The 121,896-nt window shown below is 42.2% G+C and overlaps 2 protein-coding genes and 1 long non-coding RNA gene across 15 annotated transcripts; 1 reads left to right on the forward strand and 2 right to left on the reverse strand.

Moving 5' to 3' along the window:
* Positions 1–37,819: 37,819 nt before the first annotated feature.
* LOC115203633 (uncharacterized) lies at positions 37,820–38,331 on the reverse strand. Its single transcript, XR_003880214.1, has 3 exons — positions 38,292–38,331; positions 38,038–38,142; positions 37,820–37,901 (listed from the first exon to the last, which is right to left on the reverse strand). It is a non-coding gene; the product is annotated as an uncharacterized LOC115203633 (long non-coding RNA).
* Positions 38,332–51,956: 13,625 nt separating this feature from the next.
* On the forward strand, positions 51,957–84,982 carry LOC115203634 (potassium voltage-gated channel subfamily KQT member 1). 12 transcript variants are annotated; one of them, XM_029768513.1, is made up of 18 exons: positions 52,104–52,775; positions 60,174–60,264; positions 65,029–65,155; positions 65,673–65,751; positions 67,433–67,529; positions 67,840–67,980; positions 68,324–68,434; positions 68,733–68,828; positions 69,302–69,418; positions 69,740–69,878; positions 70,143–70,160; positions 71,019–71,075; positions 71,252–71,375; positions 80,024–80,099; positions 82,564–82,658; positions 83,289–83,335; positions 83,997–84,058; positions 84,710–84,982. In XM_029768513.1, the coding sequence occupies exons 1-18, from the start codon at positions 52,411–52,413 to the stop codon at positions 84,941–84,943; spliced, it is 2,076 nt and encodes a 691-aa protein (XP_029624373.1). In that variant the 5' UTR covers positions 52,104–52,410; the 3' UTR covers positions 84,944–84,982. The 12 variants fall into 12 exon arrangements, 10 of the variants coding, with proteins under 10 accessions (XP_029624369.1, XP_029624372.1, XP_029624373.1 ...); XR_003880216.1 differs by lacking the exon at positions 82,564–82,658 and having other exon boundaries at positions 70,143–70,170; positions 84,710–84,790; XR_003880215.1 differs by lacking the exon at positions 82,564–82,658 and having other exon boundaries at positions 84,710–84,790.
* Positions 84,983–89,780: 4,798 nt separating this feature from the next.
* On the reverse strand, positions 89,781–115,152 carry LOC115203635 (cyclin-dependent kinase inhibitor 1C-like). 2 transcript variants are annotated; one of them, XM_029768520.1, is made up of 2 exons: positions 114,671–115,152; positions 89,781–90,198 (listed from the first exon to the last, which is right to left on the reverse strand). In XM_029768520.1, the coding sequence occupies exons 1-2, from the start codon at positions 114,955–114,957 to the stop codon at positions 90,120–90,122; spliced, it is 366 nt and encodes a 121-aa protein (XP_029624380.1). In that variant the 5' UTR covers positions 114,958–115,152; the 3' UTR covers positions 89,781–90,119. The 2 variants fall into 2 exon arrangements, with proteins under 2 accessions (XP_029624380.1, XP_029624379.1); XM_029768519.1 differs by lacking the exon at positions 114,671–115,152 and adding an exon at positions 90,346–91,026.
* Between the last annotated feature and the right edge of the window lie 6,744 nt (positions 115,153–121,896).

Below are 121,896 nucleotides of genomic sequence, written 5' to 3' on the forward strand. Positions count from 1 at the left end.
GTCATAAACCACAGTGTCTTATGTAACCAACCTGTCATAAACCACAGTGTCTTATGTACCCAACCTGTCATAAACCACAGTATCTTATGTACCCAACCTGTCATAAACCACAGTGTCTTATGTAACCAACCTGTCATAAACCACAGTGTCTTATGTAACCAACCTGTCATAAACCACAGTGTCTTATGTAACCAACCTGTCATAAACCACAGTGTCTTATGTACCCAACCTGTCATAAACCACAGTATCTTATGTACCCAACCTGTCATAAACCACAGTGTCTTATGTAACCAACTTGTCATAAACCACAGTGTCTTATGTAACCAACCTGTCATAAACCACAGTGTCTGTCTATGTAACTAATCTGTCATAAACCACAGTGTCTGTCTATGTAACTAATCTGTCATAAACCACAGTGTCTGTCTATGTAACTAATCTGTCATAAACCACAGTGTCTGTCTATGTAACCAACCTGTCATAAACCACAGTGTCTGTCTATGTAACCAACCTGTCATAAACCACAGTGTCTGTCTATGTAACCAACCTGTCATAAACCACAGTGTCTGTCTATGTAACCAACCTGTCATAAACCACAGTGTCTTATGTAACCAACCTGTCATAAACCACAGTGTCTGTCTATGTAACCAACCTGGGATCTCATATTGAATCATGCCATCAGATAAGCCACTTAAAAAGCAGTATACTATAATAGCTAGCTGATTAGGGATGGGTACTGAAAGCCGGTATTAAACGGGCCCCGGGGTTAAATTATGAAAGACCGTAGTATGGATAAACTCCGACGTTATGGGTTCTGCTTCGGTACTGGAGAAATTAAGAAAACACGTTTCCTATTTATTATTGCACACACACACACGCACGCGCACGCACACACATGCACGCGCACGCACGCGCACGCACACACGCACGCACGCACACACACGCACGCACACGCACGCACACACACACACACACACACACAAGAAAGACCCTGCTCTTAATTAGTGACGATGGCGGAGAGAACTAAACGTTCAAAAGCGTGGTTACACATCACCAGAGTCGATGCTGATGATGCTCGTTGCCACAAGTGCAACAAGACATTTTGCTTGTAAGGGCGGAAAACACGAGCAATCTGTCCAAACATCTATGGAAAGTGCATCATGTACAGGCAAAGAAACAGGTACAGAAAGAGACTGCCTAGCTCGTAGTTCATCTCTCGTTGTCTGATCTCCGTTAGGTATGTATGCTAGCAGTCTAGAGCCCACACACACACACAGAGTTAACTAGATTATGAGAACATGTGTTCATGATCAAAAGGAACCATTAGCCAGCTGATTGTTTAGCTATGGATGCGTTCAGAAATTCAATCACCCATTTAAAGGATTTTGCTACTTTTTTGTTAAAGTTTCATCTACAATGAACCAACCCACTCCTCCCTCTAATACAGCTGGTCCAAGCCAAAGACCAGCCCAAAGCCCCTTCACACTGGCAGCTAGTGGGAGGATGACTGAGGAGAGGGTGAATGAGTGTAAAACAGAAGGGGTTTCACACCAGGGCAGTGTAAAACAGAAGGTCCTCCACACCATGGCAGTGTAAAACAGAAGGTCCTTCACACCAGGAGAGTGTAAAACAGAAGGTCCTCCACACCAGGGCAGTGTAAAACAGAAGGTCCTCCACACCAGGACAGTGTAAAACAGAAGGTCCTCCACACCAGGGCAGTGTAAAACAGAAGGTCCTCCACACCAGGACAGTGTAAACCAGAAGGTCCTCCACACCAGGACAGTGTAAACCAGAAGGTCCTCCACACCAGGGCAGTATAAACCAGAAGGTCCTCCACACCAGGGCAGTGTAAAACAGAAGGTCCTCCACACCAGGACAGTGTAAAACAGAAGGTCCTCCACACCAGGGCAGTGTAAAACAGAAGGTCCTCCACACCAGGGCAGTGCAAAACAGAAGGTCCTCCACAACAGGACAGTGTAAAACAGAAGGTCCTCCACACCAGGGCAGTGTAAAACAGAAGGTCCTCCACACCAGGGCAGTGTAAAACAGAAGGTCAGTGTACAAATCGCAAACTGGCGAAGTAGTGGCAGAGGAGATCTCAGACATTCTGGAAGAGTTTGAGAAAGAGCCGAGCAAGATTGTAGCTGTGACTGTTGATAATGCTGGCAATATGGATGTTGCCATCAAGAGGCTGCACACCCTAAAAATAGGATGCTTTGCGCACACTGAATCTGGCAGTGCAGAAAATCTACTAAATTACTTCCATTGATAAATGGGCAGCCTGAATCAGAGCAGTGGTCGTGTGGTTCAAGAGATCTTCAATGTCCAAAACAGTCTTGAAGGAATGGCAGCAGCTCCTTGGTAAGAAGCCAGTTCAATCTATTGAAGTATTATTTTGAAATTCCCACATTTAACAATTTAATTAAATATTCAAGTATGTGATAATTAAATGTATGTTGTTTTTTGTTGTTGTTTCAGTCCTTCCGCAACACTCACTCATCCTTGATGTCAAGACCAGATGGAACTCGCTCTATCTAATGATAGAGAGATTCATGGAGCAGTATCCAGCGATCCAAGCAGCAGCCTTGGACTCATGACTGCAAAAAGCAAAGACCAAGGACAACCTGGACCGTCTGAAGGACGAGGACTTCGATAAGGCTGAGGAGTTTGTCCAGCTCATGAGAATCCTCTATACATCCACACTGTGTGTGTCATGTGAAAAGAATGCCCCCTGTGGACAGATCATATCCATCCTCCAAAAACTGGAAGAGCACTTCACTGTGAAGCATGAAGATACAACGTTTGTGGCAACCATCAAAGAGAAGGTGTGGGAGAACCTCTCCGAGCGCTATCAGGATGAGGACATTCAAGCCTTCCTGCATGAGGCCACAGCAATGGACCCCAGAGCAGAGCAATGGACCCCAGTGAGTGACACCACCTGGGACAGGCTGAGGAAGGCAACTGTTGAGGCCAATGTGACAGGAGCAACACCAGGGCTGTCAGAGGAGCCGGAGCAGACAGACAGAGCGCTAGCAACAGGAGTAGGAGTCTGAAGAAGGAGAGGAAATGGAGAAGACTGTCCCTCCATTGTACAAAACAAGGAGTTCCTTGGAGGAGCTGTTCTCAGAGGAGGACAGGGAGTTGAGGTTGACTATCCAACAGGACACCTCGTCCCTCAACCTCAGCGAGCGTGTTGACCTAGAGGTCGAGCTCTACAAAGGCCTCACTCCCATCCCCATGGCTGAAGATCCTGTGATGTGGTGGTGGGAGAAGAGAGCTACTCTGCCCCTCTTCACAAACATTGCAACAAGCTACCTCTGTGCTCAAGCCTCCTCCACCCCTAGTGAGAGGGTATTTCGACTGCAGGGAACACAATAACCCAGGAGAGGTCCCGACTTCTGCCAGAGAAGATAAATATGTTGATCTTTCTCCAGAATAACTGCTAAGAACTGTTAGTCCTTTTGCAGCCAACCTGCATGGCCCACCCGTGTTGCTCTATACCACTGAATTATCTTTTGCAAAAAAATATTATTTATTTAATTTGTTTTACATTTCCATCATCACAACATTAGAGTCTATAATCGTGATTTGTTCAAAACATTGCTGTTTCTTTTGCTGTAAATAAATGCTTATTTTACATTTCAGAAAATAAAGCAATGTTAATTCTGTTCTTAATTTGTTTCGTTGTCTTTCGTAAAAAATAACAAAAATAACCAATTAGAACACCGTTAAAGTACCGGATCGATAAGCAGTATCGGTAAGTGTAGTAATACCATTAAAATCTTAACGATACCATCCCTATAGCTGATAAAGCAGTATACTATAATGGCTAGCTGATAAAGCAGTAGACTATAATGGCTAGCTGATAAAGCAGTATTCTATATTAGCTAGCTGATAAAGCAGTATACTATATTAGCTAGCTGATAAAGCAGTATACTATATTAGCTAGCTGATAAAGCAGTATTCTATATTAGCTAGCTGATAAAGCAGTATACTATATTAGCTAGCGGATAAAGCAGTATACTATAATGGCTAGCTGATAAAGCAGTATACTATAATGGCTAGCTGATAAAGCAATATACTATAATGGCTAGCTGATAAAGCAGTATACTATAATGGCTAGCTGATAAAGCAGTATACTATATTAGCTAGCTGATAAAGCAGTATACTATATTAGCTAGCTGATAAAGCAGTATACTATATTAGCTAGCTGATAAAGCAGTATACTATATTAGCTGGTTGATAAAGCAGTATACTATAATGGCTAGCTGATAAAGCAGTATACTATAATGGCTAGCTGATAAAGCAGTATACTATAATGGCTAGCTGATAAAGCAGTATACTATAATGGCTAGCTGATAAAGCAGTATACTATATTAGCTAGCTGATAAAGCAGCATAATATAATGGCTAGCTGATAAAGCAGTATACTATAATGGCTAGCTGATAAAGCAGTATACTATATTAGCTAGTTGATAAAGCAGCATAATATAATGGCTAGCTGATAAAGCAGTATACTATATTAGCTAGCTGATAAAGCAGTATACTATAATGGCTAGCTGATAAAGCAGTATACTATATTAGCTAGCTGATAAAGCAGCATAATATAATGGCTAGCTGATAAAGCAGTATACTATAATGGCTAGCTGATAAAGCAGTATACTATATTAGCTAGCTGATAAAGCAGTATACTATAACGGCTAGCTGATAAAGCAGTATACTAGAATGGCTAGCTGATAAAGCAGTATACTATTATAGGTTGCTGATAAAGCAGTATACTATATTAGCTAGCTGATGAAGCAGTATACTATAATGGCTAGCTGATAAAGCAGTATACTATAATGGCTAGCTGATAAAGCAGTATACTATAATAGCTTGCTGATAAAGCAGTATACTATATTAGCTAGCTGATAAAGCAGTATACTATATTAGCTAGCTGATAAAGCAGTATACTATAATGGCTAGCTGATAAAGCAGTATACTATATTAGCTTGCTGATAAAGCAGTATACTATAATGGCTAGCTGATAAAGCAGTATACTATTATAGCTTGCTGATAAAGCAGTATACTATATTAGCTAGCTGATAAAGCAGTATACTTTAACGGCTAGCTGATAAAGCAGTATACTATAATGGCTAGCTGATAAAGCAGTATACTATTATAGCTAGCTGATAAAGCAGTATACTATAATAGCTAGCTGATAAAGCAGTATACTATAATAGCTTGCTGATAAAGCAGTATACTATTATAGCTAGCTGATAAAGCAGTATTCTATAATAGCTTGCTGATAAAGCAGTATACTATAATAGCTAGCTGATAAAGCAGTATACTATATTAGCTAGCTGATAAAGCAGTATACTATAATGGCTAGCTGATAAAGCAGTATACTATATTAGCTTGCTGATAAAGCAGTATACTATAATGGCTAGCTGATAAAGCAGTATACTATTATAGCTTGCTGATAAAGCAGTATACTATATTAGCTAGCTGATAAAGCAGTATACTTTAACGGCTAGCTGATAAAGCAGTATACTATAATGGCTAGCTGATAAAGCAGTATACTATTATAGCTAGCTGATGAAGCAGTATACTATAATAGCTAGCTGATAAAGCAGTATACTATAATAGCTTGCTGATAAAGCAGTATACTATTATAGCTAGCTGATAAAACAGTATTCTATAATAGCTTGCTGATAAAGCAGTATACTATAATAGCTTGCTGATAAAGCAGTATACTATTATAGCTAGCTGATAAAGCAGTATTCTATAATAGCTTGCTGATAAAGCAGTATACTATAATGGCTAGCTGATAAAGCAGTATACTATAATGGCTAGCTGATAAAGCAGTATACTATTATAGCTAGCTGATAAAGCAGTATACTATATTAACTAGCTGATAAAGCAGTATACTATAATGGCTAGCTGATAAAGCAGTATACTATAATGGCTAGCTGATAAAGCAGTATACTATAATGGCTAGCTGATAAAGCAGTATACTATATTAGCTAGCTGATAAAGCAGTATACTATATTAGCTAGCTGATAAAGCAGTATACTATATTAGCTAGCTGATAAAGCAGTATACTATAATGGCTAGCTGATAAAGCAGTATACTATATTAGCTAGCTGATAAAGCAGTATACTATAATGGCTAGCTGATAAAGCAGTATACTATTATAGCTAGCTGATAAAGCAGTATACTATATTAGCTAGCTGATAAAGCAGTATACTATAATGGCTACTTGATAAAGCAGTATAGTATATTAGCTAGCTGATAAAGCAGTATACTATAATGGCTAGCTGATAAAGCAGTATACTATATTAGCTAGCTGATAAAGCAGTATACTATAATGGCTAGCTGCTAAAGCAGTATACTATAATGGCTAGCTGATAAAGCAGTATACTATTATAGCTAGCTGATAAAGCAGTATACTATATTAGCTAGCTGATAAAGCAGTATACTATATTAACTAGCTGATAAAGCAGTATACTATTATAGCTAGCTGATAAAGCAGTATACTATATTAACTAGCTGATAAAGCAGTATACAATATTAACTAGCTGATAAAGCAGTATACTATAATGGCTAGCTGATAAAGCAGTATACTATAATGGCTAGCTGATAAAGCAGTATACTATATTAGCTAGCTGATAAAGCAGTATACTATAATGGCTAGCTGATAAAGCAGTATACTATAATGGCTAGCTGATAAAGCAGTATACTATATTAGCTAGCTGATAAAGCAGTATACTATAATGGCTAGCTGATAAAGCAGTATACTATATTAGCTAGCTGATAAAGCAGTATACTATAATGGCTAGCTGATAAAGCAGTATACTATATTAGCTAGCTGATAAAGCAGTATACTATAATGGCTAGCTGATAAAGCAGTATACTATTATAGCTAGCTGATAAAGCAGTATACTATATTAGCTAGCTGATAAAGCAGTATACTATAATGGCTACTTGATAAAGCAGTATAGTATATTAGCTAGCTGATAAAGCAGTATACTATAATGGCTAGCTGATAAAGCAGTATACTATAATGGCTAGCTGATAAAGCAGTATACTATATTAGCTAGCTGATAAAGCAGTATACTATAATGGCTAGCTGATAAAGCAGTATACTATATTAGCTAGCTGATAAAGCAGTATACTATAATGGCTAGCTGATAAAGCAGTATACTATATTAGCTAGCTGATAAAGCAGTATACTATAATGGCTAGCTGATAAAGCAGTATACTATTATAGCTAGCTGATAAAGCAGTATACTATATTAGCTAGCTGATAAAGCAGTATACTATAATGGCTACTTGATAAAGCAGTATAGTATATTAGCTAGCTGATAAAGCAGTATACTATAATGGCTAGCTGATAAAGCAGTATACTATATTAGCTAGCTGATAAAGCAGTATACTATAATGGCTAGCTGCTAAAGCAGTATACTATAATGGCTAGCTGATAAAGCAGTATACTATTATAGCTAGCTGATAAAGCAGTATACTATATTAGCTAGCTGATAAAGCAGTATACTATATTAACTAGCTGATAAAGCAGTATACTATTATAGCTAGCTGATAAAGCAGTATACTATATTAACTAGCTGATAAAGCAGTATACAATATTAACTAGCTGATAAAGCAGTATACTATAATGGCTAGCTGATAAAGCAGTATACTATAATGGCTAGCTGATAAAGCAGTATACTATATTAGCTAGCTGATAAAGCAGTATACTATAATGGCTAGCTGATAAAGCAGTATACTATAATGGCTAGCTGATAAAGCAGTATACTATATTAGCTAGCTGATAAAGCAGTATACTATAATGGCTAGCTGATAAAGCAGTATACTATATTAGCTAGCTGATAAAGCAGTATACTATAATGGCTAGCTGATAAAGCAGTATACTATATTAGCTAGCTGATAAAGCAGTATACTATAATGGCTAGCTGATAAAGCAGTATACTATATTAGCTAGCTGAGAAAGCAGTATACTATATTAGCTAGCTGATAAAGCAGTATACTATAATGGCTAGCTGATAAAGCAGTATACTATAATGGCTAGCTGATAAAGCAGTATACTATATTAGCTAGCTGATAAAGCAGTATACTATATTAGCTAGCTGATAAAGCAGTATACTGTAATGAACAGGCAGGGAGCAGGTCTCGAACTCTCGACCTTCAAGCCCGAAGTCCGGCGCGCTATCGACTGTGCCGCAAAAGCATGCTCAAGCGGCAGAGTCGATTTCCGCGCTTATAAACCCAGGGTCGTTACACTACTCCCGCCTTTCAAAGAGCGCGTCCTCGCGCTAGCTTGCGACTCAACGCCTTACAGGAACGCGCTCACCGGCCAAGCACACGCACTGTCGTGGATGCAAGGTCCGATCACTTCTGACACCAATGTAATGAACAGGCAGGGAGCAGGTCTTGAACCCTCGACCTTCAAGCCCGAAGTCCGGCGCGCTATCGACTGTGCCGCAAAAGCATGCTCAAGCGGCAGAGTCGATTTCCGCGCTTATAAACCCAGGGTCGTTACAATACTATAATGGCTAGCTGATAAAGCAGTATACTATAATGGCTAGCTGATAAAGCAGTATACTATATTAGCTAGCTGATAAAGCAGTATACTATAATGGCTAGCTGATAAAGCAGTATACTATATTAGCTAGCTGATAAAGCAGTATACTATAATGGCTAGCTGATAAAGCAGTATACTATATTAGCTAGCTGATAAAGCAGTATACTATAATGGCTAGCTGATAAAGCAGTATACTATATTAGCTAGCTGATAAAGCAGTGTACTATAATGGCTAGCTGATAAAGCAGTATACTATATTAGCTTGCTGATAAAGCAGTATACTATAATGGCTAGCTGATAAAGCAGTATACTATATTAGCTTGCTGATAAAGCAGTATACTATAATGGCTAGCTGATAAAGCAGTATACTATAATGGCTAGCTGATAAAGCAGTATACTATATTAGCTTGCTGATAAAGCAGTATACTATAATGGCTAGCTGATAAAGCAGTATACTATATTAGCTAGCTGATAAAGCAGTATACTATTATAGCTAGCTGATAAAGCAGTATACTATAATGGCTAGCTGATAAAGCAGTATACTATAATGGCTAGCTGATAAAGCAGTATACTATATTAGCTTGCTGATAAAGCAGTATACTATAATGGCTAGCTGATAAAGCAGTATACTATATTAGCTAGCTGATAAAGCAGCATAATATAATGGCTAGCTGATAAAGCAGTATACTATAATGGCTAGCTGATAAAGCAGTATACTATAATGGCTAGCTGATAAAGCAGTATACTATAATGGCTAGCTGATAAAGCAGTATACTATATTAGCTTGCTGATAAAGCAGTATACTATAATGGCTAGCTGATAAAGCAGTATACTATATTAGCTAGCTGATAAAGCAGCATAATATAATGGCTAGCTGATAAAGCAGTATACTATATTAGCTAGCTGATAAAGCAGTATACTATAATGGCTAGCTGCTTAAAAGGACCACAATGGAAATTAGTCCCAGAGTTTATTGTGTGTTATCCTCGATGATTTTACTCATGTGAATGTAAGGCTTTTTCAAGTTATGTGTGCTTGTTTTGTAAAATGGTCAAATTAATAAAATAAACTATTCCCATTGTCACATGGGATGGCGCTGGAGAGACGAAGCAGGTACGGGGAGTTAAACATTTAATATAGAACGGACATGGAACGAGACAGGAACAGCGTCAGCAAACGAGTAACACAAACAAAAAACAATTAATGCAGCAGCAGGGAACAGAGCTGGGGAACTGACAAATATAGGGGAGGAAATAAACAGGTGATGACTGAGTCCAGGTGAGTCCAATATTGCTGATGCGCATGACGAGGGAAGGCAGGTGTGCATAATAGATGGCAGGAGTGCGTGACGCAGGGCAACCTGGTGCCCTCAAGCGCCGGGGGGGGGGGGGGGGAGAGCAGGGGAGCAGACGTGACACCCATATCTTCTTCATCTTAGTGTGCTGGTGCAACATGGCAGCAGTAGTTGACTGACATCCCCTCACCCCCCAAAGCAAACACAAACCCAATAATATATGTCATTTAGCAGACACTTCTATCCAAAGCCACCTTCAGTCAGGCTTGCTTAGATTGTACACACTGGTGGTACAGGGAATCAAACCGACTGTCCTGGCGTTGCAAGCACCATGCTCTATTCACTGAGCTACAGAGGACCACAATGTAACATAAATGTCTTGCCTTCCATCCTGAAAACTCTACAAGTCCCACTCTGTGTTGTACGTAAATGTACAGTTTACATTACATTATACATGATGGGGTTTGCGTTTGAGCTGAAGCCTTTCTGCAAACAGCCGTTCAAGATGGGCAAACGTAGACTCCAGGGATAAGGACCAGGATCAAGAGCATGCATCAAAAGTAAAGATCAGCCACATGTCCACGCATCAGGAAAGAAGATCAGGCTCAAGAACGCATAGTGGACACATGAGCTTGGGTCAATGACATGCATTACAAATAAGCACAGAATGAATGGAATGAGAAGAACAGAGCGTTCAGTCCATCCAGGCTTACCACTGATCTACAGTAGGGATATGGGACTTTGTTTGAAGGAAAGGACATATTATTGACAGCCCTGTGAAGAATAGTGTTTTGGAAAAAAAGGAATAATAGATCATTTATCCTCAATCTTTGACAGATTACAACAATGGTCTGAACAAAGTCCTACAAAGCATGAGACTGTGACAATAAACTGGTATATCCAATATTGGGACAGGGAAATGTGACATGGTTATATGATATTGTGGCTAGGCTATGATACATTGGCAATTTATGGGGCAATGTTGCTGCAAAAGATGTTCATCGAAAATCATATTTTTTTTATAATCTGCGTAATTTTGATGGGCAGGGCTACCTAGTGGGCAATTTTTAGGAATCGTCCAATCAGAGTGCATATATTGGTCATGTGATCCGTCTGCCATTCTAAAATATTTTGGAAAACATGACAACCGTTTTTGAGCTCAAGTGAGAGAAAATCAACTCCTGTTTTGGAGTGAAATGTTGGCCATTCACGTCTCAAATGTTTCCGCACTACAATATTTGATCATGATACGTTAATAAATACATACTGTGTTCAGTTAGTCATGTTTAATTATCTAAAATATCTGGGGTGCATGCCAATCGATTAGCATGCTAACCAAAACCAATGCTAAGTCAATGGGACAAACAGGCTAATTCGCTAGCTAGCGAATAATTTCAACAATTTCACAGTATTATTCTAACCTCATAGTGTGGAAATATATATAAAACACAGGAAAATCATGTTTTTGACTGCACTGGGCCTTTAACAAACCATTGGCTGACACTTTTAACAAGGATATGAAACATAGCTGCTGTATTGTCTCGTTATGATAAATTATTTAATGTTTAAATCAAATATAGATGGTCCCAATGACTAATTTCTAATTCATCATAGTTTATTCATGCATTTAGTTTACTTTTAATCCTGTCAACATTTAGATCATGGAACAACGTAACATTAGCACACAATTACACTGTTCGGCTTCTACGAATTCTGCAGACTTCCTGGGAGATGTAAGACCAAGGGAAAAGCACTGCTGCTATCTCGCTCTCCGACCACGGGGCCTGAATTGAGGAGAAAATTGAGGAACACAGGAGATTCAACTAGTGTTTGAAGTCAATGGAGGTAAATTAAAAAATCATCCTTATAATTAAAAGAGATGTAAGGCCACCATGGATTTTCTTCACAACGTGATGAAGGCTGATCTGTACGAATAGATATGCTGATGTTATCCGTTTATCCAGTGGATATATATGTAGCAGACATGAGTCGGGTACATGGTTGCTCATGGTCTCGTGATGAGGTAGCCCTGCCTGTGACTTCAAAATCAGGGTCAGCCCTTGGCCCAAAAGATAATTTCCTCTTGGTCTAACGGTCAAGATGTTGCTATCTCATGTGGAGAACCAGGCTTCAGATCCCGTCCGTGACATATAGGCCTACTACGGGTAACTGCCATAATATAGGGAACACGACATACTGTAGAGGGTCATAATAGGGAGTTGGGCCACCACGAGTCAGAAAAGCTTCAATGCACCTTGGCATAGATTCTACAAGTGTCTGGAACTCTATTGGAGGGATGCGACACCATTCTTCCACAAGACATTCCGTAATTTGGTGTTTTGTTTATTGTGGTGGAAAACGCTGTCTCAGGTGCAGCTACAGAATCTCCAATAAGTGTTCCATTGGATTGAGCTCTGGTGACTGAGACGGCCATGGAATATGGTTTACATAATTTTCATGCTCATCAAACCATTTAGTGATCACTCATGCCCTGTGCATGGGGGCATTGTCATCCTATGGGGGCATTGTCATCCTATGGGGGCAAAGCCATGGTAACCAAAATAATGGCCTGCCCAGCATTTTTATACATGATGGGATGTTAGTTGCTTGATTAACTCAGGAACCACACCTGCGTGGAAGCACCTGCTATCAATATACTTTGTTTCCCTCATTTACTCAAGTCTTTCCATTATTTAGGCAGTTATATAGTTGGCAATTGCTATGCTGCAATAGGCGACATATAATGGGAGTTAGTTACAGTGTATTCTAAAAAGAGAGAGGACAGTGTATTCTAGGAAGACAGAGGACAGTGTATTCTAGGAAGAGAGAGGACAGTGTATTCTAGGAAGAGAGAGGACAGTGTATTCTAGGAAGAGAGAGGACAGTGTATTCTAGGAAGACAGAGGACAGTGTCTTCTAGGAAGAGAGAGGACAGTGTATTCTAGGAAGACAGAGGACAGTGTATTCTAGGAAGAGAGAGGACAGTGTATTCTAGGAAGAGAGAGGACAGTGTATTCTAGGAAGAGAGAGGACAGTGTATTCTAGGAAGACAGAGGACAGTGTATTCTAGGCAAACAGAGGACAGTGTATTCTAGGAAGAGAGAGGACAGTGTATTCTAGGAAGACAGAGGCAAGGTATTCTAGGAAGACATAGAATAGTATGGGGAACTGTTACCACATTGGTACAATATTGAGTATGAGCGTTAGTAAATTTGTCTTCTATAATACATTCTGGGTAATTAAGATGTACTGTTGTTATCAATTTGCTGTAATGAGATATATCATACACCCAATAGATTTGCTTTTGGCAGAGAATAATACTGTACCATTTGGACTGTCCTAGTTGTCACTATCCCCCATGCAGAGCACAGCCAGCTGTTGGCTACCAGACAGCAGCAGCCTGTAGGGAGGAGCAACCATTGATATCTTTCATCTACCCTCTCATGGTTAAGAGAGCTCACATGAAAACCATACAGGTTTAGAATATGGTTAGTATTCATGCCAACATCTCTCCACATTGCTATACTGAATTAAAAATGTTCTCGATTGTTCCTCTGATCGGATTAAGGACATATTTTAGTCTAACAAATGCAAAGTCCACATAAACAGGAAATCTAGAATCTATTATTTTTTGTGTATGCGTAGGAGGAGTAGTTTAATCTGGGTCTGAGAAACCAGCCCATGGAGTGGAAGGTTTAATCTGGGTCTGAGAAACCAGCCCATGGAGTGGAACGTTTAATCTGGGTCTGAGAAACCAGCCCATGGAGTGGAAGGTTTAATCTGGGTCTGAGAAACCAGCCCATGGAGTGGAAGGTTTAATCTGGGTCTGAGAAACCAGCCCATGGAGTGGAAGGTTTAATCTGGGTCTGAGAAACCAGCCCATGGAGTGGAACGTTTAATCTGGGTCTGAGAAACCAGCCCATGGAGTGGAAGGTTTAATCTGGGTCTGAGAAACCAGCCCATGGAGTGGAAGGTTTAATCTGGGTCTGAGAAACCAGCCCATGGAGTGGAAGGTTTAATCTGGGTCTGAGAAACCAGCCCATGGAGTGGAAGGTTTAATCTGGGTCTGAGAAACCAGCCCATGGAGTGGAAGGTTTAATCTGGGTCTGAGAAACCAGCCCATGGAGTGGAACGTTTAATCTGGGTCTGAGAAACCAGCCCATGGAGTGGAAGGTTTAATCTGGGTCTGAGAAACCAGCCCATGGGGTGTTAGCCTGCCCTACTGTACCCTCCTGTAACCTCCACTGGAACCAATCTGAAATCAACCCGGCCACAGACACACAGACCTGGAACCAATCTGAAATCAACCCGGCCACAGACACACAGACCTGGAACTGATGTACTGAAAATGAATCAATAAGGCTTGTAAAAGGCCAGCATGGGTGAGCCAATGTTGATTTTCTCTCCTTCCCTTCTCACTTTAGTGCTGTCCTGACAGGAGAGGTCTCTGATTGTCATGTGAAGAGACATGTCTGGGTTCTAAGTGAATCTTCCATCTGTCCCCCAGGCTGTCCTTCGTCCTTCTGCATGCATACACATACACACACCACTCCATCATGTCTCACCGGGGAGATGTCCATCGGACATCCATGTTTGTGGCCTCCGTCCATTTCTCATTATCCCTATGAGAGTTTGTTGTGCACCTTCTAGTTGGAGCCCATGCTGTCCCAGTTTTGTTAGAGCTGTCACAATAGTTTCCCACATCAGTGATGCGTGTCGGTGACAGTTCCCAGATGCAGGAGATTGGAGGTAAAGCAGTGTAAGGACAGCCTGTCAACCTGCTAGCTAGCATCTTGTCTTCTGCAGCGTCGGGTTCAGCACACATTTTCCCTTATCAACAAACTATCTACCTCTACGGATCATTATTATTTTCATCAGACCATCTCTCTTAGAAAAACACTCCACGAGGCATGGACATTTTTGACTAGACCCCTGTCAAGCCATAGACTACCAATTTCTTTGAATACAGAAAACACTTTGGCCCACTATATTTGATCACTACATCAGAGAGCCTCTCAATATCAAAGGGACTGTCTGTGGCTCAGGCAATCATCATGCAGGACCTGTAATAAGATTTTCCTGCTATAGATCGACACAATTTATAGCTCCCAGCTCTTGGACAATTCAGACAGAGTACAGTTGACTCTTGATAAATGCAACGGCTTGGGACTGTTGTGTGACAGGAATGAGTGTGTGCACTCATCTGAAGTGCCCTACTCATGAGTTCCCTCCGTAGAATATAAGATTATGCAGTATGAAATTACATTGTGAGGCTATCTGTATCGACAGCAAATTGCCTAGTCATTTTCTCAAAATTCATTATTCATTTATTTCCCCACACACTTTGGTTTGATTAAATCCGCTGCTGCATGGAAAATGCAATCAATTCTGTCTGTGGACCTCAGTTTTCTGCAATTAGGTCTTAGCCATTGATTTGAAGTTTCTTTTCAGCAGACTTTATTCATTAGCTCAGTCTATTATAGAGGTGCTGCTGTTCAGTTGTTGACAACACAATGATACAATGAACCTCTTCTCTGTACCATTTGATAGAATGAGGTGCAGTAGCTCTAGGTAGTCAGTAAAGATATCAGTGAGTAAGTGAGTGGTCCATATAAAGGAGAACTCTTCCCTCATAATTGTGTCTTTACAGCTATTTAAATGATTAAAGACTGCAGACTGTCACAAGCAGTCAGTAGTGTATGTCGTGACTACAGTTGACAAAGTCATACATCTGAAATAAGACCAGTGTTGTGGCTCCCGAGTGGCGCCAGGCAGTCTAAGGCACTGCATATAGTCACTGCATATAGTGGTGTATCTAACTACTGGAACTACATACTACTTTTTAACCATATAGTGATGTATCTAACTACTGGAACTACACACGACTTTTTAGTCATATAGTGGTGTGTCTAACTACTGGAACTACACACTACTTTTTAACCATATAGTGGTGTATCTAACTACTGGAACTACACACTACTTTTTAGTCATATAGTGGTGTAGCTAACTACTGGAACTACACACTAATTTTTAGCCATATAGTGGTGTAGCTAACTACTGGAACTACACACTACTATTTAGCCATATAGTGGAGTAGCTAACTACTGGAACTACACACTACTTTTTAACCATATAGTGGTGTATCTAACTACTGGAACTACACACTACTTTTTAGCCATATAGTGGTGTAGCTAACTACTGGAACTACACTCTAGTTTTTAGCCATATAGTGTTGTAGCTAACTACTGGAACTACACACTACTTTTTAGCCATATAGTGGTGTAGCTAACTACTGGAACTACACTCTAGTTTTTAGTCATATAGTGGTGCAGCTAACTACTGGAACTACACACTACTTTTTAACCATATAGTGGTGTAGCTAACTACTGGAACTACACAGCACTTTTTAGCCATACAGTGGTGTAGGTAACTACTGGAACTACACACTACTTTTTAGCCATATAGTGGTGTAGCTAACTACTGGAACTACACACTACTTTTTAACCATATAGTGGTGTAGCTAACTACTGGAACTACACACCACTTTTTAACCATATAGTGGTGTAGCTAACTACTGGAACTACACACCACTTTTTAACCATATAGTGGTGTATCTAACTACTGGAACTACACACTACTTTTTAGCCATACAGTGGTGTATCTAACTACTGGAACTACACACTACTTTTTAGTCATATAGTGGTGTATCTAACTACTGGAACTACACACTACTTTTTAGCCATATAGTGGTGTAGCTAACTACTGGAACTACACACTACTTTTTAGCCATATAGTGGTGTAGCTAACTACTGGAACTACACTCTAGTTTTTAGCCATATAATGTTGTAGCTAACTACTGGAACTACACACTACTTTTTAGCCATATAGTGGTGTATCTAACTACTGGGACTACACACTACTTTTTAACCATATAGTGGTGTAGCTAACTACTGGAACTACACAGTACTTTTTAACCATATAGTGGTGTAGCTAACTACTGGAACTACACAGTACTTTTTAGCCATACAGTGGTGTATCTAACTACTGGAACTACACACTACTTTTTAGCCATATAGTTGTGTAGGTAACTACTGGAACTACACACTACTTTTTAGCCATATAAGTGGTGTAGCTAACTATTGGAACTACACACTACTTTTTAACCATATAGTGGTGTAGCTAACTACTGGAACTACACACTACTTTTTAGCCATACAGTGGTGTATCTAACTACTGGAACTACACACTACTTTTTAGTCATATAGTGGTGTATCTAATTACTGGAACTACACACTACTTTTTAGCCATATAGTGGTGTAGCTAACTACTGGGACTACACACTACTTTTTAGCAAAAAGAAAAGCATGTGTGAAGTAGGCAATAATGTCCTTTCTTTTTCAGCATCAGACCTGTCTAATCCATCAGACCTGTCTAACTCATCAGACCTGTCTAACTCATCAGACCTGTCTTATTCATCAGACCTGTCTAATTCATCATACCTGTCTAATCCATCAGACCTGTCTAATTCATCAGACCTGTGTAATTCATCAGACCTGTCTAATTCATCATACCTGTCTAATCCATCAGACCTGTCTAATCCATCAGACCTGTCTAATTCATCAGACCTGTCTAATCCATCAGACCTGTCTAATCCATCAGACCTGTCTAATTCATCAGACCTGTCTAATTCATCAGACCTGTCTAATTCATCAGACCTGTCTAATTCGTCATACCTGTCTAATTCCTCAGACCTGTCTAATTCATCAGACCTGTATAATTCTCACTTGAAACGTACTTTGTATGTTTAATAGGCTAAATGACACATCAGCTCTGCTGAATCATGTGGAGTTTTATAGGATGCCATCCAGAACCTAAAGCACAGCTCTTGTCATAAATTATAACACATGCTTAATTTATCAGACATTACTGTTAGAATTTTGAGGATTAATCTTGAAGAAGCCATGAGAAAAACAATGCACTGGTAGTTGACAGTCATCTCTGCACCAGAGAGAGAAAGAGACAGATGGGGGGGGGGCTGTTTATTACCGGCCAGTTTTTTAGGCACCATATGATCATCATCTGCTAAACAACATAAACTCACAATTTTTCTGTTGAGTCTCGTCATTATGTCTCTTCTCAGTGTGAAAAAGGACTGGTCAAAGAAACAAATGTATACTTCACGGACAGTTTATAAGAGAAAATGTCCTGTTTCAATGAAAAGATTGAGAGAAGAATTAAAATAGGTATAAATGAAAAGTATTGACAGAACTCACCTCTTCCACATTCAGGCTGGATCTGGCGCTCGTTTCTAAGAACTTGATGTCATAATCAATCGCCAACTGTGCAAATAAAACAGGCAAATTATGAAAAAAATGATGTTAATGATTAATGTTACAGATGTACTTTTAATCAAGAGCAGCCCCCATGCAACACATTCCAAGAGGCATAGCCAGAACGTATAGTGTGTTACCTTCTGTTACAAAGGAATTGTACTACATCATGAAGGGAGAACTGGGCTGCCTATGACAGACATAGATCATACTGTATATTATGAGTATGTCAAACATACAACTGGGAGTACATTTACACAAAGATACTATGAAGAGCAGTGTGGGGGTTTCATCAAAGATACTATGAAGAGCAGTGTGGGGGTTTCATCAAAGATACTATGAAGAGCAGCATGGGGGTTTCACCAAAGATACTATGAAGAGCAGTGTGGGGGTTTCACCAAAGATACTATGAAGAGCAGTGTGGGGGTTTCATCAAAGATACTATGAAGAGCAGTGTGGGGGTTTCATCAGATACTATGAAGAGCAGCATGGGGGTTTCACCAAAGATACTATGAAGAGCAGTGTGGGGGTTTCATCAAAGATACTATGAAGAGCAATGTGGGGGTTTCATCAAAGATACTATGAAGAGCAGCATGGGGGGTTTCACCAAAGATACTATGAAGAGCAGTGTGGGGGTTTCTCTTTTCTCTGACGTCATCACATTGTTTCCAACGCACCTGCAACAAGGCATCTCAGATGCGCCAGTGCTTATTTCAGACACACAGAGACCTTGAAAGCCTGAACTCTGACCTCCATACCTTTTCTCCTCGCTCTTTAGACACCTGTCTTTTGTCGTTCATGTCACACTTGTTTCCTAGAATCATCCTGTCCACATCAGAGCAGGCATGCTACAGACAGACAGAGGAGAAGACTGATTAATACTACAGAGAATGAGAAGACTGAGTATTGCTACAGACAGAATGAGAGAAGGCTGAGTATTGCTACAGACAGAATGAGAAGACTGAGTATTGCTACAGACAGAATGAGAAGACTGAGTATTGCTACAGACAGAATGAGAGAAGACTGAGTATTGCTACAGACAGAATGAGAGAAGGCTGAATATTGCTACAGACAGAATGAGAAGACAGAGTATTGCTACAGACAGAATGAAAAGACTGAGTATTGCTACAGACAGAATGAGAAGACTGAGTATTGCTACAGACAGAATGAGAAGACTGAGTATTGCTACAGAGAGAATGAGAAGACTGAGTATTGCTACAGACAGAATGAGAAGACTGAGTATTGCTACAGACAGAATGAGAAGACTGAGTATTGCTACAGAGAGAATGAGAAGACTGAGTATTGCTACAGACAGAATGAGAAGACTGAGTATTGCTACAGACAGAATGAGAAGACTGAGTATTGCTACAGAGAGAATGAGAAGACTGAGTATTGCTACAGACATGAAAATGGTTCCCTCCTACAGACAGTGAGTCAAGTGGGCGTGGCTTGCTACATAAAGCAGGCAGACAGGCATCGAGCGTTCGGTTACAGTTCGATTAAACGTTAGAAACGAGTGACCTAAGCGACTTTAAGCGTTGTATAATCGTCGGTGCCAGGCGTGTCGGTTCCACTATCTCAGAAACGCCAGGCCTCCTGGGCTTTACACGCACGTCTAGGGTTTACAGAGAATGGTGCAACAAAAAACATCCAGTCAGCGGCCGTCCTGTGGGTGGGAACAGCTCATTGATGAGAGAGGTTGAAGGAGAATGGCAAGAATCGTGCAAGCTAACAGGCGGGCCACAAACAGGCAAATAACGGAGCAGTACAACAGTGGTGTGCAGAACGGCATCTCGGAACGCACAATTCGTCAGTCCTTGTCACGGATGGGCTACTGCAGCAGACAACCACACACTGGGTTCCACTCCTATCAGCTAAAAACAAGAAGAAGCAGCACAAATGGGCACACAATCTCCAACACTGGACCGTGTCCAGGTCCGACTCAGTACTAGATGGGTGTACCTAATAAACAGGCCGTTGAGAGAGAGAGAGAGAGAGAGAGAGAGAGAGAGAGAGAGAGAGAGAGAGAGAGAGAGAGAGAGGGAGAGAGGGAGGGAGAGGTAGGTAGAGATAGGGAGAGAGAGAGATGTTAAAATTGACGTTTGGGTATAGAAGAACATATAATGTAAGAAGTAATGTCATAAGATGCAGTATATGTGTTTAATATACATCACATGTGGTCTATTCTGTGTTATGGAATGTGAGTTATCATATGTCATGCTGTCCAACATTTTGAGAGGACCAACGATGAAAGCTGACAAGATGCTTAAGTTATGGGACTGTGAGTCTAGTTTGGGATATCAAATATTAATTGGCATATCCATAAATTTAGATTTATTGTCTGACTTCTTCATATTCACTCGAAAAAACAAGTCTCGTCATCAAGCTTTTCATTTGACTCCCAAGTACACTGCTAGCATGCTGTACACCCACTGGGGAAATTGTAGATCAGTAAAGAGATGTAGAGACAGTCGTCTCCAGACATTACTCACCAGTCAGACCAAAATCTATCTGTCAGAGGTGAGCCTCAGGGAGCCACACTCACTGTCTGAGCTCTGTGCCAGAGTCAATACGCTTGACGACACATTATTACTGCTTTACATATTCACTCATTTTGGTTTTGTTGGTAGCCTCTGAAAAGTTGGGTCAGTCAGGGCCACCACACAGAGATGTCTTAGGGCCAGAAGTCAACATGGCGTCACGTCCCACACAATCTCACACGGTCCCCACAAGGAGATGTAGCTCTAACAACTGTATTAGGAAGGTTGTTATGAATGATACCGAAACGCACATAAAGGTGTTATGGCTGGTTTGGTAATGGTGTTATGACTGGTTTCATAATGGTGCTATGACTGGTTTCATAAAGGTGTTATTACTAGTTTCATAAAGGTGTTATGAATGGTTTCATAAAGAACCCCGCGGGACGGTTGAGCTAACGTAGGCTAATGTGATTAGCATGAGGTTGTAAGTAACAAGAAAATTTCCCAGGACATAGACATATCTGATATTGGCAGAAAGCTTAAATTGTTGTTAATCTAACTGCACTGTCCAATTTACAGTAGCTATTACAGTGAAATAATACCATGCTATTGTTTGAGGAGAGTGCACAGATACGAACTTGAAAATGTATTAATAAACCAATTAGGCACATTGTGGCAGTCTTGACCCAACATTTTGAACAGAAATGCAACAGTTCATTGGATCAGTCTAAAACTTTGCACATGCACTGCTGCCATCTAGTGGCCAAAATTGAGATTGCGTCTGGTCTGGAATAATACATTATGGCCTTTCTCTTGCATTGCAAAGATGATGGTAAAAAAAATACAAAGAATACACGTTTTTTTCTTTGTATTATCTTTTACCAGATGTACTGTGTTATATTCTCCTACATTAATTTAACATTTCCACAAACTTCCTTATTAAGGTGTTATGACTGGTTTCATAAAGGTGTTATGACTGGTTTCGTAAAGGTGCTATGACTGGTTTCGTAAAGGTGCTATGACTGGTTTTGTAAAGGTGTTATAACTGGTTTCGTAAAGGTGTTATGAATGCTTATCTATACTCCCTTTAAGTAAAATGTTAAAGATAGGATGTAGCTGCTCCTAATTCAACACCCAAACCCCCCCATATCCCCATAAACCCAATCTGGCACCACTGGCACCTCTGAGATTGGACGTATTCAGTTGAGGGTGGAACTACTTCCTGTGTTTCTATCCAAGGATACATAGAGGTGAAATAAATCAGCCGGGAGGAAAACGTTGTCCTAAATTCTTCCATCTCATTTAGAGTGAGAGGGACCTGGCGATTAGGAGAGTTCAAATGACGCCCCCAGGCAATAATGACTGTTTCCTGTGTGGTTGCACTGGGTACTGTAATAGATCCCAATAGGTCCTAATTTGGGATATTTCACCTAATGGCTTTCAAGTATGTCTCTTAGAACTGCTCCGAAAAACACACCATTAAGCCCTTCTCACGTACAGTACCATTCACAGTCTCCCACATCACATTGTTAATGTACACTACCATTCACAGCCTCCCACATCACATTGTTAATGTACACTACCATTCACAGCCTCCCACATCACATTGTTAATGTACACTACCATTCACAGTCTCCCACATCACATTGTTAATGTACACTACCATTCACAGTCTCCCACATCACATTGTTAATGTACACTACCATTCACAGTCTCCCACATCACATTGTTAAGGTACACTACCATTCACAGTCTCCCACATCACATTGTTAATGTACAGTACCATTCACAGCCTCCCACATCACATTGTTAATGTACACGACCATTCACAGTCTCCCACATCACATTGTTAATGTACACTACCATTCACAGTCTCCCACATCACATTGTTAATGTACACTACCATTCACAGCCTCCCACATCACATTGTTAATGTACACTACCATTCACAGTCTCCCACATCACATTGTTAATGTACACTACCATTCACAGTCTCCCACATCACATTGTTAAGGTACACTACCATTCACAGTCTCCCACATCACATTGTTAATGTACAGTACCATTCACAGCCTCCCACATCACATTGTTAATGTACACTACCATTCACAGCCTCCCACATCACATTGTTATTAATGTACACTACCATTCACAGTCTCCCACATCACATTGTTAATGTACACTACCATTCACAGTCTCCCACATCACATTGTTAATGTACACTACCATTCACAGTCTCCCACATCACATTGTTAATGTACACTACCATTCACAGTCTCCCACATCACATTGTTAATGTACACTACCATTCACAGTCTCCCACATCACATTGTTAATGTACACTACCATTCACAGTCTCCCACATCACATTGTTAAGGTACACTACCATTCACAGTCTCCCACATCACATTGTTAATGTACACTACCATTCACAGTCTCCCACATCACATTGTTATTAATGTACACTACCATTCACAGCCTCCCACATCACATTGTTAATGTACACTACCATTCACAGCCTCCCACATCACATTGTTAATGTACACTACCATTCACAGTCTCCCACATCACATTGTTAATGTACACTACCATTCACAGCCTCCCACATCACATTGTTAATGTACACTACCATTCACAGTCTCCCACATCACATTGTTAATGTACACTACCATTCACAGCCTCCCACATCACATTGTTAATGTACACTACCATTCACAGTCTCCCACATCACATTGTTAATGTACACTACCATTCACAGCCTCCCACGTTACATTGTTAATGTATACTACCATTCACAGCCTCCCACATCACATTGTTAATGTACAGTACAGTTTTGTTTACCAATTACCAAGTGTTCCAATCCATACCTACTGTATTAAGGTTGGCAATATGTTCATTTTCCAGTTTTTTCTTGGTTTACTTTCTTTGCTAACAGGTAAGAAAATAAACCTCTGCATCCCCATGTTCTATCGAGCCACCGGTGGCTGAATGTCTTGATTTCATGGGTTTCAGGTAAAAAAAGATTGGGTCTTGGCTGTGTAGAGCAGCGCCTCCTGAAAATAGAATTCAAATTTCAAGCCACATTAAGCTATTGATATGGCTGTGAGGCTGGGGAAATGTCTTTGGTTAGTCCCGTCTCCGTGCCGACAGTCTCCGCGCCGACTGTCTCCACGTGTCCCTCCCCAACTCCCTAAGCCTATATCATTTCATGGCCGTCTAAAAGGTGCAGCTAGCTCAGAAGAACAGGAGGCCGATCCCCTGGGTGTGTGGCCCATCTCCTGGCTGTGCACCACGGTGAAGTGACAACGTCACATCAGCTTTAGCGGTGGATTACTATCCTGCTGCTGACACAACTCAGACTCATGTCTGTGCCGTGCATAAAGAAGCCCTCTGCTGGGTTTGTGAGTCATGTTTTAGAGTCAGAGAGATGAGATGTAGAGCTATTTTTTCTGCTGGGTTTGTGACTCAGCTTTTTGAGTCAGAGAGATGAGATGCAGAGTTATATTCTCTGCTGGGTTTGTAAGTCATCTTTTAGAGTCAGAGAGATGAGATGTAGTTATTTTCTCTGCTGGGTTTATGAGTCATCTTTTAGAGTCAGAGAGATGAGATGTAGAGCTATTTTCTCTGCTGGGTTTGTAAGTCATCTTTTAGAGTCAGAGAGATGAGATGTATTTATATTCTCTGCTGGGTTTGTAAGTCATCTTTTAGTCAGAGAGATGAGATGCAGAGTTATATTCTCTGCTGGGTTTGTGAGTCATCTTTTAGAGTCAGAGAGATGAGATGCAGAGTTATATTCTCTGCTGGGTTTGTAAGTCATCTTTTAGAGTCAGAGAGATGAGATGTAGTTATTTTCTCTGCTGGGTTTGTGAGTCATCTTTTAGAGTCAGAGAGATGAGATGCAGAGTTATATTCTCTGCTGGGTTTGTAAGTCATCTTTTAGAGTCAGAGAGATGAGATGCAGAGTTATTTTCGTTTTTATTCATTACTGAAAAAAACACTTGAAACCTTTATTACATATTTTTATTACATATACATTATTACATATACATTATTACAAGTCTTCCCTCTGCTGCTAGAAACAGGAACTATGAACAGACACATCAGGAGAAAACACTTCACAACCCTTAGCAGCAGCACCAAATGTCTGAGCCAACAACGTAACATGTATTTACATATTGAGGCCAGAATTCATTCACTGCGTACAGGCCTATACCTTAGGATGAACCATTCAACTAAAGTCTTATGGAGATGTTTTATATTCAAGGCTTCACTTGTTTACATGCTGAATGGTGTCAGCCAAACCCAACTGTGCATTCATGTGGAATATCTTCAGTTGACCCATGGTAGCAGGATTGAAACAATGATGTTACTTCACCCTCATAATAAATAGAGGATTGCTGTGGTTTTCTTCATAATCTGGAGAAGAGATAGAGAGCCTCAGAGGAGACATTAATAGATTAGCAGAACCTCTTGACGGATGAAGCCTATGAGTCGTCTGACTATACTGAGTGAAGACTGAAGCCTATAAGTCGTCTGACTATACTGAGTGAAGGCTGAAGCCTATAAGTCGTCTGACTATACTGAGTGAAGGATGAAGCCTATGAGTCTTCTGACTATACTGAGTGAAGACTGAAGCCTATAAGTCGTCTGACTATACTGAGTGAAGGATGAAGCCTATGAGTCTTCTGACTATACTGAGTGAAGACTGAAGCCTATAAGTCTTCTGACTATACTGAGTGAAGACTGAAGCCTATGAGTCTTCTGACTATACTGAGTGAAGACTGAAGCCTATAAGTCGTCTGACTATACTGAGTGAAGGATGAAGCCTATGAGTCTTCTGACTATACTGAGTGAAGACTGAAGCCTATGAGTCGTCTGACTATACTGAGTGAAGACTGAAGCCTATAAGTCATCTGACTATACTGAGTGAAGGATGAAGCCTATGAGTCTTCTGACTATACTGAGTGAAGGATGAAGCCTATGAGTCTTCTGACTATACTGAGTGAAGACTGAAGCCTATGAGTCTTCTGACTATACTGAGTGAAGGATGAAGCCTATGAGTCTTCTGACTATACTGAGTGAAGACTGAAGCCTATGAGTCTTCTGTCTATACTGAGTGAAGACTGAAGCCTATGAGTCTTCTGACTATACTGAGTGAAGACTGAAGCCTATGAGTCTTTTGACTATACTGAGTGAAGACTGAAGCCTATGAGTCTTCTGACTATACTGAGTGAAGACTGAAGCCTATGAGTCGTCTGACTATACTGAGTGAAGACTGAAGCCTATAAGTCATCTGACTATACTGAGTGAAGACTGAAGCCTATGAGTCGTCTGACTATACTGAGTGAAGGCTGAAGCCTATGAGTCTTCTGACTATACTGAGTGAAGACTGAAGCCTATGAGTCTTCTGACTATACTGAGTGAAGACTGAAGCCTATGAGTCGTCTGACTATACTGAGTGAAGGCTGAAGCCTATGAGTCGTCTGACTATACTGAGTGAAGGCTGAAGCCTATGAGTCGTCTGACTATACTGAGTGAAGACTGAAGCCTATGAGTCTTTTGACTATACTGAGTGAAGACTGAAGCCTATGAGTCGTCTGACTATACTGAGTGAAGACTGAAGCCTATGAGTCGTCTGACTATACTGAGTGAAGGCGGCAAAAGTTTGTCAAGCAGATAAACATCAAACAAACAGATTTGACAAGAGACATAGTGTTTTTATGAAGTCCCTGGTTAGATATCTGAGAATCAACCTTCCATAATCCACACAGTAGTAGACTATAATCAAAGCACAGGTCACTGCCTTCAGTCCACATGTTTCTGCAACAACAACAAGTCTTTTTCAGAGGGGTTAAATGGAGCCTTCAGGGGATGTCTCACTGAGCAGGAGGTAGATGTTTTATTAAGTCAATGACATGAGGTGCATCACCAGCACAAAAGAGAACAGAAATAGTTTGAATTCATATGAGCTTTAAAAGCTTTTTGTCTATGGGTAGAATGAGCAGTGCCAATCTAAAAGTGTGTTGTCTGTGGGTAAAATGAGCAGTGCCAATCTAAAAGTGTGTTGTCTGTGGGTAGAATGAGCAGTGCCAATCTAAAAGTGTGTTGTCTGTGGGTAGAATGAGCAGTGCCAATCTAAAAGCTAATTCTCATCTATGGCTGGTGACCTTTGGGAACCCTTCATTCCGAAGCTGGCTGGTGTGTAGGTTACATTGAATAGATGAATCCCCCCACCCATAGTTGTTGACTCTGAAGAGAACATGGCCTGCCTATTATCATCACAATGTCCTGCTCTGCACAGCCTTATGGAAATTCTGACTCACAATGACTCCTCATTACTTGTGGACATGCTTTTTAATACAACTGTGAGTGTAAAAATGACAGCCATTTTAATAAGTGACTGCTACGTGTCAAGGCCCTAGGATCTTCTAAAGAGTTGTTTAACGGTGAATGTGGATTATTACCATCTCCATCTTTTTTTCAGTATGACGTTCATATTGTCATCTGCAACGATTTATAAATATATATATAGTACCAGTCAAAAGGTTGGACACACCTTCTCACTCTCTGTTGGGTTTGTGAGTCAGCCAAGAGTGTGCAAAGCTGTCATCAAGTCAAAGGGTGGCTACTTTGAAGAATCTAAAATATAACATGTATTTTTATTTGTTTAACACTTTTCTTGGTTACTGCATGATTCCATATGTGTTATTTTATAGTTTTGATGTCTTCACTATTATTCTACAATTAAGAAAATAGTAAAAATAAATAAAGAAAAACCCTTGAATGAGTAGGTGTGTCCAAACTTTTGACTGGTACTGTATATTTGATATAATCAGGATGATGACCGTGATTTCAGTAAATTATAATAAGATGACAGTATAGTAACCATGGCCCCAGGCCTCTATAAACCATGTAGCGGGAGAGTGCCCCAGGCCTCTATAAACCATGTAGTGGGAGAGTGCCCCAGGGCTCTATAAACCATGTAGCAGGAGAGTGCCCCCGGCCTCTATAAACCATGTACAGGGAGAGTGCCCCAGGTCTCTATAAACCACGTACTGGGAGAGTGCCCCAGGACTCTATAAACCATGTACCGGGAGAGAGCCCCAGGACTCTATAAACCATGTACCGGGAGAGTTCCCCAGGCCTCTATAAACCATGTACCGGGAGAGAGCCCCAGGCCTCTATAAACCATGTACCGGGAGAGTGCCCAAGGCCTCTATAAACCATGCACTGGGAGAGTGCCCAAGGCCTCTATAAACCATGTACCGGGAGAGTGCCCCAGGCCTCTATAAACCATGTACTGGGAGAGTGCCCCAGGCCTCTATAAACCATGTACCTGCAGAGTGCCTGGGAGTAGTTGGGAGTGGGAGTTGCCACATCTGTCTGAGATGGACTAAACTGGCAAGTTACTGGAGTTTATGGGCTTAAGCCATCAGTGTAGCAGTGTGGAATAAAAGCATCTCAGAGGGAAAACAGGTGCCTAACTCTCTCTCTCATTCTCACACTTCTTTCTCTGTCTCGTTCTCAACCCCGCCCCCCATATCCTCTCTCTCTTCTAGTCCCTCAATCTCTCATCTCTCACCACAGACAGGACAGGGCTGATTCCACGCCAGAGTGGGAGGACCACTTCTACTCCACAGCACAAGACAGACACAAACGTGCATATCTCTCCATGCACAGCATGTCTCGTATGGAACCACATTTGATCCGGCCCAGTGCTAAAACACGTTTCTACGGCAACAGCGTCAAGCCGAGCACCAATACTTTAGAGCTGCATGTTGTTGTCTACAGCGATAGTGGATTTCACTGAGCCTTCAATTCTGCATGTTGTTGTCTACAGCGATAGTGGATTTCACAGAGCCTTTAATTCTGCATGTTGTTGTCTACAGCGATAGTGGATTTCACAGAGCCTTCAATTCTACATGTTGTTGTCTACAGAGATAGTGGATTTCACAGAGCCTTTAATTCTGCATGTTGTTGTCTACAGCGATAGTAGATTTCACTGAGCCTTTAATTCTGCATGTTGTTGTCTACAGAGATAGTGGATTTCACAGAGCCTTTAATTCTGCATGTTGTTGTCTACAGAGATAGTGGATTTCACAGAGCCTTTAATTCTGCATGTTGTTGTCTACAGCGATAGTGGATTTCACAGAGCCTTTAATTCTGCATGTTGTTGTCTACAGAGATAGTGGATTTCACAGAGCCTTTAATTCTGCATGTTGTTGTCTACAGTGATAGCGGATTTCACAGAGCCTTCAATTCTGCATGTTGTTGTCTACAGAGATAGCGGATTTCACAGAGCCTTTAATTCTGCATGTTGTTGTCTATAGCGATAGTCGATTTCACAGAGCCTTTAATTCTGCATGTTGTTGTCTACAGCGATAGTGGATTTCACAGAGCCTTTAATTCTGCATGTTGTTGTCTACAGAGATAGTGGATTTCACAGAGCCTTTAATTCTGCATGTTGTTGTCTACAGTGATAGCGGATTTCACAGAGCCTTCAATTCTGCATGTTGTTGTCTACAGAGATAGTAGATTACACCGAGCCTTTAATTCTGCATGTTGTTGTCTACAGAGATAGTGGATTTCACAGAGCCTTTAATTCTGCATGTTGTTGTCAACAGTGATAGCAGATTTCACAGAGCCTTTAATTCTGCATGTTGTTGTCTACAGAGATAGTGGATTCCTGTGGTGGAGGATTTTGACTTGGGTCAATGTTGAGATCAATGCATTTAAAAGTACAGCTAAAAGGGTTAACGATACTGTATCTGCACTGTAAGTAAAGCAAATGGTTAAAGATACCGAATCTGCACTGTTAGCAAAGCAGAGAAGTTAACTTTTTGTTCTACATTATGTCTTCTGTGGGGTTAGCAACCTCATGTCACTGCTTGGGTATGGCAAAGCTAAATTCAGACACCAAATTCTATTACTATGAAAGTGCTGACATAGCAAATTGCCAGAACTTTAGAGGCAGTGAACTATCATTGACACAGTTCTGTGTTGTTAGAACTGCTGTAGCAATCTGTTAGTGAGTCGTATTGTTAGTAGTGCCAACCCTAAACTATTTACTTCTGTTCAGTCAAGGTTTGGGTCGACTTGGTAGGATTGTTTCTTTCTTAAATTCATACCCAAACAGTCTACTGTGTGTCTAATAAACCCAATCTTATTTCTGACAGAGCATAGTTCCTTGGGCAGAACACAAATCAAAGCAGGTGAGGCCCAAATGCCAAACATAGCATGCAGATGTTCTATACTATACACATGGTTCAATATCACACTATCAGCTTCTCCAATATGTACTATGACTAAATGACTAACCTTTTACTACAGGAGTAAAATGAGATATACGTCTTGACATCCACCTGTGCCCAATGTGATATGAAGTTGAAATGGGTTGGTAAGAGAAAGGTATGAGAATATGATGTCTGAATGTGAATCCTTCCCTGGAACGTGCTGAACATATCTCTCATCAAAGTGTTTCTCTACTTGGTTGTCTACCTTGTGTACTGTAGTACTAGGAGTAGGGACATGTAATGCTGTGTGTGTGTGTGTGTGTGTGTGTGTGTGTGTGTGTGTGTGTGTGTGTGTGTGTGTGTGTGTGTGTGTGTGTGTGTGTGTGAAGAGGTTGTTTCAACATCAATGGCTTAATGTACAAGAAGTGCAAAAGATGTCACTTTGCCCCAAAGAGCCACAGAAATAGGTCAGTCCCCCACCTGGAAGATCAAAGAGTCACCTGATCTGATAGAAGAGATCCGTCTTTCATCTTTCCACCAGCTAAAGGTAGTTCTGTCAGAGCAATCATTGATATTCTGATTTGGTTGAACAGATAAGAATAGACCCTGCCAACCACTATATTACCTTCAGGGCTGAGAGTCGTCCTGTGGCCTCATCTATTGTGTACGTTGACTGTAATGGAGGGGGGGAGAAGGAGAAGAATACTTTCTTGTCCATTTTCCTTACAGTTCACAGAAATGTGTATTTCTGCTTGTAATGCAATGCTAGTCTGGAATAATGGTAAGATAGACTGCTTCCTTTGCCTTGGAGCGGTCTATAGTAGGTATACATATTTGAGGTGTGGCTAGGGATGTAGGCCAACAGGTAGTGGTTGTATGGTACTTATGTCTGTTGTCTTCCATTGGTTGAGAAAAAGACCAATGGCATCATTCAGTTTTAAGTGATGTCATTATACTATAGTGCAACACAAGGCAGAAGCCCTGGGTGCACAGCGTCTGTGATGTTGTTTATAATTCATGGATAATACTGTTTTGTTTTAGCACATTAATCTATTTTCACCTGGTACATACTGAGTCATCATTTATGATGGTGGTTAACATGAAACTAAATATGGAAACAGCTATAGAGAAGCAAAGGTGTTATTACGAATCCCCGAGCTGACAAGGTACAAATCTGTCGTTCTGCCCCTGAACAAGGCAGTTAACCCACTGTCCCTAGGCCGTCATTGAAAATAAGAATTTGTTCTTAACTGACTTGCCTAGTTAAAAAAATAAAAAAATAAATAACGCTATGAAATGTCAGCCACTGCCACTACATGCCCTACTCCATGTTACCACACGGGGGCGCTAAACGTAAATACATTTAGACCAGAGATAGGTAAACAAGAGCAGTAGGCTGTGTGGACTGATTAGTGCTCTCTTTCACTATTGATTCACTGATTCAGTCTGAAACCATTTCAAAATAGAGGCTCATCGATTTTAGATTTAATATGATTTAGAATATGTAAAAAGATTTGGTATTCTGATTGGTTGAACGTCATCCAATCGCTGACTAACTGGAGTTGCATAATGCCCCTTATTATATGTGGGGGGGAGACTGTTTAATGAAGGCAAGTGCAGACTGATTCCAAGTGCAGACTGATTCAAGGCTTCAAGGACAGAAGGAAGGGAGTTTCTGGATAGAAATCCACTAACGATCACTCTATAGTTAAATGTCACAAACTTTCATTGACACAGGCAGGATCACGATGGAAGAGTGCTCACAGCATTGATCTGAAATATACTGAGTGCACCACGAATGGATTGTGTCAGAGAGTTTTTACATGAACAGAAAGAGGTATCGATGTGAGCATGACGCAATGAACAATGTGACGTCATCACAAGCCTGTTAACGCAGTGTTTGATTTTGATTTTAGGTGGGCATTAGAGTGAAACACAGAACTAGAAATAGATAATAAAACTAGTCTACCACAGACTGTCTCCTGCTGTGCCAGATACATACTACAGTATACTGTTGGAATATTCATATCAAAATCATTTCTTACAGATAGGAAGGGTTCAAAGGACGATGTTTATTTGGGCAATAATGGGTGCAAATAAAAACTATTATTTAAAAAAGAAAAAACGGGTCATTACGTGTTACAAATAGAACAAAAATGTCCCAAAAAGTTTTTAATCTCAGGGGTCAATCCCATCCCTTTTAGTGAGATATCAAATGTAGCCAATTGTTATTATTAAAGGAGCAATATGCAGAAATCACTCCACCATTTCCTGGGTACAAAAATTTCAATAAATAGTTCACCTAATTTCAGTTTAAGTGATGAAACAAGCAATGTAAAGTGTAGAGAATCATTGTACCATCTAAACCACTGTGAAATATATTTTCAATAACCAAAAATATTGTATTTCCAGCTGTTTGAAGCTGGTGTGGAAAACCGAAAGCAAAAGAGGCAAAAACAAAACTTAAGAACGGGAAGTATAGAAATAGCACACATAGAACAAATCTACAGCGTCTTATACTTGCTTTCAATTAATGAATGACAGCTCTATAACTCATATTTCCCGCGTGGCTCAGTTGGTAGAGCATGGTGTTTGCAATGCCAGGGTGGTGGGTTCGATTCCCACGTGGGACCAGTACAGAGAAAAAAAAGTATGAAATGTATGCATTCACTACTGTAAATTGCTGTGGATAAGAGCGTCTGCTAAATGACTAAAATGTGAATTTGGTCGGGTTGCCCAAAACGTTACATATAGCATCTTCGATAAACCCTTAAAGTTGAACTTTTTCAGCAGCACGTGTGTCAATATATAGCAACACCCAGTGGAATCATTTTTATGATCTTAAGTCCTTATTGATTCAAAGAGAGGTCTATGGTTCATGCTGAGTTTTTGATGCACAAGAGGGTCATTCAAAAGTCATAGAAATAATCTAGTGCAAGAAAAGTGTAAACAGAAAGATCACACGCTACCTCGTCGACTTCCCTGTGGCTCAGTTGGTAGAGCATGGTGTTTGCAACGCCAGGGTTGTGGGTTTGATTCCCACGGGGGGCCAGTATGAAAAAATAAAAAATAAAAAATGTATGCATTCACTACTGTAAGTCACTCTGGATAAGAGCATCTGCTAAATGACTAAAATGTAAATGTCAATTCCCATGGAGAACCATATACTCTACTTGAATGTATTAATATATAGCAATTTTCTATTTTAGTTAACCTCTTTTATCATTGAGATAAAATCCCTTTTGCCTACGTTGAAAAGATGTTGTGTACCTTTAGCATGCATGATGTAAATAGGTCTATGGTCCAAATAAGATGAATCTTTGTGACTGTAGGCTACGTGCGAGTGTGCAACAATAACTGGTCTTTGTGAATAGGCCTATTATCTGAAATTACAGTACCCTTATTGTATATTTTGTATTAATATCCTTTACTGAACCAGAGAAGTCACATTGTGATACGGATCTCTATTTCAAGTGAGCCCTGGCCCAGATAGCAGCACAGTGCCTTCAGAATGTATTCATACCTCTTGGCTCATTCCACATTTTGGTGTGTTACAGCATAAATTTAAAATGGAATGAATAGATCTTTTCTCTCTCACACAACTACACACAATACCCTATAATGACAAAGTGAAAACATGTTTTTAGAAATGTATGCAAATTTATTGAAAATGAAATACATAAATATCTAATTTACATAAGTATTCTCACCCTTAAGTCAATACATGTTAGAATCACCTTTGGCAGCGATTACAGCTGCAAGTCTTTCTGGGTAAGTCTTTAAGAGCTTTGCACACCTGAATTGTACAATATTTGTTGGCTGTTGATCATTGCTAGACAGCCATTCTTAAGTCTTGACATATATTTTGAAGCCGATTTAAGTCAAAACTGTAACTAGGCCACTCAGGAACATTCAATATCGTCTTGGTAAGTAACTCTAGTGTATATTTGGCCGTGTGTTTTGGGTTATTGTCCTGCTGAAAGGTGAATTTGTCTCCCAGTGTCTGTTGGAAATCAGACTGAACCAGGTTTTCCTCTAGGATTTTGCATGTCCTTAGCTCTATTCCATTTATTTTGATCCTAAAAAAAACTCCATAGTCCTTGCCGATGACAAGCATACCCATAACATGATGCAGCCACCACCATGCTTGAAAATATGAAAAATAGTACTCAGTGATGTGGTGTGTTGGATTTAACCCAAACATAACACTTTGTGTTCAGGACAAAAGTTACTTTCTTTGCCACATTTTTTGCAGTTTTACTTTAGTGCCGTATTGCAAACAGGATGCATGTTTTTGAACATTTGTATTTTGTACAGTCGTCCTTCTTTTCACTCTGTCATTTAGGTTAGTATTGTGGAGTCACTACAATGTTTTTGTAGTCCCATGTGGCTCAGTTGGTAGAGCATGGTGTTTGCAATGCCAGGGTTGTGGGTTTGATTCCCACGGGGGACCAGTATGGAGAAAAAAAAATGAAAAAAAAAAAGTATGAAATGTATGCATTCACTACTGTAAGTTGCTCTGGATAAGAGGGTCTGCTAAATGACTTAAATGTAATGTTGTTGATCCATCCTCAGTTTTCTGTAAAACTCTGTAACTGTTTTAAAGTTGCCATAATTCCTGAGCGGTTTCCTTCCTCTCGGGCAACTGAGTAGGAAGGTCGTCTGTATCTTTGTAGTGACTGGGCTTATTGATTTAACCTATTGATACACTATCCAAAGTGTAATTAATAACTTCACCATGCTCAAAGGGATATTCAATGTCTGCTTTTTATTTAAATTTGACCCATTTACCATTAGATGTCCTTCTTTGCAAGGCATTGGAAAACCTCCCTGGTCTTTGTGGTTGAATCTGTGTTTGAAATTCACTGCTTGACTGAGGGACCTTACAGACAATTGTATGTGTTGGGTACAGAGATGAGGTAGTCATTAAAAAATCATGTTAAACACTATTAAATGCACACAGACTGAGTCCAAGCAACGTATTATGTGACTTGTTCCGCACATTTTTACTCCTGAACATAGTTAACCTTGGCATAACAAAGGGGTGGAATACTTATTGACTCAAGACATTTCAGCTTCACATTTTTTTATTAATTTGTTTTAAAAAAATCTGAAAACATAGTTCCACTTTGACATTATGGGGTATTGTGTGTTGACCAGTGATACAACATTTCAAATGAATCCATTTTAAATTCAGGCTGTAAGAACAACAAAATGTGGAAAAAGTCAAGGGGAGTGAATACCTTCTGAAGACACTGTACATGACCCAGAACACATCACAACATATAACATAACAATGAACGGGAGTTAAGACAGTGCAAAGTGCTTAAAAGAGTTTAAAAGAGCAGGTTTTAAAAACATGTGCAATCTGTGGTCAACAAACCTCCAATCTGGTATTAAAAATCAATCAGAATAAAATTCTAGTTTTAACTCCTTTTGCAAAGTGTTCCAAGATTATGCAAAGTGTACATTGATCAAAATATGAATTCTACAGGACCTTTCAAATGTCCTAGAACATTGAAAAAGAATAACAGCAACAGAAACATGAGTTAATTAAAACACACAATACAAAAATAAAATAAAAGGAATGGCTTAGCTTGAGAATGTGTTTGGGCTCATGACATCGGACTACAGATTGTGTTTGGGCTCATGACATCGGACTAGAGATTGTGTTTGGGCTCATGACATCGGACTAGAGATTGTGTTTGGGCTCATGACATCGGACTAGAGATTGTGTTTGGGCTCATGACATCGGACTAGAGATTGTGTTTGGGCTCATGACATTGGGCTTCAGATTGTGTTTGGGCTCATGACATTGGGCTTCAGATTGTGTTTGGGCTCATGACATTGGGCTTCAAATTGTGTTTGGGCTCATGACATTGGGCTTCAGATTGTGTTTGGGCTCATGACATTGGGCTTCATATTGTGTTTGGGCTCATGACATTGGGCTTCAGATTGTGTTTGGGCTCATGACATTGGGTTTCAGAATGTGTTTGGGCTCATGACATTGGGCTTCAGAATGTGTTTGGGCTCATGACATTGGGCTTCAGATTGTGTTTGGGCTCATGACATTGGGCTTCAGATTGTGTTTGGGCTCATGACATTGGGCTTCAGATTGTGTTTGGGCTCATGACATTGGACTAGAGATTGTGTTTGGGCTCATGACATTGGGCTTCAGATTGTGTTTGGGCTCATGACATTGGACTAGAGATTGTGTTTGGGCTCATGACATTGGGCTTCAGATTGTGTTTGGGCTCATGACATTGGACTAGAGATTGTGTTTGGGCTCATGACATTGGGCTTCAGATTGTGTTTGGGCTCATGACATTGGGCTTCAGATTGTGTTTGGGCTCATGACATTGGACTAGAGATTGTGTTTGGGCTCATGACATTGGACTAGAGATTGTGTTTGGGCTCATGACATTGGGCTTCAGATTGTGTTTGGGCTCATGACATTGGACTAGAGATTGTGTTTGGGCTCATGACATTGGGCTTCAGATTGTGTTTGGGCTCATGACATTGGACTAGAGATTGTGTTTGGGCTCATGACATTGGGCTTCAGATTGTGTTTGGGCTCATGACATTGGACTAGAGATTGTGTTTGGGCTCATGACATTGGACTAGAGATTGTGTTTGGGCTCATGACATTGGACTAGAGATTGTGTTTGGGCTCATGACATTGGGCTTCAGATTGTGTTTGGGCTCATGACATTGGACTAGAGATTGTGTTTGGGCTCATGACATTGGGCTTCAGATTGTGTTTGGGCTCATGACATTGGACTAGAGATTGTGTTTGGGCTCATGACATTGGGCTTCAGATTGTGTTTGGGCTCATGACATTGGACTAGAGATTGTGTTTGGGCTCATGACATTGGGCTTCAGATTGTGTTTGGGCTCATGACATTGGACTAGAGATTGTGTTTGGGCTCATGACATTGGGCTTCAGATTGTGTTTGGGCTCATGACATTGGACTAGAGATTGTGTTTGGGCTCATGACATTGGACTAGAGATTGTGTTTGGGCTCATGTTATTAGGTTACATTTCTTGAAATAGGAAAGGGTATTCTCAGTGGTGGAAAAAGTACCCAATTGTCATACTTGAGTAAAAGTATAGATACCTTGACAGAAAGTTACTCAAGTAAAAATAAAATTCTACCACTAAAATATTACTTGAGTAAAAACCTAAAAGTATTTGGTTCTAAATATACTTAAGTATCAAAAGTACATGTAATTGCTAAAATATACTTAAGTATCAAAAGTACATGTAATTGCTAAAATATACTTAAGAATCAAAAGTACATGTAATTGCTAAAATATACTTAAGTATCAAAAATAAAAGTAGAAGAAGTATAAATAATTTCAAATTCCTTATTTTAAGCAAAGCAGACAGCACTATTTTCTTGTTTTTAAAATGTATGTATAGCCAGGGGCAGACTCCAACACTCAGACATCAATAACAAAAGATGCATTTGTGTTTAGTGAGTCTACCAGATAAGGGGCTGTAGAGATGACCAGGCATGTTCTCTTGATAAGTGTGTGAATTGGACACTTTTTCTGTCCTGCTAAGCGTTCAAAATGTAACAAGTACTTTTGGATGTCAGGTCAAATGTATGTTGTAAAAAGTACATTATTTTCTTTATGAACGTAGTGAAGTAAAAGTAAAAGTTGTCAAAAATATAAATAGTAAAGTAAAGTACACATACCCCCAAAAATGACTTAAGTAGTACTTTAAAGTATTTTTACTTAAGTACTTTACACCACTGAGTATTCTAGGCCATATATTCTATGAAAGGGTCTCACATAAAGCAGTTAACCAAATAGCTACCTGGACTATCTGCATTGACCCTTTTTGCAATAACTCTTGTGACTTGTCACATACGCTGCTGCTACTATTTATTACGTATCATGTTGCCTAGTCACTTTACCCTTACCTATATGTTAGCGGAGGCTGGTGACTTGAAAAATTTAGGAGGATGGAAGACGCACACTATAGGCGCGGAACGCACAAAGACGACAAAGAGTGTTTAAAAAATCATCAAAGACAAATGATTTTAAACTAAAGCATTTAATAAAGACATTTATAGTACAATATTGTAAGGAAGGGGAATGAGAGGGCTACTTACAGTGTTGGGAAGGGATCACAACAGTGACTGAATGAGGGTATGAAGCAAGAGTTGAGGTGTTCAGAGGCTTGACTTCAGGACAGGATTTCACTGGGAAGATAAAAACTACAAGACAACAGACTACACAGTTAGACAAAAGAGGTAAGAATGAGTTAGTCCAAGCAAGGAGTAAAATCATTGATGTGTAATAATGTGATAGTGTTTGTGATTGACTCTACATACAGTAATGAGAGAAAATTGATAGGGGGACTCACAGTGCTTGGAGGGGAAACACTCAATGTGCCAGTGGATGACCGGGCACATGAGACGTGGCTTCAGTTCATGTCAGGAGAGAGTTGACAATGGTAGTAGAGTGGAGTAGTCATCACCTCTTAATCAGGGAACAGGAGGGGATTTAGCTGTAAATACAAATTGGCAGATAGATTCCACTACAGTTGCACCATTGTAGGTTTGAATAACAAGTTTCTCCATGAAGTTAAACTCAGATATCTCAAAATTCACAAAGTTAAATAGACTGTGCATCTCGCCCACTTGACACATCAAAGTACCTGACGATAACGGAAAACAAGCAAGCAGACTGGTGGCACCATAGGTCCCAGAGTGGTGGGGCAATTTTTACCCCTGGGGCCCAGAGTTTTTCTATATCTGTTAACATAACCAGGAAAACTCTGGACCCTATAAGGTATGACAGTGATTAATCAGCTGTAAAAAGGTTTTACAAGGGACCAGTTTTTCAGGTCACATGGTTTTAAAAAACTGAAAAAAACTCCTGGCCCTGGGGGAAGCAACTTTATACTTGTTCATATGAATCACATTCAGACTAAATTAGGAGTGGGATTTCCTCTACCCAGACACAGAGACAACAATTAATAGAGAATAGAACTCACAGGTCTGAGCTTTATGCATGTTTGTATCGCGCAGGTCTATGCAACTGTAGGCCTTAGAAAATGTCCTCACATCTGTAACCACTATTGTGTTGATAGATTCATTCCAGTTAAACATTTGGGATTAAAATGTATCGGCAGCCTAGCCAGACCAATGTTGAATATAAACCACATTTGATCACATTCACATTTTCTCCGGACACACCAATGGACTATAAATACATAACGTTACCAGTTAGTTTACCCTGACCAAATGGACAGCGCACATAGGCTGTATGCAACAGCATTTATTAGTAGTATACCGTTGATCAGACTGAAAGATTGTCTCGTTTTCATCCCATACACCATGTCAGATCTGTAATTATAAGGTGTAGCCTAGGCTGCTGCAACATTTATGTAACAAATTTGTGTTTGTGTTTGTCCCGAGTGCTTATGTGATATCATCTGTGCTGAATAAATATCGGAGGAATGCGGAATGCCTCTTGAACGCGCGCGAATCAGTCCGCTGCGTCAACCTCTCTTTAATCAAATTTGTAATGGATGATACGATGGAAGCTATCGACATCCCAGAAAAGACAATCGAAAGTTCCATATGTTCAGGAAGTAAAGCATCGTAACGTGCAATAACCGCTGTAAGCGGAACTTTCCCTCTTGTGGTGTCCTCTAAAAGCCTATTAATTGCATGCCCAAAAACGCAATGGTGTTGATAAACCGCTTGAGAACATCCCAATTTCTTCTTACTTTCTCGTTGTGTTGTGCAGTTTGAATACGCAGACCTTCGTTATGATCTATGCGGCTTTTCCCCCAGAAGCTTAAATCTGATGTGGGCATTTATATGCTCCCTGCTTTTGTTTCGCCGTTTAGCTGAACGATCGATGTTCTTCAGGTCACTGTACCCACCTTTCGACAAGGCTCAGACTTTCCAAAAAGCAGGCTAGCAATACAGGCGGCTTGATGACAGGCTCCCTGTTAACCAGCTATACTTTTGATACCAATTGGTATTGAACGCCCTCACCTTTGCATCTGTCTTCATGAAACGAATTCTCAGTTTTAATTCGCACCTTTTCCGTGTACCCCAGAGAATGAAAGGGTTTTTTCAACAAAGTCAACAAAATTGTAGGTAATGTTGGCGTCGAAAACTAGAGCTGGTAGCTAGCTAGCTACTGCTACTAACAGGGCACATTGAAATAAATTGCACTAACTGGGCACAAAAATACATTCTAAAACCAAGAAAACAATTTTTAATCTACTTCCTCCGTCTCCTGTAATTTGAAGAAACTAATTTGAAAAAAAGTTCAACTATCACTTTTCAATCTCTATCTAATAATGTCACCAAGTTTCTCAACACATAGAAACCCCATTACAACTCACTTGGTTCGTTCTCTGATCCTAATCCTATGATTGGATGAACAACGTGTCAGTTCATTCTGCAAAAGCTTTGATTGGTTGGAGGTCGTCCTCCGGAAGTGGTCATAATTACCATGTATGTCTGTGGAAGGGGGTGAGGCCTACAAGCCTCCTAGGTTTTGTATTGGAGTCAATGTACCCAGAGGAGGACAGAAGCTAGCTGTTCTCTGGCTACACCATGGTGCTACCCCAGAGAGTGCTGTTGAAGTTACTATAGACCTTCATTGCAAAACAGTGTGTTTAAATTATTTGGTGACATATTAATATATTTAGTATAGTTTAATCTAAAAAGGATCACTTTTTTAGTGTTTCACTATTTTTATGAAATTTCACTGAGGAGGATGGTCCTCCCCTTCCTCCTCTGAGGAGCCTCCACTGGTATATGTACATATCTACCTCAATTACCTCGTACCGCTGCACAGTTTTTGTAACTGTTAGGGTCCAGGCTATCCACCTATTTTTGTGACTGTTAGGGCCCAGGCTATCCACCTATTTTTGTGACTGTTAGGGCCCAGGCTATCCACTTGTTTTTGTGACTGTTACAGTAGTTAGCCTGGATTATATCCCAGAACACATATTGCAGGATCTTGGTCAATGGTGAACCCTACAATACTGTGAACCCTACAACAGTAATAATGTTCAGTACATTGGTCAAGAACCTCTTTGTTCAAAGTCACATACCATATGTAGATTTGTATTTTTTTTATTTACCCTTTATTTAACTAGGTTGCTAACACTAATTTTAGCTACGTGGCTAACGTTAGCTAGGCTAGGGGTTAGAGGTATGGATAGGGTTAGGAGTTAGGATAAAGGGTTAAGGTTAATGTTTATTTTAGAGGAAGGGTTAGCTAATACGTTAAATAGTTGCAAAATATCCTAGCTAAAAAGTAGTAAGTAGTTGTAAAGTTGCTAATTAGCTAAAATGCTCAAGTTGTCCATGATAAGGTTCGAGCTTGCAACCTTTGGGTTGCTAGACACTCGTGTTATACGCCCGACCAAGCACCCTACTTTAGTTTTTGCCTTAAGTGGCCTTCTGTCTTACAGTATTTAACCATACCTAACCTATCATACTAATTTGAGTGTCCCGGATTTACATGTACTATGTTACGTCTAGTCTATGAGAAATATACAAGCCTCTCCAATGACCTCACTGGCACAGCTGACACCAATGTAGTGAATTCTACCATTTCTCTTCTTAAAATCTGATTTTAAAATACCACTATTTTGGTATTTGTTCCATTAGTCCACTGTTGATACAGTCCAAAATGGTTTGCATGTCAGCAATCAAGATATAGAATTTTCAAAAAATAGAGTGATGCGTTTTGCTGGCCTACACACATTTCTTCATGAATCTCGTGATTTGACATCCTAACAAACAACTTCTAGGATGGTAGGTTTAAACTGATGTACGAAGCGATCGATAGAGCAGCGGAATTTAATTCAGGATGAGTCGTCAGGCAAACTTTAACCCTAACCTTAACCACACTGTTGCCGAGCATAGCACTGAATGCAAGGGAAGCCAGGGAAGCCAGCGAGCATTTGGCCTCAATTGATAAAAAATGATAAAATAATAACCAATCAGTGTTGAGTGAGCTCAGCTGTAAATGGTCCTGGCGCACCAAAACAAAGTGTCAAGGGAAGCCCGTTTGGATTTGGCTTCAGACCAATCACATCACATCAAGCCAAACGTCATTGACAGAAAACATGACTTGTTGCATCTTGTTGTGTCGTTGTCCTTCGGTGGCTAGCTAGCTAGCTAAAATCGTTCCTTTTCCTAAATTAGCCATGCATGGAGATAGGGATTTGGAATTGTGCTATTACTTACACTACCATTCAAAAGTTTGGGGTCACTTACAAATGTCCTTGTTTTTGAAAGAAAAGCAAAACATTTTGTCCATTAAAATAACATCAAATTGATTAGAAATACAGTGTAGACATTGTTCATGTTGTAAATGACTGTTGTAGCTGGAAATTGTTTTTTGCAAAGAAAAAGCCATATCTCAGACTGGCCAATAAAAAGAAAAGATTAAGATGGGCAAAAGAATACAGACACTGGACAGAGGAACTCTGCCTAGAAGGCCAGCATCCCGGATTCGCCTCTTCACTGTTGACGTTGAGACTGGTGTTTTGCAGGTACTATTTAACGAAGCTGCCAGTTGAGGACTTCTGAGGCGTCTGTTTCTCAAACTAGACACTCTAATGTACTTGTCCTATTACTCAGTTGTGCACTGGGTCCTCCCACTCCTCTTTCTATTGTGGTTAGAGCCAGTTTGCGCTGTTCTGTGAAGGGAGTAGTACACGGCGTTGTACGATATCTTCAGTTTCTTGGCAATTTCTTGCATGGAATAGTCTTCATTTCTCAGAACAAGAATAGACTGACGAGTTTCAGAAGAAAGGTCTTTGTTTTTGGCCATTTTGAGCCTGTAATCAAACCCACAAATGCTGATGCTCCAGATACTCAACTAGTCTAAAGAAGGCCTGTTTTATTGCTTCTTTAATCAGGACAACAGTTTTCAGCTGTTCTAACATAATTGCAAAAGGGTTTTCTAATGATCAATTAGCCTTTTAAAATGATAAACTTTGATAAGCTAACACAACGTGCCATTGGAACACAGGAGTGATGGTTGCTGATAATGGGCCTCTGTACGCTTATGTAGATATTCCATAAAAAATCTGCCGTTTCCAGCTACAATAGTCTTTTACAACATTTACAATGTCTACACTGTATTTCTGATCAATTTAATGTTATTTTAATGGACATAAAATGTGCTTTTCTTTCAAAAACAAGGAGATTTCTAAGTGACTCCAAACTTTTGAATGGTAGTGTAATTCTCCGTACTGGCCAATGATTATAATGGCGATTCTAGTCCAACCATAAATTCATACATTGTGCCCCTGGCCTGAGAGGATGGAAGTTCAACATGTAGATCGATGTAGTAACGTTAGGCTAATGTTAACTAGCTGGCCTGGCGCATCGTTGCCCATGAAAGGAAGTTAGGCTAACGAGCAAGCATTTTAGCCAGGTAGACTAGGACAACAAAAACTAAAAGCGTGATTATGATTTAGAGTTATAGACCGTTTCAGCAACATTAAAGAGGAGGTTGGCATTGGCGGTTCACTACAAAATAGGGTTAGTCAACATGTTTTTTCCACTTGCTCGCGTGCGTGCACGCACGCACGCACGCACACACACACACACACACACACACACACACACACACACACACACACACACACACACACACACACACACACACACACACACACACACACACACACACACACACACACACACACACACCACACACACACACACACACACACACACACACACACACACACACAAATCAGTACCATGGACAGCCACATCATATTTAGCTTACTTTGATTGGACTAAATTGTTTTTGGTATCTTTTAGTTGTCACTATATTAGACTAAGCATAGGTGATTAGATGATGTGGAAATGTTGATGTTGAAATGGTGCTTTCTTGACCATGCAGTAGGTCATGTAAAGGGGTTTGTAACATGTTTTGTGGACTTCACCTGATAGAGGTTGCTCTCCGGTTTTGTGATAAAACAATGTTGTGGTTGAATCTATTCTGCCACTGTGTCTTGTTATTGTCTCGGCCTTTAGGCCTATATATCACAGTGGCAAGGCATATGTAGCCTAGTGATTAGATCGTTGGGCCAGTAACTGAAAGGTTGCTGGATCGAATCCCCGAGCTGTGTTGCTGGTTCGAATCCCCGAGCTGACAACTTAAAAATCTATCGTTCTGCCTCTGAGCAAGGCAGTTAACCAACCCACTGTTCCCCGGGCGTCGAAGATGTGGATGTCGATTATGGCAGCCCCCCCGGACCTCTCTGATTCAGAGGGGTTGGGTTAAATGCGGAAGACATTTCAGTTGAATGCATTCATTTGTACAACTGACTAGGTATCCCCCTTTCCCTATGAACTAACAGGTTATAGAGCAAACAACGCAATTATTGTAACTTGGCTTCCTGGTGATTTTACCCACGCATCGCTACTGGAACCATGTAGGAGGTAGTGCTGAGCGATTAACCAAAACATTTGTTATTTTTCGGTTTATAAACAAGTAATTGACAGACATCAGTTCATTAATTTGAATTTCATTTCATTCTGGGTTTTTTTCTGGGAGCTCAATGTCCAGTTTCTGTAGAGATAAATCAGATCAAGCCTGAACTGTGCGATTTAGTAGGGAGTTGTAGTTTTCAACCGGCCAATATTCTACATAGTTTAGCGCAGAAAACATGGTAATTAACTATAATGACCATAATCCATTGTGTGCACACTTAAACTTGTCTGGTCTGTGCGGAGCATGCGATCGAGAGGGATAGAAAGCAGTTGCTTCACGAGCCTGAAAATACATGATCTAAGTGATTGATAGCAGAGTATGTGTGTGGAGCGGAGCGTGCCCAATTTGACTGGAGCACTGAGCGAGATTCCCAAAGGCTGGAGCGTTGGTCTTCTCGCCCGCTCTAATTTCGCTCCTACAGCGCTCACTTCACGAGCTCAGGGCATGCCTGTCCCAGCATGCATTTTTAGTCTACTTGTGTGCTTCTATAGCCCCTTGCTTTACTGTCATGGAGTTCGCTAAATATTTTCATAAAGAAACTGATAAAACACACAGGTGCAAAATCAAGGTGCCTTACAAAGATGAGAAGGAACCAAGAGAGGGAGTGTGGTGATGTAATGTCCACAACTAAAGTATCATTGTGGAATATGAAAAGACACATCCCTAAAGCATGATTTATTTTTTTCAAATCAAGTCAAATTTTATTTGTCACATGCGCCGTGAAATGCTTACTGACAAGCCCTTAACCAACAATGCAGTTTTAAGAAAATATATTAAAAAAAAACCTAAAGTCAACCAAAAAAAGTTATAAACAAGTAACACAATAAAATAATAATAATAATAATGAGGCTATATACAGGGGGTACCGGTACCGAGTCAATGTGCGGAGGTACAAATGGAGGAAAACTAGCCTCCCTGCGGACCTGGCATCTTTTCACTCCCTCCTCTCCACATTTTCTTCCTCTGTTTCTGCTGCTAAAGCCACTTTCTACCACTCTAAATTCCAAGCATCTGCCTCTAACCCTAGGAAGCTCTTTGCCACCTTCTCCTCCCTCCTGAATCCTCCTCCCCCTCCCCCCTCTCTGCGGATGACTTCGTCAACCATTTTGAAAAGAAGGTTGACGACATCCGATCCTCGTTTGTTAAGTCAAACGACACCGCTGGTCCTGCTCACATTGCCCTACCCTATGCTTTGACCTCTTTCTCCCCTCTCTCTCCAGATGAAATCTTGCGACTTGTGACGGCCGGCCGCCCAACAACCTGCCCGCTTGACCCTATCACCTCCTCTCTTCTCCAGACCATTTCCGGAGACCTTCTCCCTTACCTCACCTCGCTCATCAACTCATCCTTGACTGCTGGCTACGTCCCTTCCGTCTTCAAGAGAGCGAGAGTTGCACCCCTTCTCAAAAAACCTACACTCGATCCCTCCGATGTCAACAACTACAGACCAGTATCCCTTCTTTCTTTTCTCTCCAAAACTCTTGAGCGTGCCGTCCTTGGCCAGCTCTCTTGCTATCGCTCTCAGAATGACCTTGATCCAAATCAGTCAGGTTTCAAGACTGGTCATTCAACTGAGACTGCTCTTCTCTGTGTCACGGAGGCTCTCCGCACTGCTAAAGCTAACTCTCTCTCCTCTGCTCTCATCCTTCTAGACCTATCTGCTGCCTTTGATACTGTGAACCATCAGATCCTCCTCTCCACCCTCTCAGAGTGGGGCATCTCCGGCGCGGCTCACTCTTGGATTGCGTCCTACCTGACAGGTCGCTCCTACCAGGTGGCGTGGCGAGAATCCATCTCCGCACCACGTGCTCTCACCACTGGTGTCCCCCAGGGCTCAGTTCTAGGCCCTCTCCTATTCTCGCTATACACCAAGTCACTTGGCTCTGTCATATCCTCACATGGTCTATCCTATCATTGCTACGCAGACGACACACAATTCATCTTCTCCTTTCCCCATTCTGATAACCAGGTGGCGAATCGCATCTCTGTATGTCTGGCAGACATATCAGTGTGGATGACGGATCACCACCTCAAGCTGAACCTCGGCAAGACGGAGCTGCTCTTCCTCCCGGGGAAGGACTGCCCGTTCCATGATCTCGCCATCACGGTTGACAACTCCATTGTGTCCTCCTCCCAGAGTGCTAAGAGCCTTGGCGTGACCCTGGACAACACCCTGTCGTTCTCCGCTAACATCAAGGTGGTGACCCAATCCTGTAGGTTCATGCTCTACAACATTCGCAGAGTACGACCCTGCCTTACACAGGAAGCAGCACAGGCCCTAATCCAGGCACTTGTCATCTCCCGTCTGGATTACTGCAACTCGCTGTTGGCGGGGCTCCCTGCCTGTGCCATTAAACCCCTACAACTCATCCAGAACGCCACAGTCCGTCTGGTGTTCAACCTTCCCAAGTTCTCTCACATCACCCCGCTCCTCCGCACACTCCACTGGCTTCCAGTTGAAGCTCGCATCTGCTACAAGACCATGGTGCTTGCCTACGGAGCTGTGAGGGGAACGGCACCTCCGTACCTTCAGGCTCTGATCAGTCCCTACACCCAAAGAAGGGCGCTGCGTTCATCCACCTCTGGCCTGCTCGCCTCCCTACCTCTGCGGAAGCACAGTTCCCGCTCAGCCCAGTCAAAATTGTTTGCTGCTCTGGCACCCCAATGGTGGAACAAGCTCCCTCACGACGCCAGGACAGCGGAGTCAATCACCACCTTCCGGAGACACCTGAAACCCCACCTCTTTAAGGAATACCTGGGATAGGATAAAGTAATCCTTCCAACCCCAAAAAAGATATAGATTTACTATTGTAAAGTGGTTGTTCCACTGGATATCACAAGGTGAATGCACCAATTTGTAATGCACCAATTTGTAAGCTAAATGACGTAAATGTAAAATGTAAATGTACAGGTTAGAAGAGGTCATTTGTACATGTACTGTAGTAGGGGTGAAGTGACTATGCATAAATAATAAGCAGCGAGTAGCAGCAGTGTAAAAACAAAGGGGGGTCAATGTAAATAGTCCGGTTGGCCATTTGATTAATTGTTCATCAGTCTTGTGACTGGCTGCTTTTCGAGGATCTGGGGACCCAGGCCAAATCTGTTCAGTCTCCTGAGGGGGAAAAGGCGTTTCTTGGTGTGTTTGGACCATGATAGTTTGTTGGTGATGTGGACACCAAGGAACTTGAAACTCTCGACCCGCTCCACTACAGCCCGTAGATGTGAATGGGGGGCGTGTTCGGAACTCCTTTTCCTGTAGTCCACGATCAGCTCCTTTGTTTTGTTCACATTAAGGGAGAGGTTGTTGTCCTGGCACCACACTGACAGTTCTCTGACCCACTCCCTATAGCCTGTCTCATCGTTGTCGGTGATCAGGCCTACCACTGTTGTGTCGTCAGCAAACTTAATGATGGTGTTGGAGTTGTGTTTGGCCACACAGTCATGGGTGAACAGCGACTACAAGAGCTGACTAAGCACGCACCCTTAAAGGGGCCCCCATGTTGAGGGTCAGCGTGGCAGATGTGTTGTTGCCTACCCTTACCACCTGGGGGCGGCCCGTCAGGAAGTCCAGGATCCAGTTGAAGCGGGAGATGTTTAGTCCCTGGGTCCTTAGCTTAGTGATGAGCTTTGTGGCCACTATGGTGTTTAACGCTGCGCTGTAGTCAATGAATAACATTCTCACATAGGTGTTCCTCACTTGGCAGCTTGCGGCTGGGTTTCCCTTTGTAGTACATAATAGTTTTAAAGCACTGCCACATCCGACGAGCGTCAGAGCCGGTGAAGTAGGATTCAATATTAGTCCTTTATTGACGCTTTGCCTGTTTGATGGTTCATCTGAGGGCATGGCAGTATTTCTTATAAGCGTCCGGATTAGTGACCCGCTCCTTGAAAGCGGCAGCTCTAGTCTTTATCTCAGTGCGGATGTTGCCTGTAATCCATGGCTTCTGGTTTGGATATGTACGTACGGTCACTGTGGGGAAGACGTTGTCGATGCACTTATTGATGAAGCCGGTGACTGAGGTGGTATACTCCTCAATGCCATTGGCTGAATCCCGGAACATATTCCAGTCTGTGGTGTACTTACTATGTGCACATGCTAAAAGAAAGAAATGAACTGGGTAGATAACAAGGTGTGTCATTGTAGCAAAGATCTCTTAAACGTTTCCTTCATTTTTGTTCTATTATCTATACAATAGGCCATAGATTTTGGCCTGGCATATTCCAACTTTCAAGGAGTTTTCTGTTTTGATTGGGTTATTTTGCCTAAAAACCTTTAGGTCTACCTATAGAAAAAAAACTCTGCATTTCTGGCCATACTGGCAAGAGTCAAAGGGTGTTTAGCATCCCCAGTGGCTCTGCAAGCGCAGAGAAGATATTCTCCCCTGCTGGCCTGCTCTCCAGGCACCATCGCATGAGCCTGAATCCACAGACTCTGGCAAACTGCTGTTTCTAGAAATTAATTCAAAAGGCACTGTTGACTGAGCCTAATAAGGCATTTTTCGTTTAATTTGTATTTAATTCTAAGTAAGTCGCAGGCTATATTCGCAATTTATAGACTATAATAATTTAATACAACAAAATGTTGTTTAAATGCTGAGCGCTTAATATCACCGACTCTCTACCTGCCTAGTGTGTCACACTCGCTAATGTTTCACAATGTGTTTCTTTGTATACTATAGCCTTGAAACAATTTAAATAATATAGCCTAAATAATTCATATTCAAATGGTAATGTAGGTCCAGGTAGTCACAACAACAGATGAGTGTTGGTTAAATGGTAGGTCCAGGTAGTCACAACAATAGATGGGTGTTGGTTAAATGGTAGATCCAGGTAGTCACAACAACAGATGAGTGTTGGTTAAATGGTAGGTCCAGGTAGTCACAACAACAGATGAGTGTTGGTTAAATGGTAGGTCCAGGTAGTCACAACAATAGATGAGTGTTGGTTAAATGGTAGGTCCAGGTAGTCACAACAATAGATGAGTGTTGGTTAAATGGTAGGTCCAGGTAGTCACAACAACAGATGAGTGTTGGTTAAATGGTAGGTCCAGGTAGTCACAACAATAGATGAGTGTTGGTTAAATGGTAGGTCCAGGTAGTCACAACAACAGATGAGTGTTGGTTAAATGGTAGGTCCAGGTAGTCACAACAACAGATGAGTGTTGGTTAAATGGTAGGTCCAGGTAGTCACAACAACGGATGAGTGTTGGTTAAATGGTAGGTCCAGGTAGTCACAACAATAGATGGGTGTTGGTTAAATGGTAGGTCCAGGTAGTCACAACAATAGATGGGTGTTGGTTAAATGGTAGGTCCAGGTAGTCACAACAATAGATGGGTGTTGGTTAAATGGTAGGTCCAGGTAGTCACAACAATAGATGGGTGTTGGTTAAACTGTGATTTTAATGAATGGAGCAAATTTGGAGTGGCAGTTTTTTGGGGGGTATTTGAAGCGCCAGAGCGGTGAGCAACCGTTCAACTCCGCTCACATACTCCGATTGATAGTTGGTATTCAGCAGTCATGAAAGTATACCTTATTTACACTGAACAAAAATACAAAACGCAAAATGTAAAGTGTTGGTCCCATGTTTCATGAGCTGAAATAAAAGATCTCAGAAGTTTTCCATACGCACAAAAGCATATCTTTCAAAAAATATATAAAAAATAAATGTATGTCCCTGTTAGTCAGCATTTCTCTTTTGCCAAGATAATCCATCCACCTGACAGGTGTGGCATATCAAGAAGCTGATTAAACAGCATGATCGTTACACAGGTGCACCTTGTGCTGCAGACAATAAAATGCCACTCTATTAGTTTGCCACACAACACAATGCCACAGATGTCTCAAGTTTTGAGGGAGCACGCAATTGGCTTACTGACTGCAGGAATGTGCACCAGAGCTGTTGCCAGATAATTTAATTTTAATTTGTCTACCATAAGCCGCCTCCAACATCGTTTTAGAGAATTTGGCAGTACGTCCAACCGGCCTCACAACCGTAGACCACGTGTACCTATGCCAGCCCAGGACCTCCATATCAGCTTCTTCAACTGCGGGATCATCTGAGACCAGCCACCCAGACAGCTGATGAAACTGTGGGTTTGCACAACTGAAGAATTTCTGCACAAACTGTCAGAAACGGTCTCAGCGAAGCTCATTTGCGTGCTTGTCGTCCTCACAAGGGTCTTGATCTGACTGCAGTTTGGAGTTGTAATCCTACTTCAATGGGCAAATGCTCACCTTCGATGGCCACTGGCACGCTGGAGAATTGTGCTCTTTACGGATGAATCCCAGTATTAACTGTACCGGGCAGATAATGCACGGCCCCATGTCGCAAGGTTCTGTCCACAATTCCTGGAAGCTGAAAATGTCCCAGTTCTTCCATGGCCTGCATACTCACCAGACATGTCACCCATTGAGCATGTTTGGGATGCTCTGGATCAACGTGTACGAAAGCGTGTTCCAATTCCCACCAATATCCAGAAATTTTGCACAGCCATTGAAGAGGTGTGGGACAACATTCCACAGGCCACAATCAACAGCCTGATCAACTCTATGTGAAGGAGATGTGTCCGGCTGCATGAGGCAAATGGTGGTCACACCAGATACTGACTGGTTTTCCGATCCACGCTCCTATCTTTTTTTTAAGGTATCTGTGACCAACAGATTTATATCTGTATTCCCAGTCATGTGAAATCCATAGATTAAGGCCTAATGCATTTATTTAAATTGACTGATTTCCTTATATGAACTGTAACTCAGTAAAATCTTTGAAAATGTTGCATGATGCGTTTATATGTTTGTTCAGTGTACTTTGAAGAACTAATACAATTGTTATTTTGTTAGACAGAATAGGCAGCAGCTCTACAGAGATGAGATGTCTTGGAATGAAATAATAAAGCCATCAAATAAAACAAATATTTCATGAAGGTAAAGTAATGTGAATAAATGATGGTTAATAAGTGATAAACAGTAATGGACAGTCACCACAATCATGGGACTTGGATTCATTGTTTTATTCTGTGTTACAGCATTCAACCAACATAATGATCGAAACCGAACCATAATTATCTTTTAAATAATCGAACCGAAACTGAACCGACATCAAAAAGCACTAATCGCTCAGCACTAGTAGTAGGTTCGTGCTCTCTCACATTCATGTCATCAGGTCAAGTAGGTTAATGTGTACCTGACAACAGAACCTGTCATCGCTAGAACGCCACATTACTTTTCTCAATTAAAACCCTTGTATAAGGCAAGCAAACCAGTGTCCCTCGTTCACTATCAAGGATGGTCAAGGTCATTTAAATGAATTCCGCATTGTAACTATACACAGAGACAGTCAAGCATGGTATTGTTACTTATGTTAACAGCTGCCATATCATTACAGGACACATAAACTGCCAGTAGGTTATGGTATGCTTTCATGGAGTTAATTGGTAGAGATGGGAAGAGCGTGTGGGAGAGAGAGAGAGATAACGAAAGAGAGAGGGGAGAGAGGGGGAGAGCGAGCGACAGAGGGCGAGAGAGAGAGTGTGTGTGTGCTGTTGGTCTATGCTGTTTTGAGGGGTCAACACTCACCAACTCAACACTCACAGCTGCAAATTATTGTTGTTCAATGCTGCCCAGAGGGCACGGCCTCCCCTTTTGTGCGATCAAGCGCGAAACAAGCACGCACAAGTAAGTCAACTGACGATAAGTAGTGGTCTAACCGTCCAGCAACAGGTAGGGGACATTTCTTCCGTAATTTAACATGGGTCGGATACTTGCTCTACCAATGTAAGCTATTATAATAGGATTTCGGGAAAGCGGCGGTCAGCGAGACATATCCGACAAGGCAGCGGCTTTAGTACGTTTTTTGTTGTTGTTTTTTTCGCTCACCGCATGCAGGCTCTGTTTTGTCCCACTTCATTTATCCACCAAATCCGCATTAGACGGAGACTAAAGCGTGTGTCCGTCCCATTGATTAGAAAACAAACCAGGCTACAAACAGCATGTCATCTCCAGACAAGACAACCCAGAGGAATGAAGTCCTGAATAACATACGGAGGTCCTCGATGGTGGCGGGACATGGGAGAAAACAGACGGAGTTTGAGATGTCACAAGCCGCGTCAGCCTCACAACCTGGGGCGCTTATTTCTAACAACAGGTTTCTGTGTGACCCCGAGGGCATCACCATTCACACAACTGTCACTCGACCGTCGGTGTCTCACCTACCCGGGCTCAATCTGAACCCCCGGATGTCCGTATACAGCACAACTCGTCCAGTTATCGTCAGCCGTGCTTACATTCAAGGACGCGCTTATAACTTTCTGGAAAGACCATCTGGGTGGAAATGCTTCGTGTATCACTTCTCGGTGTGAGTGTTTATGATGAATAACGTTGATATAACAAGAACACATTACTTGCATTTGTCAACCATGCCAAGTGCTTTGTGGGCGTTTTGCCAAGTGCCAAATGGTTCAAAGCAGTTCAAGGGCATGACACTAGGCTATCCTTTGGATTATTTCTAGTTGTCCTAATACAATACTATACACGTGATTAACGGTGCAATTATGTTACTGAATTACACTGTAGGCTATAAAATTGAGGCTATATGTAGATTTATACAGCTGAACAAACTCACTTCAGTTTTTAATGAACATCACTGACGTCAGACTGCTATTATGTAGTATTGACCGTTTTGTCTGAGCATGGAGTTTCTGTCAATCTCCATGGGCTGGTTTCCTGGACACACATTAAGCCTATGACTGGTCTAAAAATACTGTATATTTCAATGGAGATTCTCAGTTGAGCAGACTTTTTAGTCTAGGACTAGGCTGTGTCTGAGAAACCAGCCCTATATCATCATGTTGTCCAGGGGAAACCAGCCCTATATCATCATGTTGTCCAGGGAAAACCAGCCCTGTATCATCATGTTGTCCAGGGGAAACCAGCCCTATGTCATCATGTTGTCCAGGGGAAACCAGCCCTATATCATCATGTTGTCCAGGGGAAACCAGCCCTATATCATCATGTTGTCCAGGGGAAACCAGCCCTATATCATCATGTTGTCCAGGGGAAACCAGCCCTATATCATCATGTTGTCCAGGGGAAACCAGCCCTATGTCATCATGATGTCAAGGGGAAACCAGCTCTGTATCATGGCATGTTGACCAGGGACGTGGGCATACTGTAAGTGTTTCGGGGGCCTGATCTCTGGCTGAGGAATGTTCAGTCTGAAGAACCAACCCCCAGTGCTCAGTATCTCCTCTCACTGGAGTTGATAGCAGGCAGCTAAACTTGGCCGGCTGGCTGCTTTGAGAGCAGTAGCCTGATACTACCGCTCTATGACCTGCTGGTGTGGGATGGGGATGCCTGATGCAGGCTGGCTGCTTTGGGTGAGCCTGATGCATCAGGGCAGAGATAGCCCTGATGCATCAGGGCAGAGATAGTCCTGATAGAACTGGATGCCAATGGACCACCACTACAGATGCCCCCTTGTTTCCGCAAATGTTGCCTACTAAACAACTACTTAATAGATGAATTTGTATTTAGGCAGTATTTTCCTCACCTGTTAAAAGGCCTATCACAGCACTGTCTTAATTGTGACATATCAGATGTTAAGAGTCTGGACAGTTGGGTTCTAACTTTCTAAGTAACTTTACAAAGCCAAAACCATCTTAACAAGGTAACGTCTAGCGTTCCAATGGGGGTGCAAGGTATAACCTTTCCTTTTTTTTTACACTAAACTCACACGTGTCTTTTCTTACTACCACAGACTTTGCTGATAGCTGCTTTAACGAGGGAAGTATTTACTATAGCTAGGTGACCATCCAATTGGCGACAGTTTTTCATGCGAATATTCTAAAATCCTAATTTTCCCACCAGATATGTGTTTACATCAAATTTACTTGTGGCAAATAAAAAGGCTGTGCGTGATGACGTAGTGCACATAAAAATACATTTTCGCGGTTAAATTCCATTTACGGAATAAAAAATTACAAATTACATTGATTTCCATCGCATTTTCAAATGTGATTAGTTTTCTCACAAAAATGTTGCGTTATGTAGAGAGTGTGCCCACTCTAGTATTGGCACGGTGTGCTCTAGCCAACAGCGCACAGATACGCATAGCCGACATTACATGATGAGATTATTATGGACAAAAGTGAAAGATCATTTTTATTTGTCAAATGGCAGCTAAGCATCTATGATCATGTCACCAGAATAAGACCTTTGACTTTTTTTTGAGGGGGGGGGGGGAATCAAACTCATCACTTTGCACTTTCACCAACCTGTGAAGTTTATCAGAATTGATTTCATCTGTAGCCTAATACACTGCATGCTTTCAAGACGAGTCGTAGTAGGAGGACCACACAACATGTCATCGTGTGACTCAAAGTTTACTTTGATATGATGGTTATTAGATCAATATTTGCACATAAAAGCGTTTCCAATTAAATTTCTCGCATAATAATTCATTTTACCGACACAAAAAGATCCCACCTTGTCTACATTTACATTTACGTCATTTAGCAGACGCTCTTATCCAGAGCGACTTACAAATTGGTGCATTCACCTTATGATATCCAGTGGAACAACCACTTTACAATAGTGCATCTAAATCTTTTAAGGGGGGGGGATAGAAGGATTACTTATCCTATCCCAGGTATTCCTTAAAGAGGTGGGGTTTCAGGTGTCTCCGGAAGGTGGTGATGGACTCCGCTGTCCTGGCGTCGTGAGGGAGCTTGTTCCACCATAGGGGTGCCAGAGCAGTGAACAGTTTGGACTGGGCTGAGCGGGAACTGTGCTTCCTCAGAGGTAGGGGGGCCAGCAGGCCAGAGGTGGATGAACGCAGTGCCCTTGTTTGGGTGTAGGGCCTGATCAGAGCCTGAAGGTATGGAGGTGCCGTTCTCCTCACAGCTCCGTAGGCAAGCACCATGGTCTTGTAGCAGATGCGAGCTTCAACTGGAAGCCAGTGGAGAGAGCGGAGGAGCGGGGTGACGCGAGATAATTTTTTTGTTGTTGTCGACTTTTGGAAAGTATACATTGTTTTCTGTTTCCATGTCAAGCCTGTCATGACATTTGAGGTTTTTTTTATCCAAAATGTACTTTACTTACGCAGTTTCTAACTGATATGTGGTTGTCTCACCTAGCTACCTTGAGATGAGTTCACCAACTTTAAGTCACTCTGGATACTAGCATCTGCTAAATAACTCAAATGTAATGTTAATGTTCTTTCATTGTTGTGTAACTGTAAGAGTGGGAGGCAGGAATGAACATTGGTTTATAACTGAGCCAGAGTGAGCGCTCCAGACAGAGTGCTATCAGGACTGTGTGTGTCTGTGTGTGTGTCTGTGTGTGTGTCTGTGTTATACCATGACCTCTGTAGTGTTGGCATGTTGCCTCAAGCTATGTGCTTGTGCTACTTACTGTATGCTGTTTACAATGCTTCCATGAATAATGCCATGGCAACATTTAGTTGGATACATACATTTACCTTCAGATCCTTAGACTCCACTAAACATTGTTGAGTCATGACGTTCACAATGATTGAGCTATATAACAGGGAGACTGAGACCCGACACAGTGACACTGCCACATGAAACTATCACATTGTCCCTTCGCTCCACAAGCCAGCCGTCTATGACGTCACAAGTCAACCTGCCTTAGATGTGTTCTATCATAGAGAGTGGCGGATAGTAAAACCTTATGATGTGATTACCTGTACACAGTGCTGCTGTCTACCCCTCTCTGCTCTGTCCTGCTACCCCCTGCAGACGCAGTAGACTGGAAGAGATCCTGCCCATCAATAATACATGGAGCTTGGAGATGAGATGCTTACAGTATTGTGTAGAGCTCAATAGGGCCCACACAGCCCACTATATATATGTGCGTGTGTGTGTGTGTGTGTGTGTGTCTTCACAGTCCCAACTGTTCCATAAGGTTCTATCTGTTTTTTAAATGATTCTACTTGCATCAATTACTTGATGTGGAATAGAGTTCCATGTAGCCATGGCTCTATGTAGTACTGTGTGCCTCCCATAGTCTGTTCTGGACAGTTGATCCCTCTTCTTCTCTGTTCTACTGGCTGCTGCACAGTGGATCCCTCTTCTTCTCTGTTCTACTGGCTGCTTCACAGTGGATCCGTCTTCTCTGTTCTACTGGCTGCTTCACAGTGGATCCCTCTTCTTCTCTGTTCTACTGGCTGCTTCACAGCGGATCCCTCTTCTTCTCTGTTCTACTGGCTGCTTCACAGCGGATCCCTCTTCTTCTCTGTTCTACTGGCTGCTTCACAGTGGATCCCTCTTCTTCTCCGTTCTACTGGCTGCTTCACAGCGGATCCCTCTTCTTCTCTGTTCTACTGGCTGCTGCACAGTGGATCCCTCTTCTTCTCTGTTCTACTGGCTGCTTCACAGTGGATCCCTCTTCTTCTCTGTTCTACTGGCTGCTTCACAGCGGATCCCTCTTCTTCTCTGTTCTACTGGCTGCTTCACAGCGGATCCCTCTTCTTCTCTGTTCTACTGGCTGCTGCACAGTGGATCCCTCTTCTTCTCTGTTCTACTGGCTGCTTCACAGTGGATCCCTCTTCTTCTCCGTTCTACTGGCTGCTTCACAGCGGATCCCTCTTCTTCTCTGTTCTACTGGCTGCTGCACAGTGGATCCCTCTTCTTCTCTGTTCTACTGGCTGCTTCACAGTGGATCCCTCTTATCAAATCAAATTTATTTATATAGCCCTTCGTATATCAGCTGAAATCTCAAAGTGCTGTACAGAAACCCAGCCTAAAACCCCAAACAGCAAGCAATGCATGTGAAAGAAGCACGGTGGCTAGGAAAAACTCCCTAGGAAAAACTCCCTAGAAAGGCCAAAAACCTAGGAAGAAACCTAGAGAGGAACCAGGCTATGAGGGGTGGCCAGTCCTCTTCTGGCTGTGCCGGGTGGATATTATAACAGAACATGGTCAAGATGTTAAAATGTTCATAAATGACCAGCATGGTCAAATAATAATAATCATAGTAGTTGTCGAGGGTGCAACAAGCACGTCCGGTGAACAGGTAAGGGTTCCGTAGCCGCAGGCAGAACAGTTGAAACTGGAGCAGCAGCATGGCCAGGTGGACTGGGGACAGCAAGGAGTCATCATGCCAGGTAGTCCCGAGGCATGGTCCTAGGGCTCAGGTCCTCCGAGAGAAAGAAAGAAAGAGAGAATTAGAGAGAGCATATTTAAATTCACACAGGACACCGGATAAGACAAGTGAATACTCCAGATGTAACAGACTGACCCTAGCCCCCCGACACATAAACTACTGCAGCATAAATACTGCAGGCTGAGACAGGAGGGATCAGAAGACACTGCCCCATCCGATGATACCCCCGGACAGGGCCAAACAGGCAGGATATAACCCCACCCACTTTGCCAAAGCACAGCCCCCACACCACTAGAGGGATGTCTACAACCACCAACTTACCGTCCGAAGACAAGGCCGAGTATAGCCCACAAAATCTCCGCCATGGTACAACCCAAGGGGGGGCGCCAACCCAGACAGGAAGACCACGTCAGTGACTCAACCCACTCAAGTGACGCACCCCTCCCATGGACGGCATGGAAGAACACCAGTAAGTCAGTGACTCAGCCCCTGTAATAGGGTTAGAGGCAGAGAATCCCAGTGGAAAGAGGGGAACCGGCAAGGCAGAGACAGCAAGGGCGGTTCGTTGCTCCAGCCTTTCCGTTCACCTTCACACTCCTGGGCCAGACTATACTTAATCATAGGACCTACTGAAGAGATAAGTCTTCAGTAAAGACTTAAAGGTTGAGACTGAGTCTGCGTCTCTCACATGGGTAGGCAGACCATTCCATAAAAATGGAGCTCTATAGGAGAAAGCCCTTCCTCCAGCCGTTTGCTTAGAAATTCTAGGGACAATTAGGAGGCCTGCGTCTTGTGACCGTAGCGTACGTGTAGGTATGTACGGCAGGACCAAATCGGAAAGATAGGTAGGAGCAAGCCCATGTAATGCTTTGTAGGTTAGCAGTAAAACCTTGAAATCAGCCCTTGCCTTAACAGGCAAGGGCTGATTATCTGTTCTGATTATCTGTTCTACTGGCTGCTTCACAATGGATCCTTCTTCTTCTCTGTTCTACTGGCTGCTTCACAGTGGATCCCTCTTCTTCTCTGTTCTACTGGCTGCTTCACAGTGGATCCCTCTTCTTCTCTGTTCTACTGGCTGCTTCACAGTGGATCCCTCTTCTTCTCTGTTCTATGTGAGGTGGTTGGATTCCAGACCAGTCATCAGTAAGCACACCGGACACGCCGTAAGGTGATAAGGGCCTCAATGGAACAAACACTAACTGCAAACAAAACAGCAACTCCTCTCCCTACAGATGTAGGATCTTAATTTGATCACTCTTTTGTTGTAGATAATATTCCTGCACAGCAGAAAATGCAAACCAGTAGTGTATTTGAGTTTTAAAAAGGCTTCTAAAGTTTGTAATTTCCACTTTGAAATTTCAGACTTGATTTGCCCTAACGAAAAATGTATCAAACCCAACAAAAATGTCCATCAATTGTAATCCACATAATAATTCACATTTCCTGTTGCTGCAGGATTATTTTCCTGCTGTAGCAAACTGGCTCAAATTAAGATCATACATCTGTAGTTTCCATCAATGCAAGTAAATTGTGTATTACTAACAGTTGGAAAGTGTTTTGACAGGAGCAAGGAGGCTAGTTGAGGGGGCCAGGGCTTCTATCTTAGTATTGCTATAGGTTCATACGGTAGGTCTATCATTACTATCTGGCCACTGGTGTAGACCTACACAAACTGCTAGATATCATCTCAATAGGATTCCCAATGACTGAGGCAACGTCAGACAACTTGTCAAGGGGTGGAAATTGACATTTACAACGTCAACTGCATTGTGTCTGGCTCAGTTGTGTTGTAGCAGCTTGTAGCCTTATCTTGTACAAAGAAAAGCTTTTTATCTCAGTCCTCTTGAGGACTCACAGTGGTCTGATTGTTGGTTCAGTTGGAAAAAGAACGTATGACCTTGAGATCAAATAGAATGACAGGATGTTGTTGTCCTTTCAGAATGTCAGGGGCTGGCATGGTAGTGGCATTAGAATGTGTGTGTGTGCGTGTGTGTGTGCTTGTGCAGAATCTCTTTATGTTTGGTGTGAAGAAGGTGTGTTTGATCTGGTGACACATATACTGAGTCCACGTCAGTTGAGGCCTGAGTTCAGCTGAGGTAGCTACTCTACTGGCTACAGGCCCACTGCTGCACTGCTCTACCCTGTTAGCACACTGCACGGTACGCACAGAGAAACTGACTCTACAGTCAAACACACCTAGTGGCCCATGTAGGATAGATAATGAACATCATGTCGGCTTATGACTGAGAAAAAAACACTCAAAGTGGGTTAACACCACGAGTGTTTTAAATCATAGTTCTCAGCTTAAAGTGGGTTAACACCACGAGTGTTTTAAATCATAGTTCTCAGCTTAAAGTGGGTTAACACCACGAGTGTTTTAAATCATAGTTCTCAGCTTAAAGTGGGTTAACACCACGAGTGTTTTAAATCATAGTTCTCAGCTTAAAGTGGGTTAACACCACAAGTGTTTTAAGTCATAGTTCTCAGCTTTAAAGCTCCAATATGTAACTTTTGGGGGCGTCTGTGTATTCTCTTGACTGCTTTCAATCATTTTCCACATACTCTGCGTTGTTTTATATACCTCTCCACGTCATACATAAAGTGATTTGAATGTTGTTCTGTCCTGCAGGTTCCTCATCGTGCTCGCCTGTCTTATCCTCAGTGTGCTCTCTACTATAGGGCAGTATCAGGCTCTGGCACATGGCACTCTCTTCTGGGTGGTGAGTTATTATATTATTATATACTCTACTATAGGGCAGTACCAGGCTCTGACACTCTCTTCTGGGTGGTGAGTTATTATATTATTATATACTCTACTATAGGGCAGTACCAGGCTCTGACACTCTCTTCTGGGTGGTGAATTATTATATTATTATATACTCTACTATAGGGCAGTACCAGGCTCTGACACTCTCTTCTGGATGGTGAGTTATTATATTATTCTATACTCTACTATAGGGCAGTACCAGGCTCTGACACTCTCTTCTGGGTGGTGAATTATTATATTATTATATACTCTACTATAGGGCAGTACCAGGCTCTGACACTCTCTTCTGGGTGGTGAGTTATTATATTATTATATACTCTACTATAGGGCAGTACCAGGCTCTGACACTCTCTTCTGGATGGTGAGTTATTATATTATTCTATACTCTACTATAGGGCAGTACCAGGCTCTGACACTCTCTTCTGGGTGGTGAGTTATTATATTATTATATACTCTACTATAGGGCAGTACCAGGCTCTGACATTCTTCTGGGTGGTGAGTTGGAACAGCAACATGCTCTCAATTTAATTTGTGAAGCCCATTTTACATCAGCAGTTGTCACAAAGTGCTTTACAGATACCCAGCCTGAATCTTCAAAGAGCAAGCAACACCCAGTGGCTAGGAATAACTCCCTAGAAGGCAGAAACCTGGGAAGAAACCTAGAGAGGAACCAGGCTCTGAGAGGTGGCCAGTCCTCCTCATGTTTACAGTCAGGTTTGGGTAATTCTGAAGAATATTTATGTTATTTACTGCCAAAGTGTAACACCCACCTGAGGATGCCACGGGAGACAGAATGCTTACACTGGGGAGAGGACGATTGATGAATCAGTCAGCCAATTAGGAATCACTGGATGCATTTATGCTTTTTGGTTACTTGCCAGTAGGCCAAACCCAAACGTTTACTGCATTTCTCCACAATATTCAGATCCTTATTGTGTAACAGAGTTGCTAGGCCAGCAGAGGACAGATCCTTACTGTGTAACAGAGTTGCTAGGCCAGCAGAGGACAGATCCTTATTGTGTAACAGAGTTGCTAGGCCAGCAGAGGACAGATCCTTATTGTGTAACAGAGTTGCTAGGCCAGCAGAGGACAGATCCTTACTGTGTAACAGAGTTACTAGGCCAGCAGGGGACATATCCTTATTGTGTAACAGAGTTGCTAGGCCAGCAGAGGACAGATCCTTATTGTGTAACAGAGTTGCTAGGCCAGCAGAGAGCAGATCCTTACTGTGTAACAGAGTTGCTAGGCCAGCAGGGGACAGATCCTTATTGTGTAACAGAGTTGCTAGGCCAGCAGAGGACAGATCCTTATTGTGTAACAGAGTTGCTAGGCCAGCAGAGAGCAGATCCTTACTGTGTAACAGAGTTACTAGGCCAGCGGAGGGCTGATCCTTACTGTGTAACAGAGTTGCTAGGCCAGCAGAGAGCAGATCCTTACTGTGTAACAGAGTTACTAGGCCAGCAGAGGGCTGATCCTTACTGTGTAACAGAGTTACTAGGCCAGCGGAGGGCTGATCCTTACTGTGTAACAGAGTTGCTAGGCCAGCAGAGGGCAGTAGTGGTCTATTTTCTCTCTACACTATAGAAAGATCATTCTTCCTATGACAGTCCTCTCTCTCCCCACCCGCCCAAACCTTCAGCACAACATGCATGGTCAGATAGCTATCCCAAACATCAAACACCAAACCTTACCCTAAACCCCAGCCATACCAGGCCCCTAACACCAAACCTTACCCTAAACTCCAACCATACCAGGCCCCTAACACCAAACCTTACCCTAAACTCCAGCCATACCAGGGCCCTAACACCAAACCTTACCTTAAACTCCAGCCATACCAGGCCCCTAACACCAAACCTTACCCTAAACTCCAACCATACCAGGCCCCTAACACCAAACCTTACCCTAAACTCCAGCCATACCAGGCCCCTAACACCAAACCTGCATTTGACATTGCATTTCATCTTCGCCCTTGTCTGATTCCTTGCCCTATCCTTCTGTCTAAAGACCATTTCATTCTTTATGTCTCATTTTAGGGAATAATACTGTAATGACAATAGTTGATTGGATGGAAGCGCTCTTCATTGTATGAGGGAAACTCATTCACATTCATCACCAATATGTAGCATCCACCTGGATGGGTCTGCATAGCCATAGTCAAAATGATATTATTTGTGAACCAAAACCACTGTTAACTTTGTCCATGCTCACAGATCTATGTTGACATATATACGCATCCCTAAATGTGACATCTGTGCGGTCAGACAAAGCAACTCTGAATTGTTAAACCCATCCAGACCCTGACCCTAAATCCTTCCCTCAAACCTAGACACCACTGACCAGCTGCTGAGTTAAACAGCTCTTGTGTTTGTATGCTTAGTCTGGCTGACAGATCCCTTCTGCAGTCAGAGGAATGGAGATAAAGGAGAGGAAAGAGGGGGACTACCCTTGAGAGTCGTCCTAGAGGAGAAAGAAAGAGGGGAAAGAGCGAGAGAACGAGGGATTAGGGTTAGACGGGAGCGGGGTCGGAGTGTGGGGGCCACAAGGGCACACACACGCAGGTTGAAAGTTCACCTCAGCCAGTGTCTAACAGGATTAAAGGATGCTGTCCACTCATCAGGACCACGCCCAGAATCACAGATTAATCTGCGCCTGCAGAGGTGGGATTAGCAGGGGCCCTAACTAGAGAGGCCCTTCTGTTTGCCAGGGGCCCTAACTAGAGAGGCCCTTCTGTTTGCCAGGGGCCCTAAACTAGCTCTGCTCGGACAGTTGTCCCTCTTTTGTTTCTCAACTATAGGAAAAATAAAGAAAGAGATGTGTGAGTCGTCAGAACAGGAAAGACTGTTTTGAGCAGATACATGACACTACCCACTTAATGTTAACTGATCAGGGACAGCGCTTTTTTCTGTGGTCGTATGTGTCTATATACAGATCCCTGGATTTGATTCTTCATTTTTTGTGTCCATATTTTAGTGCCACATAGTGTCTGACCTCAGTATAACTACGTTAGGAAGTCTGATCAGAAAGGGGCCAAAAGGTGGAATGACTGGACCTCAAGGCTGATGACCCTGCCCTCTGTCCTCCTCTCTCCCCTCCCCTCCCCGCCCCGCTCCCCCATCCCCACCACAACAACAACAGCTCTTCCTTTGTCTGGTTTGCACCCCACTGCACGTGAGGTCACCACTTTACTCAATGTTAACAAGGTCCAATGTAGATTCTCTCTTCCTGGAAGGAGTAACCTAGTGCATCTGTGGCACTTGCGTGATTTTATTTTAATTTAACCTTTATTTAACTAGGCAAGTCAGTTAAGGACAAATTCTTATTTACAATGATGGCCTACCCTGCGGCCAAACCCTCCCCTAACCCGGACAACGCTGGGCCAATTGTGCGCCGCACTATGGGACTCCCGATCACGGCCGGTTGTGATACAGCCCGGGATCAAACCAGGATCTGTAGTGACGCCTCTAGCACTGTGATGCAGTGCTGTAGACCGCTGCGCCACTCGGGAGCCCTGATACTTACATGTGTTTACCCAGCGCCAAGATGGAACATATGTTGGGCATCTGTCACTCTTAAAAGTCCATTAAAAGTTATTGATTTTGTATTGGTCTTCTAAATTGCTAAATGCTAAACTTGAACATTTGAATGGAATTGCATTGGCGATCATTTCAGTTCATTGTTTGATTCATGTCATGCACTGGGAGCCATTTGGCGTTCATTTCAGTTCATTGTTTGATTCATGTCATGCACTGGGAGTCATTTGGCATTCATTTCAGTTCATTGTTTGATTCATGTCATGCACTGGGAGCCATTTGGCGTTCATTTCATTGTTTGATTCATGTCATGCACTGGGAGTCATTTGGCATTCATTTCAGTTCATTGTTTGATTCATGTCATGCACTGGGAGTCATTTGATGTATAGGAACATATTGGTTATTTTGTCCATTCAGGGACAAAGGAACTAGAAGCAATAGGCCTGGTTACCAATAGTGTACTAGGGCCCAGGGTTTTGGTTAATCATGTCACATGACCTGAATTTCAACCTTTATTTAATAAAGTGTTTTCACTGTCCCCTTTTCTTTTTATGTCAGATAGTCCAGCACCAATCCTCCAGCACCATCCTTAGACCGTTTGCTTTCATTTTTGGTCTAATTCTCATTCCTGGAAAAGGAAGGTTACAATCTAGGGGATGTGACATGAATAACCACAACACATGGCCCGATCATATATTAGTCCTGTTGTGGTTCCCTGAAGGCTGGCACACATCACACATCCTGGATGTAGTGCTGGGCTGAAGATAGTTCAGCACGCTGGGTTTTAGGGACCACCAGCTGGAGATGTCTGACTGACGACATATTTCACAACATTCTACATGTAAAATCAGTGCACACTTGGTTCTCAAATGACGTTCAGAGGTGCTAAGTACTCTGGGCCAGCTGTTGGTGTGTCTGAGCCTTTAGTTTTATCACCTGCTCTATTCCCTCTTCCTATCTGATAATCACTTCCTATTTTCCTACATTCTCTCTCTCTCCTTCTCTCTGTCGCTCTCTCTCTCTCTCTCTCTCAATTTAAGGGGCTTTATTGGCATGGGAAACATATGTTTACATTTCCAAAGCAAGTGAAATAGATAATAAACAATAACAATTAACAGTGAACATTACACTCACAAAAGTTCTCTCTACACCCCCCCCCCCCCACCACCACTCTCTGTCTTTAACAGGAGATCGCGCTGGTGGTGTTATTCGGTGTGGAGTATGGTGTGCGGCTGTGGTCAGCAGGGTGCCGTAGTAAATATGTTGGCGTCTGGGGCCGGCTGCGCTTTGCCAGGAAGCCTATCTCCATCATCGGCAAGTGCCTGGAACGAACTCCACACGGGCATCCTTAGTCTTCAGATAAAATAAGATAAAAACATGTACAATAATGGCAATTATTTGCATTCAGTATGCAAATAGATATCCTAATTAAGTAACAGTGACAATTCAACAACCCTGGGATCCCTCCTGTAACATGGCTCCTTCCTGTAACATGTCTCCTTCCTGTAACATGGCTCCTTCCTGTAACATGGCTCCTTCCTGTAACATGTCTCCCTCCTGTAACATGGCTCCTTCCTGTAACATGGCTCCTTCCTGTAACATGTCTCCCTCCTGTAACGTGGCTCCTTCCTGTAACATGGCTCCTTCCTGTAACATGGCTCCTTCCTGTAACATGGCTCCTTCCTGTAACATGTCTCCCTCCTGTAACGTGGCTCCTTCCTGTAACATGGCTCCTTCCTGTAACATGTCTCCCTCCTGTAACATGGCTCCTTCCTGTAACATGGTTCCCCTCCTGTAACATGGTTCCCCTCTACTGTGTGCTTCTCTGCAGATTTGATTGTAGTGGGGGCCTCCATCATCGTGCTGGTAGTAGGCTCCAATGGACAGGTGTTTGCCACATCTGCTGTCAGGTAAGACACTGGCCCTCGACTCTCATGTCCAAAGTTTCCTACGTTTCCAGCACTATCATGCAGGGCTCCAGACTGCGACCATTTAGTTGCATTTGGCTATACCTTTGACTTGGCTATGGCGAGTTAAAAAAATGTATTGGTCGCATTGGTGCAAGCTGCACATTCTACATGGTCACCTCACTCTAAACTTGGCTGAAACCATGATTTGGTCAAATAGTCATGTGAATTATTATCCTCATGACTCCTGTAATGAAGGTCTCTGCCCCTGTGCCTGTTTAGCTGGGGCCTGCTGCTGTAATGAAGGTCTCTGCCCCTGTGCCTGTTTAGCTGGGGCCTGCTGCTGTACTGAAGGTCTCTGCCCCTGTGCCTGTTTAGCTGGGGCCTGCTGCTGTAATGAAGGTCTCTGCCCCTGTGCCTGTTTAGCTGGGGCCTGCTGCTGTAATGAAGGTCTCTGTCCCTGTGCCTGTTTCGCTATGGCCTGCTGCTGTAACGAAGGTCTCTGCCCCTGTGCCTGTTTAGCTGGGGCCTGCTGCTGTAATGAAGGTCTCTGCCCCTGTGCCTGTTTAGCTGGGGCCTGCTGCTGTAAGGAAGGTCTCTGTCCCTGTGCCTGTTTCGCTGGGGCCTGCTGCTGTATTGAAGGTCACTGCCCCTGTGCCTGTTTCGCTGGGGCCTGCTGCTGTAATGAAGGTCTCTGCCCCTGTGCCTGTTTAGCTGGGGCCTGCTGCTGTAATGAAGGTCTCTGCCCCTGTGCCTGTTTCGCTGGGGCCTGCTGCTGTAATGAAGATCTCTGCCCCTGTGCCTGTTTAGCTGGGGCCTGCTGCTGTAATGAAGGTCTCTGCCCCTGTGCCTGTTTAGCTGGGGCCTGCTGCTGTAATGAAGGTCTCTGCCCCTGTGCCTGTTTAGCTGGGGCCTGCTGCTGTAATGAAGGTCTCTGCCCCTGTGCCTGTTTAGCTGGGGCCTGCTGCTGTAATGAAGGTCTCTGCCCCTGTGCCTGTTTAGCTGGGGCCTGCTGCTGTAATGAAGGTCTCTGCCCCTGTTCCTGTTTAGCTGGGGCCTGCTGCTGTAATGAAGGTCTCTGCCCCTGTGCCTGTTTCGCTGGGGCCTGCTGCTGTAATGAGCGAGCCACTTACTCACTCTCTCCCCGCCTTCCAGGAGATTTTTATTTTCTTCCGATTGTATAGGCTGTAACATTTCAAAATCTAATTGTGGGTAATAAACAGCTTTGGAAGCATTTTTTATTGATTTTAGTGTTAGAATCCTACATGGCCTCCAGCAGTGGGTATTATTTTTACAGTTAGCGATCAAGCTAATGTGTTTGGTGTTTCCACTTACTCAGGTGGTGAAATAGTCCTAAATAAATCAGCCTATGATATTATTGTACATAAAAGACGTGGGCAAATGTATCTCTATTGAACAAAACAACTATAGACTATTTGTCCCAAAATTCATGACATCACTGGATTCGTTGAATCATGCATTCCTGCATGGACATATTAGATGAAACAACTTATTTCTTGAATACCATCTCAGTAGTCTGTCTATAACTAAATCATTTTATCAGATGATTACTAATTGTTTTATATTGTGTGATGGCACAGAAAAACAAATTGGTGCCAGCAGTTCCATCAGGAGAAAATGTTTGTCTGGAGCCCCGATCACAGAGAGTGTGTTCTCGTTCCAGAGGGATTCGCTTCCTGCAGATCCTGCGTATGCTCCATGTGGACCGGCAGGGAGGGACGTGGCGTCTGCTGGGCTCTGTGGTCTTCATCCACAGGCAGGTTAGTTTGGATCCTTGAAAAGCGCTATATAAATACCATGGATTTTTATTATTATGAGTTGTTCACTGCACAGATTAACAGAGTTAACAAACACTAACACACACTCCTAATTTAATGCTGAGCGACAAACTTTTCTTCGTTATTAATAACTTTCTTCCTCTAGATAACTATGTTAAATAACTTGTCTCGTGTGGGTGTGTGTGTGCGTGCCTGCGTGCGTGTGTGTGTGTCTTTGTGTATGTGTGCCTTTGCGTGCGTGCGTGCGTGCGTGCGTGTGTGTGTGTGTGTGTGCCTGTGTGTGTGTTTCCAGGAGCTCATCACCACGCTGTACATTGGTTTCCTGGGGCTCATCTTCTCCTCCTACTTTGTGTACCTGGCAGAGAAGGATGCTGTGGACAGCAATGGAGCCAATGAGTTTGAGAGCTACGCTGATGCCTTGTGGTGGGGGGTGGTAAGGCTGCTGTGTGTGTGTGTGTGTGTGTGTGTGTGTGTTTCACAGGAGGTTGGTGGCACCTTAATTGGGGAGGACAGGCTCATGGTAATGACTAGAGCGGAATCAGTGGAACGGTATCAAATACATCAAACACATGTTTTCCATGGTTTCCAGGTGTTTGATGCCGTTCCATTTACTCTGTTACAGCCATTATAATGAGCTGTCCTCCCCTCAGCATCCTCCACTGGTGTGTGTGTGTGTGTGTGTGTGTGTGTGTGTGTGTGTGTGTGTGTGTGTGTGGCTTCACTTAACAGGGCAGATGTTTGGGATGACTCTTCTAGCAGTCTTTTGTCTTTTGCAGGTGACCGTCACAACTATAGGCTATGGAGACAAGGTGCCTCAGACGTGGATCGGTAAAACCATTGCATCATGTTTCTCAGTCTTTGCCATCTCCTTCTTCGCCCTACCAGCTGTAAGTGCAGGAGTAACCAGGTGGAAAGATACTGTTTGTTCATCAGTAACAACGTGAAGCACACTCTTAGAAAAAAAGGCTTATTCATTTGTCCCCATAGGATAACCTTTTTTCCTTCCAGGTAGAACCCCTCCAGGTAGAACCCAGGTAGAACCCTTTGGTGGTGAAAGGGTTCTACTTGGAACTCAAAATAGTTATTTTCAGAGGGTTCTCCTTAGGGGACAATTGAAGAACCCTTTATGGTACTAGGTAACACCCCCACTTTTCTAGTGTAGTAATCCTCTGCGTTTGTTTGCAGGGGATCCTGGGTTCAGGCTTTGCCCTGAAGGTTCAACAGAAACAGAGGCAGAAGCATTTCAACAGACAGATCCCTGCAGCTGCCATTCTCATCCAGGTGAGTCTGACAGAGACAGTCCCAGTGAAACCGACATCACTGTGCTAGATAAGCAATATTAGCTTCCTCCTCTCTGATTACAACTCAGAGTAAACTGTCTGTTCCACAGCTCAAACCCGGGGCCCTCTGCCTCGCTAACACGCTTGACCACCCTCCTTGACAACGTACCAACCAGTTGAGCTATAGAAAAGGATCCAATTCGATGGCACAATTGGCGACATTTCAAGCTAGCCGTGAAGTGAGCTTTTCGGCCCATTCTTATCTCTGTTAAACCAGCATGCTCTTTTACTTCACAACAACTGTTGAATTTCAGGAAACCTATTATTCTGGAGATGCTGTGGAGATTGGTTAGGTAGATCTGTTCCTCACTATTCCTTAAAAGTACCTTCATCTCGAGTCAACTGTGGTGTAGATTCTAGTAGTCACCTGCAATGTTAATGTCTGTTTACTTCCTGATCACATTCTCTGTCCAGACTTCATGGAGGGTCTTTGCTGTGGAGAACCCTGACTCGGCCACCTTCAAGATGTTTGTGAGGAGGAGACCTGCTCTGCCCAGCTCCTCTGTATCCAGTCCCAAGCCCAAGAAAACGGTCAGCTGTGCATATAGAATCACTGGTTATCAGATCGATGCTATTGCATTCATCAATCCATTCATCTACCCATCCATTTATCCACCCACCCATTTACCCACCCTTCCATTTACCCATCCAGACATCCGCTGTCCATCCGTCCATTGACCCACCCATCCATCCATCCATCCATTCATCATCCACCCACCAACCCACCCACCCACCCATCCATCCATCCACCCACCCACCGTCCGTATACCCATCCATTCATCCATCATCCATCCATCCATCCATCCATCCATCCATCCATCCATCCATTCACATCTGTCCCTCTGTAAACAGGTGAAGCTGAGGAGGAAGTTGAAGAGCAGTGAGAAGGACGACGGGCCTGGTTCTCCCACTGTTCCCAGTATCTCCTACGACTCTGTGTTCAATAGTGGGAGGGAGCTCAGCTCTGACGTCTACAGCACTGTGTGTACAGGTAGGAGAGGGGTACTCCTATATATATTTACACTGCATCTTAGTGGCTTGGAGTAGCCTAAGGGGCAGTTCACCCACATTTTAATGGCACTCTGCCAGGGTTTATCAGAGCCAATTCCATTTCTGTCAATTGAATTATGATTAATTTAATTCATGAATCAGACATTTCCCACGGTTTTCAACACACTCTCTATTCTCTTTCCCTCTCTGTTTCTCTTTCTCTCCCTCTCTTTTTCCCTATCTGCTGTTTCTGGCTTCTGTTTAGCTGAAGCCCTAGGATTTGGTGAGCTCCTGTTAGTGTCCACTCCTCCTGTCCAGTCACTGTTACTGTCCTCTTGACCAATCACTGCATCTGTTACTGTCCTCTTGACCAATCACTGCATCTGTTACTGTCCTCTTGACCAATCACTGCATCTGTTACTGTCCTCTTGACCAATCACTGCATCTGTTACTGTCCTCTTGACCAATCACTGCATCTGTTACTGTCCTCTTGACCAACCACTGCATCTGTCACTGTCCTCTTGACCAATCACTGCATCTGTCACTGTCCTCTTGACCAATCACTGCAGCTGTCCTCTTGGCCAATCACTGTCTCGTTTACTGTTATATCTGTCTCTCACTGCCCGCTCCTTCTGTACAGTTGTGTATAGGTACATAACCCTTTAGTCAGTCAACTGCAGATAAATCAGTCTTCAGTTGAATGTGTGGGTTCCAGCACATAGAGGTTGTAGTGGTTCTGGAACCCCCTTCAAAATGTCTCAGTTGTGCCACCATTCTATCTTGTTATCATGATTATCTCAGTAGCATGTTGGTGTTTCAGGCTGGGTCTCTATAAAGCACTTTGTGACAACTGCTAATGTAAAGAAGGCTTTCTAAAAAATATATTTGAATGCATACAAAGATAACCCACTGCCCCCTTAGTCCCCATCCACCTGCCTGCATCTTCCGTTCCCACCCAGAAACCATGCTTCCCATCCCGCCTAGCCCCCACCTCCCTCCACCTCCATGACCCATAGAAAGCCTGCCTCCCAGCCTTTCCCATCCCACCCAGAGGATCATGTATCTACTAGATTGCTAGCTACATGATCCTCTTGTGTGTTTGTCTCCATCCCTCCCTCCCCTCCTCTTCTTGGTCTCACAGATACCCAGCAGTCCTGGACCTCTCTTTCCTCCCTTACATTCAGCTCGCCACTCCCAGGTAACAAGCACTGAGCTGTTTTGTTTTCGCTACAGAAATATATAAATGTGAAAGGTTTGAATGGATTTTTTGAAATTACATTATAAGATCATAGGGAAATCTTCTGTCACTTGGCTATGCATATTCTGAGTGTGTGTGTGCCTGCGATGCTTGGGACTGTGTGTGTGTGTTGGCAGTGAAAAAGACCCCTGGTTTGTTGGAGGTGCAGCCCCCTCGTCCCCTCCAGAGGAACAGCAGCTTTGGGGACGATCTGGACCAGGAGGACCAGTGTGTTCTGACCCCAGTCACCCACGTGTCACAGTCAGTCTGTTTCCCTTTCAGTCTGTCGTCTATCACCCACGTGTCACAGTCAGTCTGTTTCCCTTTCAGTCTGTCGTCTATCACCCACGTGTCACATCAGTTTGTTTCCCCCTTTCAGTCTGTCGTCTATCACCCACGTGTCAGTCAGTTTGTTTCCCCCACAGTCTGTCGTCTATCACCCACGTGTCAGTCAGTTTGTTTCCCTTTCAGTCTGTCGTCTATCTCCTACGTGTCACAGTCAGTCTGTTTCCCTTTCAGTCTGTCGTCTATCACCCACGTGTCACAGTCAGTCTGTTTCCCTTTCAGTCTGTCGTCTATCACCCACGTGTCACAGTCAGTCTGTTTCCCTTTCAGTCTGTCGTCTATCACCCACGTGTCACATCAGTTTGTTTCCCCCTTTCAGTCTGTCGTCTATCACCCACGTGTCACATCAGTTTGTTTCCCTTTCAGTCTGTCGTCTATCACCCACATGTAAACAGTCAGTTTGTTTCCCCCTCAGTCTGTCGTCTATCACCCACGTGTCACAGTCAGTTTGTTTCCCTTTCAGTCTGTCGTCTATCACCCACGTGTCAGTCAGTTTGTTTCCCTTTCAGTCTGTCGTCTATCACCCACGTGTCAGTCAGTTTGTTTCCCTTTGTCTGTCATCTATCACCCACGTGTCACAGTCAGTTTGTTTCCCCCTCACAGTCTGTCGTCTATCACCCACGTGTCACAGTCAGTTTGTTTCCCTTTCAGTCTGTCGTCTATCACCCACGTGTCACAGTCAGTTTCTTTCCCCCTCACAGTCTGCCGTCTATCACCCACGTGTCACAGTCAGTTTGTTTCCCCCTCACAGTCTGTCGTCTATCACCCACGTGTCACAGTCAGTTTGTTTCCCTTTCAGTCTGTTGTCTATCACCCACGTGTCAGTCAGTTTGTTTCCCCCTCACAGTCTGTCGTCTATCACCCACGTGTCACAGTCAGTTTGTTTCCCTTTCAGTCTGTTGTCTATCACCCACGTGTCAGTCAGTTTGTTTCCCCCTCACAGTCTGTCTATCACCCACGTGTCACAGTCAGTTTGTTTCCCTTTCAGTCTGTCGTCTATCACCCACGTGTCACAGTCAGTTTGTTTCCCTTTCAGTCTGTTGTCTATCACCCACGTGTCACAGTCAGTTTCTTTCCCCTCACAGTCTGTCGTCTATCACCCACGTGTCACAGTCAGTTTGTTTCCCCCTCACAGTCTGTCGTCTATCACCCACGTGTCACAGTGAGTCAATGACACAATGACATCATCATAAGCCGGCTCTCTGATTGGTTCCTTCATAGTGACATTGTTATAACCCTGCTCTCTAAGTGATCTATTCATAATGACATCATCATAACCCTGCTTTCTGATTGGTCCCTTCATAAGACAATGTCATAACCCTGCACTGTGATTGCGCCTTTCATAATGACATCATTATAACCCTGCTTTCTGATTGGTCCCATCATAATGACATTGTCATAACCCTGCTTTCTGATTGGTCCCTTCATAATGACATTGTCATAACCCTGCTTTCTGATTGGTCCCATCATAATGACATTGTCATAACCCTGCTTTCTGATTGGTCCCTTCATAATGACATTGTCATAACCCTGTTTTGTGATTGCGCCTTTCATAATGACATCATTATAACCCTGCTTTCTGATTGGTCCCATCATAATGACATTGTCATAACCCTGCTTTCTGATTGGTCCCTTCATAATGACATCATCACAGTGAGTCTGTTTCCCTTTCAGTCTGTGCTCTATTTCCAGCCTGATCCTCAGTTACCGTAACAGCGGTTGCGCCTCAGTTACCGTAACAGCGGTTGCGCCTCAGTTACCGTAACAGCGGTTGCGCCTCAGTTACCGTAACAGCGGTTGCAGCTCTCTTGATGATGACTAACCTTGTCTGATACCTGAAGACTTAGCTCCCTGAGGACACACACAGATAGACACAAAGACGCATGCGCAAACACACACACAAAAACACTTGCATAGTATGCGTATCATGGGCATAGTGAAAGCCACTGTGATATAGACCTCTGTGAGAAAAGTGGTGTAAATGAGGCTGAGTTCCTGTCCCTGAAGGCTCCATACTAAACAGTGGGGTAATGGGTCAGGCTGGCTATTGCATGCAGGGACATCATTAACTGGGACCCTCTCTCTGCCCCATTGCCTGCTAAACCCCTTGAAACCAGCACGGCCCCATTAAACAACGCTCCTTAATTAAACAAGCAGGGACCACTGTGTTCCCGAGTGGCGCATCGATCTTAACCAGTCTCTGGTTCGAATCCAGGCTGTATCACATCTGGCCGTGATTGGGAGTCCCATAGGGCGGCGCACAATTGGCACAGCGTCGTCCAGGTTTGGCCGGGGTAGGCCGTCATTGTAAATAAGAATTTGTTTTTAACTGACTTGCCTAGTTAAATAAAGGTTAAATGTACAAAATTGTGTAAAAAATAAGAAAGAAAAGAAGAATCACTTTCTAGGCATATTAGACTGATTTATCCTTCACTAAAATGGCTGCCATTATCAGCACACTGTGTAACTATGAGGATCTATGACATCAGGTCCTCTAGTGATCTCTGTGTGTTATAGGCTAATGGTTTTACCCCGATAGGCTACTGTCAGGTATAGTAAGGTATATCATTGGTTGATTGGGGCCTGTGACTCCAACAATGGGTGTCTACTAGCTACTGGCTATAGATAGATGCAGGCTTATTATGGGCAGATTTTGCTCAGATGACACAGCAGTTATTTGCGATTTGTAAAACGTTCCTGGATTTTCCTACTGGCCTTTAATGTTTCTTGCAATTGTTTTGATGAGTTAACGTGGTGTATTTTGACCAACAAGATAAGGTTCCAATTTGTTCCTGTTTATGTTATCCTGATTGCAGTGGTGGGCAGTCGAGGAGGTAGCTCTGTTCTTTCCCATCAGGGGGGGGGGGGGGGGGGGACACTGGAGAGGTCATGAATGGCAGGCAGCTACTGTTCAGCTCCCTGGTAGATAACAGACAAAATGATTCACCAATCTTTAGCACAATGATAGCAGGGGAGGGGGCGTGATAGTGCTGCTGTTTGTAGTTTGGTTTAAGACTCCCACTCGGTCATTGACCGAGTAGCACCTATAGACATTCATAACGTGTCAAATCAAAGATGTTAACTCATCTTGGTAGTTTTTGGCCTAAAGAAAGTAGGAGGAGTCAACGTTGCTTGCCAGAGGTCCTCATCTAACATTGTGTTGGTCACAGTGTCAGCTGCTCTGAGATCAGAGAGAGAGGGAGTGGCTATTTAGACCAGGGTGTTGACACCAGTAATGACATGACCTTTTCCTGTCACTTTTAGCTCCTTTGATATGCTTGCCTTGTTGTTGTCCCCAACAAACACACAAACAGACAGACACAGTCCAGACCCACACTACCAAGGTCATTTCTCCTCTTGTCACCCAAGTGTCACTTTGGTGAAAGAGGGGGAGAGAGAGTTAGAGAGAGAGAGAGAGGGCGAGCGGGCGTGATTACATCCATGGGTGGTTGTCTAGGCCAGGGGTTAAAGTTAGTGCAGGGTCTTCTAGGTTTAGGCTTGGTGTGTATGGTTGTCTAGGCCAGGGGTTAAAGTTAGTGCAGGGTCTTCTAGGTTTGGGCTTGGTATGTTTGGTTGTGTCGGGGTGGTAAGATTACTGCAAGAGTGCAGGGATGACAGAATGAAATAGACTTTTAGTTGCCTACCCAGTAACAGAATGAAATAGACTTTTAGTTGCCTACCCAGTAACAGAATGAAATAGACTTTTAGTTGCCTACCCAGTAACAGAATGAAATAGACTTTTAGTTGCCTACCCAGTAACAGAATGAAATAGACTTTTAGTTGCCTACCCAGTCACACCCCCCCTTTCAATTCCTCTTCCTCTTTGGTGGATGTCCCAAGTTCCCCTTCTCAGTCCTCCCCAGATCAGGGTGGTGTGCTGCTGGTTCTATCAGGGTGATGAGACCAGACAGACTACAGGTTCTATCAGGGTGATGAGACCAGACAGACTACAGGTTCTATCAGGGTGATGACACCTGACAGACTACAGGTTCTATCAGGGTGATGACACCTGACAGACTACAGGTTCTATCAGGGTGATGAGACCTGACAGACTACAGGTTCTATCAGGGTGATGAGACCTGACAGACTACAGGTTCTATCGTGGTGATGCGACTTGACAGACTACAGGTTCTATCAGGGTGATGAGGCCAGACAGACTACAGGTTCTATCGGGGTGATGATACCTGACAGACTACAGGTTCTATCAGGGTGATGATACCTGACAGACTACAGGTTCTATCGGGGTGACGAGGCCAGGCAGACTACAGGTTCTATCGTGGTGACGAGGCCAGGCAGACTACAGGTTCTATCAGGGTGATGAGGCCAGACAGACTACAGGTTCTATCAGGGTGATGAGGCCAGGCAGACTACAGGTTCTATCGGGGTGATGACACCTGACAGACTACAGGTTCTATCAGGGTGATGACACCTGACAGACTACAGGTTCTATCAGGGTGATGAGGCCAGACAGACTACAGGTTCTATCGGGGTGATGATACCTGACAGACTACAGGTTCTATCAGGGTGATGATACCTGACAGACTACAGGTTCTATCGGGGTGATGTGACTTGACAGACTACAGGTTCTATCAGGGTGATGACACCTGACAGACTACAGGTTCTATCGTGGTGATAAGGCCAGGCAGACTACAGGTTCTATCGGGGTGATGAGGCCAGACAGACTACAGGTTCTATCGTGGTGACGAGGCCAGGCAGACTACAGGTTCTATCGGGTTGAAGCGACCAGACAGACTACAGGTTCTATCAGGGTGATGAGACCAGACAGACTACAGGTTCTATCAGGGTGATGAGACCAGACAGACTACAGGTTATATCAGGGTGATGATACCTGACAGACTACAGGTTCTATCAGGGTGATGAGACCTGACAGACTACAGGTTCTATCAGGGTGATGAGACCTGACAGACTATAGGTTCTATCAGGGTGATGATACCTGACAGACTACAGGTTCTATCGTGTTGATGTGACTTGACAGACTACAGGTTCTATCAGGGTGATGAGACCTGACAGACTACAGGTTCTATCAGGGTGATGAGACCAGACAGACTACAGATTCTATCAGGGTGATGAGATGAGGCCTGACAGACTTCAGGTTCTATCAGGGTGATGAGGCCTGACAGACTACAGGTTCTGTCGGGGTGATGAGGCCAGACAGACTACAGGTTATATCGGGGTGATGAGACCTGACAGACTACAGGTTCTATCAGGGTGATGAGACCTGACAGACTACAGGTTCTATCAGGGTGATGAGGCCTGACAGACTATAGGTTCTATCAGGGTGATGAGACCAGACAGACTACAGGTTCTATCAGGGTGATGAGACCTGACAGACTACAGGTTCTATCAGGGTGATGACGCCTGACAGACTACAGGTTCTATCGGGGTGATGCGACTTGACAGACTACAGGTTCTATCAGGGTTAGGAGGCCAGACAGACTACAGGTTCTATCAGGGTGATGATACCTGACAGACTACAGGTTCTATCAGGGTGATGATACCTGACAGACTACAGGTTCTATCGGGGTGATGAGGCCAGGCAGACTACAGGTTCTATCGGGGTGATGAGGCCAGACAGACTACAGGTTCTATCGTGGTGACGAGGCCAGGCAGACTACAGGTTCTATCGGGTTGAAGCGACCAGACAGACTACAGGTTCAATCAGGGTGATGAGACCAGACAGACTACAGGTTCTATCAGGGTGATGAGACCAGACAGACTACAGGTTATATCAGGGTGATGATACCTGACAGACTACAGGTTCTATCAGGGTGATGAGACCAGACAGACTACAGGTTCTATCAGGGTGATGACACCTGACAGACTACAGGTTCTATCGTGGTGATGTGACTTGACAGACTACAGGTTCTATCAGGGTGATGAGGCCAGACAGACTACAGGTTCTATCAGGGTGATGAGACCAGACAGACTACAGGTTCTATCAGGGTGATGATACCTGACAGACTACAGGTTCTATCAGCGTGATGAGATGAGGCCTGACAGACTACAGGTTCTATCAGGGTGATGAGGCCTGACAGACTACAGGTTCTATCGTGGTGGTGTGACTTGACAGACTACAGGTTCCCTCTAATGGATGCTAAGCACCAGGACCATCCACCACTTAGTGAAAGCACTACTCTGAGCTTAGTGTTTACAACGACACTCAAAGACAGATCCACTAAAGGTTTGGAACCACCCGTGTTTTTTGAGCCACTTTATCAGAGGCAAATGACAGAGACATTGAGTATAAAACATAAATGTTTCTGAGCCACATACATATTCATCAATATATTTATTTACTGTATGTTGCAAAACCACTTAGTTGACACCCACTGGGCAAAAAGTGGTTGAATCAATGTTGTTTCCATGTAATTTCAACCGAAAAATGTTTATGTGATGATGTTCAATTAATGTGGAAAACTGATTGGTTTTGCAAAAAGTCAACATAAGGGAATTTTGCCTTTTTCACCAAAATGTTTACCTAAATCCAATGACATGGTTCATTTTTTTGTTAATTTTACATTTATTTCACGTTAGTTTACAACTCAACCAAATGTAAATCAAAACTAAATGTTAAACTTGTCTGTGTCCAGTGGGCGGTGATTGCTGTGAATGAAGCCTCATAGGATAATCAGCCCTAAACTCTCTGCTAGAAGTGTAGTCTGTAGGGACTGGCCCCATCTCAATCTGGCTCAATCTGTTTATTCAGAAGAAATGAGGCCGGGGTCAATTTGGGCAGCATTTATGCTGACACACCCTGACACTCTTCAGCTACAGAATTACCCTCATGCTCTAGGGCAGGGATTCTCAACTGGTGGGTCGCAACCAACATTTGGGTCGAGGGAGGTTTTGAGTGGGTCATGGGAGTAAAAAATGTAATAATAATGTATGAAGAAATACTCTGGTCTGAACTCAAATAACTTAAAACAAGGAGAAAGGATGTAGACATGATAACACATATTTAATTTCTGAAAATGTTTTCTTCAATCACAGTATTTCCAATATAGAACTATTATCAGTACTATGTTTGTTGATTTTGTGGTCTCAAGCCAGTGAGTTTATTAACATTCTTCATATGGGCAAAATGTTATTATTGACAATGAAAGAGTTGGGAATGTTGTTCCCTTGTCATATAATTGCTACAATTACTATCAATATAGCCTTTGAAAATACAAATATTGTTTTCCAGATTGTATTTTGACGATTATTTTTCGCGATGCGAATATTGGGGTGCGACTGAGACGACCTGGTTCAATTTGGGTCCCGAGGCAAAACCAGTTGAGAACCACTGTTGTAGGGTACTGTACAAATGAATTTCCTTGTGACTGTATGGTTTACTTGACTAGTTTTGACTTGAGAATATTCCTGGATAGTTGGTAAGCAACTCCAGTGTATATTTGGCCTTGTGTTTTAGGTTATTGTCCTGCTGAAAGGTTAATTAATTTCCCAGTGTCTGGTGGAAAGCAGACTGAACCTGGTTTTCCTCTAGGATTTTGCCTGTGTTTAGCTCCATTCAGTTTATTTTTTATCCTGAAATACTCCCCCGGTCCTTAACGATTACAAGCATACCCATAACATGATGCAGCCACCACTGTGCTTGAAAATATGGAGAGTGGTAACTCAGTAATGTGTTGTATTGAATTTTCCCCAAACATAACACTTTGTATTTAGGACGAAAAGTGAATTGCTTTGAAGTATTACTTTAGTGCATTGTTGCATACAGATGAATGTTTTGGAATATTTATATTCTGTACAGGCTTCCTTTTTTTCACACTGTTATTTAGATCAGTATTGTGGAGTAACTACAAATGTTGTTGATCCATCCTCAGTTTTCTCCTATCACAACCATTCAACTCTGTAACTGTTTTAAAGTCACCATGGGCCTCATGGTGAAATCCCTGAGCGGTTTCCTTCCTCTCTGTCAACTGAGTTACGAAGGACACCTGCATCTTTGTAGTGACTGGGTGTATTGATACACCATCCAAAGTGTAATTAATAACTTCACCACGCTCAAAGGGATATTCAATGTCTGCTTTTTATTTTTATCCATATACCAATAGGTGCCCTTCTTTGTGAGGAATTGGAAAATCTCCCTGGTCCTTGTGGTTGAATCTGTGTTTGAAATTCACTGCTCAACTGAGGGACTTTACAGATAATTGTTTGTGTGGTGTACAGAGATGAGGTAGTCATTCACAAATATATTATTATTGCACACAGAGTGAGTCCATGCAACTTATTATGTGACTTGTTAAGAAACTGTTTTACTCCTGAACGTATTTAGGTCATAACAAAGGGGTTGAATACTTATTGACTCAAGACATTTCAGCTTGTCATTTTTAATTAATTTGTAAACAAAAATAGAAAAACACAATTCCACTTTGACATTATGGGGTATTGTGTGTAGGCCAGTGACACCATTTTTTTAAACATTTAATCTATTTTAAATTCAGGCTGTAACACAACTAAATGTGTAAAAAGTAAAGGGGTGTGAATACTTTCTGAATACTTTGCTATAAAAATCACTCATAGCCATCTATCTCACGCAGGCTGCAGGAGACTCACAGAGCAGCTATCCACGTGATCCTACGGATGCGCTACTTTGTCGCCAAGAAGAGATTCCAGGTGGGTACGTTGTTTGTAGGAGTGTTTTTGACCAGCTTTAGTCTTTTCACTGTATTGACAGATACCACTACCTACATTCTGGTATAGGCTACCACACCTGGGTTCAAATACTATTTAAGGTATTTTAATTACTTTTCAGTACATTTCAAAACAAGTATTCAGATATTTGAAAAAAAAACAAGTAGTTAAATATTGAAATGTATTTGTAAATACACTTGGAAAGTATAAAACAAATACTCAAATACACTGACTCGAATGCATTTAACCCATGCATTTGAATAATTTGAAAGTACTTTCACATACATTTTGGTCGACGATATGTTTTTACAAATAACCATTCAAATCCTCAAATAAAAGTACTTGTTTTGGGCTGTTTATTTGAAAATACTCAAATACACAGAAAAAAGTATTTAAATAAATACTCAAATACTCATGTATTTGCACCCAGGTATGAAGGCTACTGCTATTTCAGCTCTTTCCTCCTTCCCTCTCTACCCTAACAACATTACAATCCACTCCATACATTCAGACGTCCCCCCCTTCTCCCCCCCCCCCCCATCCTGGTTATTTCTGGTTGCCCTCAGCAGTCAACACACAGCATATCCTGTTTTATCAGCAGGCTGTTATCCGCAGACTAGCTCAAGGTAGCGCTTGGGACAATGATGTCACGCTGATGACTGTTTACCCTCCTCTTAATGGGACTGCCTGTCCTCACATCCTCTTAATGGGACTGCCTGTCCTCACGTCCTCTTAACGGGTCTGCCTGTCCTCACTTCGGTGTGACTGTTTGCCTTCCGCACAGGCTGCCTTGATCAAGTCACACCGGGACTCCAGGACAAACAGGCAGCTTCACACTGCTGTCTGAGCGGGTGTTGTGGAGCTCAACCTAAAACTAACATAGTCAATCAATGAAGAGACTCTTCCCTCAGGCTGAAAAGCAGAACAGCGGACATCACTCAAGTTGTGTGTTTGCCTTTGAGTCTGTGTGTGTCTGGGTTCTCAGTTGTGTGTGGGGGGGTGGGAGGGTGGTGGTGGGGGGATTTGGACTTGGTTTTGGATTGTAGTGTTATTATGGTTGTGTGTATGGGCTTAGTGTTTGAGTGATCAGGCTGTCTTTAGGGTTCTAGAATACTCTGTAGTGTGTTCCCAGGGTTTTAGTTGAAGAGACTGGTGATGTTCCCGTGTCTGTGTGTGAAGAATGTCTTTATGTTTGGTGTGAAGTAGGTGTGTTTGATCTGGTGACACATATATCTTTGGAACACCATCTACTGTGAGGCTGTGTTGAAGTACCGTAACGTCTAAGTCCACGTCAGTAGAGGCCTGAGTTCAGCTGAGGTAGCTACTCAACTGGCTACAGGCCCACTGCTGCACTGCTCTACCCTGTTAGCACACTGCACGGTACGCACAGAGAAACTGACTCTACAGTCAAACACACCTAGTGGCTCATGTAGGATAGATACTGAACATCAGTGGTGGAAAAAGTACCTGTCATACTTGAGTAAAAGTAAAGATACCTTAATAGAAAATGACTCAAGTAAAAGTCACCCAGTAAAATTCTACTTGAGTAAAAGTCTAAAAGTATTTGGTTTAAAATATACTTAAGTATCAAAAGTAAATATAATTTCTAAAATATACTTAAGTATTAAAAGTCAAAGCATAAATCATTCCAAATTCCTTATATTAAGCAAACCAGATGGCACCATTTTCTTGTTGTTTTAATTTATGAAACGCCAGGGGCACACTCCAACATTCAGACATAATTTACAAACAAAGCATTTGAGTCCGCCAGATCAGAGGCAGTAGGGGTGCCCAGGGATGTTCTCTTGATAAGTGTGTGAATTTGACTTTTCCTAACGAGTACTTTTGGGTGTCAAGGAAAATATATGGAGTAAAAAGTACAATATTTTCTTTAGGAATGTAGTGAAGTAAAAGTTGTCAAAAATATAAATAGTAAAGTACAGTACCCCAAAAAACGACTTAAGTAGTACCTTAAAGTATTTTTACTTAAGTACTTTACACCACTGCTGTACATCATGTCGGTATATGACAGGGAAAAAAACACTCAGTGGGTTAACACCATGAGTGTTTTAAGTCATAGTTCTCAGATTAGTGGGTTAACACCATGAGTGTTTTAAGTCATAGCTCTCAGATTAAAGTGGGCTAACACCATGAGTGTTTTAAGTCATAGTTCTCAGCTTTAAAGCTGCAATATGTCATTTTTTGGGGGGTGTATGTGTATTGTCTTGACTGCTTTCAATAATTGTGTGTGTGTGTGTGTGTGGTATGACTGTCTGATGTGCTTACATCAGAGAGAGATCTTTTCATATATTCTCTAGTCTGCAACTCAAACTTCTTTTCACAAACTGTTAGAAAGACTTATTTTACAAGATGGCAGCTTTTTGATCTGTTGACTTCTTTAGAGTTTTTACTGCTGAGAGTGATTAACAGTGTGTGTGTTCTGCAGCAAGCACGTAAGCCCTATGACGTGCGAGACGTGATCGAGCAGTATTCCCAAGGACACCTGAATCTCATGGTGCGCATCAAGGAGCTACAGAGGAGGTGTGCTGCATCTCAAGCTGTCTCCTAAGTCCCGTTCATTTCAAATTGATATCAAAGTCTTTATGCGGGTTAGCTCATCCATTGCAATTAACTCACTGATTAAAGTGCATATGACTTGCACACTACAGACCCACTGGGCACAGACGTCAGTTCAACATCTAGTTTTGATTTACATTTAGTTGAGTTGTCAGCTAATGTGAATACAACGTCAAATCAACAACAAAAAAATCACCATATCATTAGATTTAGGTTAAAAGTTGGGTGAAAAAAAGACGAATGCCCTCACGTTGGTGATGTTTTGCAAAACCAATTAGTTTTCTACGTTGATACAACGTCATCACATACATTTTTGAGGGTTTAAATGATGTGGAAACAACGTTGTTTCAACCTGTTTTTGCCCAGTGGGGATGCAGTCTTTTTTTTTTTTACACTCGTCTGGGTCAAAATCCACAGAGATTTTTTTTTTACTGCATTAAATTGAAACAATAAATATCCTCATCACCGTGGAAATGACATTTTGTGTCTGCCTTTCTCTCAGATTTTGACCCAGTTAAGTGCGGCATGCTGTGTCGTGACTGCACCTGTATATAACCCAATGCACTGCATTCAATGTGTTTAATTCTCCTCTAGACTGGACCAGTCTCTAGGGAAGCTGACCCTCTTCCAGACTAGCTCAGGTAAACAGTTCTCTACTGTAATTTACAGCATCTTAGAGGGGCTGGACACAGTACTATATCTCTACTGTAATTTACAGCATCTTAGAGGGGCTGGACACAGTGTACTATATCTCTACTGTAATTTGCAGCATCTTAGAGGGGCTGGACACAGTGTACTATATCTCTACTGTAATTTGCAGCATCTTAGAGGGGCTGGACACAGTGTACTATATCTCTACTGTAATTTACAGCATCTTAGAGGGGCTGGACACAGTACTATATCTCTACTGTAATTTACAGCATCTTAGAGGGGCTGGACACAGTGTACTATATCTCTACTGTAATTTACAGCATCTTAGAGGGGCTGGACACTGTACTATATCTCTACTGTAATTTACAGCATCTTAGAGGGGCTGGACACTGTACTATATCTCTACTGTAATTTACAGCATCTTAGAGGGGCTGGACACAGTGTACTATATCTCTACTGTAATTTACAGCATCTTAGAGGGGCTGGACACTGTACTATATCTCTACTGTAATTTACAGCATCTTAGAGGGGCTGGACACTGTACTATATCTCTACTGTATCTTACAGCATCTTACGTCTCTTCTTGTTTCTTGTTACGTCTTCTTGTTTCGCTGGTTTATGACTTGGACCATGATGCTCCTGGGGCCAAAGACAAAGCCAAAGACAAAGGCACCAACACCATCGGCTCCAGACTCAACAGGATGGAGGACAAGGTAGGGCGTTACTCCATGTTACACCCTCTGAACAGAATACAGCTTCTCATCTACAGGTGCCATTTATATTGTGCCTTTAACCAGATTTCAAAGCCCTCCATTTTGTGCCACCTTACCACAGCCAATGTTAAGCACCCAACTCAGTGACACACAGCAGCCATTTTGTGCCAAATCGGTTTGACCAAAATCCGTTTGTGCCAAGTCAGTTTGACTATAGAAAAGCCATCAATTTGGATCAACTGTGCTCAGACTGATGCTTTGCACAGGACAGTCAGGTTTTTTTCTCCAGCACAGAGGTCTGATAGGAGTGAATTCACTCTACACCGACATAATCAGTCCCCTAATGAGATCCCTAAAAAGGAGTTGACAACCAGGGTGGATTTTCATTTACAAAACTTTTCAAGTTTTCTATTTGTTTTGGCTTTCATTAAAACTCTTTTGATCATTTAATGAGGTATGATAATGTCTTGGTTTGTTTTTCCAAGATGAAAAGGATTTGGTGATTTGCCTGAAAAAGGCTGATAACGAGAACATTAGAATACACATTTCCATGTTCTGCAAAAACAGACAATAAAATAGAAAGAGTATCTATTAATTCTATTATATTGGTCTGTACAGCATTGACTTTTCTGTTTGTCCATCTACTTACAGATACAACGCATGGACCAGATGCTCAACCAAATCGCAGAGTCCCTTACCCAGCTGTTGTCTGGGACAATCCAGGGGCAGGGGGACATGGGGGGAGCACAGGAGCAAGGTAGGAGGAGGTCACAGGGTGGGGCAGGTGTCCCCAGCCAGGATAGCCTACCCAGCTACGAGCAGCTCTCCACCGCAACCCTCCATCCATCCCTGCACCCCAGCCTCAGCCAGGACAAGAGCTCCTGAATCGACCATCCATCCACCCCTCAACCCCAGTCTCAGCCAGGACAAGAGCTCCTGAATCGACCATCCATCCACCCCTCAACCCCAGTCTCAGCCAGGACAAGAGCTCCTGAATCGACCCTCCATCCACCCCTCAACCCCAGTCTCAGCCAGGACAAGAGCTCCTGAATCGACCATCCATCCACCCCTCAACCCCAGTCTCAGCCAGGACAAGAGCTCCTGAATCGACCATCCATCCACCCCTCAACCCCAGTCTCAGCCAGGACAAGAGCTCCTGAATCGACTATCCATCCACCCCTCAACCCCAGTCTCAGCCAGGACAAGAGCTCCTGAATCGACCATCCATCCACCCCTCAACCCCAGTCTCAGCCAGGACAAGAGCTCCTGAATCGACCATCCATCCACCCCTCAACCCCAGTCTCAGCCAGGACAAGAGCTCCTGAATCGACTATCCATCCACCCCTCAACCCCAGTCTCAGCCAGGACAAGAGCTCCTGAATCGACTATCCATCCACCCCTCAACCCCAGTCTCAGCCAGGACAAGAGCTCCTGAATCGACCATCCATCCACCCCTCAACCCCAGTCTCAGCCAGGACAAGAGCTCCTGAATCGACTATCCATCCACCCCTCAACCCCAGTCTCAGCCAGGACAAGAGCTCCTGAATCGACCCTCCATCCACCCCTCAACCCCAGTCTCAGCCAGGACAAGAGCTCCTGAAGCCGAGAAACACCAAAACCACTTTGGCGCTTTCTCTCCGTCTTATTCTGAGATCAGTGTTCTTCATGATAATGAACCAGCTGTATAGTGCTAGGGCAAAAACTAAACGTGTACTCAGTGGGGGCCCCAGGACCGAGTTTGGGAAACCCTGCCCTAGAAAAGAACTGTATAGACAGGAGATTTAGCAACTCTTGGAGGACAATCGAATTAAATTAAAATATTTTTTTTATTGTTAAAAGTGGAACCAACACGTTTCAGCTTTTGTCCTTCTACTTTAAACAAAGATAATTTTATTTAATTCCAATGTCCTCCCAAGAGTTGCTATATCTCCTCTCTGCTTCAGTTTGCTCCTCAATTCATGCACCTTGGTTGGAGAGCGAGGTAGCGGCAGTGCTCCCTTCCCTAGAACAGAACAGTGCCTTAGCCTACAGGACAAGCCAGCTAGATACACAGACAGGACATATTTTTCATACATCCTGGATATGATTATGTTTCTGAATTCTCATTTACTGCAATTGTCAATGTTCCGGGGGAACTTTTCTTGGAAATGTGAGCAAGCGCCATAATCAAACTCTTTCCCCTCAATCAAAAGGAAATAAGATTAAAGTGCATATATAACATTATTCCAGCTGTGTAAGAGTATTGGAATGTTACAATATCAAAAAGTAAAGGTAGTATTCAATTTGATTGAAATATGTTGATATGCAAAGCAAACACTTCAGTATAAAGGTAGCTATGTTTTGATGGTGAATATGGAATGATGTCCATACTAAAAGTAATCAGTTATAATAACACAATATGTTTTCAAAAGTTCTCCATGTATGTACCGTCAAAACATAAACTAAAGGGTTGGGGCCGGGATGAGGGCTTTTATGTAGAATTTCAATGCAATCAAATTGTGTAGCTATCCTGTTTTATAAAGATTTTGCATTGCCAATAAATGAATGTGGCAAATATCCATAACTTTTTGGGGGGTGATTGTCAAACAATTCTGTTCAACCATGGATCTTGCATCAATAATTAGTTATAGATTAATACTTCCAAGTTAGGTCATATCAATGTCCCATTTGAAGCTGTATGTGTGGAAGGTGCCTTAAAAGGCTATAACATCTAAGATACATTGTCCTGTCCCTTTAAACCCCCCCCCCCCCCCCCCCCGGAGTAGACTCTATTCCATGAAGACCAAAGGGAGGGAAGAGTTAATTGCACCTAGATCCCCCTTCCCCTCTCATGTCTTGGACCTTGGGGGATGGTGGATAGAAGGACCAGTGGCGTGGCTAATACCAGAGCTTTGGACAGATGACCTCAGCTGCAGCAGATGGTGACCTCATCCCGCTTGCCTTCCGGGGATCCTTCCATTCCTTCAGTAGTAGTAGGCACACAGATAAAAGACCAGATGACCATCTGGGCCCTGCCTGCCTTCTGCCTGGGTGCTCATGACAATAGCACCCCCTCTAAGTGTAGTGTGTAAGTGTGGGGGTCTTTGTGGCAGTCATTGTGGTGCTTTTGGAGGTGGGTGAGGGGAGAGGAGAGAGGTGTTGCTATAGGGACACTGCTGGGTTCTAGTGCTTTGTAGAGGTCCGGTTGACTGGTCTTACTGGTCATTGTGCGAGTGAGTCAGTGTGATAAGACGGGCTTGGTATTCTGGCCAACAAAGAGGGAAATAACTGCTCGTGCTGCTCCACAAACACGTCCTTTATCACACTGGTGATCGTTACTATGTTTCAGTGTTGGTCTATGTTACATTCAGAATGGTCCTCATTCTGGGTAGAGACAAATAAACCCCTATGCTACTGCACTAACTGGCATCGAATCAACTACATGTCAAGAAACATCAAGTATCTTGTCTAGAGTAAGTCAGTCATGTAGAGGGAATGTGATGTTTCTGCTATTAACATGTCCTATAGTGAACCTAGACAGAAAATGGTCCTGAATGAAGTTCTGCTGAGATTGTGATAGAATTCCATCCATGTTTGACTTCTTGGTAGGTCTATTGATTAAATCTCACAACCATTCCGTCCTAGCTTAATAAAATGGGCCGAGACAGTATTAATACATAGATGGTCTTTCATCCTTTTGATTCCATTATAATGACAACCGTTACAGTGCAGACCAAACTATTGCCAATAAAAGCCTGCTTGTCCATGTGTGGTGTGTTATATACTTAGTCTCCCCTACAGGCAGATCAACTGTCACTGTATGATGCACTGGACAAAGGAGAGGAAAAAAAGTTATATCATGAAGGGAATTCTATCAGTGGGTGGGCAATGGCAAGCCCTTGGGACAGATTTAATGAATCATTTTGATGATAAAATTGGATGCCTTGGGGCGACAATATATCTGTTTCTGGAGGAAAGTGCACTATTCATTCAATTCAAACTACTGCAGGTACAGACTATAATATTGACAACTCCATGAAATATAGAACCAAAATGAACTATGAAATGCTGTGAAAAAGTGACTATAGTCAATAACCATATACCACTACTGTGTACTAAACTAGTTGATTCGTTTTTCATTAATTTCTAAAGACTTATCTGAAGTAAAGATAGTGTATAAAGATAAATATTGTATAAAGATAAATATATCTATAATTTATATAAAGATAGTGCCATTTTTGACTAATAAGTGTTTTTTCTGTGTAGACTATAGGTCTTAATTGGTTAGGTCTACAGATAGAACGAAGGGCTAATAGAGTTTGGAACTACAAATAACCATTCGAATGGGTTTCGGCACGAGAAGGATAATACAACGCGTTTAACTGAAAAAGAAGAATGTAACTTTGTCAATAAGAACGTGGGGGGTCTGGGAGCGTTCATTTTGCCACCAATCCGCATTTGCAGGTGAAAGAAATGGCACACTCTTTCTCCACATGTCCCTTCTTCCATGTCGCAAGCCCTGATGCCAGATGGCCACTTAAATTCTTTAGGGTATTGTTCTTTTCCTGGTGTATGGCCAATCCTTGAGACGTGCGAACCTTAAATTGTACTGCAAATCTCTCATCCTCCCACTGCATAATTTATATGCGCGCATCGCTCATGGATCTGTTACTCCCTGTTTTTACACGATTGCTATTGCAGTCACTATTGACTTAAGTATATGCATTTACATTACCATATAGTCACGCTTACTCCTTATTCTCACAATAAAACAACTATTTGTTTATATTTTATTCTCCCACTAGAACTAGACCAAATCTGATACATTTCATTGTGGTTTATGTATTCATGCTTACTTTATAGGGACCGTTAGGTCAACAATTTCAAAGTTGACACATGAAATCATCTCTACCGTTAGACGTAGGTTAAGATTTTTTAAATGTATTGCACTTCTAAACTTGTTTATTTTTATACACCAGACGTATTTGCTTTAGAAAAGGTAAGTCAAATAGTGTGCACCTGACATTAGCGGTTGGCCATCTTCATAGCCTGATGTTATTGAAAAGCGAAAGCACTTGGAGTTAACACAGAATTTGAAAAGAAACGACAATCATGTGTAAATCTTGATTACGTGTTACATTGTTTGGTGTAGTACATTTACATTTAAGTAATTTAGCAGACGCTCTTATCCAGAGCGACTTACAAATTAGTACTATACATATGTCTTGGGTGTTAATCAGAGAGATCTTCCCCAACACCCTGTTAATTAAGGTAGTCAGAAAACCTCCCCATTGGTCTCATATCGGAAATATACTTACATGTTGAATGGATTAGTTGATTTGCATATCGACAGTGAGGGTAATAGCATCTGCGATGGTAATTAGTTAGTGTGTCTGCGTGTTCTATGTGCGCACGCTATGCGTCCATGCGGATTTACGCAAGTGAAAGCTCATGATTGGTATATCTACCAAAAAGGCACAATGCAGACTGATTTTTTTTCTTGAACAATGCCCATGGACATAACATATTCATTCAGTGTAGGGCTAGTCTATAGGCCTACTGCTGCTACAATTTGTTGAGGCACTCTTCAAGTGCTGTCAAATGGAACGACTGCTGCTCTTATTGTTTCTCTAGTGTGAGAGGGGTGTGCATGGGCAGGTGGTGTCCCTGTTCACCTCGTTTGCACACTGATGGTCGTTGTGAGGTCTCACTAATTCAATAATAAAATGAGCAGAACGTCAGCAAAATGTAAACCAAATCGTTTTAATAGTATTTTTCACGGATACAATTCAACAGATAAACAATATCTCAGAAACCTTAGTTGAATTAAACACATTAAATACAGTTGAAACTTAAATAAAATAAATTAAACAATATTTTAAATATAGACAAAACAATACATTGCTACTTTGGCATAAACATAGGCCAACATATTTTGGATGGTTACTCCATCTTTCTTTTGTTTGCCAAGACAGACAATAATAATAACAAAAAAAGGCAGATAGCCTAATTGTCCACATAGGCAATGGTATGATTTGTCCACGTTGTTTATCGAATTATTTGAGCTTTGCGTGGCGTTTGTTCAAGGGGAATTGAGAGGGAAGAATTGGGCTGGGTGCTCTTCATCTCTGACGTTGATCTTCTCCTCTTTGGGAAAAAATCTGCGGGGAAGAAATGTAGAACGGTTAGTCTTTAATTCATATTAGAGTCAATCACACGAGAACATCAACGTTATGTAGTCGGCAAGCCATTACAACGAGTTGCTTATTAAGGAGTTATATAGCGTTACCAAGAAAAAGTAGAACTACCTGTAATTTGACTAACGTTGACTGCACGTTCATAAGATGTTGTCCTCGACCTCTTACGCCGAATACACGGTGTTGATTTGGAGTTAAATTTCCTCGTATTGGGGGAATTGGACCAATTCTCTTGGTTAACTTCGTTGGAACAAAGTGCAGTCTGTTCGCAGTCTGATAGAGGGGAACAACCACGCACATTATCAGTGACAACCTGAACCCTCATGCCTCCAACTTTCGTCGACTCCTGGTAGAAGGCAGGTGTTGAGTCCGCCGACATCCCTTCCCATTCGTAACTCCCGGGAATTGGTGTGTCTGTCTCGAAGTGGAAATTCCATCGACGCTGGTCTTGCTCAGAGATTTCCTTCAGCGTCGCCTTCAACTCGCGGTTCAGCTCGTCATGGTCGATGGGTCCAAATAAGTTCCGACAAACGCTTGAATGGCGACGGGGAAGAGTTACTCTCTGTGCCACCGGGCTTGCCAAACCAGTTGGCGTCTGAAAGTTTGTCATGACGTCCAGCAATATGTCCAGTCTTGAAGAAATACAAAATGGATTCACACTGGGCTGTTTTTCCTAACTACAATGTAACTTAAACTGTGACTACTGATATTATGTGGATATAGGTAGGCTATTTAAAGACCCGAGGATGCTGCCTATATAATGGCTGGTCTTGCTTATTGGTTGGCCCTTGGTTTATTCACGCCCTGTCTTCCTCCCCTGCTTGCTGGGGGGTATTTGGAATGGCGCCAAATGAGGTTGACTTTTTGCCTCCTTGCGAGGGGTTTGATGATTTAACCTTTCTGCACTGCAGGAGGGATTGTAGCCTCCACGTCGAAATTGTGGAAGTTCCGCGTTATAGCTGGATTTACATTTAAAGCCAATCAGCAGAGACCGAAGTCACGGTAAACCCTGCATTTTTTTATTTTAGTTATTTTTATTTAACCTTTATTTAACTAGGCAAGTCACAAATTCTTATTTACAATGAAGGCCTACCACGGCCAAACCCAGACGCGCTGGGGCAATTGTGCGCAGCCCTATGGGACTTCCAATCACGGCCGGATGTGATACAGCCTGGATTCGAACCAGGGACTGAGACGCAGTGCCTTAGACCGCTGCGCCACTCGGGAACCCCTTATGGCGGGTGGCCTGCTTTGTCTGAGTAGTCTCATAGCTGGATTGAAATGTAAAAGGAATGAGTGGAGACGGCATTAACTGTAAATCGGAAATGTCCTTTACATTTCAATGCAGATCTCATGCAATATTTCCGCGATACGGATTGATTCCAGCCTTTAATAAATGCGGCTATTTTAAAAGGTTTTAAACCGTGTTGGCCTTTACCTTTTAACAAAAGACAACTTTGCTTCAAAAATGTGTCATATCCTCAGTGGAACAGGTAGACAGCTAATAGGTTTCAGAACATTATACGAGGTTATTTGAAGCATGTTCAAATGAAATAGACGAGGATATGCTTATCAATATACTGGTTATTACCAGTATTTATTACACTCTGTTTATTAATTACTTTAGGCGTTTCAGTCTATCCAAGTTGAAGGAGAATTTGGAGAAAGAAATATCTATTGGAAACGTGGATGGATTCAAGCTGAAAATTGTGTGATGTCGTGCCCAATCAAAAGGGGACCGTTCAGGCTCTCCCAGAAGTTTGGTTTGTGCGTAAAATCCGTAAATTCGGATAAGCAAAAATGTGTGATGGGTCTGCATAAATGAATTTCTTATTATTTTCACTTAATCATGGATAGCGTAGACCAGGCCTAGGCAATTCTAGTCCTCAGGGTCTGATTGGTGTCACTTTTTGCCCATCCCTAGAAACACCTGATTTAAACTAATTGCATGTTTAACTGAAGATCAAGATGAGTTGACTATTGGAGTCAGGTGTGTTAGCTGGGACTGGGGGGAAAGTGTGACACCAATCAGGCCCAGAGGACTGGAGTTGCCCAGGCCTGGTGAAGACAGACGTTTCTGCTTTGCAGCCTTCTTCAGTGTGTCGGTAGAAACCTTTTCCATTCAAAACAGCATTTATAGGGAACACAGGTGAGCAACTGATGAGCAGCAGGTGCTTCTAATCAGGGTTGCCACTCATCTGCCAATCAAAAAGGATGTGGCTTCTCTGGTCTACCTGTATACAAGTTAAAATGTTCAATATAAATAAAATGTCCTTCGTTTCATTAAAAGCAACCCAAGACCACATTAGACCATCCTTGAGCTGTTTATTTGTAACTTTATGGTGATATACTGACCTCCAGTGGCAAGTATTATAGCATCCACAACCTAACCTATTGTCTGTCCTATTTGGGAGGCACAGGGGCTTATTCAGGTGAAGGCAATTTTACAATAACATAGAAATACATTGTGAAGAACAAATATGATTCCCATGTAGACCAGGGAATCTCCTCAGCTTTAAGTGACATCAGTTGTATTATATCAGTTGTATCATATCAGTTATCGTATCATATCAGTTATCATATCAGTTATTGTATTATATCAGTTATCCTTTATTGTATCATATCAGTTATCATATCAGTTATTGTATCATATCAGTTATCCTTTATTGTATTATATCAGTTGTATCATATCAGTTATCATATCAGTTATTGTATTATATCAGTTATCCTTTATTGTATTATATCTGTTGTATCTTATCAGTTATTGTATCATATCAGTTATCCTTTATTGTATTATATCAGTTGTATCATATCAGTTATCATATCAGTTAGTGTATTATATCAGTTATCCTTTATTGTATCATATCAGTTATCCTTTATTGTATTATATCAGTTGTATCATATCAGTTATCATATCAGTTAGTGTATTATATCAGTTATCCTTTATTGTATCATATCAGTTATTGTATCATATCAGTTATCCTTTATTGTATTATATCAGTTGTATCATATCAGTTATCATATCAGTTATTGTATTATATCAGTTATCCTTTATTGTATTATATCTGTTGTATCTTATCAGTTATTGTATCATATCAGTTATCCTTTATTGTATTATATCAGTTGTATCATATCAGTTATCATATCAGTTAGTGTATTATATCAGTTATCCTTTATTGTATTATATCTGTTGTATCTTATCCGTTATCGTATCATATCCGTTATCAGTTGTTGTATTATGTCAGTTGCATCGTATCCGTTAACCGCTGGTTGCATCATATCCGTTATCCGCTGGTTGCATCATATCCGTTCAGTTGTATCATATCCGTTATCCGCTGGTTGTATCATATCCGTTATCCTCTGGTTGTATCATATCCGTTAACCGCTGGTTGCATCATATCCGTTAACCGCTGGTTGCATCATAGCCGTTCAGTTGTTCCATCATATCCGTTAGCCGCTGGTTGCATCGTATCCGTTCAGTTGTATCATATCCGTTCAGTTGTATCATATCCGTTATCCGCTGGTTGTATCATATCCGTTATCCGCTGGTTGCATCATATCCGTTAACCGCTGGTTGCATCATATCCGTTATCAGCTGGTTGCATCATATCCGTTAACCGCTGGTTGCATCATATCCGTTCAGTTGTTCCATCATATCCGTTAGCCGCTGGTTGCATCATATCCATTATCCGCTGGTTGCATCAAATCCGTTCAGTTGCATCATATCCGTTATCCGCTGGTTGTATCATATCGGTTATCCGCTGGTTGCATCATATCCGTTAACCGCTGGTTGCATCATATCCGTTCAGTTGTTGCATCATATCCATTAACCGCTGGTTGCATCATATCCATTCAGTTGTTCCATCATATCCGTTAGCCGCTGGTTGCATCGTATCCGTTCAGTTGTATCATATCCGTTATCCGTTCAGTTGTATCATATCCGTTATCCGCTGGTTGTATCATATCCGTTATCCGCTGGTTGCATCATATCCGTTAACCGCTGGTTGCATCATATCCGTTAACCGCTGGTTGCATCATATCCGTTAACCGCTGGTTGCATCATATCCGTTAACCGCTGGTTGCATCATATCCGTTATCCGCTGGTTGCATCATATCCGTTAACCGCTGGTTGCATCATATCCGTTCAGTTGTTGCATCATATCCGTTAGCCGCTGGTTGCATTATATCCGTTAACCGCTGGTTGCATCATATCCGTTCAGTTGTTGCATCATATCCGTTCAGTTGTTGCATCATATCCGTTCAGTTGTTCCATCATATCCGTTCAGTTGTTCCATCATATCCGTTAGCCGCTGGTTGCATCATATCCGTTCAGTTGTTGCATCATATCCGTTCAGTTGTTGCATCATATCCGTTCAGTTGTTCCATCATATCCGTTAGCCGCTGGTTGCATCATATCCGTTCAGTTGTTGCATCATATCCGTTAACCGCTGGTTGCATCATATCCGTTCAGTTGTTGCATCATATCCGTTAACCGCTGGTTGCATCATATCCGTTCAGTTGTTGCATCATATCCGTTAACCGCTGGTTGCATCATATCCGTTCAGTTGTATCATATCATTTCAGTTGTCGCATTCTCTGTTGTCATATCAGTTATTGTATTATCAGTTCAGTTGTATTAAATCAAATCATTTTATTAGTCAAATGCACTGAATATAACAGGTGTAGGTAGACCTTAGTGAAATGCTTACTTACGAGCCCCTAAACAATGCAGTTAATAAAATATATATGAATAAGAAATTAAAGTAAAAAAGTTAAAGAGCAGCAGTAAAATAACAATAGCGAGACTATATACAGGGAGTACCGGTACAGAGTCAATGTGGAGACTATATACAGGGAGTACCGGTACAGAGTCAATGTGCGGCGGCACAGGTTAGTCGAGGTAATAGGTACATGTAGGTAGAGTTATTAAAGTGACTATGCATAGATAATAACAGAGAGTAGTAGCGGTGTAAAAGAGGGGGGCGAGGTGCAATGCAAATAGTCTGAGTAGCCATTTGATTAGATGTTCAGGAGTCTTATGGCTTGGGGTAGAAGCTGTTTAGTAGCCTCTTGGACCTAGACTTGGTGCTCCGGTACTACTTGCAGTGCGGTAGCAGAGAGAACAGTCTGTCTAGGGTGGCTGGAGTCTGACAATTTTTAGGGCCTTCCTCTGACACAGCCTGATATAGAGGTCCTGGATAGCAGGAAGCTTGATGTACTGGGCTGTACGCACTACCCTCTGTAGTGCCTTGCGGTGGAAGGCCTAGCAGTTGCCATACCAGGCAGTGTTGCAACCAGTCAGGATGCTCTCGATGGTGCAGCTGTAGAACCTTTTGAGGATCTGAGGACCCATGTCAAATCTTTTCAGTCTCCTGAGGGGGAATAAGTTTTGTCGTGCCCTCTTCACGACTGTCTTGGTGTGCTTGGACCATGTTAGTTTGTTGGTAATGTGGACACAGCTCTCAACCTGCTCCACTGCAGCCCCGTCATTGAGAATGGGGGCATGCTCGGTCTTCCTTTTCCTGTAGTCCACAATCATTTCCTTTGTCTTGATCATGTTGAGGGAGAGGTTGTTGCCCTGGCAAACACGGCCAGGTCTCTGACCTCCTCCCTATAGGCTGTCCCGTCATTGTCTGTGATCAGGCCTACCACTGTTGTCTCATCGGCAAACTTAATGATGGTGTTGGAGTTGTGCCTGGCCGTGCAGTCATGAGTGAACAGGGAGTACAGGAGGGGACTGAGCATGCACCCCTGAGGGGCCCCTGTGTGGAGGATCAGCGTGGAGGATGTGTTACCTACCCTTACCACCTGGGGGCGGCCCGTCAGGAAGTCCAGGATTCAGTTGCAGAGGGAAGTGTTTAGTCCCAGGGACCTTAGCTTATTGATGAGCTTGGAGGGCACTATGGTGTTGAACGCTGAGCTGTAGTCAATGAATAGCATTCTCACATATAGTTGACATACACTTAGGTTGGAGTTATTAAAACTCGCTTTTCAACCACTCCACAAATTTCTTGTCAAACTATAGTTTTGGCAAGTCGGTTAAGACATCTTCTTTGTGCGTGACAAGTAATTTTTCCAACAATTGTTTACAGACAGATTATTTCATTCACTGTATCACAATTCCAGTGGGTCAGAAGTTTACATACATTAAGTTGATTGTGCCTTTCAACAGCTTGGAAAATTCCAGAAAATGATGTCATGGCTTTAGAAGCTTCTGATAGGCTAATTGACATAATTTGAGTCAATTGGAGGTGTACCTGTGGATGTATTTCAAGGCCTACCTTCAAACGCAGTGCCTCTTTGCTTGAAATCATGGGAAAATCAAAAGAAATCAGCCAAGACCTCAGGAAAAGAATTGTAGACCACAAGTCTGGTTCATCCTTGGGAGCAATTTCCAAATGCCTGAAGGTACCACGTTCATCTGTACAAACAATAATACGCAAGTATAAACACCATGGGACCATGCAGCCGTCATACCGCTCAGGAAGGAGACGCGTTCTGTCTCCTAGAGATGAAAGTACTGTGGTGCAAAAACTGCAAATCAATCCAGAACAACAGTAAAGAACCTTGTGAAGATGCTGGAGGAAACAGTACAAAAAAGTATCTCTATCCACAGTAAAAACGAGTCCTATATCGACATAACCTGAAAGGCCGCTCAACAAGGAAAAAGCCACTGCTCCAAAACCGCCATAAAAAGCCAGACTAAGGTTTGCAACTGCACATGGGGACAAAGATCATACTTTTTGGAGAAATGTCCTCTGGTCTGATGAAACAAAAACATAACTGTTTGGCCATAATGACCATCGTTATGTTTGGAGGAAAAAGGGGGAGACTTGCAAGCCGAAGAACACCATCCCATCCGTGAAGCACGGGGGTGGCAGTATCATGTTGTGGGGGTGCTTTTCTGCAAGAGGGACTGGTGCACTTCACAAAATAGATGGCATCATAAGGGAGGAAAACTATGTGGATATATTGAAGCAACATCAAGACATCAGTCAGAAAGTTAAAGCTTGGTCGCAAATGGGTCTTCCAAATGGACAATGACCCCAAGCATACTTCCAAAGTTGTGGCAAAATGGCTTAAGGACAACAAGGTCAAGGTATTGGAGTGGCCGTCACAAAGCCCTGACCTCAATCCCATAGAAAATTTGTGGGCAAAACTGAAAAAGTGTGTGCGAGCAAGGAGGCCTACAAACCAGACTCAGTTACACCAGCTCTGTCAGAAAGAATGAGCCAACATTCACCCAACTTATTGTGGGAAGCTTGTGGAAGGCTACCCGAAACGTTTGACCCAAGTTAAACAATTTAAAGGCAATACTACCAAATACTAATTGAGTGTATGTAAACTTCTGACCCACTGGGAATGTGATGAAAGAAATAAAAGCTGAAATAAAATCACTCTCTCAACTATTATTCTGACATTTTACATTCTTATAATAAAGTGGTGATCCAAACTGACCTAAGACAGGGAATTTTAAATAGGATAAAATGTCAGGAATTGTGAAAAACTGAGTTTAATGTATTTGACTAAGGTGTATGTAAACTGCCAACTTCAGCTGTAGGTGTTCCTTTTGTCCAGGTGGGAAAGGGTAGTGTGAAGTGCAATAGAGATTGCATCATCTGTGGATCTGTTAGGGTGGGATGCAAATTGGAGTGGGTCTAGGGTTTCTGGGATAATGGTATTGATGTGAGCCATGACCAGCCTTTCAAAGCACTTCATGGCTACAGACGTGAGTGCTAAGGGTCGGTAGTCATTTAGGCAGGTTACCTTAGTGTTCTTGGGCACAGGGACTATGGTGGTGTGATTAAAACATGTTTTTATTACAGACTCGGACAGGGAGAGGTTGAAAATGTCAGTGAAGACACTTGCCAGTTGGTCAGCGCATGCTCGCAGTACATGTCCTGGTAATCTGTCTGGCCCTGCGTCCTTGTAAATGTTGACCTGTATAAAGGTCCTACATCGGCTGCGGAGAGCGTGATCACGGTCTTCTGGAACAGCTGGTGCTCTCATGCATGTTTCAGTGTTATTTGTCTTGAAGCGAGTATTGAAGTAGTTTAGCTCGTCTGGTAGGCTCGTGTCACTGGGCAGCTCTCGGCTGTGCTTTCATTTGTAGTCTGTAATGGTTTGCAAGCCCTGCCACATTCGACGAGCGTCAGAGCCGGTATAGTGTGATTCGATCCTAGTCCTGTATTGACGCTTTACCTGTTTGATGGTTCGGAGGGCATAGCGGGATTTCTTATAGAGTTCCGCTCCTTGAAAGGGGCAGCTCTAGCCTTCAGCTCAGTGCGGATGTTGCATGTAATCCATGGCTTCTGGTTGGGGTATGTACGTACAGTCACTGTGGGGACGACATCATCGATGCACTTATTGATGAAGCTAATGACTGATGCGGTGTACTCCTCAATGCCATCGGAGGAGTCCCAGAACATATTCCAGTCTGTGCTAGAAAAACAGTCCTGTAGCTTAGTATCTGCTTCGTCTGACCACTTTTTAAAATTTATTTATTGAGTCACTGGTGCCTTCTGCTTTAATTTTTGCTTGTAAGCAGGAATCAGAAGGATAGAATTATGGTCAGATTTGCCAAATGGAGGGAGTGTTTTGTATGCATCTCTATGTGTGGAGTAAAGGTGGTCCAGAGTTTCTTTCCCTCTGGTTGCACATTTAACATGCTGATAGAAATTTGTTAAGACCGATTTAAGTTTCCCTGCGTTAAAGTCCCCGGCCACTAGGAGTGCCGCCTCTGGGTGAGCGGTTTCCTGTTTGCTTATGGCAGAATACAGCTCATTGAGTGCTGTCTTGGTGCCAGCCTCGGTCTGTGGTGGTATGTAGACAGCTACGAAAAATAGATAAACTCTAGGTAGATATTGTGGTCTACAGCTTATCATGAGATACTCTACCTCAGGCGAGCATAACCTCGAGACTTCCTTAGATATCATGCACCAGCTGTTATTTACTAAAATACATAGTCCGCCGCCCCTTGTCTTTCCAGACGCCGCTGTTCTATCCTGCCAATACAGCGTATAACCAGCCAGCTGTATGTTGATAATGTCGTCTTTCAGACACGACTCCATGAGGCATAAGATACAGTTTTGAATGTCCCGTTGGTAGTTTAATCTTCCTTGTAGGTCATCGATTTTATTTTTCAAAGATTGCACGTTTGCTAGCAGAACAGAAGGCATTGGGGGTTTATTCGACCGTCTACAAATTCTCAGAAGGTAGCCCGCCCTCCGGCCCCTTCTCTTCAAGCAAATGATGGGGATCTGGGCCATATCAGTTGTATTTTATCAGTTGCTGCATTATATCAGTTGTATGCTAGCTCATTGAATAGTCCCCTGTAGATCACATTGTTCTGATGCGATGCACTGGTGGTGCAGATAATGATGCAAAGATAATGGAGCTCATTGGAGACTGTGATTGGTCAGAGGAAGGCCACGGTGTGGCTTACCTGCCTGCTGCTTCCTGGAGTCCCCAAGGGCTCACCTGGTGTCACTTGCCCCAGAGCAGAGATCGGTGACTGGAGGGAAGCTGACTGCACATTAGACCACAGCCATGACAGAGCGACAAGACACGCCTCTGGTAAGTAACTATGTTAGCGACTAAGTGGATCACATCTTATGAGGCACTGTTGAACAGGTTGGCCAAACTCTCCAACCTGTCTGTTGATTTGTCATTATTTATTTTTTTTATTTTTTTTCCATGAATGTGCAGGCACTATTCTATATGTATGTCTGTGATAAAGTACTCAGCTTTTAAGAATCACTTATTCTGACATTTATTTGGTTCTTGGAAATCTTATTTCACAACCTATTACAGACAGCAAATTGTATATTGTTACAGTTTGGATGCATTACAGCATTCTTTGTGATTTGTAGACATGTTGTAATCATATGATTCATGGTGTAATGTAGCTCTAGTCTAGTGGAATGTCACTACAGATATTATCTGTAGTATATAATCATAGAATATAATCAAGTGCTATATTGTCACGGGCTATATTGTCACAAGGATTGGACCAAAGCGCAGCGGGTAAAGTGCTCATCTTAATTTATTTAAAGAAAACACTTAAACAAAATAAACAAACGACGAAAACAGTTCCATAAGGCTCACAAGCTATACAGAAAATAACCACCCACAAAACACAAGTGAAAAACAACTAAATATGGCCTCCAATTAGAGTCAACGACAACCAGCTGCCTCTAATTGGAGGTCATTGCCAAAAGCCCATCATAGATAACCCTCCTAAACCCCAAAACAAACACCCCCTGCCACACCCTGACCAAACTACAATGACAAATAACCCCTTTTACTGGTCAGGACGTGACAGTACCACACCCCCCCCCCCCCCCCAAAAGTGCAGACCCCGAATGCACCTCAAAAACAAACAAAAAAACACAAAAATAACCCCAAACTTAAAGTGAGGGTGACCACCGTAAATGACGGTCCCTGTGCTACACCTCCCCCTTCCCAATCCTCCCACTACGGAGGTGGCTCTGGGCGTAGCTCCCATTCAGAAGACTCCGGGCTGAGGGGCGTCGCTGGAGACCTGATGCGTGGGCCTGGCATAGGAGGTGCCAGACTAGTAACACGCACCTTCAGGCTAGTGCGGGGAGCAGGAACAGGACGTACTGGGCTATGGTGGAGCACTGGAGGAAGAGTACGCGGAGCAGGCACAGGGTACACTGGGTCTTGGAGACACACTGGAGGTCTGGAGCGCACAGCCTGCACAACCTGTCCTGGCTGGATGGTCACTGTAGCCTGGCACGGGCGGAACGCTGGCACAAGGCGAACTGGGCTGTGCTGGGGAATGAGGGCTGCCGTGCGTAGAGCAGGCGCAAGGTAAACTGGGCCGAGGAGACGCACTGGAGACCAGATCCGTTGTGCCGGCACACTTCTTCCTGGCTGCCGGCCAACTCTCGCCCGGCAATGCTGCGGAGCCCTTATTGGCCGCACCGGACTGTGCGTGCGTATGGGTGACACCGTGCACATTTCTGCGTAACAAGGTGCTTGCTTGATCCGTCGCTCCCCATAATAAGGACGGGGAGTTGGCTCAGGACTCCACCCTGACTCTGCCCAACTCCGCGTGTGCCCCCCAATTTTTTTTTTTAAATTTTTTTTGGGGGGGGGGGGGACTGCATCTCGCACTTGCCCCTGGGCCTATACAGCGCCTCATAATAGCGCCGCTCTGCCTTTGTTGACTCCAGTTCCTCCCTCGGTTGCCGGTACTCCCCAGCCTGCCTCCAGGGTCCCTTTCCGTCTAAGATCTCCCATGTCCACGACTCCAAATATTTTTCCTGCTGCTCCTTCCGCTGCTTGGTCCTTTTTTGGGTGGGTGGTTCAGTCAAAGGCGTCGTAAGGATTGGACCAAAGCGCAGCGGGTAAAGTGCTCATCTTCTTAATTTATTTAAAGAACACACTTAAACAAAATAAACAAACGACAAAAACAGTTCCATAAGGCTCACAGGCTATACAGAAAATAACCACCCACAAAACAAGTGAAACAAACATAACTAAATATGGCCTCCAATTAGAGACAACGACAACCAGCTGCATCTAATTGGAGGTCATTGCCAAAAACCCAACATAGATAACCCTCCTAAACCCCAAAACAAACACCCCCTGCCACACCCTGACCAAACTACAATGACAAATAACCCCTTTTACTGGTCAGGACGAGACATATATTTACTTTTTGAAAAGGTGTTGAAATGCAACTGGGAATATTATTCCTGTGTTCACGTCGGTGGACCCACTCTGATGGTAAACACATCTTACAGCGTGTGGCTTTCATTCCTGTTGGGGGGTTTAAACTGATACATGGCATTTTTTTGCTTTTACCTCCCTTATCTCACATCATTTGCTCACATTGTATATAGTCTTATTTTTTTTTCTACTGTATTATTGACTGTATGTTGTTTACTCCATGTGTAACTCTGTGTTGTTGTATGTTGTCGAACTGCTTTGCTTTATCTTGGCCAGGTCGCAATTGTAAATGAGAACTTGTTCTCAACTTGCCTACCTGGTTAAATAAAGATGAAATAAATAAATAAAAAAATACTCAAATGGCTGTGGGACAAATTCAGGTTTAATTCAACATTTCCTGTGGGCCTTAACATAAATGACTAGTTTTAACAAAAGAAAAGTCAACAACACTAACTTACATTCCAAATATGTTTCATTATTAAAGTGGTAGAACACTTGTGAGCTCATAGAAAATCATCATTAATTTGGAAACAAGTTATGACGTAGTGTGCATCATACTTCCTGAGACTGTAGAGTTGGTTGAAGTTACCTCGTCAAACTATTGGCCCATGACCTCATTATTTGAGTGATAACTACCCACTAATCTAGTGGAGCAGAAATCACAATACAGGAAGCAGGAACACTGACTCAAGCCTGCATGCCCCTATACTGAGGAGCATACCGTACACATATACAAACAGGCACCCATGTATTCCCTCTCCATTCTCTCCCCCCAAATGATAGCATTGGTCAATATTCTTTCCAACATATCCACTGACAGACATTCTATGGACGGAGCTTCATACCAGTGGTGTGGGGGCTGTGCTTTGGCAAAGTGGGTGGGGTTATATCCTGCCTGTTTGGCCCTGTCCGGGGGTATCATCGGATGGGGCCACAGTGTCTTCTGATCCCTCCTGTCTCAGCCTCCAGTATTTATGCTGCAGTAGTTTATGTGTCGGGGGGCTAGGGTCAGTCTGTTACATCTGGAGTATTCTCTTGTCTTATCCGGTGTCCTGTGTGAATTTAAATATGCTCTCTCTAATTCTCTCGGAGGACCTGAGCCCTAGGACCATGCCTCGGGACTACCTGGCATGATGACTCCTTGCTGTCCCCAGTCCACCTGGCCATGCTGCTGCTCCAGTTTCAACTGTTCTGCCTGCGGCTACGGAACCCTGACCTGTTCACCGGACGTGCTTGTTGCACCCTCGACAACTACTATGATTATTATTAGACCATGCTGGTCATTTATGAACATTTTAACAACTTGACCATGTTCTGTTACAATATCCACCCGGCCCAGCAAGAAGAGGACTGGCCACCCCTCATAGCCTGGTTCCTCTCTAGGTTTCTTCCTAGGTTTTTGGCCTTTCTCCTAGCCACCGTGCTTCTTTCACATGCTTTGCTTGCTGTTTGGGGTTTTAGGCTGGGTTTCTGTACAGCACTTTGAGATTTCAGCTGATATACGAAGGGCTATATAAATAAATTTGATTTGATAGAGCAGTTAGGATCATACATACCCTCTGAGTGAGGACAGTGAGCTGAAGGACAGTGACAGAGGAAGACCACCCCAGAATCAGGTTTGAGAAGCAGTGAAATACCAGTTTATGACTAACTTGTATTTTCTTATGAATAGAGAGCCTTGGTTCTATTATTTTCCCCTCAAATCCACCCTTATGGCACTGCGTTGCCCTGAGGCAACAAAACACATTTGGGGGCATAAAATATTCACAAAAAAAAAAAATGAAATATTTTTTTGGGGGTGAAAAACCTAAATGTGTGCAGTAGAGGATTAAATTAGTTGGATCTTTTCCCATAACCTGCCCAAACGACTGGCCATGATCCAAATACAAGCAATGTTGACTCAGATGCAAATTCTTAATCGCTGCCAGTTGGAGACAAATCTTATGGTTCTTTTCCAGCAGTTTAATCTCATCTCACAGCCAACCCTCAGCTCAGTCTAGGGAAGAATATAGGTTAAATGCAGCAGTCTAATCTCATTTTACAGCCAACCCTCAGCCCTGAGGTGAGTGGCATCCATCGATTGAGAAGAAAAATAAAAGACAACTACATGGAGCAGCTTTTCTGGTATTCAATGTCGCAGCCAATGAGGTTAACCTCTCCTCTCCCTGTCCATCTAACTCCCTCTGATAACATCCTGTCTCATTTCATTCACATCCTTATCAGAGCTGTCTTATTAAGGTACATAGTGCAGCAGTTACATTTGCCTTTGAATATAGTTGGTTGTAATGTGTATGGATAAAGGGGTGCTGACAGTGTGATATAGTTGGTTGTAATGTGTATTGATAAAGGGCTGCTGACAGTGTGATATAGTTGGTTGTAATGTGTATTGATAAAGGGGTGCTGACAGTGTGATATAGTTGGTTGTAATGTGTATTGATAAAGGGGTGCTGACAGTGTGGTATAGTTGGTTGTAATGTGTATTGATAAAGGGGTGCTGACAGTGTGATATAGTTGGTTGTTATGTGTATGGATAAAGGGGTGCTGACAGTGTGATATAGTTGGTTGTTATGTGTATGGATAAAGGGGTGCTGACAGTGTGATATAGTTGGTTGTAATGTGTATTGATAAAGGGGTGCTGACAGTGTGATATAGTTGGTTGTAATGTGTGTGGATAAAGGGGTGCTGACAGTGTGATATAGTTGGTTGTAATGTGTATGGGTAAAGGGGTGCTGACAGTGTGATATAGTTGGTTGTAATGTGTATTGATAAAGGGGTGCTGACAGTGTGATATAGTTGGTTGTAATGTGTATGATAAAGGGGTGCTGACAGTGTGATATAGTTGGTTGTAATGTGTATGGGTAAAGGGGTGCTGACAGTGTGATATAGTTGGTTGTAATGTGTATTGATAAAGGGGTGCTGACAGTGTGATATAGTTGGTTGTAATGTGTATGATAAAGGGGTGCTGACAGTGTGATATAGTTGGTTGTAATGTGTATGATAAAGGGGTGCTGACAGTGTGATATAGTTGGTTGTAATGTGTATTGATAAAGGGGTGCTGACAGTGTGATATAGTTGGTTGTAATGTGTATGATAAAGGGGTGCTGACAGTGTGATATAGTTGGTTGTAATGTGTATGGGTAAAGGGGTGCTGACAGTGTGATATAGTTGGTTGTAATGTGTATTGATAAAGGGGTGCTGACAGTGTGATATAGTTGGTTGTAATGTGTATGGGTAAAGGGGTGCTGACAGTGTGATATAGTTGGTTGTAATGTGTATGGATAAAGGGGTGCTGACAGTGTGATATAGTTGGTTGTAATGTGTATTGATAAAGGGGTGCTGACAGTGATAGTTGGTTGTAATGTGTATTGATAAAGGGGTGCTGACAGTGTGATATAGTTGGTTGTAATGTGTATGGATAAAGGGGTGCTGACAGTGTGATATAGTTGGTTGTAATGTGTATTGATAAAGGGGTGCTGACAGTGTGATATAGTTGGTTGTAATGTGTGTGGATAAAGGGGTGCTGACAGTGTGATATAGTTGGTTGTAATGTGTGTGGATAAAGGGGTGCTGACAGTGTGATATAGTTGGTTGTAATGTGTATTGATAAAGGGGTGCTGACAGTGTGATATAGTTGGTTGTAATGTGTATGGATAAAGGGGTGCTGACAGTGTGATATAGTTGGTTGTAATGTGTATTGATAAAGGGGTGCTGACAGTGTGATATAGTTGGTTGTAATGTGTATTGATAAAGGGGTGCTGACAGTGTGATATAGTTGGTTGTAATGTGTATTGATAAAGGGGTGCTGACAGTGTGATATAGTTGGTTGTAATGTGTATTGATAAAGGGGTGCTGACAGTGTGATATAGTTGGTTGTAATGTGTATGGATAAAGGGGTGCTGACAGTGTGATATAGTTGGTTGTAATGTGTATGGATAAAGGGGTGCTGACAGTGTGATATAGTTGGTTGTAATGTGTATTGATAAAGGGGTGCTGACAGTGTGATATAGTTGGTTGTAATGTGTATTGATAAAGGGGTGCTGACAGTGATATAGTTGGTTGTAATGTGTATGGGTAAAGGGGTGCTGACAGTGTGATATAGTTGGTTGTTATGTGTATTGATAAAGGGGTGCTGACAGTGTGATATAGTTGGTTGTAATGTGTATTGATAAAGGGGTGCTGACAGTGTGATATAGTTGGTTGTAATGTGTATTGATAAAGGGGTGCTGACAGTGATATAGTTGGTTGTAATGTGTATGGATAAAGGGGTGCTGACAGTGTGATATAGTTGGTTGTAATGTGTATGGATAAAGGGGTGCTGACAGTGTGATATAGTTGGTTGTAATGTGTATGGATAAAGGGGTGCTGACAGTGTGATATAGTTGGTTGTAATGTGTATTGATAAAGGGGTGCTGACAGTGTGATATAGTTGGTTGTAATGTGTATTGATAAAGGGGTGCTGACAGTGTGATATAGTTGGTTGTAATGTGTATGATAAAGGGGTGCTGACAGTGTGATATAGTTGGTTGTAATGTGTATGGATAAAGGGGTGCTGACAGTGTGATATAGTTGGTTGTAATGTGTATTGATAAAGGGGTGCTGACAGTGTGATATAGTTGGTTGTAATGTGTATTGATAAAGGGGTGCTGACAGTGTGATATAGTTGGTTGTAATGTGTATTGATAAAGGGGTGCTGACAGTGTGATATAGTTGGTTGTAATGTGTATGGATAAAGGGGTGCTGACAGTGTGATATAGTTGGTTGTAATGTGTATGGATAAAGGGGTGCTGACAGTGTGATATAGTTGGTTGTAATGTGTATTGATAAAGGGGTGCTGACAGTGTGATATAGTTGGTTGTAATGTGTATGGATAAAGGGGTGCTGACAGTGTGATATAGTTGGTTGTTATGTGTATTGATAAAGGGGTGCTGACAGTGTGATATAGTTGGTTGTAATGTGTATGGATAAAGGGGTGCTGACAGTGTGATATAGTTGGTTGTTATGTGTATTGATAAAGGGGTGCTGACAGTGTGATATAGTTGGTTGTTATGTGTATGGATAAAGGGGTGCTGACAGTGTGATATAGTTGGTTGTTATGTGTATTGATAAAGGGGTGCTGACAGTGTGATATAGTTGGTTGTAATGTGTATTGATAAAGGGGTGCTGACAGTGTGATATAGTTGGTTGTAATGTGTATGGATAAAGGGGTGCTGACAGTGTGATATAGTTGGTTGTAATGTGTATTGATAAAGGGGTGCTGACAGTGTGATATAGTTGGTTGTAATGTGTATTGATAAAGGGGTGCTGACAGTGTGATATAGTTGGTTGTAATGTGTATGGATAAAGGGGTGCTGACAGTGTGATATAGTTGGTTGTAATGTGTATTGATAAAGGGGTGCTGACAGTGATATAGTTGGTTGTAATGTGTATTGATAAAGGGGTGCTGACAGTGTGATATAGTTGGTTGTAATGTGTATGGATAAAGGGGTGCTGACAGTGTGATATAGTTGGTTGTTATGTGTATGGATAAAGGGGTGCTGACAGTGTGATATAGTTGGTTGTAATGTGTATGGGTAAAGGGGTGCTGACAGTGTGATATAGTTGGTTGTAATGTGTATGGATAAAGGGGTGCTGACAGTGTGATATAGTTGGTTGTAATGTGTATTGATAAAGGGGTGCTGACAGTGATAGTTGGTTGTAATGTGTATTGATAAAGGGGTGCTGACAGTGTGATATAGTTGGTTGTAATGTGTATGGATAAAGGGGTGCTGACAGTGTGATATAGTTGGTTGTAATGTGTATTGATAAAGGGGTGCTGACAGTGTGATATAGTTGGTTGTAATGTGTGTGGATAAAGGGGGTGCTGACAGTGTGATATAGTTGGTTGTAATGTGTGTGGATAAAGGGGTGCTGACAGTGTGATATAGTTGGTTGTAATGTGTATTGATAAAGGGGTGCTGACAGTGTGATATAGTTGGTTGTAATGTGTATGGATAAAGGGGTGCTGACAGTGTGATATAGTTGGGTTGTAATGTGTATTGATAAAGGGGTGCTGACAGTGTGATATAGTTGGTTGTAATGTGTATTGATAAGGGGTGCTGACAGTGTGATATAGTTGGTTGTAATGTGTATTGATAAAGGGGTGCTGACAGTGTGATATAGTTGGTTGTAATGTGTATTGATAAAGGGGTGCTGACAGTGTGATATAGTTGGTTGTAATGTGTATGGATAAAGGGGTGCTGACAGTGTGATATAGTTGGTTGTAATGTGTATGGATAAAGGGGTGCTGACAGTGTGATATAGTTGGTTGTAATGTGTATTGATAAAGGGGTGCTGACAGTGTGATATAGTTGGTTGTAATGTGTATTGATAAAGGGGTGCTGACAGTGATATAGTTGGTTGTAATGTGTATGGGTAAAGGGGTGCTGACAGTGTGATATAGTTGGTTGTTATGTGTATTGATAAAGGGGTGCTGACAGTGTGATATAGTTGGTTGTAATGTGTATTGATAAAGGGGTGCTGACAGTGTGATATAGTTGGTTTGTAATGTGTATTGATAAAGGGGTGCTGACAGTGATATAGTTGGTTGTAATGTGTATGGATAAAGGGGTGCTGACAGTGTGATATAGTTGGTTGTAATGTGTATGGATAAAGGGGTGCTGACAGTGTGATATAGTTGGTTGTAATGTGTATGGATAAAGGGGTGCTGACAGTGTGATATAGTTGGTTGTAATGTGTATTGATAAAGGGGTGCTGACAGTGTGATATAGTTGGTTGTAATGTGTATTGATAAAGGGGTGCTGACAGTGTGATATAGTTGGTTGTAATGTGTATGATAAAGGGGTGCTGACAGTGTGATATAGTTGGTTGTAATGTGTATGGATAAAGGGGTGCTGACAGTGTGATATAGTTGGTTGTAATGTGTATTGATAAAGGGGTGCTGACAGTGTGATATAGTTGGTTGTAATGTGTATTGATAAAGGGGTGCTGACAGTGTGATATAGTTGGTTGTAATGTGTATTGATAAAGGGGTGCTGACAGTGTGATATAGTTGGTTGTAATGTGTATGGATAAAGGGGTGCTGACAGTGTGATATAGTTGGTTGTAATGTGTATGGATAAAGGGGTGCTGACAGTGTGATATAGTTGGTTGTAATGTGTATTGATAAAGGGGTGCTGACAGTGTGATATAGTTGGTTGTAATGTGTATGGATAAAGGGGTGCTGACAGTGTGATATAGTTGGTTGTTATGTGTATTGATAAAGGGGTGCTGACAGTGTGATATAGTTGGTTGTAATGTGTATGGATAAAGGGGTGCTGACAGTGTGATATAGTTGGTTGTTATGTGTATTGATAAAGGGGTGCTGACAGTGTGATATAGTTGGTTGTTATGTGTATGGATAAAGGGGTGCTGACAGTGTGATATAGTTGGTTGTTATGTGTATTGATAAAGGGGTGCTGACAGTGTGATATAGTTGGTTGTAATGTGTATTGATAAAGGGGTGCTGACAGTGTGATATAGTTGGTTGTAATGTGTATGGATAAAGGGGTGCTGACAGTGTGATATAGTTGGTTGTAATGTGTATTGATAAAGGGGTGCTGACAGTGTGATATAGTTGGTTGTAATGTGTATTGATAAAGGGGTGCTGACAGTGTGATATAGTTGGTTGTAATGTGTATGGATAAAGGGGTGCTGACAGTGTGATATAGTTGGTTGTAATGTGTATTGATAAAGGGGTGCTGACAGTGATATAGTTGGTTGTAATGTGTATTGATAAAGGGGTGCTGACAGTGTGATATAGTTGGTTGTAATGTGTATGGATAAAGGGGTGCTGACAGTGTGATATAGTTGGTTGTTATGTGTATGGATAAAGGGGTGCTGACAGTGTGATATAGTTGGTTGTAATGTGTATTGATAAAGGGGTGCTGACAGTGTGATATAGTTGGTTGTAATGTGTATGGATAAAGGGGTGCTGATAGTGTGATATAGTTGGTTGTAATGTGTATTGATAAAGGGGTGCTGATAGTGTGATATAGTTGGTTGTAATGTGTATGGATAAAGGGGTGCTGACAGTGTGATATAGTTGGTTGTAATGTGTATTGATAAAGGGGTGCTGACAGTGTGATATAGTTGGTTGTAATGTGTATTGATAAAGGGGTGCTGACAGTGTGATATAGTTGGTTGTAATGTGTATTGATAAAGGGGTGCTGACAGTGATATAGTTGGTTGTAATGTGTATGGATAAAGGGGTGCTGACACTGTTCACCTCGTTAGCCATTTGAGGCAGGGGCAGAAATCCCGGGGGGACACGACCCCCCCATCCTGGGAAAAATATGATTTGTCCCCCCAATATATCACTGAAACATAACTATGTAATTTCAATATTAATAATATGCAATGAAAGCAATTGTGCTGATTATAGACACTTAATAGCTAGTTTAAGTTTCAAAAGATTGCGACCCCCCCACCCTTTGCCTCAATGGTTTGATCCACTGCCAGTTCCTTAGCTTGCAAGGTAACGTAGAGGTCGTATCTACTGTCTGAAAGGCACTCAATGCACGTAACTGACGTGACGTTAATCCAGTCAATCGCGCACATACTAGCTGAATATGCAGAGCTAGCGCGCAAATATTAACTATTAAGCTAGCTAGTTCCTATTCCATTTATGTGGCGTCGTCAAAGATGGAATCTTTGCTATCGTCAATTTATTCCAAGATCAGCATGCATGTAAGTTAGTGCTTTAAAGTCCCTGTGATAAGGTCAGCGATAAACTGAACTACACTCGTCTACCATTGTCTTAAATATATTTAATGGTCTCGTTGCAAAAGCTAAATTGTCGCAAGGGAACTTTTATTTATTTCACCTTTATTTAACCCGGGTAGCAAAGATTATAGCAAACACCACTGAATTGGTGCTCGCTAGCTTTGCAAATTCAGCTATTGTTAGAAGTTATATGTCCAGTCTTGAAGAAATAGTTAATGGATTCACACTGGGCTGTTTCTAACGTCAACTGCGACTGATTCTGTGGATGTAGGTAGGCTTTTAAAGGACGGAGGATGCCGCCTAATTAATATATATAAATGGCGGGGGGGGGGGGGCGCGCATTTGGAATGGCGCAAAATGAGGTTCACTTTTGCATCCTTGCAGGTGGTTTAATGCTTCACTATGGTAATTAAATGATTTATTCCGGTGTGCTCTGCATTGCGCATCACAGAGTGAAAAATAAACCATAGATAATATTGAAGGTTATCCAAACAATAATTACAACCCTGGAGCAGTAAAATACACCAGAGAGAAAACATGTCACTAGGATCCAGTCTGGAACAATGACTATTCATATGGCAGACAAGCCTATATACACAGAAGCTAAATATTTTGACAATTTTATTAAAAGGTAGCCTTTTTTCATTCCAGGCTGTGTCTAAATATCCGGAAATACACAAGGGACAAAACAAATGTCAATTTCTCCTAATCACTTAACAGTGCCAGGGTATATCTGATGTGCTGTCTGGAATAAGAGCAAGCATGTGTCGTGGTAGAAAAGGGCAATTGAGGATCAAATGAGTTTAATTCTCCATTTCTAGGTCACAATAGTGACATCGTCTTTCCTCTTCACCACAATACCGATTTGTTTCAATACGCAGAGGCATAATCCCTGATATGTGCACAGCTTTTAGGAAGGTCATACATATAATATCTTAAAGAATTAACCCTTAAACAGGTACAATCTCCACCCATTTTGTCTTCATATTGCATCAGTTGTTTAATAATATCTATGTGTCCCTTAAAATGTAGATTCGTGCAGACATGTTGCCCAGGCATAGGGGGCCTATGGTTAGAGCCCACTGAAACCGCTAGCCATGCTGGCATATCCAACAGTCTAATCCAAAGTCTCACCTGGTTCCCAGCCCATGTCCCCAGTTATTGCAAGTATAAATGCAAACTTGGAGACCTAAAAAGTAACGTACTGCTCTGCTATGAACAGTCGTTTTTAAACTGCCTCTTAGCACCCCACACTCCTGCAGCATAGTCCAGAACAGGACACGCATGTGATGTTTGGAATACGTAGCATAACCAATATCTTGAGAGTTTCCTATAACTCCCACAGAGCACTACTTGCTGAGTCGGCCAGGGCAGACGTTGCGTATAGAAAGGTTACATGTTTAGCAATATTTATAAAATGTTAGTAAATTGAAGAACGTTTTCACCAAAACATTTCTTAGTAGCTGGATTTCTAAAATGCATTCTGTGTTTGTCTGGTTCATCATGAGTTGCCATTTATACACCAATTTGACTGCAGATTACATCTTCCGCAGTTCTTGTTCTGCCATCAAAATAATACCAGCAAATAAAGATACTTAGAATTACATTATTTCTTACTCCAATATTTCACTTTACCAAATCATTTATAAACAAAGCAAACAAAGTCCGTGATAAGGCGTCTCCTTGTTTACACCCGAGGGTGTGGGAAACCAATCTGTACGATACTCATTAAAACGCAACTGGTACTTTGTGAAGACTGGATTGCTTGATAAAATGTCCCATCAAGCCCCGTCTTCAAACTACAGGCTAAAAGATCCCCATTTACAAAATCAAAAGCTTTCTGGAAAAAACAAAACATGCTGAAGTAGGCTTCTCTTCATGTAATCCATTTGATTATTGTACAGACAGATGTGATCCAGACAGGCTCTGGAGTTACGAAAAACATTTTCTTCCACCATTTAAATACGGGTTAAATGTATAACAGGGTTCTAGCGTATTTTCCAGTTTAGTTCAGGGAACATGTTTTTATAAAATTATTCCTCAAAATGCCACATTGGTTACTTGAGATCAAACCCCTTCTCCAACTCCTTAAGTACCTGTGTAAAAGAGTTCAGCCACCCCCCCCCCCCCTCCCAATGCTTGTACTAACTTATTTGTCTCAAACCGTTGAGGATTTCTTGTCTGCGTCTCCTCAAGGTGTAATAACCGACCCTCTGATATCTCCGTTTAAAATAGCCAGTCAACACATGCTGCTTTCTTAAATTCCTTCCTACACTGTTCTCTTGCATTCCTGTTTTTACACTAACAATACGTACTCAGCCTTGTGCATTACTGACCATTGATCCATTAACTAATTCTAAAACGGCACGTTTGGTTTGATCATGTCACGCCCCCCCTCATATAACATCACAACATTTTTCATACCACACATCCAAATCAAACGGTAAGCATCTTCAGAGTTGAGATGAGTTCGAGCTTTACTGGATTTAAAGTGAAAAGGCGATGAGCAGAGACTGCGTTCACGGTAAACCCTGCATATGTCGGCTCAATCGGAAATTACCTTTTAAAGCAGATCTTCTGCAATATTTCCGCGATACGAATGGAATCTAGCCTTTCAAGTGGACATTTTAAAATGCTTTATACCGTGTAGACCAACACCTTTCCAAACAAAAACGTTGCTTCGAAAATGTGCCTTATCCTCAGTGGAACATGTACAGCTAATAGGTTTCAGAACATATGCCGTTATTTGAAGCCTGTTCCAATGATACAGGCGAGGATAGGCTAATCAATATACTGGTTATGAATTACTTTAAGCGTTTCTGCCTAGCCAAACTGAAGGACAATTGAGAACATATTGAATTTTTTGGGTTGCTTGAATCTAAATTGTGGTGTCGTGGCCTATCAAAAGAGGAACATCGGGCTCTCCTAGAAGTTTGGTTGGTGCGTAAAACACGTAATTCCAGATATGCAAAAATGTGATATCCGCATTTAAAAAGTTGTCGGTCATATTGTCGCTGCATCAGGGATGCGTACACAGAAGTTTCAGCCTTCAGTGTTTAGGTACAAATCTATTTCATTCAAACCAGCATTTATAGTGAACACAGGTGAGCAGCAGGTGCTTCTAATTAGGGTTGCCACTCATCTGCTAATTAAAAATGGGGCTTCTGGTCTACCTGTATACAAGTTACAGGCAAGTGGTGTGGCGGCCTCTCGTGTGGCTTATTCATTTCCAATATAAATATATTGTTCATAATGTGGGTTTAGCATGTTCCAGCAGAGCCAACATGAGACCACCCTCGAGCTGTTTGTGACTTTAGGGTGATAAAGTTGCCACTGGGGGTCAGTAAAGCATCCACAACCTAGGGTCTATTTGGGAGAGAGACCCACATTTTTAGCAACCCCCAAAAAACTGGGGGCTTGCATGTTATTTTGGCATTAATGTGCCACATCAGTTTGCAAACGTAACAAAAATATATAATTAAGTTAAAGCCCATACAGACAAGTATGTCTTCTTGAGTAAGGCAGCTCCAAAATGCATGCGTTTCAGCCTAGCTCAGTGCTTTCTGCAGTGGTGCGGCAAGCCAACAGAAAATAGGAACATTGCGCCATGATTGGCTCAGTGTTCTGTCACTCATGGGGACAGTACATCGCCAAGTTTAAGCGGCTAGTAAGGATAGACATCACATTTCAGCCCTTTGGGTCCTGACATGTAATATAATTCTAAGTGCCCTTCCAAGGCGGCTCAATGTCATCGGCCACAGATAAAATTAAATGTACAGTAGCTTTGATTGGACTGAACATGGCAATCTTAGCTAGTGGCCATCATTAATCAAGTGGACGATCTACTGGCAAATCCATTTTAATCCTTGACATATGAAGAGAAATTATAGATAACGTATAGGTGCGCATCGGCCATAAAGATCACAAAACAAGTTGAAAATAACCCCCCCCCCAGAACCGCTAGTGCTTGGCTTACCTGCGTCCGCCAACTTCTGACTCCTGGTAGAAGGCAGGCATCGACTCCGCTGATATTCCTTCCCATTCGTAACTCCCGGGAATTGGTGTGTCTGTCTCGAAGTGGAAATTCCATCGACGCTGGTCTTGCTCAGAGATTTCCTTCAGCGTCGCCTTCAACTCGCGGTTCAGCTCGTCATGGTCGATGGGTCCAAATAAGTTCCGACAAACGCTTGAATGGCGACGGGGAAGAGTTACTCTCTGTGCCACCGGGCTTGCCAAACCAGTTGGCGTCTGAACGTTTGTCATGACGTCCAGCAATATGTCCAGTCTTGAAGAAATACAAAATGGATGTTACCTCTAACTTCCGCTGCGATCACTGCCATTTTGTGAGCGGGGGTAGGCTATTTAAAGGCCCGAGGATACCGACTATATATTGCCCGGTCTTGATTATTGGTTGTCCATTAGCGTGAAAACACGCCCCTTTCACCTTTTAAATGGCGTGATTGTAGTCTAATTAGGAGTTTTTGCCGTTTGATCAGTTCATTGGTCAATTTCAGGTTAATATTACTCAGAGAGAATATATGAAGGTTTGCAAAGCAATTCCACTTCCTTTACTTGGACTTATTAAGTGCACTTTGTTATATGAGGTTGTTCCCTGTTGTCCAAGTTTACAAATAATGACTGGAATCTTTTGGATAAAAAAATTCAACAATAAGTGGATATGATCGGCAGTTAATGAAGTCATTTTTGGTGATTATAATTCAATATATTGCTATGGAAGTGACTGACCCCCATGCTATGGTCAAAAGCGACTACCTTTTACCTTAATTGGCCGGTTATCCCAAAAGTTAAAGAAACACATTTTAAAATATGTTCTTCCATTTATCCAGTTAAGGATTTCTTGCACAAAAGATTCCATTTTGACAAAATGCCTTGTGTTTTATGTTCCTCTGACTCAGAATCTATACAGCATTTATTTGTTTCCTGCTGACATTCTAGTGAACTATGGATTGAAATTCATGAATGGTTGTGTATAAAATCTCCAGAATGACCAATGTTTACCTTTGATGATGTTAAACGGCGTTATGCTTATCCTTGTAATCCAGGCACTTGTCATCTCCCGTCTGGATTACTGCAACTCGCTGTTGGCTGGGCTCCCTGCCTGTGCCATTAAACCCCTACAACTCATCCAGAACGCCGCAGCCCATCTGGTGTTCAACCTTCCCAAGTTCTCTCACGTCACCCCGCTCCTCCGCTCTCTCCACTGGCTTCCAGTTGAAGCTCGCATCCGCTACAAGACCATGGTGCTTGCCTACAGAGCTGTGAGGGTAACGGCACCTCCATACCTTCAGGCTCTGATCAGGCCCTACACCCAAACAAGGGCACTGCGTTCATCCACCTCTGGCCTGCTGGCCCCCCTACCTCTGAGGAAGCACGGTTCCCGCTCAGCCCAGTCCAAACTGTTCACTGCTCTGGCACCCCAATGGTGGAACAAGCTCCCTCACGACGCCAGGACAGCGGAGTCCATCACCACCTTCCGGAGACACCTGAAACCCCACCTCTTTAAGGAATACCTGGGATAGGATAAGTAATCCTTCTATCCCCCCCCCTTAAAAGATTTAGATGCACTATTGTAAAGTGGTTGTTCCACTGGATATCATAAGGTGAATGCACCAATTTGTAAGTCGCTCTGGATAAGAGCGTCTGCTAAATGACTTAAATGTAAATGTAATTCCGATCATAACTATTTTATTAACATTATTATTCTCTTGGCCAAATACTATATTCACAAATGTAAATGGAGTCATGTCTCTGAATGTCTGTTAATGTCTCATTTACTTGTCGCATATAAATTATGTCCTGAATTATTCTTTTTTTGGGGGGGGCATTCGCCTGCTGTTCTATTATTTTTTTATTGTTTCATTGTATTCACAGGAATGTCCATGTATTGATGTGTAATATTGTTATTGTTGCAATAAAAATAAACATAACATTAAAATAGTAGTCTAATTGGGTGGGTATTTGGAATGGCACCAAATGAGGTTCACTTTTGGAAGTTGAATGACTTAGCCTTCTGCACTGCAGGAGTGATTGTGGCCTACGTATTTCTGCTGTTTAGGGCTGGATTCAATCTGTATCGTCGAAATCGCGGAAGATCCGCGTTATAGCTGGATTGAAATGTAAAAGGAATGAGCAGAGACGGCATTAACTGTAAACGCTGTCTATATCGGCTCAATCGGAAATGTCCTTTACGTTTCAATGCAGATCTCATGCAATATTTCCGCGATACGGATTGATTCCAGGCTTTAATAAATGCGGCTATTTTAAAAGGTTTTAAACCGTGTTGGCCTTTACCTTTTAACAAAAGACAACTTTGCTTCGAAAATGTGTCATATCCTCAGTGGAACAGGTAGACAGCTAATAGGTTTCAGAACATTATACGAGGTTATTTGAAGCATGTTCAAATGAAATAGACGAGGATATGCTTATCAATATACTGGTTATTACCAGTATTTATTACACTCTGTTTATTAATTACTTTAGGCGTTTCAGTCTATCCAAGTTGAAGGAGAATTTGGAGAAAGAAATATCTATTGGAAACGTGGATGGATTCAAGCTGAAAATTGTGTGATGTCGTGGCCAATCAAAAGGGGACCTTCAGGATCTCCCAGTTTTTGGTTGGTCCGTAAATTAAGATAAGCATAAATGTGAGAAACACCGAAATGTACAGTTGATTTGTCAGAGGACAAACCATCCACAGAGACAAACTGATATCTTTCCGACAGATAAGATCTAAACCAGTGGCTAACTACGTTGCAAAGCAATCCCTAAAAATGTTCGCTTCCCCTGTCTGCTAGTCGGTGGAGGGTGTGTGTGGTCCAAGTCTGGGTTTAAGGGTCTCTTAAGGCCTATTCAGTCGGAAAGCCCACACATTGGTCTCATATCGGAAATATGCTTATGCTGTTGAATGGATATCACTGAAACATAACTATGTAATTTAAATAATATTAATAATACGCAATGAAAGCAATTGTGCTGATTATAGACACGTATAGAGCGTTTTTAAGTTTCAAAAGATTGCAACCCCCCCACCCTTTGCCTCACAATGGTTTGATCCACTGCCAGTTCCTTAGCTTGCTAAGTAACTGACGTGAGGTTAATCCAGTCAATCACGCACACACACTAGCTGAATATGCAGAGCTAGCGCGCAAATATTAACTATTAAGCTAGCTAGTTCCTATTCCATTTATGTGGCGTCGTCAAAGATGGAATCAGCATGCAGATGATGTAAGTTAGTGCTTCAAAGTCCCTGTGATAAGGTTAGCGATAAACTGAAATACATACTGAACAGAACTACACTCTCTTCTACCATTGTCTTAAATATATTTAATGATCTCGTTGCAAAAGCTAAATTGTCGCAAGTGAACTTTTATTGATTTATTTTATTTCACCTTTATTTAACCCGGGTAGCAAAGATTATAGCAAACAGCACTGAAACTGAATTGGTGCTCGCTAGCTTTGCAAATTCAGCTATTGTTGGAAGCCAGCCAATATGAAACAAACTATTAAAATTACAAAAGGTTGCAGCATATGTTGTGTAAATGGTGAACTCATACAGCTGTCAACTCTTGTCATTTTAATCCGTTTCACATTTGCTAGCTACCTTTTAGATCGAAGCCCAAATAGAATGATTGAAGATGATAGAAGCCCATCTCCTACTGTAAATAACCTACACACTTTGGTTCCTCAATATACATTTACCATATTACAATGTAGGCTATGTGTTACAGCACTACTTTTGGTGTCCCCCTCAGGAATTGCTCTTGAGAAAATTTCATGTAATTGTCCCCTCCAAAGTTGATATCAGATTTTCGCCAATGCCTGCATTAATAAAATGAGCAGAAAGTCCAAATGTATGCTACATTGTTGTGTCTTTTCCCCAGCTACCAATTTAAACAATCTCAATTAATCTCAATTAATTACTTTAGTCGTTTCAGCCTATCCAAGTTGACGGACAATTTGGAGAAAGAAATATCTATTGATAACTTGGGTGGATTCATCCTGGAAATTGTGTGGTGTCGTGGCCTATCAAAAGGGGACCGTCAGGCTCTCGCAGAAGTTTGGGTCGTGCGTAAAACCCGTAAATTCAGATAAGCAAAAATGTGTGATGGGTCCGCATTCAAAAAGATGTTGCTTACTTAATAATAATAATAATAATAATGTTATTATTGTTGTTGTTAATATTATTATTTTCGCTGCATCAGTGATCGCATACACAGACTTTTCTGTACAATGTTTTTCCATTCAAAACAGCATTAATAGGGAACACAGGTGAGCAACTGATGAGCAGCAGGTGCTTCTAATCAGGGTTGCCACTCATCTGCCAACCAAAAAGGATGTGGCTTCTCTGGTCTACCTGTATACAAGTTACAATGTTCAATGTAAATAAAATGTTCTTCATATACTTATGGGTTTAGCCTCAGCTAAAGATAGAAGACCCATCAACCATGTTTCATTAAAAGCAACCTAAGACCACATTAGACCACCCTTGAGCTGTTTATTTGTAACTTTATGGTGATATACTGACCTCCAGTGGCAAGTATTATAGCATCCACAATCTAACCCAGTGTTCAAATCTAAATGTATTTGTCACATGCGCTGAATACAACAGGTGTAGACCTTACAGTGAAATGCTTACTTACAAGCCCTTAACCAACAATGTAGTTAAGAAAATACCTAAGAAAAAAGTACGAGATAAGAATAACAAATAATTAAAGAGCAGCAGTAAATAACAATAGCGGGGCTGTATATAGGGGTACCGGTACAGAGTCAATGTGCGGGGGCACCGGTGTCGAGGTCATTGAGGTAATATGTACATTCAGGTAGGGTTATTAAAGTGACTATGCATAGATAATAAACAGAGAGTAGCAGCAGCATGGGGGGGATAGTCTGGGTAGCCATTTGATTAGCTGTTCAGGAGTCTTATGGCTTGAGGGTAGAAGCTGTTTACAAGCCTCTTGGACCTAGACTTGGCGATCCGGTAACGCTTGCCGTGTGGTAGCAGAGAGAACAGTCTGTCTAGGGTGGCTGGAGTCTTTGACCATTTTTAGGGCCTTCCTCTGACACCTCCTGATATAGAGGTCCTGGATGGCAGGAAGCTTGGGCCCGGTGATGTACTGGGCCGTACGTACTACCCTCTGTAGTGCCCTGTGGTTGGAGGCCGAGCAGTTGCCATATCAGGCAGTGATGCAACCAGTCAGGATGCTCTCGATGGTGCAACTGTAAAACCTTTTGAGGATCTGGGGACCCATGCCAAATCTTTTCAGTCTCCTAAGGGGGAATAGGTTTTGTCATGCCCTCTTCAGAACTGTCTTGGGGTGCTTGGACCATGTTAGTTTGTTGGTGATGTGGACGCCAAGGAACTTGAAGCTCTCAACCTGCTCCACTACAGCCCCGTCGAGGAGAATGGGGGCGTGCTCGGTCCTCCTTTTCCTGTAGTCCACAATCATCTCCTTTGTCTTGATCAGTTATCAGTTATTGTATCATATCAGTTGTATTATATCAATTATTGTATTATACAGTTATCAGTTATTGTATCATATCAGTTATCAGTTGTTGTATTATATCAGTTATCTTTTGTTGTGTTAAATCACTTATCAGTTATTGTATCATATCACTTATCAGTTATTGTATTATATCAGTTGTTGTATTATATCAGTTATCAGTTGTTGTATTATATCAGTTATCAGATTATATCAGTTATCAGTTGTTGTATTATATCAGTTATCAGTTGTTCTATTATATCAGTTATTGTATCAGTAATCTGTTGTTGTATTATATCAGTTATTTTATTATATCACGTATCAGTTATTGTATCATTTCAGTTATCGTATTATATCAGTAAGCAGATTTTGTATTATATCAGTAATAAGTTATTGTATTATATCAGTTGTTGTATTATATCAGTTGTAGTATTATATCAGTTATCAATTGTTGTATTATATCAGTTGTTGTATTTTATCAGTTATTGTATTATATGTTGTATTATATCAGTTATTGTATTATATGTTGTATTATATCAGTTATTGTATTATATCAGTTATTGTATTATACCAGTTATCAGTTGGTGTATTATATCAGTTATTTACATTTTAGTCATTTACCCACAACCTTGCCGTTGCAAACACCATGCTCTACCAACTGAGCCACAGGGAAGGCCCTTGTATAATTTCAGTTATCAGTTGTTGTATTATATCAGTTATCAGTTGTTGCATTATATCAGTTATCAGTTGTTGTATCATATCAGTTATCAGTTGTTGTATTATATCAGTTATCAGCTATTGTATCATTTCAGTTATCAGTTGTTGCATTATATCAGTTATTGTATTATATCAGTTGTTGTATCATTTCAGTTATCAGTTGTTGCATTATATCAGTTATTGTATTATATCAGTTGTTGTATTATATCAGTTATTGTATTATATCAGTTGTTGTATCATATCAGTTATCAGTTGTTGTATTATATCAGTTGTCAGTTGTTGTATCATATCAGTTATCAGTTGTTGTATTATATCAGTTGTCAGTTGTTGTATCATTTCAGTTATCAGTTGTTGTATTATATCAGTTGTTGTATCATATCAGTTATCAGTTGTTATATCATATCAGTTAACAGTTGTTGCATTATATCAGTAATCAGTTGTTGTATTATATCAGTAATCACTTGTATTATATCAGTTATCAGTTGTTGTATCATTTCAGTTATCAGTTGTTGCATTATATCAGTTATCAGTTGCTGCATTATATCAGTTGTTGTATATCAGTTATCAGTTGTTGTATTATATCAGTTGTTGTATCATATCAGTTATCAGTTGTTGTATCATATCAGTTATCAGTTGTTGTATTATATCAGTTATCAGTTGTTGTATCATATCAGTTATCAGTTGTTGTATTATATCAGTTATCAGTTGTTGTATTATATCAGTTATCAGTTGTTGTATTATATCAGTTATCAGTTGCTGTATTATATCAGTTATCAGTTGTTGTATCATATCAGTTGCTGCATTATATCAGTTGTTGTATTATATCAGATATCAGTTGTTGTATCATATCAGTTGTTGTATCATATCAGTTATCAATTGTTGTATCATATCAGTTATCAGTTGCTGCATTATATCAGTTGTTGTATCATATCAGTTATCAGTTGTTGTATTATATCAGTAATCAGTTGTTGTATTATATCAGTAA

Source organism: Salmo trutta, chromosome 12 (genome assembly GCF_901001165.1).
Source record: "Salmo trutta chromosome 12, fSalTru1.1, whole genome shotgun sequence".
Lineage (NCBI taxonomy): Eukaryota > Metazoa > Chordata > Actinopteri > Salmoniformes > Salmonidae > Salmo > Salmo trutta.

Excerpts from the sequence above, each read along its gene's own strand:
- LOC115203634 (XM_029768508.1), top strand. The coding sequence starts at position 52,411 with ATGTCATCTCCAGACAAGACAACCCAGAGGAATGAAGTCCTGAATAAC. Across the intron at positions 60,265-65,028 it reads ATGGCACTCTCTTCTGGGTG|GAGATCGCGCTGGTGGTGTT; the intron begins GTGAGTTATTAT and ends TGTCTTTAACAG. Across the intron at positions 69,419-69,739 it reads GTCCCAAGCCCAAGAAAACG|GTGAAGCTGAGGAGGAAGTT; the intron begins GTCAGCTGTGCA and ends CTCTGTAAACAG.
- LOC115203635 (XM_029768519.1), bottom strand. The coding sequence starts at position 90,844 with ATGACAAACTTTCAGACGCCAACTGGTTTGGCAAGCCCGGTGGCACAG. Across the intron at positions 90,199-90,345 it reads CAACGTTAGTCAAATTACAG|ATTTTTTCCCAAAGAGGAGA; the intron begins GTAGTTCTACTT and ends TCTTCCCCGCAG.